The sequence below is a fragment of the Equus przewalskii genome, chromosome 2 (genome assembly GCF_037783145.1).
Source record: "Equus przewalskii isolate Varuska chromosome 2, EquPr2, whole genome shotgun sequence".
Classification (NCBI taxonomy): domain Eukaryota; kingdom Metazoa; phylum Chordata; class Mammalia; order Perissodactyla; family Equidae; genus Equus; species Equus przewalskii.
This window is the reverse complement of record NC_091832.1, coordinates 65,518,336-65,662,514: the sequence shown is the minus strand read 5'-3', so window position 1 is coordinate 65,662,514 and position 144,179 is coordinate 65,518,336. Positions and strand designations below refer to the sequence as shown.

General features: G+C 40.5%; 3 protein-coding genes and 1 long non-coding RNA gene across 22 annotated transcripts; 1 reads left to right on the top strand and 3 right to left on the bottom strand.

The window, feature by feature from the left end:
• Window positions 1-30,889: 30,889 nt before the first annotated feature.
• Window positions 30,890-39,764, bottom strand: LOC139081668 (uncharacterized). 2 transcript variants are annotated; one of them, XR_011536860.1, is made up of 3 exons: window positions 39,637-39,764; window positions 37,684-37,938; window positions 30,890-31,359 (listed from the first exon to the last, which is right to left on the bottom strand). It is a non-coding gene; the product is annotated as an uncharacterized lncRNA (long non-coding RNA). The 2 variants fall into 2 exon arrangements; XR_011536862.1 differs by lacking the exons at window positions 37,684-37,938; window positions 39,637-39,764 and adding an exon at window positions 34,342-34,477.
• Window positions 39,765-42,963: 3,199 nt separating this feature from the next.
• Window positions 42,964-85,644, bottom strand: MFAP3L (microfibril associated protein 3 like). Of its 16 annotated transcripts, none has more exons than XM_070608117.1 (4): window positions 84,361-84,582; window positions 64,401-64,570; window positions 61,973-62,401; window positions 42,964-48,735 (listed from the first exon to the last, which is right to left on the bottom strand). In XM_070608117.1, exons 3-4 carry the CDS (start codon window positions 62,268-62,270, stop codon window positions 47,801-47,803), a joined length of 1,233 nt encoding a protein of 410 aa, XP_070464218.1. In that variant the 5' UTR covers window positions 62,271-62,401; window positions 64,401-64,570; window positions 84,361-84,582; the 3' UTR covers window positions 42,964-47,800. The 16 variants fall into 16 exon arrangements, with proteins under 16 accessions (XP_070464218.1, XP_070464253.1, XP_008523131.1 ...); XM_070608152.1 differs by lacking the exon at window positions 64,401-64,570 and adding an exon at window positions 55,666-55,720 and having other exon boundaries at window positions 84,361-84,497; XM_008524909.2 differs by lacking the exon at window positions 84,361-84,582 and adding an exon at window positions 63,414-63,514.
• Window positions 83,778-119,764, top strand: LOC103554072 (ras and Rab interactor 1-like). The gene is made up of 9 exons (XM_070609408.1): window positions 83,778-83,970; window positions 84,164-85,812; window positions 94,446-94,518; window positions 96,232-96,289; window positions 96,857-96,962; window positions 106,054-106,238; window positions 111,639-111,903; window positions 112,706-112,795; window positions 119,211-119,764. Exons 1-2 carry the CDS (start codon window positions 83,778-83,780, stop codon window positions 84,874-84,876), a joined length of 906 nt encoding a protein of 301 aa, XP_070465509.1. The 3' UTR covers window positions 84,877-85,812; window positions 94,446-94,518; window positions 96,232-96,289; window positions 96,857-96,962; window positions 106,054-106,238; window positions 111,639-111,903; window positions 112,706-112,795; window positions 119,211-119,764.
• Window positions 110,229-132,841, bottom strand: AADAT (aminoadipate aminotransferase). 3 transcript variants are annotated; one of them, XM_008524917.2, is made up of 13 exons: window positions 132,284-132,841; window positions 131,466-131,634; window positions 130,081-130,213; window positions 126,486-126,560; window positions 121,651-121,860; window positions 119,628-119,693; window positions 118,220-118,302; window positions 117,656-117,752; window positions 116,340-116,401; window positions 116,008-116,072; window positions 114,584-114,690; window positions 111,744-111,845; window positions 110,229-110,785 (listed from the first exon to the last, which is right to left on the bottom strand). In XM_008524917.2, exons 1-13 carry the CDS (start codon window positions 132,348-132,350, stop codon window positions 110,744-110,746), a joined length of 1,278 nt encoding a protein of 425 aa, XP_008523139.2. In that variant the 5' UTR covers window positions 132,351-132,841; the 3' UTR covers window positions 110,229-110,743. The 3 variants fall into 3 exon arrangements, with proteins under 3 accessions (XP_008523139.2, XP_070464181.1, XP_008523140.2); XM_070608080.1 differs by lacking the exon at window positions 132,284-132,841 and adding an exon at window positions 131,801-131,836; XM_008524918.2 differs by lacking the exon at window positions 119,628-119,693 and having other exon boundaries at window positions 132,284-132,799.
• Window positions 132,842-144,179: the final 11,338 nt, after the last annotated feature.

Here is a 144,179-nt window from a genome sequence, read left to right as displayed (position 1 = left end):
ACAGGCCCCTCTGTGTCCAAGTTTCAGTGGTCTTTTTCAGGTAACCCATTCTCTTTTGGGGAATGTTCGGTCTTTCAGATGTCCTCTTCCTTCTCCTGATCCTCCCTGAATGTATAGGGTTTGGCGGTAGTGACATGGTGGCACTGGGGAAGGAGTTCCTAGTCTAGCCCTCTTTCTATCCTCTGGAGCCTTGCTAGTGTCTATCGGGAGCTGTGGGCCTTGCCTGGCTCCAGGGTCTTCAGCCAACACCCATGGGGCAAGGAGGGAACCTCTGGTTTCCTCTTGGCTCCGTCACATCCTGGTGAGTTTCCTTCCCCTGCTGATCTGACCCCACAAGATCCTGCGAGCACTAGAGGCTGCTCTGAGTCTCAGCTGTGTCTCCATCAAGTCCTCTGAAGCCTCTTCAGCAGGGTGTGGGGAGGAATAAATTTTCCTCTACCTTTTAGGTCCTTCTGGCTGGTCTATGAATTAAATTAACAGGAGACAGATTAATAGGCAAAAATCAAGTTTAATTGCATACATACGGGAAGCCTACCTACACGACAGGGTCAGAGATGCCACGTACATGAGAGGTTCAGAGACAAAAAGGTAAAGTGAGGTATATATACCGTCTAGAGCTAGGGAATGGGATGGTGGCCTGAGGCTTCAGAGGGGAGAGGGTAATTCACAGGATGATAAGAAGAGCAGATGTTCGGTAATTAGAAGTTTGCCCTGCCATACAGATAGGTCATAAAAATTTATTTCTAGTAATAACTCTTATTATGGGCAAGACCCCCGATTTAACCTTTTAAAGGAGAAGCAAACATTTCTCAAGCCCGCAGAGTCTTGATTACCTTTAACAAAAACTATTCCGTATGCCAAAGTGGCACATCCAGGGGATGCCTGTTCTGACCTGCTTCAAGGGTCACCTTTCCCCTCGCCATGATAGCTCCCAATTCAGGCCCACTGCTCTCAAGTCAATGGCCTTCTTCTCAATCCTGGAGCACGAAAGAAATTTCCCTCACGTCACGCAGGAGCTGAGGGCAGCTCAGGCGAGGTGACTTAGGCTCTCTCCATCCAACTAGGTGGACCTGCCCATTTCACTCAGCTGCAGTTGCCCATGTTGCTTGGAACCACCCTGCACTTCCCCTCTGGTTTTAGCTTTCTTCCACATTTCCTGTCACATCTCTTCTTGTTTATGTGATACTGTCCCCCTTCAGGAGATGGACCATGTGTGTCTGACCCTTGTCCCCCCAATCCTTCTGTCCTACTTTATGCATTCTTCCTACTTTATACATTCTGTCAGGGCAGAAGGGGTGGGTCTGTCATTTTCTCTTATCTGGTAGTGATTTCTACTCTATCTCCTCCTCCTTCCTACCTCCTTCCCTGGGCCAAGGAGAGAAACTGCTTCAGAGTGAGGGAAGATCCAGAAGGTTTGATTTCCTAACATTAATTTTTGAGCATTTAAGAACTTTCAAGCTAATTTGTCAAGGACACTTCTGTCATAGTTTGTAATAAATAAATCCATTTCAAGCTACTAATAAGAAAGGAATGCCCTTCAGAGAAAGTCAGTCAAATGTAGAAAGTGGGACAACCACTCTTAAAACAACAATCACAGCACTTCACGCTTCCTGGTTATCTTCTTAGATCTTTATGCTTGGCCTGGAGGGGAATAAAATTGTAAGTGGCTAAGAACTCAGAACTTAGAATTGTAAATGAGGAGCCTTTGCCTCAGTAAGTGGGCAGGCAACCTGACCTTCACTTTACACCAAAACCCCAAACAAACTCCAGACAATTCAAGAGTAGAATGTAAGATAATTAAAGACAGAAAAATAGAATTGGATATTTATTGAACATCTGAAGGGGCAAGGACATAGTAAACTTAGAAGTGATGGAAGTCATGAAGAAGATAATGGGCAGATTTGAGTGTATGAAGTTAATTTTTAAATCAAAACCAATTTAATTTTATTTAATTAATACTTATTTTTAAGTTATAATGTAAAATTAATTTAAATGATAGGTAATTATAATTAATTATAATTTTATTAATTACTGTTTAATTAAAGGTTAATTTAATTTTAATTAATTTAATTGCTAAATTAAATTTGCTTTATTCTAACTGGCTGTTAGTGAAGTTGGTGGTTGGCAAATTGGACTTTAGTGAGTTGGTTTGGGAGGAATGGACCAGCCCTTCCTCTGGGGGAGTGGTGGTGAGAACAGAGAGGAGAAACGAAGAGATGTGAACAATGTTGCTGGAGGCAAAAACAGCTTTGTGACAGATTAGGTAGGGAAGGCAGGTAGAGGCAGGATGGAGGAGTCGAGAATGAATCTGAGGTTTTGAGCCCAGGTAGCTTGGAGGGGAGAGGAACTAATTAACCCAAATAGGGAGCAGGAAGAGGTGCAGCTTTGGCTATTCCAAGCTGAAATCACTATTGGTCATTCATTCTCACACTTTAAGCTTCATCAGAATTGCCTGCGGGTTTGTGAAAACACACATTGCTGGGTCAATCCCCAGAGTTGCTGTTTCAGCAGGTATGGTTTGGGGCTTGAGAATTTGTGGTTCTAACAAGTTCTCAAGTGATGCTGCTGCTGCTGACCAGGGAACCTTACTTTGAGAATCACCATTTGGATTTTGGAATGGAGGTAGTGGGAAATATCCAGAAAAAAGTTGTTACTCTAGGTCTGGAGCCCAGGAGAGAGCGCAGGACCAGAGACAAGGATAGGAAGTGCTGCCATTTACTGTAAAGCTTTGCAGTTGTGTGCCAATGGTCCTAAATATTGATCATTCTATGGGGGCTGGGCAGGGGCTGGAGGGGCCGGAGCCCTTGGGTCAATTGTCTGTGACCTGAGCAGCCACCTGCATTTACCCTGGAGTGCATATAAATATGATTATTTTGCTTACATAAGCAGTGATATAAAAAACTGTAAAACATTGAAAAACACTGCTTTACTGAGTGCTTATTCTATGGCAGGCTGAAGTGATGTCCCTATAAGCAAGATGCTATTATTATCCAGATTTATGAGAGGAGAAAATGGAGGTTTAGAGAGGTTAAACCACTTCAGTGTCACATGGCCGGTAATTGGCAGATTCAGGATTAAAGCCTTGTCTGGCCCATTTCCAGACCTTGAGTTTCTAATCCCTATGCCTCTTAAAGGATTTGAACATTATCTGCATAGAGGTGCTATTTAAAACAATGAGATGGAATGAGACTGCCAAGAAAGAGAGTTTAGAAAGAAATGTCAAAGTTCAGTACCTTGCGGAACACCTACTTTTAAGGCACAAGGAGAAGAAACTGAGTCCTAGAGTATGTCACAGAAATGAAAGGAGAAGGAAGCATCAAGAGAAAGAACTTCGCTGGTGTCATATGGCTTGGAGCTGTCAAGAAAGATAAAAGACAAAGAAAAGGCCACTGAATTTTGAGATTAAGGTCATTGTTGATTTTTAAAGGAACTGCTTCACCAGAGAAGTAAAGATGAAAAACACTGGGCTTTACTTATCTATTGCTGATTGACCAACAACCCCCGACATAGTGTCTTAAAATAATAGTATCCTATATGGTCTCTCACATTTCTGTGGGTTGATTTGGCTCATCTGGATGGTTCTTCTGCTCCTCATGGTGTTGGCTGGGGCACTGGGAGACTGCAGTCCTCTGGACGCTTGATGGGGCAAGAACATCCAAAATGTCTCACTCAGGTGACTGGCAGTCAGTGCTGGCTGTTGTCTGAGAGCTCAGCTGGGGCTGTTGACCAAAGTCTTGGCTGTTTTCCACATAGTTTATCTGTGAGGCCTGGGCTTCTCACAGCATGTTGGTGGGTTCTAAGAAGATATGTTCCAAGTACATAAAAGTCAAAGCTGTGGATCTCTGAAGTTACAGAGCAGTATTTCAACCCAATCCTGATGTAAAAGCAAGCCACAAGGCCAAGCTAGATTCAAGGGGAGGGAAAATAGACTCCACTTCTCAATGGGAGGAGAGGCCAAGAATTTGAGGGCATTTTTAATTCAACATAGGGTGAGTGCTGAGGATGTGGAGGAAGATAATATATACTATTTACCTTTCAAGAAATATTATAGTAAAGAGAAAGAGAATAATGGTTGTTTGAGAACACAAAGGTTTTAGGGAAGGGTTTTTTTAGGGTGTAGATTAGTTACGTAGTACTGTGGACTAATATTACCACAAACTTGGAGCTTAAAACCACAACTTTTATTATCTCACAGTCTGTGGATCAAGAGTCTAGGCATGGCCAAGCTGGTTCCTCTGCATCAGGGTCTCACAAAGCTGCAGGCAAGGTATCCGTTGGGGCTATAGTCTCTTAGGGTGCTCAACTGGGGAAGGATGCACTTCCAGGGTTTGGTGGCTTTTAGTAGCATTCAGTTCCTTGACAGCTGTTGGACCAAGAACCACAGTTTTGATGGCTATTGGCTGGAGGCCACTCTCAGTTCCTTACCACATGAGACTTCCCAACATGCACTTGCTTTCTCAAAGCCGGCAAGAGAGAGAGAGGGTCCTCACAAGACTGCCATAATGTATCTTAATCACATACTCATAATCATGTACATCCCATCACCTTTGCCATATTCTAATTGTTAGAAAGCGAGTCATAGGCCCCACCCACACTCAAGAGGAGGGAACATATAAAGTCATGGATACCAGGAAGTGGGGTTATATAGGGCTCATCTTAGAGTCTGCCTGCCACAGAAGACTTGAATTTGTTTATAGACTGGAAAGAAATGGCCAGAATAGAGGAAAAGTCAATTTTTAGAGAGAGGTCAGGGATGACTGGTGGACAGGGGTTAGGGTCACATGTAAGTTAGATTTGGAGAGGAGAACTTTTTAATTTTGAATATACAGGAAGTGGGAAAGAACCGGAGAAGATAAGAGAAGTTTTAAAGCATGAAAGAGGAAAGTTCCCAAGAAAGCTCACATCAGTGGACCTCCACTTCCCTCACAAATAGGAGGCAAGGTTATTTACCGGGTCTGAGAGTTGAGGGGGGATTTCTGCTTTGAGGAGAGTGGAAATAATCGAAAAAGATACTATGGGAAATGTCATAGATGTTGATTAGAAGTGAAACTAGGCACAGAAAAGGATAATAAACAGCACACAAGGCCAGTGTAGGTCGTTTAACATGAATTGATTTAACACTGTTGGCCAAGAATGGTAGGGACAATGTTAAAATGGCTGGCTATGGGATTTAAGCAATGAAAGGAGGCAAATCGTAGGCTCAATAAGACTAAGGGAGTGGTATAGAAAAGAGAATTTTGAAGATTCTTAATCTTATTGGAATTTCCAACAAAATTGGAGATACTCTCTTCTCCCTTGAAAAACTCTCCTCCCTTGGCCTCCATAACATGCACTCTGGGTTTCTTCTTACTTCTCTGGAGTCTTGATCTTGTTCAGCAACTCTTGTTCCTCTAGTCCTCATCAGGGTTCTTCCTTAGGCCTGTTTCTCTTCTTATCCTCTCAGGGTGATTTCATCCACTCTCATGGATTTAATTACTTTCTAAAGGCTGCCAACTTCCAAAAGTTTCAATTCTAGTCCAGATTTTCTCATTAATTTCAGCCTGTGCCCAGCTGCCTGCATGTCCCACAGGCACTAAAGTTGGACATTTCAAAAATAGAAAGTATCATTTCTCCCTCTCTCCTTCCCCTCCCTTTCCTCCAATGTTCCCTTTTTTGGGGAATGGCACCAAAACCCACTTATTTACTCAATTAGGAAACTCAATGTCATCCTTGATGCTACCCTTTTCTTCACCCCATACCCATCTATAACCCTTTGCCACTTTTCAACCTTCTCTATTTCTGCTATTCTGCCTGAGCTACCATCATATTTTGTCAGATTATTCCATCAGGCTCCTACTCTGCCTCACTACTTCTAATAATGATCCTCATATTAGAAAGAATACAACAACCTTTTCCTCCATGTAGCCGAAGGGAGCTTATAAATGTGAATCTTATTATGTCAATACACCCCACCGTGACACATGTACACCACTTAAAATCCTTTATTAAATTCCTATTGCCCATAGACAAGAAAATAAAGGATGAGATTTACTGAGAACTTATGTTGTGCTAGGCACTAGGATTCACATTATACAGGTTAAAGAACAAATCCCTTAGCACGGTATTTCAGGACCTTCATTATCAGGTTCCAGTGTAACTCTCCAGCCTCATTTCTGTCTCTACCTCCCTCTTCCCCTCGCTCATTCCAACTCACCTTTCAGTAATCAGCTTAGAGGTTACCACCTCCAGGAAACCTCCCTTGTCCTGGATTCAACCTGTCTTATGGAACATGAACCTGGCACATTATACAGTATTAATCTTCTCATTTGTCTGTTGCTAACACTACTCTGTCTTATTAGTGATTGCACCTGTAATATCTTTTATAGTACCTGGTTTATAGTAGTTGCTCAATAAATATTTGTGGAATGAATTAATGAATCTTAGAGTTAAAACAATTCCAAGTATTGATAGAGTTCAAAGGAGTGGCTCTATCTATGTGTGGCTGCACACATTCCCTTATCTTTTTCCACGTTGACAACTTTTTTTCACATTTAAAAAATGGATGTCTAATATTTAATTTTAAGTTTTATTATGTTGGGAAGTTGTGAAATCCCCTACTATTACCCACAAATCTTTAGCAGAGCCCATAATACAAGAGAACCTTGAATGAAGAGTGTTTGGGAAGAAATATAGATTCAACAGCTGTATTTTCCCATTTAGGTGATTAAGCCATGTAGATAACAGCCAGCCTTGATGGCCTAGTGATTAAAGTTTGGCATGTTCAACTTTGGCACCCCAGGTTTGGTTCTTGGGTGTAGAACCACACCACTCGTCTGTCAGTAGCCATGCTGTGGTGGCAGCTCACATAGAAGAACCAGAAGGACTTACAACTAGAATATACTACTATGTATTGGGACTTTGGGGAGGAAAAAACCCACCAAAACCTGTGTGGATAAAAAGTAAAATTCAAGAAGAAAGGAATGAGAGAGATCTAGAATCAAGTAGAGAGAAAATGGTAGCTAGAGATGTCTAGGCAAATATATAACCCTGTGAAATCTGTAGAGACATTGGGAGGGTCAGAGGATTTCCCAAAATATATGAGCTGGGGATCTGAGCCAATTTTATCTGAATCTTGAAGCACAAAGTGACCCCACTTGACACTGAGTTTTGAAAATCAAATGCATGTCTATGGTTATCCTTATTATTAACATTATGACTGCAAACCATTCAGTGTTATTTTTAGCTACATGGAGCAATAGAAGGGATGGGAAGAAAGAATTACTGATACAATTGGGTAAAGAAAGTATGCTTTTGAGAAGATTCAAACAGAACTTTTGTGGGTGAGATAGTTTTTTAAAGTCTTTGTAAAGGAGCTCAAAGGAAGGCATACTCTAACCTTGACGGAGTGTAAATTTTGGTGTTGTAGAATGCATGGGGTATCTATTTTTTGTTTTCTTTCTTACTAACTAAATGTATGTCTTTCCTCACTTCCCTTTTTTCATAACCACATCTCTTTATGTTCTTATTTTTTTATTTAATTTTTTTATTGAGATAGCATTGGTTTATAACATTATAGAAATTTCAGGTGTACATCATTATATTTTGACTTCTGTGGAGACTACATTGTGTTCACTACCAAAAGTCTAGTTGTCATCCATCACTGTACACATATCCCCCCTTACCCCTTTCATCCTCCCCCTAGCCTGCTTCCCTCTGGTAACCACCAATCTGTTCTCTCTGTGTCTATGTGTTTGCTTCTGTTGTTGTTGTTTCATCTTCCACATATGAGTGAAATCATACAGTATTTGGCTGTCTCTGTCTGACTTATTCCACTTAGCATAATACCCTCAAGCTCCACCCATGTTGTCAGATATGGCAAGATTTCATCTTTTTTATGTCTGAGTAGTATTCCATTGTATCTATATACCACTTCTTCTTTATCCATTCACCCATTGGTGGGCATTTAGGTTGTTTCCAAGTCTCGGTTATTGTGAATAATGCTGCGATGAACAGAGGGGTGCATATATCTTTTTGAATTAGTGTTTTCATGTTCTTTGGATAAATACTCTGAAGTGTAATAGCTGGATCATATGGTAGTTCTATTATTAATTTTTCAAGGAATCTCCATACTGTTTTCCATAGTGGCTGCATCAGTTTATATTCCCATGAGCAGTGTATGAGGGTTCCCCTTTCTCCACATCCTCTCCTGAACAGTTATTATTTCTTGTCTTGTTAATTATAGCCATCCTAACAGGTGTGAGGTGATAACTCATTGTGGTTTTGATTTGCATTTCCCTAATAATTAGTGCTGTTGAACATCTTTTCATGTGTCTGTTGGCCATCTGTATATCTTCTTCAGAAAAATTTTTGTTCAGATCCTCTGCCCATTTTTTAATCATGTTATTTTGTTGTGGTTGAGTTGTATATACTCTCTCTATATTTTGGATATTGATCTTTATTAGATATATGATTTGCAAATATCTTCTCCCAGTTGGTAGGTTGTCTTTTCATTTTGTTGATGGTTTCCTTTGCTGTGCAGAAGCTTTTCAGTTTGATGTAGTCCCATTTGTTTATTTTTCTTTTGTTTCCCTTGCCTGAGGAGACATGATATTCAAAAAGATATTGCTAAGTTCTATGTCAAAGAGCATACTGCTTATGTTTTCTTCTAGGAGTTTTATGGTTTCAGGTCTTACATTCAAGTCTTTAATCCATGTTGAGTTAATTTTTGTGTATGGTATAATAGTCTACTTTTATTTTTTTGCACTTGGCTGTCCAGTTTTCCCAGCACAATTTATTGAAGAGACTTCTTTCTCCATTCTATGTTCTTGGTTCCTTTGTAGAAAATTAGCTGTCTATTTTTCTGGGTTATTTCTGGGATCTCAATTCTGTTCATTGATCTGTGTGTCTGTTTTTGTGCCAGTACCATGCTGTTTTGATTACTACGGGCTTGTAGTATATTTTGAAATCGTAGAGTGTGATACCTCCATCTTTGTTCCTTTTATTCAGGATTGCTTTGGCTATTTGGAGTCTTTTGTTGTTCCATTTAAATTTTAGGATTATTTGTTCTATTTCTGTGAAAAATGTAATTGGGACTTTGATAGGGACAGCACTGAATCTGTAGATTGATCTAGGAAGTATGGACATTTTAACTATGTTGATTCTTCCAATCCAAGAGCACAGAATATCTTTCCATTTCTTTGTATCTTCTTTGATTTCTTCCAACAATGTTTTATAGTTTTCGGTGTACAGATCTTTCACCTCTTTGGTTAAGTTTATTCCTGGGTATTTTATTTTTTTATTGCAATTGTAATTGGGATTGCATTCTTAACTTCTTTTTCTGCTACTTCGTTGTTAGTGTATAGAAATGCAATTAATTTTTGTGTGTTGGTTTTGTACTCTGAAACTTTACTGTATTTGTTTATTATTTCTAATAGTTTTTTGGTGGTTTCTTTAGGGTTTTCTATATATAAAATCATGTCATCTGCAAATAGTGACAGTTTTACTTCTTTCCAATTTGGATCCCTTTTATTTCTTTTTCTTGCCTAATTGCTCTGGTTAGGACGTCCAATACTATGTTGAATAAGAGTGGTAAAGGTAGGCATCTTTCTCTTGTTCCTGTTCTCAGAGGTTTAGCTTTCAGTTTTTCATCATTGAGTATGATGCTAGCTGTGGCTTTGTCATATATGGCCTTTATTATGTTGGGGTACTTTCTTTCTATTACCCGTTTTTTACAGAGTTTTATCATAAATGGATGCTGTATCTGGTTGAATGCTTTCTCTGCATCTCTTGAGATGATTGTGTGATTTTTTTCTTTATTTTGTTAACGTGGTGTATCACCTTGATTGATTTGTGGATGCTGAGACATCCTTGCACACCTGGAATAAATCTCACTTGATCATGGTGTATGATCCTTTTAAAGTATTGTACTTGATTTGCTAATATTTTGTTGAGGATTTTTGGATCTATGTTCATCAGCAATATTGGCCTATAATTTCCTCTATTTGTGTTGTCCTGGTCTGGTTTTGGTATCAGAGTAATATCGGTCTCAGCGAATGAGTTAGGAAGTGTACCATCCTCTTCAATTTTTGAAAGAGTTTGAGAAGGATAGGTGTTAAATCTTCTTTGAATGTTTGGTAGAATTCACTGGGGAAGACTTCTGGTCCTGGACTTTTGTATTTTGGGGGAAGTTTATGATTACTGTTTCCTTCTCCTTACCAGTGTTTGGTCTATTTAGATTCTCTATTTCTTCTTGATTCAGTTTTGGAAGGCTGCATAATTGTAAGAATTTATTCATTTCTTCTAGATTATCCAATTTGTTGGTGTATAGTTTTTTATAGTATTCTCTTATAATCCTCTGTATTTCTACGGTATTTGTTGTAATTTCTCCTCTTTCATTTCTGATTTTATTTGTTTTAACTTATTTTTAATTTTATTTATTCTTATTTTCTTTCTTTCTTTATAGTTTTATTAATTTATTTTTTATCTTAGTGAATTTAGCTAAAGTTTTGTCAATATTTTTTTTTATCTTTTCTAAGAAAGAGCTCTTAGTTTCATTGATCTTTTCTGTCTCTATTTTATTTATTTCTGCTCTGATTTTTATTACTTTCTTCCTTCTACTGATTGTGGGCTTTATTTTTTCTTCTTTTTCTAATTCTTTTAGGTGTGATGTTAGATTGTTTATTTGAGATTTTTCTTCTTTGTTGAGGTAGGCCTGTATTGCTATAAATTTCCCTCTTAGAACCACTTTTGCTGTATCCCATAGATTTTGATATGTAGTATTTTTATTTTTGGTTGTCTCCAGGTATTTTTTGATTTCTTCTTTGATTTCTCCATTTACCCAATAGTTGCTTAGTTGCATTTTGTTTAATCTCCACTTATGTGTGACTTTTCCAGTTTTCTTCTTATAGTTGACTTCTAGTTTCACACTGTTGTGGTCAGAAAAAGATGCTTGATATTATTTCAGTCTTCTTAAATGTATTGAGACTTGTTCTGTGGCCTAATATGTGATCTATTCTGGAGAATGTTCCATGTGTATTTGAAAAGAATATGTATTCTGCAGTTTTTGGATGGGATGTTCTGTGTACACCTATTAAGACCATCTGGTCTAATGTGTAATTTAAGGCCAATGTTTCCTTATTGATCTTTTGTCTGGATGATCTATCCATTGATATAAGTGGAGTAGTACATTCTGCTACTATTATTGTGTTTTTGTCAATTTTTCCTTTCATGTCTGTTAACACTTGCTTTACATATTTAGGTTCTCCTATGTTGGGTGCATAGATATTTATAAATGTTATATTCTCTTCTTGGATTGTTCCCTTTATCATTATGTAATACCCTTTTTCACTTGTTACAGTTTTTGTTTTAAAGTCCATTTTGTCTGATATAAGTACTGCTACCCCAGCTTTATTTTCATTTCTATTTGCATGGTATATCTTTTTCCATCCCTTTACTTTCAGTTTGTGAGTGTCTTCAGGTCTGAAGTGTGTCTCTTGCATACAGCATATATATGGGTCTTATTTTTCTTTTATCCATTCATCCACTTTATGTGTTTTGATTGGAGCATTTAGTCCATTTAGATTTAAAGTAACTATTGACAAGCATGTATTTGTTGCCATTTTACTTTTTTCTGGATGTTTTTGTAGTTCTTCTCTGTTCCTTCTTCTCTTGATCTCTTTCTTTGTAATTTGGTGACTTGCTGTAGCTTTATGTTTGGGTTCCTTTCTCTTTATTTTTTGTGTATTTATTGTGGGTTTTGGTTTGTGGTTACCATGCGGTTCATATATAATAACCTATGTAAATAGGAATCTATATTAAGTTGATGGTCTTTTAGTTTAGACCTCTTACTAAAAGCTCTGCACTTTTACTCTCCCCTATTTTATTTTTGACATCATATTTTACCTCTTTTATTTTGTGTATCCCTTAATCTCTTATCATAGATATAGATGATCTTAGTACTTTTGTCTTTTGACCTTCATACTAGTTTTACAGGAGATTTATCCACTACATTTACTGTATGTTTGCCTGTACCAGCAGTATTTTTTCTTTGATCATTTTCTTATTCTTATTTGTGGCCTCTTCTATTCTACCAAAAGAAGTCTCTTTAACATTTCTTATCCGACTGGTTTAATAATGATGAATTCCTTTAGTTTTGCTTTTCTGGAAAGCTCTTTATCTCTCCTTCCATTCTGAAGAGTAACCTTGTCAGGTCGAGTATTCTTGGCTGTAGGTTTCTTCCTTTCAGCCATTTAAATATATTGTGACACTCCCTTCTAGCCTGTAAGGTTTCTGCTGAAAAGTCAGCTGATAGCCTTCTGGGGTTTCCTTTGTATGTAACTTCTTGCTTTTCTCTTGCAGCTCTTAGGATTCTCTCTTTATCTTTAATTATTGACATTTTAATTATACTGTGTTTTGGTGTGGGCCTCTTTGGGTTCATCTTGTTTGGAAATCTCTGTCCTTCTTTTACCTGGATATCTGTTTCCTTCCTCAGTTTAAGTAAGTTTTCAGCTATTATTTCTTCAAATAAGTTCTCTGCCCCTTTGTCTCTCTCTTCTCCTTCTTGGACACTTACAATGCAAATGCTAGTATGCTTGATATTGTCCCAGACTGTCCTTGTTCTTTTTAGTTCCTTTTTCTGTTCAGCTTGGGTGATTTCTTCTACTCTTTCATCCAGATCGCTGATCCATTCTTCTGCATCACCTACTCTGCTGTTGATACCCTCTTGAATTTTTCATTTCCATTATTGTACTCTTCGAGTCTAATTGGTTCTTTTTTATATTTTCTAATTCTTTGCTGAAGTTCTCACTGTGTTCATCTATTCTTCTCCCCACTTCAGTGAGCATCTTTATGATGCTTGTACTCTTTGTCAGGTAGATTGTTTATCTCTGTTTTATTTAGGTCTTTTTCTGAGGTTTTTTCTTGTTCTTTTATTTGGAACATATTTCTTTGTCTTCTCATTTTGTCTACTTCTCTGTGCTTATTTCTGTTTATTTAGGTAGATCAGCTACATCTCCTGATTTGGGAAATGTGGCCTTATGTGGCAGATGTCTTATGGGGCCCAGCAGTGTGCTCTCCTCTTGTTACCTGTGCCAAATTTTCCAGGGGTGTCCCTTGTGTGAGCCGCATGTGCCCTTCTGTTGCGGCAGAGTTGCTATTGCTGCAAGTACATGGGTCAGCTAGGCTGTCCTCCAGGCCAGCTGGTTGTCAGGCCTGGCCATGTGTGGCTGCTATGGGTGAGTTATTGGGTGGGGTACAGCTGACTGAGAGGTCTGGTAGCACACAACTACTGTGGTTTTGCTGATGAGTGAGTCAGGCCCCCAGGGTGGTTTCTAGGCTGGGGGAACACAACTGCTGCAGGCCCCTGGGTGTGGCTGGCCAGTGAGGCTAGCTGCATAGCGGGAGACTGTTGCCAGCTTGCTCTTCGGTGGAGCAGGTCTCTGGCATGGACAGACTACAAGGCCCTGCCTGGGCACAGCTGCCTCAGGCGTGCTGTTGGGCTGGAGATGCCTCTAGCACAGCAAAGCACAACCATTTCAGGTGTTGGTAGGTGGAGAAGATCCCTGTGTGGCTGTTTGCAGGCTCACTAGTGGGTGGGGCTGGTCCCTGGGGCTAGCTGCCTGCATTGCCTGGGTGGGCTGAATTTCCTTGGGTGCTCTAGTAGGCAGGGGAAGACCCTTGTGCTAACAGGATAGAGAACGGATTCCAATGGTGCCTGTCAGCATCTGTGTCAGCACAGCTGAAGCGGGTCACAATAATGGCTGCCTCCACTGTCTCAGTCCCTGGGGGTGGGACAAGCTGTCTCTTGCCTCTCTGTGATGCACTCTGAGCTTAGTAAGTGAGTCTCTTTTACTACTGGACTGTGCACTTTTCTATCTCGTGTTTTTGTGCTGGTTTCCAAGTTGAGTGAGTCTGTGCATGGGCCCTTTAAGAGGAAATTTTCCTTTCTCTGAAATTCTATAGTTTTCCTGGGCATATTCACATTGGTTTTCAAAGCCAGGTATTTTGAGATCTCATCTCTCTGTGTCAGATCCAAGGGCTGGTGTGCCTAATGTGGAGCTCAAACCCCACCCCAACTCCAGGAAAAGCTCTGTACCTTGAGATCACTCCCAACCATGAAGTGCTGTGACTAGGGTGTGTTTTTTCCCGCACCAGGGCAGTATCTCTGCCTCTTCCATCCCTGTCTGTGTTGTCACTTGTTGTGGAGGTTCTTTTTATCCAGTTTCCAGATCTCTTCTCAGAGGAAGTTTTTTCCACAGGTAGTTTTAGGTTTGTTGTGTCTGTGGGAGGTGGTGAGTTCAGGATCCTCCTATGCTGCCATCTTCCAAATTCTCTCCTCTTTGTTATTTTAGAGGTACCATGCCTGGGCATTGCTGACACTCATTGTCTGGGATCCTGTCCCATTAGACTGGGTGGTAGCAAGGGTTTATGAGAAGGCACGCAGACCCACTTGATCCTGCCTGGAGACTAGCATGGGAGATAGGAGAGGGCAGTGGTTCTCAAAGTGAGGGACCCAGACAAGAAGTTTTAGCATCACCTGGGATGAATTTTTCTAGAAATGTGAACTCTTGGGCTCCAATTAAGATCTACTAAATCAGAATCTCTGTGGGTGAGGCAAGCGATCTGGTTCCACAAGCCCTTCAGGTGATCCTGATACATGTGAAAGTTTGAGAATCAGGCTGGGCTGGGTTTTTGCCTGAGTCATTTAGTAACCACAAGTGATAGGTGCTAAAGATAATTTGCTACTCTATTCTGCCAAAAGACATCACTGAGATGGCTTTGGAAGATAGATTCCAAATGTAACGATGAAGAAAAACGTATCTTTAGAACATTGAATAGTTCCCTGAGAAAACATGATGGTTGCCAACTAGGCTGTTTATGTGGAACACAGTTTGAGTAATGAAATTCCAGAAAGCACCTGAAGCAGAGCAGGGGTCGCCTACTGCCTCTCTAACTTCCCCCTTCATCATCCCACGTCTTGGGTTTCTGTCATTATTTTTCTAGAACAAGCTATAAAAGTCATCCCACTTCCTTTTTATATTCACCACACTCACTCACAACATAAATGAACCTCAGTTCACTTTTAAGTGTCTGGGTTTCCTCTAAGCTCCAGAACAGCCTTTCTGCCTCCACATGACTAAAGATTAAAATATGTCTATGTGTACACTCCTGGGCTCACATTTAGTTTCCCTATTGAGATTGGGTATGAGGGAGTGATGGATAAAAAGTGGTGAAAGCTACTCTCACTCCAAGAGAAACTGGGGGGCATGAATTCAGCAAATATTAATTATTATCATTTGTGTGCTATGCAATGAGAGAATAGGAGATATATATAAATAGCTAAAATACTATATGAATAGTGGTATAATAAGAGTGTGTATAAAATACAGAAAACTAGGTAAGGAGAAATTAATAAAGTGGGAGCTAATAGGGATAAGTACAAAAAGGAAGTAACATTGGCACTTGTCCTTAAGGTCCAGTTCAACAGCTAGACCAATGGGGGGAAGGGAATGTCAGGTAAAGGGGACATCATGAACAAAGGCTTGCAGATATGAGAGGTGTTTGGGGAATATTCCATAGTATTTCAGTGTGGGTGGAATATAGAGGACAAGTCAACAGTGGCTACCATTAGAAGTGAACCATCCTCTAGGATCAGACTGTGAAGGCCCCTTCCTGCTCTCTTAAATATTTGGTATAATCAGAGTTTAGATGACCACATTGAGAATAATTTCAGTTAAGTAGTGGGGTCAGAACCCAAATTTGTGTATAGATTGGGATATGGACTGCAAAGAAGGGGTGGTCATTTGAATAAATGATTGATAGGAGAAAATGGGTTTTGCTGTGACAACCAAAACTTAAAAAATAGAGTCTCCTTATTCATTATGCATATTACTCTGGTATTTTTAGCTCTGGGATTGTGGTCATAGAAGCAAAGTAAGCTTCAGGTGAGTGTCAATGTGCCTCTAAGTATCTTATCTCATTGAATTGGAGTCCCACTCAGATTAATTTTTGTAGAGCCTTCTTTCTTCCCTGCTAAGATCCTAGAAGCTGAAAATGTTTGAGAAATTTCCTTGAAATTGTAACCTGTCAGAACTTTGGCCATTGGAGGCATGATGAGCAAAGGTCTTGTAAAAATGCCTGCAAATGTTCACAGTTGTAAGGAGTATTATGCTTGTGTATACTGATGCTGTGGTGGGTTGTAACCTTGAGTTCCTTCTGCCAGACCCAACGCTGCTAAACCCTACAAAGACAGGAAACCCAGAAACCATACTCCCCATCCTCCACAGCCCTGTAGAGGTAACTAAGGTTCTGAATGAGTTTATTTCTAAATGTGATAGGGAAGAGGTTACTCTCACCTAGATTTTGACTGTGATTATAGTTTCCAATTTTTATTATGCATGGCAATATACCAGGCATTCTACAGATCTTATTGTTTCCAACTTGACATTTAGGATATTTTCCAAAGATGGCCACAGTACTATCTCCCAAACTGCACGATCTTCTGCAATGGACCTTGTCACGCTTGCCTTGAATTTGGGCAAGACTTATGATTTCTTTAACAAACAGAGCCTGGTGGAAATGCCGCTGTGCCATTCTGGTCTGGCAGCATCCTGTCTCTTGAGATGTTCCCTCTGACAAGCCAGTTGCCATTGTCATGAGAAGCCCCAGCCACATGGAGAGGCCATGTGTAGTTACTCGATACCTAACTGCAAGCATCAACTGCCAGCTATGTAGGGAGCCATTTTGAACATCTAGTCTCGTCAACGCTTCAGATGACTGCCAACCCAGCAAGCATCTGACAACAACCTCAGAGACCCAAGTGGAAACGACTAGGCTCAGCCTAGAGAGAAAGAGTAACAAATTGTTCTAAACCATGAAGTTTTTAAAATTAAAGCTTTATTGATCTATAATTCAAATACTATAAAATTCATCATTTTTAAGTGTACAGTTCACAGAGTTGTGTAACCATCTCCACATTCTAATTAAAAAACATTCTCATCACTCCAAAAAAACCCCCCTACTCATTAGCAGTCACTCTCCCTCCTCCTCCTAGTCTCTGAAAAGCACCAATCTACTTTGTCTCTATGGGTTTACATATTCTGGACACTTGCTATCGATGAAATCATACAAAATGTGGTCTTTAATGTTTGGCTTCTCTCATTTGGCATAATGGTTTCGAGGTTTGTCCATATTACAGCATGTATCAATACATTTTTCCTGTATTGTTGAAAATTATTCCATTGTATGGATATGCCACATTTTATTTATCTGTTAAGTCAGTAAGTTTTGGTGTGCAGCCAAAGATACCTGGGGTACAATAAGAATCAAAGATAGGAAGCACAAAGGGAGCTATTTTCTATGTTCTAATGATTGAATTGTAGTGCACTGGATGCATTTTATGACTGTCTGGTCCCTAGCAGGCATGGTGTTTTGCACTAAAGCCTTTATGTTCTTCCAGTAAAATCCTATGGTACATAGGTTTTCATTATTTTACATAGATTTTCAATATTTTCATGATTATATTTATGTTATTTCTGTAACATGAATGCTACATTGAAACATCCATATTTTAAGTATATAAAATACAAGTTAATTCAATGCATGACAAATTGTAATAAAGTATAAGTATATATATTTTTTGCCTGCTACCTAAAACTGGGGTTAGACCCAGAGTCATAAACAACCAGTATATATATTAATTACTATTTTCAGGAGAACAAAATAAATCTTAACCAATATCCAGAGCATTACCTAATGCAATGTAGAAAACTTGGGTTCTAACCACATATACACATTGGGATTGTAACCATCCTCAGAGAGGTTTTTGTATATAAAGTGGCCCTCCGCACCATTTTGTTTCTTCAGAGCACCTTGACACATCCTATTCTTATTTTACTTGTTTATCACTTGTTTGTGATCTCACTCTCCCACTAGAATAAAAGTTCCATGAGGACACGTGCTGTGTCTCCTGCTCGTCACTGTATCCTCGCACTCAGCACCGGGCCTGGCTCACAGAAGGAGCACAATTAGTGCTGATCAAATGTATGAATATGCACACGACCGAAGACCAAAGTAGAATATGAGAAAATGAAGGTGTTTGTGTGATAGGAATGAATATTTTTAGGTGTAGAACTTCCTTTAATATTGGCTTAGTATTACAGTATTAAAAATAATTTTTAGTGAATTGTAATTATGGATGCATATTCCAAAGAGAAGTCCTGACATTCTGCTTTCTGTCTATATTATTCAGCTTGCAAACTCGGGTTCTCACCCTAGGTTACACCTCTCAGAGAAGAAGTCTAAGAAATCAAAGACTGCGTAGAATTCTATTTCCCTGCACAGCCAGACAAGTCTCAGCATCATGTCTTTTAGGAGTTGATGAAGCTCGTCATGCACCTCAGTTAATATCCAATCTCTTGCTCTTCACGTCCCCCCTTTTATCTACTTGTTTTCAACCATCAGTTCATCCCTGATGCATGCTGGTAAAGGAGGGCTATTTTCAGAGTCTTATCTTAACCTCAAAATGTAGTCTGAGTCCTTAAACAGACCCAGTGAATTTAAACTGTACTTTAAAAGATAAATGACACTAATTACCACCTATTCTATGTTTCAATATGATCAAATATTTCATACAACAATGATGCAAAATCAGTCTCCATGTTCATGACAAAATATTAAGCAATTGTCCAAAACAGCAGAGTGTGGGTGGCAGATAGTCCCACAACTCCTGTGCCAGAGGCTTCAGGTAGCCTCATGTGTGTTCTGCTTATGATCCAAGGTACTCAGCATATGCTCCTGTCCTTTCATCTACCTTTCTAAAACACAGATAGCTGAAAAACCGAAACCAGCAGTTTCTTGATTCCCTTGCAGCTGTGGTTGTGGATGTGAACACATTCCAGCACTGAGATGCACTTGTGGAAGGTGGAAGAGGAACAGAAGTCATCTTTGTGCTGCTGAGGCTGCTGCCAAGCCAGGTCATCGAGGCATGGAGGTTCACAGTTGGACTCAGCATTCCAGTGTGTAGTCCTCAGCCCAGTCAATATGGGAGGCATTCATGATAGCAGTGGAGGTGACAACAAGATCAGCCTTGTGGTCTCTGAATCTCACCTAGGTTGGTGTATCTTTGAAATCAGGAGTCTCGTGGTAGCTCCTTAACTCCTCCTACACTACTAGGCTTTGATTTTGTAGGTGCTTGATATACTGTACAAAATCTCGCTCTGCTTGAAAACCCTGACTGAAACTCTTCCCTTGGTTAAAAGCCCATTAAGAGTCAATCAAATACACTCTATATGACTGCTTTGGGCTCTCCTTTAGGACAAAGGAAGCTTAACACATAATGAGTGGTCAATAAATATTTATTAAATGCAGTGCTTATCCAATATAAAGAAGTTTTGTTGAAAAATTAAATACGTTCTACAGTAAGCAACTTAGAGTACCTTAAAATCTTTAAATATTTCAATATCTCAATATATAAGACAAATATGGGGAATATAAAGATCATCAAAACTCAGTTCTTATCTCAAATAAAAGGGCTACAAGACATACTGCTCTTCATGCTGTTAGATAGAGATAAGCAAAGAACCATGAGGTCATATTTGCAGTTATTTACTTCTCCCCTCCCTGGAAGAAGATTAGACATCTCTACCCCTGCACAGACTTTGGACTTGGCCATGTGATGCACTTTGGCCAATGGAATGTTAGAGAACCAGACATGTGTCACTTTCAAGCAAAAGTTGTAAGAGTCATTGTGAGTTTCTACCGGCTCACTTTTTCTTTCTCTCAGCCACAAGAATAACCCAGATTAGGCTGCTCCTTTAGCCTGAGTCCCAGAACAAGAGGACATACAATCTCCATAGAATGAGAATAAGAAACTTTTACTGTAAACCACCGAGAATTGGGGGTTGTTCGTTATTGCATAGAAATAGATTGATAGCGATGGAAGAGAGAAATTTCATTTTACTGGCAGATCTTCAGTAATTATTCTGGGAGCATGTGTAATTTTGAGGCATAATTAAGATTTCAGTGGACAGAAAAGGCAGAGGAGAGGGTATATGAATGTATGCAAAGAAATAGATGTGGAGAAATTCAGGCAATTTGGGGCATAGGATAGAGAACAACAAGTAATCTGATCTAGAAAATATGGTATGAATGGAGGGAAGTGGAAGATAAGGTTGGGAAAATGTCAACCATATTTAGAGGGACTTGAACATCATGCTCAGAGGTTCAACAGTTCTTGAAGTAGACATTGAAGTAGGTCTCTGGAGAAGATAGCAGTCAATGGAGACGTTTCTAGATTTAAGAATATATGTAGGATGAGGGGAAAGGGCCAATTCAGAGGTAATGTTTGAAGATACAAGACAGAAGAAATTGAGATCAAAGATGGAGACTTGGAAAGTTTTTCTGAAGCCAGGAAAGAAAAACAACAACAAATACAAGTGAAGATAATGAGAAATTGGGCGGGGGAGTGAGTCACAGAAGACAGCTCTGACCTCAGTGAAGGGAGGGGAGATTGTTGAAGGTGAGGGAGGGGAGTTGGTGAACAAGCTTTGGGAGGGAGAGCCATTGCCACAGATGAGGAGACAGGCTCAGAGGCATCAAATGACTTGCCATGAGGGTGGTGCAAAGTACGTGGACCAACAAGTAAGGTACCTAGAAAGATTCCTGGCACACACTTAACTGGTGTTCAGTAAATGTGTAACTCCTCTTTTATTTTTCCTTACATAATTTACCAGGTCCTTGAATAGGGACTGTTTTCAGGCCAGAGCCCACAGGTCAGTGGCTGCTCTGCCAATGTGTTCTCTCTCCTTGGCCCACCACTTTCCACTGTGAGATCTTGTAGGCACCACCCCATCCCAGAAAATCTCATGGTTCGCAGGCTGGCATCCCTCTATAAATCCCAATCTCAGAGTCTGTGATGTCAGTTTTGAGTAAATTTCATGTATACTTTATCTCAGCCCTTTTACAAGCTTGTTGACTCATTGTGGCTTCTTGAAAATCTATTTACAGAATTAGACATTTGAGAAGTGGCAAATCGGTTTGCATGTAGACACTGAATCAAAGATTTATCTCAAACCCAACAAAATAAATGAAGCCAGAATGAAGCTTTGGCTTGGCATTTAGCAGAGCTGGCAGAGATTTCTGCAGTATAGCACATGGAGGAGCAAGTGAACAGCACTCCCTGAAGTACTACCAGGAGCTCTAAGCTACAGAGTCAAGCCAAATCAGGCTGCTAACCCGATGGAGAAAACTTGGTGTGAATATACACATATATGTTATATATCTATGTGAGCACATAATGTGTATCTATATATAGTCAGCTAAGGCTGGCACTGAAAACAAAACTCTGTACTTTCTTGGTTTATTGGACTGCATAAAAATAGAGAACAATGTGCACGCCACTGCTACTTAAAGGGTGTGTGCACATCCCTTGAAAGAATCTCTTAAGAATTTTGAAGTCTGACTGCCTGCTTGGTTTGGAAACTAGAGGCCAGCTCTTTGTCCTGTTCTGTGCTAATTTAACAGGGATGACTTCAAGGAGGGCTTTATGCTCAGGCACGATTTATGTGGCAGAGAAGAAGAGTTTTCTCTAAGCTAGTCCAAGTTAGATTATGTCTCCAAGTAAAGAGCCGAACAAATATGTAAGTGCTGGTGAGATGGATGCAGGGACTCTGGGGTGAATGAATGCACAAAAAATGTGTGTATACATTTGCATGATTAAATGTATATGCAGATAGAGAAATACTGCCATCCATTATGTGCATTTTTGAGAATTCATAGAGTTTGAGGCACTGGACAAACCTTTCTGATGATTATAAATATAAATTATATTATAATTTAATATTATTTGACATCTGTACCCTCTAAGAAATAATTTATTCTACAACATATTGAGTATCATGTGCCAGGCACCATATTTGGCACTAGGCATACTAAGATGAATGAAGCAGAGTTCCTGCTTTGGGGGAGCTCACAATCCAGTGAGTGGGACAAATAAAAATCATTATTCTGCAATGTTATTGAGTACTATAATATTAGTATATACAAAGTCTTTTGGAATCATAGAAAATTGTTCCAGTTACTTTGTGTAATAAATTAGCTCAGGACTTAGTGGCATAAAGCAACGATTTTATTATTCTCACAGATTCAGTGGGTTAGGAATTTGGAGAGGGCACAGAAGAGATAGAGAAGGCTTGCCTGTGTTCCATAATGTCTGGGACTTTCTCTGGGAAGACATGATGACTAGGACTGCCAACCAGAGCGCATCCACATGGCCCTTCCATAGAGCCAGGTTTCCTCACAGCATGGCAGCCTCAGGCTCCAAGAGCCTGTGTTCCAGCAAACAAGGTGGAAGCCACATCACCTTTTATGACCCAGCCTCATGAGACACCAGGGTCACTTCTGCCACATACTCTATTGGATGAAGCAGCTACAAACCCACCCAGAAGCAAGGGGAAGGGCCTTAGACCCTAACTGTTATGAAAGGAATGCTAAAGAATCTTGTGGTCATTTAAGAAAACTGTTGTGAAAAGAGAGTGCCCTACCAGCTTAGGGAGTCAGGGGAAGCTTCACAGAACAGGAGTTATTGAAAGAGGAGAGGAAGTTTGCCAGGAGAAGTGGAGTGGATGAGAAGTGATTCTTCAGAGGGAACAACATCTTTCAGGCTCACACATACACAGGGAATACAGAAATACAAGAAGGAATACGAGGGGTGACTATGAAGTGGATCAAGCATCGAAGGAACATTAGTCTCTTTGCTGTCAGACAACTTGAAGGCATCAACGTGTCTGCACTTGTAACTCAACTCAACTATTATCCATTGATTCTTTTTTTTTCTTCTTCTTTTTTAGGCAATGAAAGTAAACTACAGTGGGAGAAGGCGTAAGAATTCCTTTTGTTTTTTTAAAGATGTGCACCTGCGCTAAGATCTGTTGCCAACCTTTTTTCTTCTTCTTCCTCTTCTTCTTCTTCTTCTCCCCAAAGCCCCCAGTACATAGTTACATATTCTAGCTGTGAGTGCCTCTGGTTGTGCTATATGGGATGCCGCCTCAGCACCGGCCGATGAGCGGTGCCATGTCCGCGCCCAGGATCCCAACCGACGAAACCCGCGCCGCTGAAGCGGAGCCGCGAACTTAACCTCTTGGCCACGGGGCTGGCGCTGTCCCCTGATTCTTAAACCATGCATTTATTTGGGAAAGTATTGTGGAGCAGATGGGTTTCAAGTCAGGGTTTAAAGTGAAGGGACCACTTTTTCTTTGACAAACACATAGCACTTACTGTTTGTCAGGTACCATACTAAAGACATGATAGTTTCGACTCACAAAATCCTTACCACAGCCCTACAAGGTAGCTATTGTTATTATCTCTCATTTACAGATCAGGAAATTGAGTCCCAGAGAGATTAAGTAACTTGCCTAGGGTCACACAGCTGGCCAGTGGCAGACTTAGGATTCAAAGCAGGTAGTCTGGTTGCAGAGTCTGGACACCTTACCACGACACGAGGTCACTCCTCAAACAGTTTGAGAACAGTGACTGAAATTGAAGCCCACAGTAGCACCTTGAATTTCGTCTGTGTGGCAACTGGTAGCTACCTAGGGCATCTGAAATGGCAATAAATGTGATCAAAATTGGGTTCACATAGCTAGTTATTGGCTGAGCCAGATAAGAAAACAAGTCTCTTGATTCTTAGTTCAATGTTCTTTGCTGTTCCCTGAAGTTCTTGTGCCTGGAGAGAGTATTTTATGGTTCAGTACCACTTCTGAATCTCTTAAATGTTTATTTCAGAGCCTAGACTCTTAGAGAAGCAAGCAATGAGAGTAACTGATGCCTCGGCATTCAGGATTTGTCTGCAGGCTGCTCCCCAGATTAGGTCAAATCAGTTGACTTACATGAGACGTTTTAAGACGAATCTACAACAGTACAAAGTATATTTCTGTAGTTTGACTCTCAAAGATAAAACAGAATATGTAATTAGCAGCAGTTTAATTTCTCCATCAATTCAGCACTGTTTTTTACTGCCATGAGCTGTGGCTCACCTAATATTTTGCTGCTCGGTGTGGTGCCATTTAAACATACACGCTGACGTCAGGACAGACAGCATTAATGTAGGCAATACATCTGAATAAAAACACCATTATATTATCAAACTGAAAAATGGCTATCTCAGCAAAGTATTAGGGATGGAGGCTGAGTAAAAGAACATTAACCTTGCACTCAGTTTTAGTCTCACATCTCTGACTCTCTTGTGTACTTATTAGAGAACCTAAGATGCATAATGGTTAAAAAAAAGTGGGAGGAGGCATACTATAATGGCTACCTCAGAAAAATGCTAAGAGCAGTTGGCAGCTTAATTTTGGGTTTTGTGCAGTGATTTTAAAATGGACATTGTGCTAATCATTTTGTATAAAAAGTTTAAACCTTTTACTTTGTGATGACTTTATACTTTCAGTGGAATAAATTAGAAAGTGATACGAACAACAAAAACAATGAAAACCATAACATCAAGCCCCTGTCTCAAAAATACCCGCCAAGCAGACTCTTGAAAAAAGACTAGACTAGGTTAAATTGATCATTTTGAAATTGAAGGTGGTTTAAAAGAGCAAAGCAACAGTGCTGGAAGTTGTATGTAGAGTCTATAAGGACATGACGTGGGAGAAAAGTCAGGCTCATCTTGGTGGGAGGGGAGGAACCACTGGGCTGGGACTTGGTGGGACCAAAGTCACGTGGCCTTAATCTTACAAATCATCTCTGGTGAGTTTAAGTGGACACACAAAATGTCTATTTTTGGTGAGTTTTCTAAAGAGCGGTTAATCAAATAAACAACTCTAAAAACTATGCTTCCTGCACGTATATATGTGTGTATGCATGGGTGTATGCATTTCACTCCATGTCTTTTTCTCCAGTGAAATGATCTGCATGGTTCCCTACCCTGACTCTCTATACCCACCTCCAGCTGACACGGAAATGGAGAAATCAAAGTATCCAGTACGGGTTTGTCAATCAGACCAATGGCCAGCATAAGGACCTCCTTTGTTTCTTTCTTCAGCATATTATATATATATTTTTTGTACAGAGTAAAAGAGAGCTGAGAATACACATTTATATGCCACAAGCCTTCTCTACAGACTGTTATTTAAAAAGGACATTCACACACACTGTACTCAACTCTTGGAAAAGCTAGTGAGAATTTTCACTGATTTCTAAGCTGTCATTTCAGACACAGTAGTGGGAAAATTGGTCTACAAGTATTAAGGAGTTCTTGGTTTTGTGGCATTTAGGTGACCTGAAAAAGATCACATATTCTCTTCTAGACTAGAATCTATTAAGTACTTATTTGGATCTATTATAGAAATTTTCATTTCTCTTGAGGAAATCTTTCATGCAGACAAAATTAGGGTGTCATAACAATGGACTGTCAAAACTTCCACTTAGACTGCAGATAGAAAAGGGAATATTGAGCATTTCTTTTTATTTGTAAGTTATCTTGATAACCAGGGGTTGAAGAAGGGTGTATCACACGACCAGGCATTTAAATCATCACTGTTGTCAGCTCTTACACTCCAAGTTTTTCATACATATAAAACTTGGCTACTAGCATGGTTTTTCGACACTGAGATCACACACGGGATGTTTGGAAACAGATTACTATTTAATAGGTTGAGTTTTGGGAAGGAGTTTGTTTTACCTTCCAGACTGAATTGCTTGTAAGAAAATGAGGCTATTTTTGGATTCCTTTTTATTCTATAAATGTCAGCTCTCTTGAAGCTCTTTGATTCTTCTACCCTGTTGCTTAGAAACATTTTATTAAATATTGTCAATGCTTCAATCTGATCTGATCTAAAATGTTACTTTTATTTGTCACTGTAGAATGAGCTCTTAGCTTTGCCGTGTTTTTCAGTAACAGCATTCTAAGTTACTTTTCGTTACTAATATTTTATTGACAGAAGAATGATAGGTCAGAGTGAGCCAGTGTCTCTGGCTTATCGGTCTTAAGGGCATTGGTGGGGCGTTGGTCTGGTGAAAGTTTGTGACAAGCAAAAACAGGAATGATGGGGTGTTCTTAATATTCTTCATCTCTGACCTTCAGAACCTAAGAGTAGGCAGATGGGAGATTCAAAATCCCCGTTCCAAATTCCTTGCAACCACTCCTCCTGGGTCCAACTGCCTATCACCATCTGCCTGAAATTCCACAATTCGTGATATTTCTTTGATCTTGTTTAAAAATTTATCAGGTTCAAACTTACTTGGAGATTGGCCGAATAGCTGGATGAGCATAAACCTAGTAGAAATGGGTATAAGACAGGAAGTTAGTGGAAGCAGGGGCATTAGGAATGAGGGGAAAAATGAAAGGGAAAATGGGAAAGTGACAAGACCAAGATTACATATTTCACCTCCCCCCCATACACATACACACACACACACATGAATGCACACGCACGCACACACACATGTTTAATTTGGCCTGATTTCCTCAAACAGCTACTTCATAAAAGGATTAATTGGGCCAGTGACTCATGTTAACTCTGAACTGCTAGTCTGGGAAAACACCAAATATTGTCTTTAAGATTAACACACTAACCCAGACCTTCTAAATAATGAAACACTATTTATGATTACAGGTACATTTCAAATTAATATATTTACATTATGTCCACAAATAGAAAGGATTTTAGGTGGTTTAGAATTATTACCTTAAGACTTGAAGCTTATTTAAAACCAAGTGAAACAAAACTTCCAAAATGATCACTCCAATTAAATACATGCACACACTTCACATTTATATAGTGATCCCTGTACTTTATGCTCTCTGTTAGATAAAGGGCATTGTCATGTTATGCCAAGGATTTGACCATTCTGATTGTAATACTCAGTACAATATGTAATTCTAACTGTTTCAGAATCTCTTATCCTGCTGGGTAATCGGCTTCCACTTTAGAGCTTTAGACATAAAATAATAGTAGCCACATCTCATACCAATGTTTTATAATTAAAAACTTGTTACTATAACATACCCAGTAGGTCAGACTTCCCTAACGGTTCAAGTTTTATTGGTAAACTGATAATGCTTAAGAAAGGCTACTTTGTTCATTTGTGAGAGAATTTCTAACTGAGAGTTGCTAATAGGGGTACAAGCTAGGAAGAAAATATTCAAATTGGCTGTAATTTGATTATGTCAATATCACTTGTAAAAACGAATAGATCTTAGCTATGATTCAGGCAGCACAAGCTAATAATAACTTGGTGTGGAATTACTATTTTTGCTCATATGCGTCTGGGTGGTTGAAGCAAATCTGATTGTATGATTAGGCACAAGTCCAATCTGGAGAAATACTACGGTCTAAAATAGTTATGTGGGAAACCATTGGAAACATGTCTCAGTCTCTGAGAGATTTCAACTTGGTGAATCAGTACATTATTTCCCTGATATTTGACATTTATACTTCACTGGCAAACACACAAAGAAACAGAGAAAGCATGTTTTCCATCATTTTATATTAATGGCCACCATCGTGGCTGATAATATTATATACCTCTAATATTCTGGGGAGCTCATCATGTTTGACAGTTATGTTTACTCACTGATCCTTAAGACAGCTGGAAGTACAAGGTAATGGCAAGATGCTATTTCCAGACAAAACTTAGGCCATCTAAGTGGAAAGCTATTCATAAATAATAAATCTATAGCTAGATGGGATTTAAAAACCTGAGGCTCCCTATAAAATTTTGTTTGTATATGATAACTTCAGCTTTTAAATTTCATGAATAGTCAAGACATACAGCATGTATTCTTAGTTTCCTTTTTTTCTTTTTTTTCTGTTGTTTTAACTGATTGCCAGTTTCAGTGCCCTTAGACATAGTAGACTGAAAAATAACTGTCCCTTGACAGCTCTAGAGAGGTGGCTTGCTTGTGTAGCCTGACATACTGAAAATGGATGAAGGTTTCAAATCTGGCAGGGACTGCTGGAATTTTTTTTCTCTTTAGCAGCAATTGAGGCAGTCAAAATGCTAAATCAGAGAAAAGAAAAAGAAATGAATATAATTTTTACAGACTCAAGGTTCTATGGTTATTGACTTGTCTGGGGGGATAAGTATTCAGGTGAGGGTGGTGTTTGTGCCAGAGCTGGTAGAGGCTAACAAATAAAACGAACTCTGGATAATTTAACCAGAGAAAGAATTTATTAGAGGATATTGGGTAGCTCATAGAATTTCTGAGAATGCCTAAATACCCAGGCTTAGGGACTGCACAGCTAGGAAAAACCTCATGGCACATGGTTTAATAAAGACACCTGTAGTGATTTTTAAATATGGCTGCAAGTTCTTTGACATTCTTCTCATCAACAGATGGATTCTATGCCTCTTCCTCTTGAATCTTGGTAGGTTTGTGACTGCTTTGAAAATTAGAGTATGGCAGAAGTGATGCTATGTGACTTCCTAGGCTAGATCATTTGCTCTTGGAGGCCTGAGCCACCATTTACAAAGTCCGACTTCCCCAAGGTTTTGTAGAGAGACCGAAAGGCGAGGTCTCCATATGACTACAGACAGAAGGAGATGGTCAATAAATTCATAGTTGTTTGAGTCATATCAGCCAAACACCAAACATGTGAGTGAAGAAGTCACCAGATGATTCCCACCCCCAGACATTAGAGTCACTCCCAGATATTTTTGTTCTCCCATCCATGGGGCCAGGTATCATGGAACGAGAACAAGCCATCCCCATTGTGCTTTGTCCAATTCCTGACTCACGGAATCTTTGCCTATAGTCAAATAGTTGTTAAGGGGTGGTTTTTTGTGCAGCAATAGATAACCAGAACAACACACTGCCTCTGTTGCTGGGTACAGACCCCGCCACTTGTACCATTACAATCGTATGGGCCACCATGGAGAGGATGACAGAACCTCTGCCACTGCTGGCCCTGGAGGAAGAAAGGATAGAGGGTGCATGTCTTCTGCTTCCATTGGTCACTACCCTCCCATTCAACATCTAGGGAGGGTATGTCTTATTTGTAGAGCCATGTCCTAGCTATGAGGGAAGCTGGTAGGGTATTAGGCATTTTGAGCTTCTAAAGTGAGAGCTAGGCTTTGTCTCAAGGGGTAGGGGGTTCTTCAAACACACGAAGGGGGTTTGGATACTGAGCTGTCTAAAAGAATGGCACATGACCACCACAGGCTGCACTGCCAAAGCCAGAGCGGGAATGGTCAGAGTGAGCTACTCCAGGCCTGATGCCACAGACAGCACAGGCTCTGTACCGTAGAAGAGCGGTACAAGGGGATGGGATTCCGAGATGAGGTGCTGTGTCTACTGAAGCCAAGACTTTAGCGTCACTACACCACACAATTTCGTTTTAATCCTTGGACTTTAAGTTAGTACTTACGTTACTTCCTCATTTTGCAGATTCCCTAGAGCATGCCATTCCTGTGATCAAAGTCCTCCAACGGCATCCCATCTCAAATTAAAGTCACGGTTCTGAAAATTGCTGACAAGGGCCTGCGCGATCTGCGTCTCCTCCCTGGTCTTACCTCCTGCTGCTCCCCCACCGCCGACTCACGCTGGATCCTTGTGGTTCCTGGAACACACCAAGCACTCTCCTCGCCAGGGATTTTGCACTTGTTCTTCCTTCTGCTTAGAAAGTTCCTTCTTCAGATATCCATTTTAGCTTGCTCCCTCACTTCCCTCAGGGTTCTGCTCAAATGTTACCATATTATTGAGGCCTTCATATAAAGATCACTATGTATGGAACAGGGACCTGTCCCCACCTATCACGCTTCTTTTTCTCTTTACACTGCGTTATTTTTCACCTTAGCACTTATCACCATCTGATAGACTACATATTTGTCTATTTGTGTATTGTCTGTTCCCCCCCCCCCCCCCAGAACATTAGCTACATGAGGGAAGGGACCTGATTTTGTCAGCTGCTGAATCTCCAGTGCCCAGCACCATGCCTGCCTGGTACATAGCAGGTGCTCATGAAATATTTGTTGGATAAGTTAAAGAATTGTTAGGTTTGATGCCTTTGGTCTGATGCAACTTGTTATTGTTGTAAAATATAGTCTTGGACTTTGGCCAACTAAGAGAGGTCTCTGAGTGGACGCGTGTACATCTGTAACAAGACTTTTAGTAATAATTTCTGAAAAAGTGTGCGTGTGTGTGTGTGAGAGAGAGACATATACACATATAACAAGTCGTGTTTATACTGTAAGTTTATACACAAATATACTGATTTATTTTCTTCATAGCACTTAACTTTCTAAAATTATTTTATTCAATTGGTTGCATGTCTGTGCTCTAAAATTGCAAGCCCCATCAGGGCAGGGACTTCGTCTTGTTCTCTGCTGCATTCCCAACACCTAGAATAGTACCTGACATATGCATTAGTAGGCAGTTACTAACATTTGTTAAATGAACGATAATTGTCATCATCATCACCATCATTATTATTTCCTGTGATACCATATTTTGATTTTGGTATTTTGATACATATTCTTCATATTGATTGATAAGAACCTGAGTAGAGCAGAATGGAAAACGGTCCAGCCAACAAATAGGCCAGGGTGTGCTTGCTCACCTGGCTGTGGTTGTTTGTAGATGAGCCAGTGAGTTGAGACAGGGTGGTCTATTACTTGCTGGTAAGGATTGGCGTCCAGTCAGTTGGATTTGGACACTTAGGAATGAATTTTTCAAGGCTTTCTTATTGCCTAGTGATGGAAAATGCACGAATCTATCAACTTGACCTGCTATAAGTATCACATGCGCTGACATGAAGATACCAAGAGCTCAGCTGTGTATGCAATATTTATCTTACCCAAACTTTAGATGGGTATCAACCATCCCTAATCAAGTAAGAAAAGTCCCAGAGGCACAACAAATGGAAATGAAAATTGGATTCATGGGTAAATACTTTCATGAATCTGAGATGGATGAGTTTAAATAAACCCAACAGTCCAATTTATTGGGATGCTTTTATCAAGCGAGTGTAAATGGAACATCACAGGAGATAGGTCTGCTGGTTCTTTAGGCTGCAGAACTTGTATTTCAATTCTAAACCACACCACAATGATCATTAGTCATTCATGGTAGAAATCAATGCTTCCACTCTTTGAACAGCGTTTTTTGCTGTTCCCAGGAACTGCCTTCTCTCTTCTCTCAAGAGGGCATTTGGAAGTTGAAGCTCTTTCCCTCGGCTTGTTTATTGTGTTCTGTTCATTCGCAGAGTGGCGATGGCATCCCGTGCCAGTTTGGCAGCGTGAGGAGGGTTCACTCTCACATTCTCCCAAGAATAAGCAGTAGCTCTCTGGTGACTTAGAATTCCCTTCCAAACGAGGGCTGCGGCTGGAGAGGCCAAGAACTTTATTCCAATCAGTCCTAGTTTCTATGGCTACAGAAGTCCCCTGAAACAGCGACAGAAAATAAGGGCAGATTGTTTTCAGTTTCTGAATTCATTGATATTAAATGTTTTAAGAAATCCACCCTCTGAATCCTCTCTCAAGTCGATTCTTCTCTCTCTGTGTCTTCCTCTCTCCACCTCTCCCCTTCTCTTTCTCTCTCTTCTACCATTGGGATTATAGCAAATTCCACTGGTTGCCCCCCAACCACCATTCATCTGTACTGTCTTCCTTTCCAATATATCCCTGATTTTGTTCAGCCCTTTTAACAGTTGTGGATTTCAGGGGAGACTGGCCCTATTGACAGGGTGTTTATTATGATTGATATAAACCAGTGACTGACTTAGGGATGGGCATTTCACTCAGCCCTGGACAATGAGACGTGAGAGGAAGCCTGCTCAGTGTACTTATGAGAAAGATTTCCCTTCTTTAAAACAAAACAAATAAACCAACAAAAGAGAATAAGAAGAAATAGCCCTTTCGTATTTTCTGTTTCCAGATGACAAGTGTGAACAGACAATGCCTGCAGTTGCTCTTGCTACCTGAAGACCATGAGGGAACCCACTGACGGTCCAAGGAGAAAATGGGACTGTTGAAGCCTGGAGAAAACCTTGGTACGCAATCATGTGGATGATTTAATCTATATGGGAAACTCCCCACCTTTGGAGTTCTTATTATGTAAGAAAAAAAAATCCTAATGTTTAAGTCATTCTGAATTGAGTTTTCTCCTACCGGCAGCCAAAAGCATCCTAACTAAGCCATTTCATTTCTAATTGTTTGCACAACATGTCTTTATAATTCCCTTCTCTTCAGTGGTTTGGGGACTTTAAGACTTTCTGGTAATTAATAAGTCATGATACCAAATATTATGAGCCTGTATTCCCAACAAAAGATAAATTATTGATTCTAATTTTAAGTGCTAGAAAATTCAGTTATTTGCATTTTAGTTTCAATATACACGATGCCATTGTATATTTTCATATCACAACAGGCTTTTAAAGTCCTATCGTGTGAAGGAGTCCAAGGACAAGAAGATATTCAATAATTCCAAACATCCTGGAGAAAACATCTCTGTTAATTTACATGTTTATATACATAAATATGTCAATCTTAAGGAGCTAAAATGGACTTTAAAAAATCACAATATTAACAATTATAATTGTTCTAAACATCCTATTTTCTTTATGTTCTCCTCCCTATTTCTGCTAATGGCACTATAATTCTCTTAGTCATCTGGACTTAAAATCTCTGATTTATTTTTGGTTCCTCCTACTCTAAAAAGGATCTGTCGCCAAGCCCTCAATGATGCCATCTTAGAAATATCTCTTACATCCCTTCCATTTGCTCTGTCCTCACTGCCACTAACACAGTTCAGACCCTCATCAAAAGCCTTCTGAATTGCTTTACGGAGAACTTCCACTTTCTCCCCATTCATCTTTCTAAAGCAGAGGTCTGCCATGCCACTCTGTCCTTAGTGAGTCTGCACTGTCCAAGGAGAAAGCCTGAACGCTGTATACTGGCATTCAAGGTCCCAAGAGTGGGCTCCAACCAACTTCTCAACCTTCCTTCTCACTGCCACCAGCCTCACATTCTCCATACTAGCCCAATAGAAAGTCCTTTGTTGTCGTTTATTGCCTCGACCCGTCATCTCACATTGAGTGTCTTCCTTGGAAATGTCCTCCCTTATCTTCCTGTGTTCGAATCCTAACAACCTTCCACAGATTATCTGAAATTATTCTTTTCTTCACAAAGTTTTCCTGATTTCTCCCAGCCAAAAGTATATTATTCCTCCTTTGAATTTTACTATGATTACATCTCTCTATTAATGAAGGCATTTATTACTTTTTTTTTTTACCCTCTATTACAGTTATTTACTACGTATCTTATGCACTTTGTAAAAAGATGAAGTTCTTGAGGACAGGAACCAGGTCTTGTTCATTTTTATGTTCTTTATGGAGCCTAATATTTCTGTGACTGTTACAAACACCCAATAAATAAAGTTGAATTACTAAAGAGTGAATGGTTTTCTGTTGAATCCTGTTTTGCATGTCCAAATCTTATCATTATCTGATTAATTAAAATATAATAAAATTTTGAAAGAAAAGGGAAATTATTTGCTTCTGCTGGTTAGTAATTGACTACAAGAGGGAGAATTCTTTAATGAATGATGATTCACAATCATATTAACTACAAAACAGGATATATACTTTTGTTTTCTATTTCAGAGATATTCTTAATCCGAAAGAAAGTTTGAATAACATATATACTTCAGGATTATTCTCCCAATTTATAAGTACTTTTTGGCCTTTCATCTGAAAATTATCCTTTGACCTTTACAAAAGAGTGTTTTGCTTTATTGAAAAACATCACTTTTCAATGAGTCAAGAGATCATATGCATCAATATCAAGAAGAAGGATACTTTTATTTAAAAAAGTGGCTATTTCTTCCCTGGGTAGACTTCTCTACTTATCAAGGTTGGTTCACTGCTGTTCCTTGTAGGCATTATGATGAGATGCACAATTACCTAGTTACCGATTAACACAAGGACATCCTGTTGAACATCAGGAATCTCTAATCAGCTGGTCTGAAGAGAAACAACGTAACACACACCGATGCATGGGGAATTCTGAGAAATACCTAGGATTACTCTTCACACTTTCTTACTCTTAATTTTTTTCCTGCTATTTAGCTTAAATTTAATACACAGTGTAAAACAGAAGTAGATCCAGAGATTATTAGGTCAGGAAAACTGTATAGTAAATACACTCTACTCATTTTCATGAACTTATTGCTTATTGGGTAATAAGATAAGGTAACTCAATACCATAATAAGAATTGTTTTGGCACAGTTAGTTTAAGAACAGATTACAAAGTAAGCACTTGATAACTGGTAAAATTAAATTCCTGAGTATTTAGAAAGAACAATTAAGATTTTCACAGTATTCTCAGAAAAGTAAAAACCCACTGGGCCCACCTTCGATCTTTACCTGGATCTAGCAGTGCCTTTATCAGGTGGTGATAGAGAGGTCAAGTGGAGTTCAGAGAGACACAGCAAATAAGCAGAGAAGTGATTTACAAAGAGGGTAAAAAGGCTTTCTACCCTGTAGTTAAATAATACCTAGGGTCCAACCTCTCGTGACTCTGCAAATGCTAGAAAAGAGGATTTACAATGAGATTGGGCAGGGCTGATGTTACATAAGAAAGCAGCAGCTGAGCCACTGCCAGATGCCAGGTCAATGGAGAGCTCTGAGATTCAAGACCCTTCTCAGATTCATGTAGTAGCGATTATGAAACTAGGTCATTCAGGGGAGTGCAACAGAGTGGCCGCAAGTGGACTCTGGCAGGAAAAAGTCTGGAATCTGGCTCTGAATTCCACCTTCACCACTATCTCTAGAATATTGTTAAACTTTAGGATGGGAGGGTCATATTATTACCAAGACAAAGAACTGGTTGATGTGGTTACGAGTGTGTTTCTGTCTGTATGGGGTGTCGTGGAGGATGTGAGAGGGGCTAGGTTCATGGTTGCAGTTATTAGTCCCACTATTGCAAGATCACATGTATGTCATGTTGTGATGTGGTTCTGCTATTATAAGACCTGTCCTCTTGATTTTCCATACTTACTATTTCTGAGAATGATCAGAATGGCTCACAACCCTGTAGCACTTTTTCCTCCTCGTCTGCCTCTGGTAGCCAGTGGCGTGCTGGGTTGTGTGTATGTGTGTGTGCATGCACATGTGAATACATGTGCAGTTGTGACAGGGGGAGCAGTTCAGGGACCAACAGCTCGAGGCTTCTAAGACGAGTTTGCTCAGTGTCTTGGAGAGCAAGGATGAACAATGATGATGATGTTCTGATGGTGGTGACAACATCAGAGGGCAGGTCAGTGGAGGGTAGATTCAAGAAGAGGAGAATGTGAGTGAGTTTATGAGGTCCAGGGATCAGGACAGTAAGGAGGAGTCAGCCTAGTGGAGATAAATTAGGCCTGACCAGTTGTGAAGTTTGGAAAGAGAGGTGGAATCAAGGAAGCATGCAGTCTTACCTTTCAAAGGCCCTTGTAAAATATGAGGGGAAAGTTAACCCACAGCATTGAAAGCAATTAATATTTGGACATTTTTATGCATCTTAGTGGATGCACACCATGGCCAAGAATGGCTGGGAGGAGCAAGAGATAATTACGGTGAAAATGTGACAACCAATAAAGTCCAGTATCTCCTGGGGTGTATTGAGTAGTTGCCTGTGCGAATTTGAGCGCCAGGCTACCTGTGGAGCATCTGGCTAACTTCAAGATAGGAGGAAAACAAAGGTATTCATTACCCGCTGGGGGCTGAGGCCAAGGCGAGATAATGGTCCAGCCTGCCCCATAACAAGACAAGATGGAGAGGAAAAAGACAAGGGGAAAGTGGATTCCTCTGAGGAAGGAGGAAGGGGTAGGGGAGAAAATGGTGAGTCCTTGAGAAAATGAAGCAGCAGCAAGCTGCAGAAGCCCTTTACCTCCCCAGGAATGGTGTGAATGGCAGCCCTTCACAAACACAGGCACTGGCTGTGTAAAGCGCAACACATATGGGCAACACCAGAATGTGCAGGTGCAGGATTGTGGAGTCAATAAACGTTCAAGTTGGTATATTGTGCCAGTTATGTTTCTCTCGCTCCCTTCTCAATCTTGGAATAATTCCCTCACTTAAGGAGTCGCATTTTCCTGCTCCTACGAAGAGAGGTCCATGGACAGTGCTGCCCTGTTTGTGCCCTGAAAACAAGTCAGAGAAGAGAAACACCCTATCACTTAGGAAATAAAAATTTAAACTCATCAGCTCTTTGTGGATTAATTTTCCATTGGAGGCAGTCTGCCTTGGTGAAGATTAAGGAGAAGGCAGCACAGGCTCCAGAAACCAGATTCTCCAGTCCCACTTGTCACTCGAATGTTGTTTTGTTTCTTCCGCAGTAAAAGAAACCCAGAACAAAGGCAAGGCCATCTCAACAGTTATTGTATTAACCTATGACTGGGATGCCCTGTCCCCACCAATATCTGTGCTGCAGAAAGGATGTGGTTTTATTCTTCTCCATCTTCCACTGACTGTAAAGTGCTCGCAGAGAACAGGACACATAATGGCATGGAAGTAATTTCAATGTCACAATTCATTTTTCTTGAATTCACTGATGATTTCTAATTGTAGAAAATTGTCTCAGCAGGACACCACTAGAGTGGACAAAAGACTTTTAAAGAGCTCTTTCAAATATTAGGTGAAAGTGTGAAAGAAGAGAAAATGGGAAGAAATGTAACGTTATATTTTATTCCAGAAAAAAGAAATCCATCCAGAAAAACTGTCCAGAGAATGGAGGAGTCTGTACAAGTATGGTTTTAGGTTCAAAAAGATTCTTCAACATGTCCTTTTTACCCTTCACTGAGCCCTATGAATGAACACATTTAATCCAATTCCAATAAATTCTAATTAGCTAGAAGACATATTTGTTTTCATTTAATTAACACTTCCTAAAGGCCAGTAACCTTTAAGCTTCTGCGGGAAGCACTGTAGTGAAATGGATGTCCTTCCTGTCTGTATGGAGCTCACAGTGCAGTAGCTGAGGAATCTATTATGGTCTTGGGAAAATTACTTAACTTTCTGTTCTTTAGAACATGGGATCATCTATGAGGCTAAAGCGCCTGGAAGACAGAGAGGAAGAGGGTGTGTATGGTTACAGAGCGGAAACCAAGGAAAAGACTTAAGGGTTTACTCGGCTTTATCTAAATACTTTTTGATACGAAAAAAATGACAGGAAATGTTACATCCCACTGTTGATAATCGACTATAAACAATTTTGTAAGACTCTGAGATACAGCATGTGCAAAGAAAACAGAGCAAAACTATTGAATTAAAGAATTATAGAATAAAATGAAAGATTATAGTTAGAGTACAGTGTATAGATTTTGTGCTTTAGTCTTGAGTTTTGAGTGGAAAATACAGAACTGCAATGTTACCAAAGCGGCAGTTAAAGAACAGTTTTGAACTTGATGGAAATAAAGTATCCTAATTAATGTAACACATTTTAAACAAACAGGTATTTGAAAGATGCTTTAATGTTGCTACTTTACTGAAAGTCTGCCCTCCACTATCACTGGGAATCATTTCTTAGGAATGATTTAATAACTTGATTTTTGTAACGGGACACTGCTGATTAGCTTAGACCAAAATGCTTTAAGCATTGTGGTTCATGTCAGTGAGAAGACAACCAGGACTAAAACGGGAGGGATTTCTCAACTAGCAATTAGATAATGAGTAGACTTTCCTATGACTTGAATAATTGACTCACACAAGCTAACACACACTACTTACCATATTTTTAAAATTCACTGATATCTGGGCATGGCTGGTCTTGGGTAACAGGACGAGGTAGAAGTTATTTTTCAGTTTTCTCATGCTTGCCTTAGGCAAGTCCTCTTATGCTTCCAAGATGTCAGTAGGCATGAGATGCTTTCTGGACGCTCAGGACCTCCACGCAGGCTTGCCCTCCTGGAAGTCGCCTAGGAGTCAACATCACTCTTCTCCACCCTCTTCGACACTTCTGCCCCATAGGTGCTCAGATTTCAGCTGGATGTTAGGTAGAGTCATAGAGTTAAACCAGTTCATGCTATGCATTCATAATACCTGACAGAGGCTAAATGTAATTACAAGTCTAGCGTATTTGCATAGTGTGAAAAAAATGTTACTCTGAAGGAATGACTCTTTCTTGGTGGCAATTCAGCGGCTTTGAATGAGGACTCTTCAAGACTCCTCCAGTGACCCTGTTCAGGAATGTGCCTCCTGCACTTTCTGTTGAGTTGGGCAGAATTGCTTTTCCCTCAACACTGTGGCCAGTTGTCTTAATTTTAATACTTGAGATCGTATAACCGGTATTAGGTTTTTACTAAGGCCCTTAATACTTTAATACAACATCAGAACTGATAGATATTTCCTTATGGCCTTGGTGCTGGGCACTAAATTCTAAGTCGCATCTTACCCAAGGGAGAAAAATGCAAGGCTCACAAGGTCACCAGTATCAGAGGTTGTTTGGGTCTTTACTCATTATTTTTTACCACTTTGTGCCCTTAGTTTTGGAACTTCTGGAGTGGTAGTGAGTCCTAGGCATTCTAGACACTGGATGGAGTACTTTCTCTTTCCTTGAGACCTTTAAAGGCATGTAGAAATCATGCCTTTGTTCTCTGTTCTGCATCTTTAGGCTGCAAGAGCACTATGGGGTGTGAATTGAATGTCCAAGAGTTCCTCCACCAAGACACTGACTTATTCCTGCCTCAGATCCCCTGCTTCTCAAGGATTTTCTAGGATTTCAAAAATATGGCTGTACTTCCTTTCTGTTTCAGAAAAAATCTGTCTTCATTGTGTAAGTCCTTCTAAAGCGACAGGAAATCAGACATTAAGAAACTGATGGTTTGAACATATTTCCATGGAAAAACCCACTTACTACAATTAGTTCCAGATAAGCTTCACTTCTTTTACTCTAATTGAGTTTACTGATTTAAAAAATATGTTCTAGGGCGAGAGGTGGTTATAAAAGAGCAACATGGAGGATCCTTGTGGTGATCCTTGTGGTTCTGTATCTTGACTATCGTGGTGGATATAAAAACTTAGATATGATAAAATCGTGTAGAATGAAATACACGCAAATGAGTACATATAAAACTGGGGAAATCTGATTAAGATTGGGAATTGTATCAATGTTGGTACCGTGATTGTGAAAGTATACTATAGTTTTACAAAATCTTACTATTGAAGGGAACTGGGTAAAGGCTACATGAGATCTCTCTGTACTACTTTTTACCACTTGAAGTGAATCTACAATTATCTCAAAATAAAAAGTCTAATTAAAGATGTATTTTATGTTCTAGGCTCAGAGCATTTAGAAAGATAAAATTCATACATGCAACATATAACCAAACACACATGTTCACAAACAGTAGTCAAGGTTCAGCCCACCATAGTGGGTACGTAGACATTTTTGGTACCAGTTGGAGCAAGACAACTTCATGTTTAGGTAATGGACTGAATCTAAATTTGGTGTCATAAAGCATAGCCATCCTCTTTAGATCTCACACAAACAGGACAGTCAGGACTATAATTTTTCTATGATGGTGAGTGTAAATATTAAATGAAGAAGGAAAATAATCTGAAAGTTTAGAATTCTCTATTTGTATTGATTTTTATATTGAGGTGTTTAAAAAAATCTTGTAAGGAAAATGTTGAAAAAGACAATCCAAATACATATGTAAGAAATTGGAAGAAACGTGTTACCTGTTTTATGTGTTCTTGCACTATTTTCCACTATGCACTCTGTCTTTGTCCATTTGGGCTGCTACGACAAAAATACCATAGACTGCGTGGCTTGAACAATGAAGATTTATTTCTTAATGTTCTGGAGGCTGGGAAGTCCAAGATCAAGGTATTGAAAGATTTAGTGTCTGGTGAGAGTCCACTTCCCGGTTTATAGACCAGGTTCATCTTCTTGCTAGGTCCTCGCATGGCAGAAGAGGTGAGGGAGCTTTGTGGGGTCTTTTTTATAAGGGCACTAATCCCATTGACGAGGGGTCCACTCTTGAAGACCCTAATCACCTACCAAAGGCCCCACCTCCAAATACCATCACACTGGGGATTAGGATTTCAACACAGGAATTTTGGGTGGACACAAACATTTAGTCTGTGAGCATAGCATAACAACAGAAAGTCTTCCATTTTTAGCTATAAAGAAAAACATAGATCATCCAGCTGTTCTGCTTTATACTCATATACATACATAATCATATAATCATACCTACTTTACATAAATCTCTCGATTCAAAATATTGGGAGTAAAATGTTTGATTAATAAAGTAGTCCGGTTATTGAGAGTTAGTGAGCTTGAATGAAATCCAATTTCAAAGGATTCACAGAAAGTAAAATACATTTAACTCAATCACCTCAAATCCATTATGGAATGAGAGAAGATAACATAAGATATTTAACATGATACAAGAAAAATACATATATATTTTAAAATTTGGCTTAAATTTGGGTTTTCTTTTTTTCAGGATCTGGCAGAGTTTCAGAAATATTATTAATGTATCTCAATAATTACTGTGATGACAAAAAAATTAGGAAAGTTATATTCTGCACATTGAAAACTTTAATGCTTACAGATTCCTCATATCAGCTGTCATCTTTCTTCTTTCCTACAAATAGAATGTATTTAAATTTTCTGCAATTCCTGAGGTCTTAACACTTTCAATTTCCTTCTTCATTAGACAAACACATTTCTACAAACATGATGCCAGGTCATAATTTTTGTAATGTTTCAGTTTTAAAATAATTTCAAACATACCATTAAAATTTACCGCTTTTATGTTAAACTGATAAAATGTCTACTACATGGCAGATGAGTTTTCTACTACAATCTATCCCATAATCAAGCGTTTTACTTCATGCATAATAACCTGGTCTGCCGGCTGAACAGCTGAGGTAACGTTGGCAGGGAAGAGAGTAAGAAACGTCATCTGACAAGGGCAATCTGTATAGCTGGTACAGAGAATTTTACTGCTTTCTTCAGACAAACTTATTTTTTCCCCTTCATGCAAAAGCCTTGATGTTTAGAATGAAGAACCTTCTTAAAGCTTTGGGACAACTTTGTCCTCCTCATCAGAAGCCTACGTGGAAGAACTGTGCAGCACCCAGAGACACAATAATCCATCAGACTTAAAACCAGAGGCATCCATCACTGCAGGGGTCTCTGATACACATCAGCTGCACATGAATCATGAAAATTTTCAGAAAATAGATGCTATACAGCATTTACACCGAACAACAAAAAGTCCCTAATTTTGTTAGAGTTTTATGTGCAGGTATTTTTTGCATTATTCCCTAGGATTCCTATTCCATATTAAATTTTAAAACATGAGTCAATTACAAGAAAACCCACTCCATTGGTAGTGAGAAATTTGTGTTTTGAAAAATTCATATTGCTGTATCAACCATCATCCATATTTTTTAGCTTAACATTTATTAGTTATTTAGTATGAGGAAGAGAGTTATTTTACCCCTGGTATCTTCATTTTACCTAAGAGTGTAAATGCAATTGGTGCCTAATTCAATTGCTATTTAAAAATACCTCAATAGGCCATGTAACGCATACATATACTTCTTTCAGTATGTCAATTCTAACGGTCCTTGAAAAACATACTAATCTACTGAGGCAATTAATCTGCAACTTCATTTTTTTTTTTTCTGGCAGTTGAACCATCCTTGATTTAATGAGCTGTAGCCTTAAGGCATCTGAGGGGCTGGGAGGAGCACCTGATTCACCTGACTTCTACCTCTAACACCCTGTTGGCAGAACCTATTCCCTCTAAAGGGTCTGTGCCACATGGTGTGTAATTAATGCAGTAGTATCAGGAGCACCCCAAGTTTTTGTAATCCTCTCTTTTACAGAAATGCGTTTATAGTTTTAGTTTTGTGTTGGCAGTAAAAAGACAATTTTATTGTGGCAGGACTAACTCATGTTTTTAGCTTGAGAGAGCCCAAGGACCAGTGTGCTACTACTTTTAAGATTTTGACTCAGCACTCACAACCTGTCAACAAGAGAACACGCGGCTGCGTAAGGTAATGAGCTCCCTATTTTTCAGAGATCTGCAAGCAGAGCTGATACGAATTAGGCACTTTGTAGAAAAAGACACATAAAGCAGATAACCTCACACTTTCTTCCAACTCTATGACTATACGTGTCTTTGACAATCACTCAGATTAATATTAAGTCTTACTTAGCTCCTTTGATTAAGGCCCATGAAGAACACGGCATTCCAAAACCTGCAAAGAAATCTAGCAATTGTTTGTTCTGGGTCTGAAAAAAGGCACCAGTCAAAATTACCTCGTTAGGATGGAAGTTTCCCATTTCCTCTTTCATGATGATACAATTGTTAATTTTTCCATTAATGGCAGTATAATTCTCTTAAGCCCTTTTTTGCTTGAGAGAACCTATGGATGGTTAATTATATGCATAGTTCATTGGATAACTCACCCAGTTATTTTGCTTGGCTCTTTAGTCTACAGTAAAATACTGACTTTCTGCCTTGTTTGTTCCTCTTACTTTCCCATTTGGTAGTCTCCTTTCTCATTTGGTAGTTTTGCTTACACACCCCACATTTTATCTTATCTGAGAGGAATTCAGCTTTCGAAGTTCACTTACTCATTGTCAAAGGAACCTACTTAGCCTGTTTTGGGATTTGGCCTAGATTTGGTGTTGTTGAGGTGTATTGTGGCAGATTACTATGCATGCCTTCTCCCATGGAATGTTCTTGGTATGTGAGTTTCCTGGTCTTTTTGAATTATCTACAGTAAGCTTGATATTATGTGTTAAAAATTATTTCTTGATATAGGTAAAAATATTGCTATAATGTTTGTCAGGACAGAGTTCAGGTGTCTGCATTTGGATAAATTTGTAGTTTTACATAAAAATTATTTCATTTTTCCCAAGATATGCTACAGATGCAAAAACGTAGGGATAAGCATTGACCACAGATTTCTTATCATTGGAACGAGTAAATAAGGCCACAATCATGCACCCATCAAGTGGGACATAACACACATTCCACATACCTGCGCAAACCCTTTATTAAAGCAATAATCAAAATACAGGATGGATCACGTTTTTTGTGTTTTTTTGCTACTATAACATCAACTTAAATATTAGTTATTTGTTTACATTTTTATTTTTTTAAAAAAGTGAACAATTATAGTTCAAAGAATCATCAGTTTCACATTTCCGCCCAGATAAACTTTTTCATCTTATTTTCTGATTTTAACAAAGGACATCCAGAACCAGAGATACAGCAAACCAAACGTGAGTGCAAGCATCTTCTTTGACCCTAACTCACTCTAGTCACTCTATGGCGACTGAGAGATACATTTGAAGTCTTTTATTACTGGTTAAATAAAAATAATTTATGCCAGAATATTCTTTGAACTACTTGCTTTCTAATTTTGCATTCTCTAAGAGCTTCAATTTTGATTGTGGTATTCTAAGTATTAGTCCCCTTAAAAACAAAATCTCTAAAAAAATCTCAAAGATCATTATCACCTTCATATGATATTTTCTTGTATAACTGATCATTGGAAAAGATAATAAGCAATTCTGTTTTGTTTGATTTTTTCCCACCACTGATTCATTTAATCTCAATCTTATTTATCACTGTAGAAACCCTAAAAAAGTCATTAGGAAAATGAACTTTGTTATCTACTGAAGGATTTTTATATGAATAGGTAGGTGAATGTAAAAATGACCAATATCTTGAAGCTTATCAGGTGCTTGAAATATGTGCATGAATATACAATGAGATTTGGTAGATATTTAAAGAGTAGCAATAAATTAGTTTAAAAAGCAAGAATAGAAACATGGATTTTAATCTTAAGGGACTGCCAAAAGGATATGTGAAGACAGGTAGAGGACAGTAGTTGAACTGTGCTGAGTATAAAATAGGGTTTTGGAAAGATAAGTTAAACGCTCCAATTTCTTACCAAATGAAACACTGAGAGGAAATATCCCATTAACAGAACCATAGGGGCTGCTGTTGAAGAGTTTTAGCACTGATATAACACTCTATTTCAATTTGCAAATAAAGGCGTCAGCTCTGCCTTCTGAACGGTTCCTTCAGTGGCTGGGGTTGGTGTTCCTAAGCTGATCTGTGTTGGCTGCACTACATTTGGAGTGTGTCTGTTCAAAACATGCATATATTCTTTGTGCCTTACATTTTCTTCCTGTGCTAAAGAGCTGAGCAGATCCTAGATTACCAATAAGTAACAATCCAAGCATTAGAACATGTTATCAGTCGACTGAATAATTTACAGAGCCACAGTTCAGTTCAGTCTTTCCATCAAGTTGCTTTCTTATCTCACATTTGCCCTTCAAACAGAAGTTTAGACAACATAGACTTCTACAATTAAAAATGAAACCAACAACAAAAAGATAAAGAAGGAAAGAAGATTCAGAATCGATTGTGCATGATGTCAGATCTTTTAGCCTTAGTTTTGAAATAAGGAATGCTCATAAGCATCTGAGACAAATCATTCTGGACGTAACTGACGGCACAATGATGCTTGGGACAGGTAAGAACATTCAGAGATTTTAGAGTGATTTCTATGCGTTATGTATCACATTTGGTTCCTAGAGATTTTAGTCAAGTATTAGTAGTTCTTTTGCCAAGTATGATATACAAAAAGATGAGAAGAGCAGATGTGCCCTAAAGATATGAAAATATAATATATAAAACAAAACCATTATAAATTACATAGATTTTCAGTATAAAATTTTTTCCATTTAGAATAAATACCATCCAAGTTTACAGATCATCTAAGTGAATTAAATATGTACACGTATCTGAATCATTTTCAGAATTTCAAGAAAAAAACTGCTAGAGATATGACCAGATGACTCAGAAACCAGAAATGGTCTAATTTTGAGAATGCTTACATAAGACCCAAAGGACATGGCTTGGGATTTAGTGTTAAGCTTTTAAAACTTCCCAAATGAGTCTGACGTGCATGTGTGCACACACACACAGCCATACTTCTATGAATTTCTAAGAAGCTGAACAGTTTATCTTTGAAAAATCAGCCGAAAGTCACAAGGTCTTCCACATTTCATATTCTAGCAGGAAAGCCTTTCTCATTTCATAAAGACGCTGTAGGATAGGGAGAGTGTAGAATTTCTGGAAGGAAAAATTTCCATCGTGAGCCAACCTCCTTTTAGGTTGGCATTTTATCAAGAGTTTTTTGATGCCTTAAAGAGGGGTAAAGTTTTGAAAATCTATATGATCTCCCCAGTATAAAGAAGTTAAAACCAACCTGGAAACATTCTTTGGTCACAAATTTCTGCTCCTGCTTCAAAAAAACTCTGCTCATTTTAAACTTTTTACCCCTCGTCAACATCTAGATGGAACAGATGCCTTCTCTTATAGTTTCCATGTGGAAATATGCACAACGGTTTATGTGGAAGGACAACTGAATAGAATGGGAAAAAGTTCACACAATATCACAAAATGAGCTTAAGTCTCTGTTGTTGTTTTGGGCGTATAGATCCATGGTAAGAATTTGTTGACCTCCATAACAAGTGGAAAATATCTATATTCTAAGAGTTGGAGATAAAACTTTTCTGTAACTCAAATACATAAAATCCTAGTCCAGACAGCCCAAACAGGAGTCATGGTTTCTCTTGATTGCTCACTACTAATTTCTTTACGTGACCACCAAAGACACTTCAAACTAGATGCCAACAGTTCATCCTGGCCAAGAGATGTTTGATCAAACTCCATGTCTTGTCAGATTGTCTTCCACACCAGTTATTTATGAATAAAGAAACTGTCAGGGGCACCCCGGAAGCCAAACCCTCTGCCCTCAGCTACAGAGCCAGACCCATTTGCTGTAAAGTTTCAACAGCAAAAGCATCCGATCTCATGCACCCATTTTTGCTCCCAATGTTGCCTGTCTCTTGCAACGGGGACCAACATGGATGATTACAAACTTTCCATAAAACTATAAATGTCTGAGCTAGAAGGGATCTTGTGGCCCATCAAGTACAACCCCATATTTTGTAGATGCAAAAGATTAAACCCCAGAGAGGGGAAGAGAGTTGTCCAAGGTCACTTATCCAGATAGTGACAGAGTAAGAACTAAGCATCTGGGTCTGCTGTCTCATGACTAACATGGTCCATGTAACCTCCAATGTCATGACCCCATCACTTGATGTGACCATGACCCTTAGAATTTCTTTAAGCTTAGTGTCTCCCCTGTTCCTAAGTGAAAATGAAATAACAACACTCATTCTCACCACAATTCAATCTACACTGTGGAAGGGGTCCTAAGGAAGTCTTGGGGGAGAAGATCCATAACTTGCTTAAAATGCTATGATTATTTGAAACTGATCCACTTTGTCTGAATAAGTAATATGTATAAAAAATGTTAGGTGAACCCAGAGATGAAAGTGAAAATCTTGAACGTAACTCAGAAAAAGAGCAAGGGTGATAATATTGGTTTGGATCTGTGAGAGAGTGAGACCATTTAAATGGTGCTCAGAGCTCATCTAGTCTGCCACCTCTGCCAGATAAGGAAACTGAGACCCAGACTTGCCCAAAGCCAGGCAGCTGGTTATTGGCACAGTCAGGTAAGGTGTTGGCCTTTGGATGCCTAGCTTTGTCTTCTTTCCACAGCATCATTCTGCCTCACGTATAATAACTCCTTTCTTGTGAGACTACAAACTAATTCAATACTTTTGGCATCAAATGCGATGGTACAGTTATGCCACTATTCTAACCTTTCACTCTCCCCTTCAAGGACCAACAAGTCAGCTACGCAGTTTACAAAAGCAGACCTGGTCACACAACTTCACAGATCCTGACGTTTGCTGCCCCAAATCAAGCTGGAGTCACCTGATGGCATCTGGTCCTTGCAAACCCTTCTGGGAAGCCAATATTCTACAACCTGCAGGCATTCAACGAATGCCCCTGTCTTTGGAAGCAACAAATTTCCCAGATAAAGCATCAGTCTCTGTTTGGAGGGTGATGGTCCTTAAATGTAAAAACAGCAATTTTCATGGGTAGAATGGGTATATTCAACCTTTCACAATCTCCCTCCAACCTCGGTTGAGCTCACCAAAATGCTCTCAGAAATGGACAGGTAAACACATTTTTATTTGGCTATTAAAGTGCTATTCCTGGGCAAAGCTTTTCTCAGTTTCACAACAGCAGCTTCATTGGAAACAAAAATAGCAGTGTACGGAGAGAGGCCTGGGAAATGACAAAAAGAACGAGCCTACTAACTACTTTGGAACATTATAAATGACTTGTAGATATCAGTCCTCGTACGGGTGACTGACACCAAAGCCTCTGAGGTAAATGTTCTAGGGAGAAATAAGGACAAAGGGGCAAAGAGGACTAAACCAGAAAAACAATTAATATTAATACAAGTACTCCAACAAAAAGGGACCATGAAAGGAACAAAAACTGAGAAGAAAGTGCAACAAACCCACGTACGTGCATTTACTATTGTAGCAGACCTATAATTTTTCAAAGGAAAAGCAATGCAGTGTGCATTGGAGAGGGCTCTTGAACTCGGAATATCTTACAGTAGTGTACTCTTTGCCAAAAGGGCATCGCCAATTAAGGTATTTGGCAGAGAAGAGCCTCTAAAATTCGTATCACATGGACACTTTCTGTCCAGTAGTATCAATTCTGCACCCTGATGTTCCCCGCATCCTTTTCTACTGGGGAAATTCCAGTCACAGAAACTGCACACAAGTGCTTCCCCTTTTGAAATGGCATGTCTCCTACCTAAGGGATGAGCATCTCCTGGTAAGGCTTAGCGGCAAGTGCGTACTACATCGGTACTACAAGGAGCAGCCCCTGATTTTCTTGATATGCATAGCTTTTTGGAGTTGATATTATACATGGCTTTCGTAAATTATGCAGGTGTTTCTGTCACGTGCCATTACTGGCTCTGTAGTTTCCAGGTGAGCTGGCGGCAGGACTCTATCTGATACCTCAACAGGTGTCGGCTCTTCCGACGTTAGCTCCGTGGATGTTACATCTGTAGAAGGCTCCGCAGTTTCTGGAGAACGTTCAGCGGACGGTTCTGTCTCCTCTTCATCTTTGACTTCAAATGGTATACCCTCTTGGTCGTCCATGTGATCTTTTTTGGACTGCGGGTGAATGGACACCTTGATGGCAATCTGCTGAGGCTGTTCATGCAGCGATGAGCCGTCTGAGTCGGCGGTGGGGGAGTCACTTCTCTTCAGGGAGTTTGGGATCATGTACACCTCATCCCTGTCGGCGGCCTCCTGGCCTTCTGGAGTGTGCCGCACAAAATTCTGCCCTTGCTCCTCCAGCCCAACCACTTCCATGATCTCTTCCATGATAGTTCTGCAGTTCATAATGAGGGGAGGCAGAGGCACACTCCTGGCAAGCTCTTCAATATAGCGGGCAAACTCCATGGTTTTGAACTGGGTGACTTTGGCAAGCTCTAGAGTTTTGGCTGAGGTGATGATGGGGATCCGCTTGGCGATCTCAAATGCCTTTTGCAGCTTCTCCGCGCCTTCTGTCCTAAAGAACTCGTTGATGGCTTTCTCGGTCTTCTTCAGGTGGCTGCTCATCATGCACAGGCGAGTGATGTTGAGAATCATGACGATGGTGAAAGCCACGAGGCAAACGACCATGTAGTAGACTCCCATGTCTCCAGAGGTAAAGATGACTCTCAGGGTCACTGTGTTGTTCACAGTGCCATAGGCATTAGAAGCAACACATGTGTATTTACCTCGGTCTGAAAAAGACACCTTGGTGATGTTCAGGAGGCCACTGTCGTGCATCTGCCATTTTCCTGCTGGAAGGGAGAGGAGAGAATTCAGACAACTTCCTATTGAAGTGACTACAAACTCGCACATTACTATTACTACTGTTACTACTCATACTAATGATAACGACAGCAAACATTTACTTAATGTGCTTGCTATGTGCTAGACAATGGTGTGTATTACCTCACTGAATCTTCACAACAACTCTGTGAGGTAGGCACTAATACTAGCCCTAGTTTACAGGGTGAAGAAACTGAGGCAGAGTTAGATTAAACCACCTTCCCAGCATCACCAGTTTGGGAGCAGTAGAGCTACAAGATGACCTTAAGTCAAGAGGCTGTATTCTTAACTACCGAACTACACTGTGTAATTCCACATCCTAGTGAAAAATATAAAAAAACCAACCACCTGGAAAATACTGTGCTCTTACTAGAGAATTCCTTGACTGTAGCATGTGATTTTCTAAGCTGCCTGTGAGCACGCCTCTACTGCATATACGTTTGCTGAGGAGCTTAATGCTTCTCAGAATATAAAGTATTTTAGGATCAACACAGAATCTGGAATAAATCAATTAAATTATAATTGTTTATCTGGGTTTCTCACATTTGCGATGGAAGTTATCCTTGTACGACCTCAGTTAATTAAAACATAACTTCTTTTTTTTTTTTTAAGATTTTATTTTTTTCCTTTTTCTCCCCAAAGCCCCCCGGTACATAGTTGTGCATTCTTCGTTGTGGGTTCTTCTAGTTGTGGCATGTGGGACGCTGCCTCAGCGTGGTCTGATGAGCAGTGCCATGTCCGTGCCCAGGATTCGAACCAACGAAACACTGGGCCGCCTGCAGCAGAGCGCGCGAACTTAACCACTCAGCCACGGGGCCAGCCCCTAAAACATAACTTCTATCATTAATTTTGAGACTCCACAATGAACTGTCTATACTACCTCAAGTTACAGCCTAACAATGTGCAGATTCAGAGGCTGGATATGAATTCATATCAATTTGTTTTAGCCTTGCAAATAAATTACAGACCCATTAGGTTGAAAATAAGCCTCAGACGATGGAGAATGCATGTTGATAAGCGCAATTCTTCTTTCCCCTTCTGGCCTGGAAAGGATCTAGCTTTGCCCTGGAAATAAGGTTCTAAATCGGGTGAAACTCTCGAATTGGGATTAATTCTCGGTCTGCCTGTGCACCTGCAGGTCAGAGGAATCTTGGGAAGCTTAATACTAGATTTGGCTTCTGGATCTTGGGTCTGAGCCTTTATGAAATCCTACCACCTTCCTAGACTGTCCTATAGAGAAAGGAGGGTCCAGCTCAGGCCTCTTGGGAGCTCTAAGGAGCAGGTAGATATTTCTCCAGTAGTTCCGTAAGCCAAATAGAGGAACCTCTCCTGAGAGATGGGGCAACTTAACATGTAGTCTCCTTTTAAGTATCTATGATTGCATTGTATCTTTACTTGTTTCTTCCCCTTCTGGCAGTGACCTTTAATTCTAATTAAGAGTCTGATATTTCCCAAGAACAACAAGGAACATTTTCTTTTTTTTTTTTTTTTTTCAAACTTGAGAGCACATAAGTGACCAAGATTTCAAGGGCCTGTGGAATGAGGTAACAGAGGGCCTTCTTTATTCCAGCATCCTCTGCTCCAAGGAACATTCTTAAGGCAGCTAGATGGAGCAGGGAGGTGCCTTCTGGGGGCCCACAGGCCCTCCTACTTGCTAGCCACGGTGAATCTGGCAGGATGCGTCTCGTAGATGCTGTCACATTACTTTGCTTTCTGAAAGAACATCTGTGAAGAGTGGTTCTTGGTGTCCCTGGGTAACCCTTTTCCAACAATTCAGCCAGTGTGTTTTCCCTAAGAGTAGAAAACACTGGTTCGGGGAATCTAGTGAATTCTCAGTCTCTTGTGAATGTCCATGAACAGATCAACCTAGCAGCTGATCTATGAAGTTTCCTCTCATTCAGACGGTTCAGGGGCAAGCCTTCTACCCCTTTCATTCCCTGAACATGAGTTTTGATACTTCAGCTGCAGATTTATAATACATATATAAATCTGAATACATAATGACCTGAGGCAAGGGAAACTGTCAACTTATTTTCTTAAAATTTACATGTTTCATAAAAGTAGACTACAGCAGGTAAAAAAAAAAAAAACCTTCTATTTGACTGAAAGCTTATTATATAGAGAAGGTATTGGGTTCCAGAGAATTATAAACTATACTTATAATAGTTTCTCATATTTACCTTCCTTCCTTTGTTGGAGAAATATAACAAGAAACAGGGTGGAAGAGGGTGAGAAGGTGAGGTTATTTGTATGGGGAATAGTTAGAATCAATTTGTTCACCCCCTCACCCCCCACCACTCCTTTTATGGAGGAATTATCTGTAAACACAAGGCTAGGGCAGTCTGAACCTGGGTGTAGAAGAAGAAAAGCAGACAAGCACATTAGATTAAGAAGGCAGGCATCTGATAGCTATATAAACAGCTTTCTCCCCACACCTAAATAACAGTTTCAGTCATAATGGTATTCTAATTGTTATAGAAAAAAGAAACGTGAAAATACATACTTTCCTCTGCTGACTATTTAAAAACATTTCTAAACTTGAACTTTACAGTTATTTCCAGACACACTTTTAATTGTCTATTGACATGTATCTATGTATCCTGGACCCAAATGATTCAACTCAGATAACAACTTAGACACTTCAAAAGTTTCTTGTCACACTGTCAAGAGATATTGTTTGGAATCAAATATAACATTATTAGGTGACACATGGTTCATTTTGGGGAAACTTGTGTGATGTTCAGCAGATCAAACATTACTTAGGAGGATATTCTGCTTCTTCGCCCAGGATAGTGGGTCCTTAGAGTAACATCTTTTACATATTGTATCCAATAATTAATCTCACTTGTTCTTAAAGTCTGAAGCCCAGCCCATGTATCTGCAAGGTGACTCTATCTGCTTAACTATCAACCACGACAAATATGAATCTATATATTATGATCCTAAAACAGTTGGGTTATTATCTATAATCTGAGCTACAACACCCTAGTTAAGTGATTGTGATCACATTTCTCTCTGCCAGCAATTTCCTGTTTCCAATTTACGACAGGGACACCAAGACATCTCTATAGTTTTCAGTCCTTTTCTAGATTTCTCTTATAACAAATACCATATTTATTTACGGATTAAGGTAATATTAATGCCACTTAGGGTTCCTCTCAGATTTGATATGATAAAATGAATATGTGACCTGGATTAAACATTCTATTACCAGATCACAAACCAAGTCTTTGGAACTCAAGACATACCCACATATCTATCCAAGTCAGAAGGGCTAAGATTCACATCTCCAGGTGATCTATGTCTATATTGCTTCTTTTTAAAAGGCTGACACATTCACTCCTTCCCAGAAACTAAGATTCTAAATATTTCCTCTCATCCTCAGCTTGACATTTCTTTTGAGGAAGATTAGCCCTGAGCTAACATCTGCTGCCAATCTCCTCTTTTTGCTGAGGAAGACTGGCCCTGAGCTAACATCCATGCCCATCTTCCTCTACTTTATATGTGGGACACCTGCCCCAGCATGGCTTGATAAGTGGTGCCATGTCCATACCCGGGATCTGAACTGGTGAACCCCGGGCCGCCGAAGTGGAACGCGTGCACTTAACTGCTGCACCACCGGGCCAGCCCCTCAGCTTGACTTTGGATTAGGGGAAAATAAAGATTTCTGCATTTTCTACTACCATATGCAGCCCTGAAAACCATGAAGATGGCACAAATTCCACTCTGGGGGTCTCTTCTCACATCAGGTTTGGGCCCAGGCTCACGAAGAATCTCCCTATGGTACCCGCCCAGCCGGGATCATCTTGAGAACATTTTCTGCGCTGCGTGTTGCCCTTCACCTCAGTCTGTAAATACCTTGCCCCAAGACTCGTTCTGGTATGGTCCTGACTTGAGCTGTCAGAAAGTTAAAGAAGTAAAAACCACCACCACTGACTGTCACAGGAAACCTTCAGTGACATATACACAAAGTGGTATACGCGGTGCCGTCCCTGTGTATTTTAAACTGTAACTGAGTGGGAATGTCAAAGGTATGTGTTGAATTTTCATTAAGCTGCATCATTTTGGTACAAATAAACATCTAACATGTCAGCAGCTGATGCCACGCAATGATTTCAGAGGAGATCAAAGAGGCAGATGTTTAACGACGACTTTCTGAATATATATGAAAGATTATGTGTAAAATATTTCCCTAAGACTCTTGATGCTCGTTCACTTATTCCCATTCTGTCCTGGCTCAGACTGTAGCTCCGCCCTTGGGATGCCCTCCCCATGTCCTCTCTTCCCACTCTGGTCCTGTAAGGTGACACACACCTGCAGGTTTCAGGCTAAAACACGGACACACGCAGGAGGAGGAGGGCTCTGCATCTCTTCTGGAGACTAGAGTTTGCCCAGGAATCTGTCACAGTCTTCTCCAAGAAACTCAAGGTGCAAGAATCACACGTGAGCATCTCTCATGTGTGAATGGAAGTGTTGTGGTGACAGCCTCTCCTTTGCAAAGAGAAAAGCTAACAGATGTTATTTCTTATCTGTACCGCAGTGTGTATGCTACGCTCTATAACAAGCTGACGTTTTTAGAACGGCAGTGATCTTTTTTAATCTTGTTCATGCATTCAGTCAACAAATATTATTGAATAAATTGTCTATATACCAGGCTCCATGCTGCACTATGTCAATACAAAGATGAGTAAGACATGACCCCCGACTGTAAGAACCATCCAGCCCAAGGAGGGACACAGACTCCAAGAAACAACCGAAGGATCATGTGGCAAACACACTGGCAGGGGGCAGTGGGTGGGAATGGGGAACAGCGAGGATGGGGCTTCTTAAGAGTGCTGAGCAGTACTAAGCCAGGGTGGGCTGGCATGGTGCTGGTAGGAAGAGGCATGGAAGTACAAGGAAAGGACTTTTAAGGCCACAGGAGGATGGGGAGGGGGAGAGCATTTGAGCAAAAGAGGTAAGCCAGTGTGTGCTGCTGCAGTTGCAGTTGACATGTTTAAAACAAGAAGGGCTTGAGTGGAGACAATGCTTGAGAGGAATGCAGGGCCAGAAGGTTCAAGAGCTTGACATTTACCCTGTGGGAGAACAGGAGTCCCTCACTTTACAGGACTTTTCCCCTGACGGATCCACATTACTTCACGTCTTACAGGTGTCCCAGGACCTATGCACATGCCTCCTCTGCCTGGAAAGCTCTCCTTCCTCCGTACTCCAAGGCCCCTATCTCACACATGCTTAGCCCAGTTAAGACACCACCCTTGCATTTCCCCTCCTTCCCTGAGAAAGCCTTCTCTGACCCTTGATAAAATCACGGGAGGAAACCTGAACATCCAGAAGCAGAGGCTAGTAAGCGTGGGAATTTTAAAAATAAATAAGTCATTTCAAATCAGTGGAGAAAGCATATTGAGATAATTGACTATTCATGTGAAAGAAAATAAAGTTCAATTCTTACTTTATGTGATACATAAAAATAAATTCCAGGTAATCTGAAGATCTAAATGTAAAATTAAAAGTATAAAATTAGTAGAGAATATAAAAACATTTCATAGCCTTGGGAGGAAGGCCTTTTTAAGTATTTCTAGAATTCTAGAAACTGTAAAGGATAACATTTGACGGATTGGATTTCTCCCAAACTAAAATTTCTTACACTATAAAATATGCCACACTAAAGTTAAAAGCAACTGACAGAGTGGGAGAAAATTCAAGAATATTTGACAAACAATAACTATAAAACATAAAGAACTCCTATAAATCAAGAGAAATAACCCAAAAGAAAAACACGGGAAAAATATATGAATGGATAAATTACAGAAAAAAGGAATACAAATGACATCTATGTGTACAACTAACGATTGTATTATAATACACTAACGATTAAATTTTAATTAAATTTTAAAGTAGTTTTAAAAGACTTAACTTTTTCACTGTTCAGAGCGCTAAAGAAAGGGGAAGGCATTGATTATATGCTATGTTGCTACAAGAGCCCATGAAGGGACACTCCCACACACTGAAGTGGGAATTGGGTTGGTAAAACACTTGGAAGGTTGACTTGGAGGCATCTATCAAAATTTAAAGTGAATATAATCTATGACCCACTTTTAGAAATCTTGAACCTCTTCAAAACGGGCAAGCCTAGGCTGACTGGAAAAATACTAATGAACGTAAGAAAATAAAGGTAATGAAAACGATCTCCTTTTCAGAATAGTTTTTCTCCTCAGGGATGTGGTTCTAGAGCTTTCCTCCCCTGCCAACATTCTCTGGGAGAAGCCATAACCTTGGTCCCATGCCAGGAAGGTGGCTGACCCGGTGCCAGTGTGCCCACCATGGGCCATGCACACATGGAAGAGGAAGTCACTCAAGGCAGCACGATGTCATGTCAATAGGACAGTGTCAGGTAGACTGTCTAACAATTAGGGATGCGGATCAACAGCATCGTATGGCTACAGTTAAACCTGTAAACATCAAGAAATTCTATGGTATAGGGGTTACTATGACTCAATGTGAAACCAGCATATGGCACCAGATCAGAACTATTGCTCATGCAAACATCTTTTGACAAATTATTGCTATCTAGGAAGGAGCAGCATCAACACCCTCTGGAACTGAACCACAGGAAAGGGAGAGCACAAAGTACAATGATTCTGCAATTACAGCTTTTCTCCAAACACCATCTCTACTGAAACCCTAAATCCTTCCTGCTTTTCCTGAGGATCACTAAGCATTAAAAATTAACATTAGACCCAAATGCTAAGCTCTCAGAATTTCCCTCAAATTATTTATAAGCAGAAAAGGATTTCCTTTTCCTTGGTGATATCTTCCTGTGAATGTGTAAACAAACTGATGTATGGTTTGTCTATATCTCCAATGAATAGGGTAAAAAGATTAAAACTCTGTTCACAAACCTGTTTAGATACTTAGGCTCTTAAGCTCAACGGTGTTCAAGGAGGAGAGTTCAATCTGCCAAAACAAATAGGTTCTTTTCTTGAAACCAACTTAAAAGTTTTCAGGTGGTGAGAGTTCCAATCAATGTTTATGCAAACGTAAACGAAGTACAACATCCACTTGAATGGGTGTCGCATTGAATCGACACTCTCTAAATAATAACCAAATGTGCATGTGCGTGTGTGTGTCTATAAACGTGGTGCTTATCTTCCAATATGGGAAATACAGGCTACTGAAGAGAAAGGATCCATGCCTTTTTACAAAACATAATTGAAAACAAATCGAGCCCTGCATGGCTGCACCTGTTACCGGGCTTGTGCAGTAGATGACAGCTCCTTGAAGCCAAGGCAAAGAGTCAGGTTATAAACCTCTCACACTGCTGCAAGGGCCCTTGTGCAGCCCCTCCCCTATCCTCCCAAGAGACCTCTTCAGAGAGTACCAGGGCAGCCCTAACAAGCGATTTCCTACAACACGTGGAGCAAAGGTGGCCTGGGATAACACAGGCTTAGCACCGCTTTCAGCTCAGGAAGGTGGGGGTGGAAGGGCTGCGCTGTGCGGAGCCTGCAGCTCTGCTCTGCTTCAAGGTATAAATAATATCCAAAAAGAACCCACTGTCTTCCCATTTCCTGGTAAAGGAAACATCTGACCCTCCAGCTAATTTGATTTGGTAATCTTAATTTTTTAAAAAGTGCCAAGCATGTAATTCCATGTGGGCTAGCAATAGCGATAGTCTTTTCTGACAGTAGCACAGGTGGTCTTTCAAGACAAGAGAACCCTACACTCAGTTAATATAAATAACTTCCACTTTGGGAATCTCAGCTGTCACCCTTATCTGAGATGGATCTAGAAGGGTCTTTTCACTGCTAAGATTAAAGTATTCTGGGCTCACATCCCAAATGGAGCACAACTCATTAAAGAAACACTACAAATGGTGGTTTGTTACCAAGTTGGCCCTTAATCTGACGCGCTTTGGAAAATGAACCAAAGTACCATAAATTAACCACGCTTATGGGAAAATACCTTATGGATGCAAACAACCGACTTGAAGACCTACTTCGGAATAATTCTTTAGGTAGCTGAGGGGTGCTTCTCTGGGTTAGACCAGGATTGCTCAGCTTTGGCACTACTGACATTTTGCACCAAATAACTCCCTGTAGGGGTCTCTCGTGGGTGTTGTAGGATGTTTAGCAGCATCCCTGGCCTCTTCCCACTCGATGCCAGCAGCATAATCTCTCTTTTCCTTCTCCTCCTCCTCCTCCATTATGACAACCAAAAATGTCTCCAGATTTTGCCAAATGTCCTCTGGGGGGAAAATAGGCCCCCGTTGAGAATGACAGGGTTAGGCAAATGTAAAGTTCATCCTGTGCATAATATACTTTGCAATTTCCACATACATTGCTTTTTCAGAGGTAGAAGCATATTGGATATCAATGGACCCTCTGTACACAAAAGTGATGTGCTGGGGAAGGAGATGCCTCTGATGGAGGACAGGATTCCAAACTTGCTATTATATAGCAGGCACACATTATTTTGAAATTTCAAACAACACTTAAGGGATACAAATTTTTTTGTACTTCTGAAATGTCTTTTTAAAAAGGTGGAGAAATTGAGACAGAGAATAAGATACTGCCCAGAAAATTATTTCCTTTCTTTACAAAATGCCCTGTATTATGAAACAGAGATTTAAGCACTTGGAATCTATGATTGTGACAATATAGGACGTTGGCAATATGACCAATAACAATGACAGCAGTTGCTGTTTCCTGACGGGTTGTGGCATGTTCCAGGTACTATACTAAGCATTTAATACACAAGAGTTTAAGACTCACAACCCCACCTCATAGTAAAAAAGGACTGTCTCTATTTTACAGATAGGAAAACTGTGGCTCAGAAAAGTCTAAGGAACTTACTCAAAGAAAGAATATTGTGGGAGTCTTCTGAATTTCCAAGAATATATTCATAATTACATACACTTTCTTTAATGCCCTTTTGACAAATTGATTTTTTTAATCTCAAATACTGAATGTCCTAAAAGAGGAATTCAGTACAGTATTTTTATAAGTTAATGCACTACTGCACGCTGATCTTAGAGGCAACGGATAAGTTACATGCAGTGCTGTGGGAACAGACGTCCCCCTAAGTATATGGATTAGGGAGGCGACGCACTACGGTCTTAGAACTTGGCTGCCACAGCTTGTTGTTGTCCCTTGCAGAAGTAATTAAGGGGCATTTCACAGTCTACTCAAAAAATTTGCAAAAGCAGAGTGATGAAAACAAGAGAGCAACGTAAACTAAATTTGCAAAAAAATCATAATAATGAATTCCACGAAGCTAGAGTAGTAGTTGTGACAATTGCGAACTTTGTGCAATTCAGCTCCGTTTACTCTGTGCATGTTTATGTTTAAAGAGAATTCTTAATTGTTTTCGGTGACAGGACGCTACAAGAGTTTGGAAAACAAATTCACAGAAAAGTCTAAAACCTAACTTTAAGGGAGAATTTCAAAGTTAATCACTAACAAGCCAGACGTGTTTACAAAGGCCTATACCGGCTGACTTTCTTGAAATGCTTGTTATTTATCATCTGATAAAAGGACTAATGTACATTCAAATGGTTTAAAGTCAGAGTAAGAAGCCACAGCAAATATACACTGGATAATAAGTACTTGAAATAACTGGGACTTTTTCATAATACTTTCTGGCAACTCTATATTTCTACTTACTTTTACCAAAAGGAAAATTGAAACAGTACATTTCACAGCCATTTGCGGCTATTCACGTTGTTTGAATTCTGAGTTATTTCTGTAATATGGTTGGTGGACCACCCCAAACATGTCCTTTGGTGAACTACCAAAAAAAGTCTTCCTCCAGAAATAGATTACACTTTAGCCTCTCCTGATCTTGTGGAATTGAAGTGACAAGAATCAGGGAAGCAAAGCGAAGGAGCTGCTGCTCCTGCCCCTGACAGGAAATAGGCCCATTCTTTCTAGGACCGGCGGGGCTGACATGAACAACAGCTGCCTCACTTTTTCAGCACAAACAAGAAATGAAATTGTTCCTTTCCAGGCTTATCACAAAGTGATTGGTAGTGTGCTCCCGGAGAAACTCCCCAGATGATTTTTGAATACATTTGTTTGTGTGTTCGTGCCATGTACACACATCACAGCACACATCCTAATGCCACTGAACTGTGACAGTGGTTACAACACCTTTTCCATCCAGGAAGTCTTCTCTCATTCACTCACTCTGGGGTAGATGCTTATCAAGTTTTTACCCACAGACACCTGAAGATGAGCAGATGCTGGTTGGGTGCAGAGGGAGAATAAACACCAGCTTGGCCGCTCTCTGTGTAATATCCTCTCCATTATACCTGGTTTCTCATCTGAATATATGAGGATTAATAATACCTAACTATCGTGCTTATTCTAAGGATTAGAAATAATATCTGTAACTTGCTACAGGGGCTTAATCAATGGTAGTGGTTGTTAATGAAAATTACCTTATTAGTTTGGTTTTAACAGTAGTCTACTGTATCTAGGTAATGCCGGATATTAGCATCATTTTTCATATTATATTCAGTCACCTCTTTGTTGGGTTATAAATGAAACACAGCTCCATTTATACTTCTAGCCTTTTAGCCTGAAAACTGAAATCTATGTCTGTGCTTATAATATGGGCATTTTCCCCATCAGAAATGAAGAGTTAAAGATTATGGGTCCTCGAATAGGCCATTCTAACACTAAAATTCTAATATTTTATGATGAGGAGTCTCATCTCTGCAATTTCCTATGTCTTGCTGGGCTGTTAGGTATAGTGTTTTGCACACTACCCTGTGTTACTTATGTGCTGAAATTACTATTATTATGCACGGCAATTACAAAAGCTGAGCTGGAACATCAAGTACCAGTATCACGAGTTCTTTTTGAAAATTTACAGTGCATCTTCCTTGAGAGATTTAAAAACAGCTAACTGATTTACCAGCAAGGCTGCTGGCTACACATATGAGAGTGCTGAGTTCTGATGGAGCAGTTCTCTGTGCCAAAGGCTTTCCACTGCCTACCACAGACCACCAGGGCACCCACAAAACCAAAGAAAACTCAGCCAAATGTGACTTCCATCTAGTCTAACTTCCCAATAAACAGATGAAGAAGGCAAGGTACAGAGCCTGCTTGCCAAGACTGAGTCAATAGTTACAAGGACTTTTTCAATTAAGACATCATGTGGGCTAGCCCCGGTGGCCTAGGAGTTAAGTTCAGTGCACTCTGCATCAGTGGCCCAAGTTGGGTTCCTAGGTGCAGATCTATACCATTCTGTTAGCGGCCATGCTGTGCTGGTGGCCCACATACTAAAAAATAGAGGAAGATTGGCATGGATGTTAGCTCAGGGCAAATCTTCCTCAGCAAAAAAAAACCCAACAAAACAAACCAGACAGACATCATGTGATCTCTTTGAAGCAGCAATGACAGTGCTCAAAATGCTGCGACTGAAACTCAGGCCCTGATACTATGCTGTTTCTACGGTTTTCTTCCTCTCTAGGACTCAGGGGTTCAGTGCCCCAGCCCCAACTCTTTAATACCCAGGATAACCTTTGCTTCAGGGTCCATGCGAAAGGTAGATTCAGGTCTAGAGTCCTTGTTCCCTTCAAATTCAGTCACCTTGATATTCCTTGCAGGGGCCCAGCCCTGTAGAAAGACCTAATGAATTACAGGAACCTGAGAGTGTCTATGTTCCCATGGTTACTGGCCCCCTTCACAAGTGTGATGTCACTTCCTTTTGACTTGTAGTCTGGGAGGAAGGAACTGTAGGAATGGAAACCAATTGTGGGCTAGTGGTGGTCGTGCCTCATCTTTCCACTGTCAGTAGTGAAGGTTCTAGTCACGGCCACTTAATAACATCAGGACCTTGGGAAAAAGTGAAAAAAAGAGGGATTTGGATTACCTTGTCTCTAAGGTCCCTTCTAATTTAAAAATTCTGGGGTCCCATGAGTTTACTTGGTAGGGGAAGGGTTCCACTCTACCAGGTTAAACAAATACACATATGATACATAATATATACTATTTTCATTAAAGGGCAGAAACTTTATTATGGTGTGCCTCCTTGAACGGCTAAATAAGAGCAATGTAAGTGGTAGTGCCCCAGTGAAATCCTACATCCCAGGTGGTTAGACTTCCAGCAGCCTTCACCAAGAGGAACACAGCTGTGAACCAGAAGTATGTAATTGCAAGAAAACTCCATTCACTCAGCTCCTAAGGAGACATAGGGCATTAGCTTCTATTGGTTTTCTCAGCAATTAAGATAAATGAGAGAAAGAGATTAAAAACGCAGGTTTTCTTGGAGCAGAAACTCTACTGGGGATTGCTCATTGGTTAAAGGGCTGTGGACGGGGAAGGGCAAGATGAATGAAAGAGTGACAGAAATTAATAAGCTGCTACTTCAGAACAATGGTCTTTTTACTCCCCTGCCCCCAATCCCCTATTCATCACACAGTAAATTCTTAGGAAAGTACATTAACTCCTTCAGGTCAATTGGATCAGGCTTGGGTTTTCAGACAATTACTTCTTACATCTAAAACAAGAAATGTACTGATTCCCAGTGACCCAGTCAATCCTCTCTCTGGCTGGAGTCTTTCCTGAAGTAAACTCAGGGCTCAGGTAGGTGACTCACACTTTTTGGCCAGAAACTCATTCATTAAAAACCAAGCATTCCCCCATTGCCACATGTTATTTCTTGCTAGTGCGTCCTCCCTCCCTCTTGGCCTCAGCTGCAACAGTCTATAAACTTCAGCCAGGTGTCCAGGAGCACAGAATGATCTCTAGTTGGTGGCTGAGAACTTAACACAGAGACTTCTTTTAAGAAGTGTGGTCTTTGAATCCACAGTCAATGAACTAAACTGGTATTTTAGGATAAACTGCTATATTGTTTATTCGAGTTAGTTCCATGAAACATGGCAAAACTTCCTTATAAATGGACTATATACTTAAGGAAAATCCATTTTATATTCATTCCTATAACATTTTGGATGCATTATATTACAAAATTCCAAGACATCTTCTGAAAGAATCTAATGTTTGCCCTTTGTCTTCTGAGTCAGAGTGGAAAGAATTGAATAATTACTGCTTTGAATCCTTAAGGATATATGTTTCTCTCTCTTGCCTTAGAAAAAGAAGACAAAATGAGATCTTTAAATGAAAAAGGCCAACCAACATTCAGGGTGCTGGCTCCAAGTCGGCGTTTATATTTTATGACATTCGACACAACTTTACAGCCTACCTCCTCCTCTCGCCTTCTCCTCCTCCTCTTCTTTCAGCAGCTTGCCAATGGAATTATACCACTTGAATTGTGGATCAGGGGTGCCATAGACACTACAATTAATCAAGGCACTGTTTCCTTCCTTGACTATGATATGGTCAGTTCTGGCAATGATTACAGGCACAGAGCCCAAGACCATGTCAGTGCCATTTAAAGTGCTGTTAGTCGCACTCTTAGCAGTTGCTAGAGTGGATGCTATGATTAAAAAGGGCACAGAAGGTAGAAAGCACACAGGCAGATGGCTCTTCAATCGCTCCATCTTCTTTGCTTGCTCTGTAAGGCAAGAGAGATGGTTTGCCAACGGAATCTTTTATCAGACAACTCGCTGTTCAGAGCAGGCCTTGGGACAAACCCGTCCTGGATCCACAGAGTTGGTTCTTGATTAAGAACCTGTCAAAAAGACACAAAACCATACACACATAAATACTAGCCTTCAGACTTTAAAAAACATTATTTATGAAATGTTAGAAACCCAGCTAAAATACAAACCTATGCAATTTTTAACCAAGACACAAATTCAGAAGACGTTCCAAATATTAAGTTACATTTTTCAAAGAAATCATAACAATATAATTTTGTTACTTTTGCTATCGAAACATATAGCTCTTAGTAGGAACAAATAAATATTTCTTATGTTAAAGTTGTATCACATTACTTCAGAGAGTTCAAAAACCAGTTCAGGCTTCTTTCATTTAGCATTACAAGCTCTCCTCCTACCCCATCGCCTGTCTTCCTCACGGATGACCTGAGTGTTCATCCGGCGTGTCTTAACCTCTTCTCTTCCAGTGAACACGACTTCCAGTCTATGCCAGTGCTCACGGTTTGGGCTCTGTCAGCATTTGAAAAGGGCTCCACCAGAATCAGTCCAGCTTTCTCCTAACACCCCATAATGGCTTCCAAGATACTCCTTCCACTCTTTCATGCAATTGTCCATGCTACTCTGAGCTTCACACCATCTAGCTCTCTCTGCTCCATGTAATTGCTATCTACTAACTCCTGCTCACTCACTCAATTCCTTGGTTTCCATCTTCACCAGCCTCCCAGAGGCTAGGGAACATCAGTATGTATGGGGTGATGTTATAGGCGTCTGCACTTCCATGTCCAAAGATCTAACCGTCACCTACACCTCTATCCTCCATTTCACCCACTAATCTGGATGGCCACATCCTGCCCTTTTTGTCTCTCTGAATTCTAAGTTCTGAAGTTCCAAGTAATTCTGAAGTTCTAAACAACCATCTTTAATGTACCCTATCATTCTTCTAGATCTCATACTCCTCTCACTGGACTTTCTAGTGCTTCAAGTTTTCTCAGTTTCTATTTTCCTCCCTATCCTCACCTGCATGCTCCATTTCTGTTTCAGTCTAGACCCAATCATGTAGACCACAATCCCCAAAATTCTTACCCCTAGTCCTTGGCCACCATTCCTCTGCCAGTATTGGAATCACAATTGTGATCAAGCCTATCGCTTGTCCTGGCTCCTACATCCAGGAGGCTGGAGCATGGCTGGAGAGAATCATACAGCCATGTAATTATTGCCAAAACAAAGGAACCACCTCCAAACCTAGCCAGACCCTTGGTGACATTTGGCAACCTGTTTATAGGTGCTTCATTGGTTCAGTATCCTCTTTTCACAATGCTTATACACACCTTTAGCTTTCACATCAAGCATCTTAGCCCAATGGTATTCCCATCTTTCTCAAAAGACACCTTTCTCCTACTAGGGCTTGCAGGCATGAATTCCACTTTCCCACCTTTTGGAAAGAATCCTGAATCTTATCCTAAATTCCTCCCCTGCCATTTACTCCTCAAACTACCACATTCTGTATTTTGCCTGCTCTTTATTGAAACAGCTCTCGCACACGTCACCAGTCACTCTTAGTTGCCAAGTTTTCAGTCTTGCTCTGTGGCAACTGCCACTATTAACTGTTCTTTGTCAAAACTCTCTCTGTCCATGGCTTCTACACTCTGCTCCTCCTAACTGCTCTCACTATTCTTTACTAATTCCTCTTCTTCTTCCCAGTCCTTAAAAGTTAGTTAACTCCTAGAGCTTCATCATTGGCCCTCTTTTCTCCTTTTACCCATAGCTCTTTCTAATGCTTCATTTTCATGCCTTTATTAGCACCTACAACCTAATAAGTCTCAAATGCATGTTCTCAGTCCTGACTCTTTCCTGAGTTTCAGACTGGTATTACCAAATGTCCACTGGACATCTCTACCAGGATATTCTGCAGGTAACTCAAAGTTAACATTCCCAAACCAAACTCATCTGCTAACCATCCTACATTTCCTGGATCCCTTACTCCAGTTCAGGGTAGCACCATCTATGCAGATATGCATGGGTATAATTCTCAGTTTGACTATTGCCCTCATCCCCTCAGAACATCAGTACCTATATGTTGTTGATTCCACCTCTTCAATGTTGCTTGGATCGTTCCATCCTTTCCATCTCCTCTGAGTGAGCCTCAGTTAAGGCCTCCCTCTCTTCTTACCGGAAGTGGTGTGGTACCCTTCTCCATGATCTGCCTGCCTTCCATCTTTCCCCAGTTCCCAGTCCAATCCCTATAATCATTTACAACACAAATTATATGGTGCCATTTCTTTACTTAGCAGCCTTCAATGTTTCTGCATTGTCTACATTCCAGAATCTGAATTCTTTACCCTTTTTATTCACTTAAAAAATAATTATTGAACATCTATTATTAGGAAGACATTATTCTAGGTCCTAGAGATAGAAGAGTAAACAAGACAGATCTTTCCTCTTATTTGGAGATTATATTCTCAAGGGGAAAAGCAGACAGTAAGTAAATACCATGTAAATAAGAATTTCAGCTAACGATGCATGCTTTGAAAAACACACCATGATGTGCTTGAGTGCTGAGTTAGGCAATCAGGGAGGAGTCTACTGAGGAGGAGGCCCAGATCACATGGGGCTTTGTAGGACAGGGTAAGGAATCTGGACTGTATCTAACGTTCACTGGAAAAGTTTAAGCCAGGGAGTGATAGGATATGATTTCTTTTTTAAAATCAACTTTACTGTGGTATAACTTACAAACAATAAGATGTGCCCATTTTAGGTGGTATATATTTTCATGGGTTTTGACAAATTTCTACACCCCTGGAACCACCACAATAAACAAGATATGGAATGTTTCCATCACCACCAAAAGTTCCCTTGTGCCCCTTCCCATTAGTAGCTTTTACACTGATTCACTCCAGTTCCTTTTGTGTACAGCAAGAGGTAAGGACTGCGGTGCATTTTTTCCCATATGGATATCCAGTTGTTTCAGCACTGTTTGTAGAAAACACTGTCCTTTCCCCAATGGATTATCTTGCCTTCTTGTCAAATACAATGAACTATATGAGTCTATTTCTAAACTTTTTATTCTGTTCCACTGATCTTTATGTCTATCCTTATGCCAGCACCATACTGACCATACTGTCTGCCTCATTTATCTTTGTATTTGCCGTGTCTAAACTTGTCCCTAACCCTTTAGATACTCAATGAATTGCTGAAGGAATCTCTCTCCAAAGGCAGACATTTGTATTCCAATTCTTTAGACAATGAAACTGAAGAGCTACCCTGGGGTAATAACTTAGTTGTAGACTATATATTTCCTCAGTGGCAAAGACGACAGTTTTCTTAGTGCCATAGACTTTCAAACTGCCCCCTGGACTTGACTGCTTTCCTGCCCAGGGAGGCCAACACGTTACTCCACCAACAGGAATCACTGGCTAAGGGAGATAGCATAGGCTGCAACCACATGACAGACACCGTGCTATGACTTTGTAAATGTTTCTCCTTACTCGGCTAAACTTGTGGTTTCTTTTAACAGAGAAGTTGTAAAGCTGATCTCTTCAATAGAGAATGGTTGTTAAGAGCACAGCCCCGGGTTTTAGACAGACTGGGCCAGGATCCTGGATCTCACCACCTTTATCACTGTGTGTTTCTGGCCAAGTACTTACCAAGTACAGGACAAGTATAAGGATTCGCGATCAAATATACATAACGTATTTACACACTGCTCAGTGTGATGTATAAGAATTATTAACATAAGATATAAAGTACCTTTTACTGAAATCATGCTTCTCTGGTTGATTTTAACTTAGATCATTTAAAAGCCATACCTTGTTTTTGGTTTTAAGACATTATTGATTGCCATCCCATCACCAGAAATAATTACAAATGATTTTCAGACTGGGTCCTTTTGCAGGGACTCAGGTCTGAAAATACACGAGCTGCTCCTCCAGGCAGACACTGGGCTCAGGGGCTGGGGTGTCTCATCTGACTCCCTGATGCCTACAGCAGAGCAGACACCTGACGAAATGGTTGGGAGAGAATCAGAGACAAGACAAAGTGGGACACAGGTTCTAATAAATATGTGTAATAAATATACTGTAACTTTTTTTTCACAATTAGAGAGACTGAAGCAAATAGAAGATACAACTGAGTTTTAAAATGCATAACTCGAGAGCTGTTTTCTAACAAAGGCGAGCCAAACTGGTTTCCCACTTTCAAACACATTGTGTTAGCAAGAATAAAGAGGAGGGAGGGGATACTGCTGTTGTCTTATATTCTAACAATGTCAGTAGGCGCTTTGAGCTAGAAACTTAGCAACTGTTCTGAAACTGTATCTAGTTCCCTTAGAGACCTTAAGATGTACAGAGGCAGAGATTTTCATTTTAATGCAGGACTGGCAGTTAGCAAACCCATTCTTCCCTTCCCCCATTCTCACTCCCATCCTTTCCCATTTCGAAAAGTTACTAAGGTACAGAAAACATAAGGTGTAATTTATAGGTTGCTTCAATCAAAGCGTTTTCACTCTAAAACACCGTGAACATTTATTTTTGAAAATGAATCATTGAACTGATTAACATTAATCAATTAATAGCTTTTAGTAAGAATTCACCACATCTCATATCATGCCCTTTCAGTTCAGATTTTTTAAAAAAGTATTTATTATGTGCTGGGTGCACTGCCAGGGGTTTGGGGTAGACTGGGAATGCCACAAAATCCATTTATAATCTAGTAGGGAAGAGAGAGACGGCTAATTTCCATATGTTCTGCAGGTGCTATGAGCTTAGGGTTCGGTAGATAGAAGGAGAACCAGCCGGTCTGGGTGACACTAGGAGATGTTTGTTGATTGCCTATCCAGCATCCATTCCCAATTCCACCTTTGGCTTCCCACGAGTCCCAGAGCTCAGAGACTCCAGTCCTTCTAAACTTCCCACAGCACTTGCAGCTTTTACCAAACTTTTTTTTTTTGAGAATGATTAGTCCTGAGCTAACATCCGTGCCCATCTTCCTCTACTTTATATGTGGGACACCTACCACAGCATGGCTTGCCAAGCGGTGCCATATCTGCACCTGGGATCGGGACCGGTGAACCCCCGGCTGCCGAAGCGGAACATGCGCACTTAACCGCTGCGCCACCGCGGCGGCCCACTAAATTTCTGACACTCCTCCCTGGCCTATGATCTTGCATTTTTCTCAGTTTTGTGTTGAGAAAACTTCTCAACTACAAAGAGAGCTCCATGATGCAGGAACTCTGGCATACAGTTCCGTAGAATTTCCTTAATGCTGGGCCCCCACAGCAATGCTTACACACTTGCTGTTAGGAGCCGTCCTCACGTGGACTCCAATGGCAATCGTTTAAGAATAAACTCACAGTGAGCTGCCGGAAGAACATAAAGACGTCGTGTCACTTTAGTCATTAGGGAAAAATTCTACCAATCTACTTTGCTCAGCTTGTCAGATTTTACCGAGAGCATCATGAAAAGTTCAGTTAATAACACTATAACATTGTGAAAGACATTTTAGCCCCTAAAGAATAAACCGCGAGTACTATAATCCAGCAGCTTAAAATGCAGTCCTTCAAAACAGAAGAACAAAGGCCACAGATTCCCAAACCAGGGTTTAACAAAAGCTACAATGGACAAATTGTTAAGCTTCATGTGTTTGCTCACGGCCTTCGGGAAAACGGTCATAGAATACTTTTTTTTCTATAAAGAAAGGGAAAATATTTAGCAAACATCAGCTGTCCTTTCTTTAACTTGATCCCTTCCCTAACTCCCAACAACTGCATTAAATGTTTAATAAAATGCCTTGTTGAGTGTTATCTTTTGTTTCTCCATCTATAATAAGACATGACTATGGACCACGTATTTCTGGAGATGGGAGGAAAAGAGCCTCCTGTTTAAGGGCATTTTGAACTAAATGAATATACATTATTGTTGTTTCTTGGCAGTGTTCACGCTGGCATTTTCCCATCAACTATGATGAATAATTTTAGAGTTACACAACTGGATTTTATAACAACATCTGCTGACAGCTACTACTATTTTCATTTGTGCATAAATGATGCCACAGGCACAAAGGCTGCCTTTCAGTATAAGCCACATTCTTGATAGGTTTCTACTCAGGAAGCAAGGAGGGGAAATCTTCACTTCACGTAAAATGGAGACAGGCACTGAAACACTCATTACATCATAAAGGCTAACTTCTCCAAACTGGTGGCCTGCTGTGGCCATTTTAGTTATGGATATATTTCTGCAACTTCCTCTCCCATATGTCATAATTAATGAAAAATATCCATACTAGTCTCTTTTTTAAAACAGTATTTTAAAATGATTTTCCTTTGCAATTTTCAAGAAAAAGTATAAGAACAAAATTCTCACTAGCCCATTCTTTCTCCCCTAACTTCTTTCAAAATCAACGTACACTGGTTTTTAGGGAGTCAAGGTAAGGCCTAAATATGGACTATGGGAATCCAAAGTCAAAGGCCCAGAAATCTGTGGAACAAGAATTTCCCATAGCAATTACTGCTGTCTAGAATCAAATCATTTAAGTGCTAAATCAGCTAAGTGTTATCTCGATGTCCAGTCATAATACAGAAAGAGATTTATGCTGTCCTTCTTTCTTCCCAATACATGTTCTGGGAATTCATGTATCAATTGTCTGGGATTCTTGATGCCTCTAATCACACAAAAGTAATTCCTGACTCAGATGGCAAATGGGATCATTACATGAAATTATGGAAGAGCATCGCTTTTAGGTTACTTTTAGAAGCATCCAGACATATCAATTCAAGTCAATACACATTAACGGAGAAATATCTCTGTGCCAAGCACAGAGGAGTGCCAAGGGTGAGGAGTACAAAGGTAAGACACAGTCTCTCTCATCCAAGCATCTAGCAGGGAGAGAGAGAAAAGTAAATCAACAATTAAAGACAGTGTGTAATTGCCCCATCAGAAAGGTGTCAAGGATCCTCTGTGATACAGGATAGGAGACCCAAGCAGTCTGGAAGGGCCAGGAAGAACTTTCTAGAAGAAGCGACCCTTAGTTTAATTATAAAGGAGTTCACCAGGTAGACCAGGGGAGAGACGCTGACTCCAAAAGAGGAAGAGCATATTCAAAGACATGGCGATTAGAGAGAACCTACCAAAATTGGGGAAATGTATGTAATTAGGCACCACTGGGTGGTGTGTAGAAGAAAGGAGGAGGAAGTAGGCTGGTCCAGATAATGAAGGGAATGGTATGGAATATTGAGGATGGGGTACACCCACAGGCTCTGGAAGTGGGAAGTGATACTTCCAGTTTTGTGTTTAGAAAGATCACCTTGCTCACAGTGTGACTGATGGTGGAGAGGTGGCTAGGAGCCTACTACAATATCCAGGAGGGAAAGAAAGAACAGGGGCCTGAACTAAAAGCAGTGGGGAAGGCAAGAAGTGGGCAGATCCAAAAGAGGTACAGGAATTAGAATGTAGAGGATTTAATGATTGACCATACAGCAGGCTAAAGTAACACCAGACCTGAGCAGTGGTGCCTCGGGTTATAGCGACAGTTCTCTGAGGAGAGGAGTGTCTCATTCGCCGAGAACCAGCACCTGGCACTGTGAGTGGAATACACATGAATACATGAATTAGGAATTTCAACTAACAACTCCCTTGGGCAGCACTGCCTTCTTGCTGCTGCACTTGAATAAAGGCCTGTCTGCTGGCAGTGGCAGAGCAGAATCCATGGTGGCCCCTGCCTGGTCCCCTCACCTCTTCTAGCTTCGCTCTCTCCTCTCTGCAACTCCTGGCTGATGGAAGGAGTTGTGATGACAAGCAGGAGCAGTGCCACTTAAATTTATGAATTGTCACAAGTTGAGAGCTCTATGGCAGCATGTCATGGAAAGAATTAGGCCTGTCTTATGAAAGCAGTCGGCCCCTAGAAGGATAAAGAGACCAAGGGAAGGTGACCTCATGGCATTCTTGGTACATCGTTTGTTTATTAACTATGTGGTATTAGGATAATTTCCAGCTACTTAAGGGGTAGAACGAAATACATATCCTGACTTGCTGGACTGCTGTGAATGATTACCAGATGAGCTCTTTCAGCTCACTGAACAATTTAGAAGGAACTAGAACAAAAAGTCTCATTCCTACTCTATCAACTACACTAATGCCGAGGCCTCTACAAAATTTTATGCTCTGTTACTTTTTTGATCCACAAAAGGCACATACTTTTCAAAAACTGATCTGTTTAAAATCACTGTTTTTCAAACCTAAAAATGAACTATAGGCCCAGAGATGCCATCTTTGTAATACTTTATTTTTGATGGTGTATAACATTAAGAAACCATTCTTGGATCTTCATTACATTTTTTCCATATGGTACGTTTTTCTGATTAAAACTAAGAATGATACAAAATAAAGCTCTCAGAAATATAATGATTCATAAAGGAGGAAGAGAAAAAGAATTATATTAAAGGCTTTCCTGTATAGATATAATGATTATCTAATTAGGCAAGATAAAAACAGATCTACCACACATATTGGTTCACAGAACTAGAATATCAGATCTGGAAAAACTTGGATGTCTTTCCACAAAGTTTTTTCTTCATATAACATGAGAAAGGGAGGCCCACAGAAGGTAAGTGATTGCCCAGTCATACAATTTAGTGGCTCAGAACCAGGATAAAAAGCTCAACGCCCAGATCGGGCCTGACATTATATGAAAATCTCTTGGTTCCATAAAGGCAATTTTTAAGTTGTTCCAGTAGTCTGAGACATGCAAAAAGGGTTATTCTAAGTGCAGGTCTATCTTTTAGAAGAGTTTATTGATGTTTTCGTGTGTATTTAATTTCTTCAAATTCTCATTCTAAACGAACAGTCTAAAATAGTTTTGGGCCCAATTAATGTAAAACCTTAATTGATCAGAGAGACATTTCCTCAGAAATCTGATGATCTAGGGAATAATCAAAATCTGGTAACTGAATACCAATGAGGTAGATGCTCTGGTGGATGGTGCCTTCATGATACCACGCCAATCCCCAAAACACACCATGATGCAGACAAAAGGGTTAGGATGCTGTCTTGGCATTTTTCTTTCATCTTTGACACCATCATTATCAGATTCCATATTGAACCTAAGGCTGGTTCAGAAGCTGTTTCTGTCTTTCTCTGCCTGTCTCCACCACTAGATATTTTTTCCAGCATCTCTCCTTTAAAAAATTATGTCCTTTCAAAACATTCTCCCTACTCATTTACAGGGTGTATATAGTGAGATTAAATTTTCATTCTAGTCCAATTAATTTATGTTACCTGCTAATCTACAGCACTACTTCTGCCAATTTTCAATGTGCCTTATTTTAATTTCATCTCAAACCCATTTCCAGAGAAGTTCCTGATGTATTTAGTATACAAGCTCCTATACTCAGAGTGAAGCCAGGCAGGAGCAGATGGATATGTGGAAGCCTGGACACATCAGTGAGTCAGAACTCTCCTCTGGCCAGAGGATCCCATGTATCGGGGAGGTGTTTTGTGAGGTGCTGACCCCTAGCTGCCTGCCTGCAAGTCCAGGTCGGCCGGCACTCTGCCTGGATGGAGGAGGCAAACACATGTGCCCTGTGCAGCCTGCAGAACACACTGGTCAATAAGTCAGAGGGCAATATTCTTAATTTCCTAAATAAGATTCATGGCTGGAAGCAATTGTGAATTTACATTTTCTTGCTGTTTCTGGCATACTTCGTCAACTCTTACGGCCTTGATAGTGAAAGGACCTTTCTCAATTCCCCCATCTGATCGTACTCAGATGGGTTCCCAACTGGCCATGTATAATGCCCCTGTCTGGAACTGGAGGGCAATTTTCCACAGAAACAATCTTATAAAGGTTGATCGATTATTTTGTGGTCAGACAGTCCACGATAAAACTACTTCATTATGAGTGTGAAGGACAGCATTAATGGTACTCAAGCAAGACACAGAGGAACATCTAAGAGGAATACATCCAGTATTCCAAGTGACAGCCAGTGTGAAGAGGAACTTGCTACAGGTCTCCTTGTAGCCAGGGAGCAGAGATCCTATTACAGCAAAGGTTCCTGGGATAAGAAATGGCATGGGCCCTGAGGTTAAGGTCAAGAACAAAAATTTTGGGGTGGAGTGTGAAGAGGAGACCCGTTTAGCATTTTAGCATTAAGTCCCACAAACTGGGAGTGAGGATACTAGCTCCTTTCCTCAGTTTTGCCATTTACTAGTAGGTGACCTCTGGGAGTCAGCTGATCCCTCTGAGCTGCAGACCCTTCCAAATCTGGCATGCTATGACCACAACAACCTGGGGTGTGATGGGGCAGACGAACGGAAGAAACGGTGAGGGGTAGAGAGAAGAGAGAAAGAGCAAGGAAGTTTTTCATGTACACATAAAGATCTCATTGCAGGAAATTCAACCAGGGTAAAGCACTGCGATCGCCAAGCCATTTGTGATATGGCAGATGGTCCAGGAACTGGCTTATGCACCATAAAGCACATGGTAACTTGTTCTCCATAGGGAATGCAACCTCTTTTGTGTTCCTTCCATCCTGGACAACACTATGAAGGAGAAAATTGACTCATGCTACCAAAGCCTTTGGACACCCCCATCCAAACCCTCCAGATACCCTCACTGCAGCGCAGAGGTGAGTCAGCTCAGATTCCTGTAGGGCTCCTGTAGAGCTGGGCAGGATGGGTCAGCGGGGAGGCTGCCAGGCAGGGATGCTCCTCAGGGCTACAGCTGCAGGCTTCTCCCCTCTCCTCAACCCTGCTCCAGGGGCAGCTCAGAGCAAGGACAGAGCCTCACTGCTCTCACCTTGCTACCTGGACTAAGAGCAGGTGATTACCTTAGTGCCTGTGGCCACACCACTGACCCAATCTTTCCTCTTCAGAACAAGCACCACTGGCTGGGTAAAGCTTTGCTGTACCACTGACAGGCTGACCAAGGCGCACCATCACCCCTGTTAAAATCTTCATTTCACTTGATTATTCATTACAGATTGGTCTGCTCTTGCAATTTGAGGGTATAATTTTTATCATTAACAAATTTCCACTATACAAAAATGTGCTTGGTGCTCAAATATCTGTTGACTGTCTAGGCACCAGGCATTCATTACTTATTGTTTTAAATGACTAGTAACAATCTGTGCATGGGGAAGCCTCAAAGGAAATTAAAATAAAGCAATTACGCTCTTCAGTTATTACAATGTATACTTCCAGGGGTTCCTCATTCAGGGGTAAAAGCCGGAGAATGCCTTCCCATGGCCTCTATGATTTCCGGCCCCTGGCTGCGTCGCAGTCTTCATTTCTGACCTCTCAACCCCTTGCCCACTCCCCACCAGACACCCTGGGCTCCGCTAATCCTGGAAGGTGCCAGGTACACTGGAACCCTTGCACTTACAATTCCATCTGTCTGGTACGAGTTCCTGGATACCTGCAAGGCTCACTCCCACGCTTCCTTTCTCTCAGGCCTCTGCTCAAATGTCACTGCATCAGCAAGGCCCTCTCTAGTCATCTTACATAAAATATGTGTCCCACGGCCCATCACTCTCTGTCCATCTTTACCCTGCCTTTTCCTTCACAGCATTAACTACCATGTCTATACACGTGTCTGCCCCTATCAAGCTGTGAGCTCCTGGAGGGCTGGGCCTCTGTAGACATTGTTCATTGCCATATCCCCCATGTCTGGAAACATGCTTCACTCAGAGCAAGCACTTGGATATCTGCCAGGTAAATTTATACTACTTCTACATCCTTTAATTTAGACAGGTTTCTAATTCACTGGGCATTTGCAAATTCCACCCATTTCTTAGAAGTCCTAGGTAAATATGTCTATTCTTTACCAAAACTAACTTTAAAATATTAAACAAGATTTCTTTGAGAGTGAGTCTTTAGAAATGCATCCTGAGGCCGGCCCCGTGGCTGAGCGGTTGAGTTCATGTGCTCTGCTCTGGCGGCCCAGGGTTTCTGCGGTTTGGATCCTGGGCGCAGCCATGGCACCACTCGTCAGGCCATGCTGAGGTGGTGTCCCACATAGCACAACCAGAGGCACTCACAACTAGAATATACAACTATGTACTGGGGGGCTTTGGGGAAAAGAAGAAGAAAAAAAAGAGAAGATTGGCAATGGATGTTAGCTCAGGTGCCCATCTTTATTAAAAAAAAAAAAAAGAAACGCATCCTTTCCATACAGTGAGCCCTGAGAGGCTCCGAATATGGCCCTGGGAGAAGAGGCTTTGGAAATCTGGTCTGTCAGAGGACTCGGGGCTGTTGGTGGAAATGAGTAAAGTTTATGGGGACTATTTTCTATGCCTGAAATATACATTCTTATTATTGTTGAAATGAAAAGCAACTGCCTACTTAACTAATACTTCAAAATGTCGAAATCATCCCGCAGTCTTCATCTCTCTGGTTGTTTGATTGAGGCCATTCAGATTCACAGCATAGGAATGGGATCGCCTGGGCCGCCTTCTTTCACCAGAATAAGATTTCATCTATTTGAAAAAATATGCTCAATAACTGGAGAGGGTAGTTTAAAAAGCTTCTCCTCCTTCCTCCTTTACCAGCCCATTATCACAAAGTGGAATTGCATAACGAACAGTTCTCTGAATCACACATGCCAAGTGTTTTTAATAGACTCTCACTAAGGACCGGATCTTAGTGAAAAACAGGTCAGAAGAGATCCTGCAATTCAAACTCTACTTGGTTTACTTCTTATTAAGAGCATGACAACGATGTCTCTTAGGCTCACCTAGCATTTATGGTTTAGAAAACACTCTCACAGATGTTATCCCATCTGAGCCCCAAAGTCATCCTCTGACATGGGCAGGCCTGTGCGGTTCTGTCCACATGGACAGTGAAAGAAGCTAAGGCCAAGCCAGAGACCCACGAGAAGCCCCTCGAGAGCCACGTCCTCTGACTCTCACTCCAGGGCTCTTGTAACCTGTACACAGCGATCAATGAGTGAATACCACAGCTTAGGCGAAGTGTCTAGATGCCATGGATGTCCAAAGTGTCACACTTATCATTTTAAAGCAATAATTTAAAAATATTGTTATTATTTAAAAATTTTGTACATAAGAGCAATACTTTTCAAAATTTGGTTGGATCTGGACAATCTTCTGGGTGGCTTTAGTGCATATCCCAAGATTAATCTTCCCCTAAAGTTAAATCGTTTTCAATAAATTATCTTAACAAAACACCAGAAGGAAGTTGAAAATATGGGTTCAATGCTTTCCACACAGAATTTTTTTTTTTTTTGAGGAAGATTAGTCCTGAGCTAACTGCCAATCCTCCTCTTTTTGTTGAGGAAGACTGGCCCTGAGCTAACACCCATGCCCATCTTCCTCTACTTTATACGTGGGACGCCTACCACAGCATGGCTTTTGCCAAGCGGTGCCATGTCCGTGCCTGGGATCCGAACCAGTGAACCCCGGGCTGCCGAGAAGTGGAACGTGTGTGCTTAACCGCTGTACCACCGGGCCAGCCCCTCCATACAGAATTTTTGAAGGAAGCTTTGCTTTTCTTTTGGCTTTGATGGGAGAAAGCCCTGCTAGGCTGAGCATACTCTCTAGGTGTTCTCAATGATTTCTCAGCTGGGCAGTCAGATTCATATAAGTGATAAAAACAGTTAGGAGCCAGTCATATCAATTAAGCAGAACTCAAAGTATTTCTGAGGCTACTATTATCAGTTTAGTACCAATTGCCGCGGGGATTAAAAAAAAATTTAAGATCAGATCTTTCCCCTACAGGTGCTTAGAATCTTGATGATACCTGCATACAAAGCAAAACATAATTAAGCACTAAACTGGGTAAATACCACAAAAATTCAGAAGAGGCCCAGCTGGAAAGGTCACAGAATGTTCCCTGGGGTTGGCCAAGTCTTGAAGGATGAATAAAGGAGAAAGGACAGTTTCCCCAGCAGGAGTAAAGGCTTCGTTTAGACAAGCAGAGGTGGAAATAAACACGGCATGCCAATTAAAAACAAAAATCTCTGTGACAGTGTGTTTTAGCAAGACTTATGCAGTGGATCCGCTGGGCATGCCCATCTCAAGAAGTCTGGGATAGTAGGACACTCCTCCAGAAATTCTATTTAATAAGAAGGCCCCTAGGGCTTTTTAGGAGAAATGATAAAGAGGACTCTGGGACAGATGATCCATTACTTAGGAAGTAAAAACTAACACCCCAGTGAAAGAAGGGAGACAGGCATAACCTGGAGGTAGAGATGACACGCCCTACAAAGAAAGGAGGGAATCAAAAGTCCACTGTAGGTCCTGGGTTCTGATACTCAAGGAGAAATGCTCAGCCCTCAGTAAAGCAAAGGACTGGTAATACTCAAACGTTTTCTGGAAATTAATTTCAAGTTCCTCGACAGTGTTTTAAAATGGAGAAAAACATGTTACCTTTGGGACGTCTAACAAGGACTAGACTCACTCAGAGACCAAGTAATCTAATGTTGTCCTAATGTTGAAGGAAAAAACCTTGTCTCCAACTTGGGACTGTCAATAGGAAGGACAAAAAGGTGTGCTGGGAGAGGGCAAGAGCAGAAGTGCAGCCATGGCCAGTAAGGAGGCAATGTAGCCCAGGGCCCGCTTTAGCAAGGAGGCAGAAATTGACAAAGTGAAATTAACAAGAGCAGCTGAGAAGCAAGAAAGTTCAATGGTTTCTAGATGTTTAAGGCCCCCCCCCCCCTCCCCCCCGCCACGTGTAAAGACCTAGAAGGAAGTCCTGGGTGAAGCTTGGAACCAAGCACTAATGCAGTCTTCACTCATGACCTTCCCCTGCTGAGGACCAGGGAACGTGGGTTTGCATCTTCAAGAGAGCACAGTCACTGTGCATCTACCTTCTTCTTTACAGGTGAGCCAGGCCTCTGGGAAGAAAGGAGTTAGCTGGTCAACTTGGGACGGTTCCCAATGCCACAGATATTAAAGAGCTCTCGCTAGAGGGGACAGAAAGTACAGACTTGGGAATAGATGCATCCCATCTCGTCTAGGGGAGGTACTGCATGAACTGATGAGAATGATGTGAATTAGCCCCAGCCTGGGCCCTCCACCCTGTCTGAACTGGGTGGGCCCTATCGATGGGTAATTCTGGAGCACTTCATCCCAACCCATTTACTTCCTTAAGGAGAAAAACCTTCCCTTACACTTTTTTTTTCCCCTCAATGGACGGAAAGAGTGGGACTATATTTAAGCATCTGCTCAGCAAGCTTCTTTTCCACTGATCACAAAGAGTCAACTTCAGCCCAGCTTCTACACGAGTTACCTTCTAATCTGGAATTAGGGAAGTCCACCCGACACCAATATCATTTCAGTCTCACTAACAAGCCCTGAACACCTCTGTTCAGAAGCTGGAGAACCATCAGGGAATTAATTCTTCTTTTTTTCTTTGATGCCTCCTTTACAAGGTACGTGCCCTGTGACGATGAACTTCTGACTTCTTCCCTCACACACAGCTCTGCATTTGGGCTTTCCTCCTCCTCTGCTGCTTTAGCTCCCTCTGGTTAAGCACAAGCAGAGGAAGTTAGTGTCTCTGGTACTGCAAAGCCTTGTGCTCGGTAGGAGAGCCCTCGAGAGCTGCTCTAAGGTTGTGATTCTTTTGATAGGGTGTGCCTTCCACCCTTCTGCGGACCTGAGAGAGATAATCCAATTACATGGGAGTTGTTTAAGACGCCCCCTTGCCTTCCGTGCCCACATGTCTACCACGTCCCTGGTCTGTCCCTGGTTTACGTGCTCATCATCGCTGACCAGCATCACTCTAACAGACTCCTTCCTCACTGACCTGCCTCTAGTCTTGCCTGCCTCTAATCCACATACCATGTTGTTGCTGACGTTAGCTGACTCTAAAAGATCTGATTTAAAACAAATTCCATGTCTTCATTTTGTCACTAGCATAAAACTAAAGTCCTTGGCCGCACATATATGATGCTTCATGGTCTGACTCCCATCCACCTCTTTAACCTCATCTCTGGAGCTTCCCCCCACCCCCATCAAGTACCCTTTCCTGAGCTCCCTGTAGCCCCCACAACACCTTTGTGCCTCCAGCTGGCCATCCTGCCATTCTTAACCTTGCACATCTGGCAAACCCCTACTTAGCGGTTAGCAAGTCTTGGTTTAAAAGCTCTCTAAGATTCCCCAGGTAGCCCCAGACACTCCTTTTCTCACTGACCTTTACCCGTAACTTCATATTTTCACTGTAACTGATTTTTGGCACATCTATCCCTCCAATAGATTATAAGCTTGCAGGTTATCAATATTTGTTGAATTAATTGATGAATTAATGAATGGCTGATAGAGACTTATCTGAAGACACAGATTTGGAGACATTGGTGTATGGGCTATTGATGCAGTCAGGAAAAAAAACTCACCCAGAAGGAACGCAGTAGGCCACAAGACGAGAAGACTAAGGTTAGAACCCAGAAAAAAGAGAGTGAAAACCCTCAAAGACAGAGGGGGAAAAAAAAGCAAGCCGGGAGAGAACTAGGGGCATGTATCCCAGAGATCAAGATGCAAGAAAAAGGGAATGGTTTACACTAAGCCGGTCCCTTACAGTGGAAAACAACAGTTATTACATGATTATATATGGAAGTTTGGGTAAAAATCTTAGTTATGCAAATAGAGCTACACAATATAGGTACACTGTTTTGTTTTTATTAAGATAAATCTTAATCAAGTCTTACTGTTGTTTCCAGTATCAGACTTTGCCAGCCCAGGGCTTCATTTACCATGTCGTCTGAAAAATGTATTTTCCTCCTCCTAATTTTTTTCTCACATATAGTTTAGTTTCAATTCAGAGCCACTCCTGTATCACTAAGGTAGAAGATGTCTTTCTTTTTTAAGGACTGGCACCTGAGCTAACAACTGTTGCCAATCTTTTTTTTTTTTTCTGCTTTTATCTCCCCAAATTCCCCACGGCACATAGTTGTGTATTTTCAGTTGTGAGTACTTCTAGTTGTTCCATGTAGGATGCCTCCTCAACGTGGCCTGATGAGCAGTGCCATGTCCGCGCCCAGGATCCGAAACAGCGAAACTCTGGGCCACCGAAGCGGAGCGCACAAACTTAACCACTCGGCCACGGGGCCGGCCCCAAGAAGATTTCTTCAGTTTAGATTTTCCAGACATACAGAAATGTCAACTCATCCAGACTATAAGTTTTTACAGGATAGACATTAAGCCTTTGTACATAAAAGAGACTGAATAAGGGGCTGGCACCCGTCCCCGCCAAATATGGAGCTCATGGCAAACACTGCTACTGGATTGTGACCATTTCCTAGTGGAGCCTGTACAAGCCCACAATATTACAACCAACTGGTCAGAGTTGGCCTAGGTGACATCGCATCATTCTCAAGTTAACTATGTTAAATTTGAGCTTTCACAGCTCTCTGCTAACGTCTGCATGTGCAGCAGAGCAGCTGCCGGCTAAGAGGACAACGAGCAGAAAAAAAGTCAAAATGTGACTTGGCCCTTGTGTTTTACTTTCTATGACGTTCTTAAACTGTAAATAAAAATTTTCTTATGCTATTATTTCACACATGCACTCAAATGTTATTTCAGATCAATTCAGAGAACTGAATTATATAACATGCTGGTTCCAGATCTCTATCCATCACTGACCACCTCTGGTGAGACACCCTTTCTCAAACTGCCCTGTGAAACTTGGGGTTCAGCTCTACACGGCTTTCTTAGGAAGACAAATCAATCTGGCAGCAGTCTGTTCATTACATATTCCTGTTTAAAAATCCTTAGCTGGTTTCCCAGAGTTGATCCATAACAGGATAAAGTCCTTGCATAATATCGAGTTCATCACAACGAAAGGACTACTTCATTCCCCTTCTCCTGCCCCTGTCCATCTTTCCATAATACAAAATCTTTCTTTGCATATGGTCGTATTAGCTTCCTACGGCTCTTTTCTATGGCACCAAGTCACAAACTTAGTGACTTACAAATTTGCTTATGAGCTTTCAGTTCTGTGGGTTAAAAGTTCAACATGGGTCATGATGGGCTAATCAAGGAGTTGGCAGGGCTGGTTCCTTCTGTAAGCTCTAGGGGAACATCTGTTTCCAAGCCTTTGCCAGCTTCTATCGGCTGCCCACACTCCTTGGTTTGTGGCCCCCTTCCTTCCCCAAAGTCAGCAATGGCCAGACAAGTCTTTCTCACATGACAACACTGTGACACTGACCTCTGCCTCCCTCTTTCATTTATAAAGACTCTCATGATTACATCTCATGGGTCCACTGGATAATTCAGAATAATCTATTTCAAGATCCTCAACTTAATCGCATCTGCAAAGTCGCAGAGGGGATATTATTTTTGGGGGGCATTATTCTAATTACCATAATGGTGTTTCTTCTGCCTGGAGAGTCCACTTCTATGCTTAAAAGACTCCTAACCAATTCCTTAGGCATTCCTTAAGATTCTATGTTAATATCACTGTGTTCATGAGGCCCCCTCCTCCTCCAACTCAAGAAGCTCATTCCTATGTCTCCTTAGTCGTGTACATACACCTCTCCTGGAGCACTTATTTTGTACCGTAGTTTATTTGTCCTCAAGCATGTCTCTGACTAGATTATGAGTCACCAGTTTTATTTGTTTTTGCCGCCTCAAGGGCCTAACCAGAAAAGATTGGGGAAGAAAAATGAACGTGATACTTAATGAGTAAAGACCTCAGGTGTAGGCATAGGCACAACCAATGAATTCACAGGACTTCTGTTTTGAGTATAACTTAGAAACTAGCTGTGACAGCTCTTAACTGGTTATCACATAATCAGCCAGCCCCCCAATCCTTTAACCATTCCAGGGAGGTATAATAGTATGGGGGATCAGAATTTACCATCCCCAAATGTGTTTCTTCCGCTTCACTATTTTTAAGAACTAAAGAATCAGAAAGAAACTTTGACCTTCTCTCTAACTGCCTAAAAGAATTTAAGATAGAAGGCCTGTTTCAGGAAGGAGTTATCACCACAGATAACTATAATGGTAGATAGGGAGGAACCAAGCAAGGCCCATTTGGTCAAAGTCTTCCCCAGGTCCCATTGTCTTTGCAAGGTTTGGCAAACATTTGTGTACCAAACATTTGCTTTTCCATCTCCATGTGAATTACCTTTTGCTCCTTTGAATTCCAAAACCACATCCTCCTTTGTCTTTAGCCAAAGAAGGTATATAAGTGGTGGCTTCAGGCATTTTAATGAGTTTCTCAGTTTTCCTGGGTTTCCCCCATGTACTCAGGTTATTAAATTTGTTTGATTTTCTCCTGTTATTCTGTCTCATGTCAATTAATTCTTAGACCAGCCAGAAACACCTAGAGGACAGAGGACTATTTCTTCCTCCCCTACAACACCAAAATTAAAAATTAAAACACCAAAAATAAAACTGTTTGCATCTAAGGCTATTTCTAACTTTAATGCCATTTGCCATGGATCACAAAATGTCAAAGTTTTAAGTGTCCTCTTGGGCTTGGCTAGAAAAGGGCAAGCCACACCCCAAGTGCTTGGTTAGATGTCAAGTTAGGGAAGTGATATTATCCGCATGATTCTGAATTCCAAAAAAATGACACTCATGTAACAAATCTGAACTGTACCATGTTGGAGGTTGAAAGCAACTTTACCACAATACTTACTGGGTATTTCAGTATCTGGAAGTTCTTGCATTGAAAAAATAGACCCAAAAGTTCAAATTAAACAAATTTTAAATAGCCTCAAGTATTTAAATTGCAAGCCAAACAAGGAGTTGAATAAATTAAGGTCAGGTGAACGGGGGAGGGGCAAGATCTATTTTTAAAGGCAACAGTTTCCTATAAATATCTAATGTCACTAACACCATCATACAGTATAGAATCTAAAGACATGGAAATCAAACTAAAAATTATGGGCCCAGCAGTTGAATTGCAAGAACCCAACAGTTAGGTACAAAAAAGCAGAAATCATCACCTATTTCCTAATTCGAATACAAAGTCAACTTTGCTATTTTTTTCTTCATCAGGAATAATAAAACCCCTCTTCAACCTAAATCCTGTTGGTTTTGTTAGTTTCTGGTTAGCAGACTCCCTTCTCTCGTGGAAGTCTTGAAGCTATGAGCGGTGTTTAAAAATGCCTTTTGTTAAATTTCATTCTTTCCTAACACTGAAAAAATAGTTAGGATTTTTAGATGCAAAAGAGGGCCCTTTTATCTGTATTAAACCTCACCATTCACAAAGGGGAAACTAAGGCCTTGCTGCTCCCTCTAGGTCAGGAAAAACCCGAGGCTGAGGGGAGAGCGTACTGACTTCCACTTGGGAATGCAGCCTGAGAACACGAGAGCTGCTGCACAGATAAGTTGGCATACATGCAGTACTTCATGGCAGATTTTAAACGTGATGTGTTTTTATAGAAAAGGGAAGCACAACTTCTTAATATTTGTGTTGGGATTTCTCAAGTTTCTAAACTTTTCTAGAAACGTATTTACAAATACATTTAGGAGCAATGAACACCACCAACCAAACTATTTGGTTAAAATGGAGGACTGTAGGTCTAAACTGTAGAAAGAGTAAGCATGTTGTTGCTATTGCTGTTGTTGTCTTGACATTTCAAGCCTTTCCTGCTATTAAATCTCTGTTATGTACAGGCATAGTACAGAGACCACCTGGGTACCCAGAGTATCTGGGATCAGAGCTGGAGCTACCTCAGGCAAGAACAAACATTAAAGGTTATTCATAACCCAGTGAAAAGTCAGTGCACCTCAAAAGTCTACTAAGCTCTACCAAGAACCCAAACAAGAAGATTCGTAATAAGCTTAATAAAAAAAGTGACTGAACCCACTAAGTGGTGCTTATGAAAATAGGCTTGAAAATTTAGCTTTACTTAGAGGTGGAACTCACTCCCACTAAAAAAAGGATTGTTTCCCTTGCTCCTATGAGATCCAATAATCCTACGAGTGGGAATGGTAGCAATGTTTTAGGAAAACCAACACTGGAAATCGCAGTGGGACCTACAAGTTGCATTTTCTGTACAAGTAAAATACCAGTAGAACCACATTGTTCTAACTTACTCTCTCCTGAAAATGAATTTCCTTCCATCTTGCATTTCATCCTGAAAAATTTTACTATGTTCAGCATAGTAGCAACTGAAAAAAAATGTGTTTCATCTAGAAACAAATGTGAGAACACTTTACCAGAAACATTGCGCTTCTACAACGTTCGGTTTCCAAGTTCCTAATAGAAAGCTAAGATAACGCAAAATAAAGATTGCCACAGTAACCAAACTTTTCTGTTAACAAGTATCCTTAAAAACAAAGACAATTCAACCGTAATGATTATTTTCTACAGAGTGAGCAGATAATGGAGCTGCAAACATTCTTCATTTTTTGCTAGCTTGCTTAATAAATCTTTCAACTTGCAAGCTCAAGTTTTTGGAGGCGAAGGCAGGTTAACGGTCGAGCTCAAAATAAACCAGCTCTGCAATTATTTTGTTTTTTAAGCCGTGAAGCACGTTTCCCCATTTCACGCCATGAAGCAATTCGATGTCAACTTCCTTTGGAGTCAAATGCGACAAACTCTGCGAGCTCCAGTCGCGAGGCGGCGGCTCGCGGCGCCCACAGCTTCCCGCACTCCTGCAGCATCAGGACGCGTGTTCTCCCGGCTCCTGACGCGGAACCCGCACTCAGGGCTTTCGGGGCCCGGGACAGCACACCCTCCCCTCCGTCCCGGGGAAACTGAGTCACGGTGACTCGAACGATCTGGAGTCTGCGAAGGCCCCCGCCGCTCCTTGGCTCCCCTTCCTCCCGGAGACCCGGGAATCTCCTCGGCAGCGCGCGGTAGACACTGCGCTCCTCGCCGTAGGAAGGTTATGGCACAAGGCTGAGACGCGCTAGCCCCAACACGCCGATCCCCAAGTCCCGCCCCGCAAGCATCTCGAAGCATCCTACGACCCCCAGGAGCCCGCTGCTGGGACCTCGCGGCGCAGCCTCCGCCAGCCCAAGCGCCCGAAAGTTCCGCGGCCCCGGCGGCGGCAGCCACTCGGCCGCCCACCCCGTGCGGGGCTCCCTGCCACCTGCGCCCCTCCGCCCCAGCTCGCCGGCGCCCCCGCCAACCTGACGCCGCCTCGCCACTCAGGTGGCCGCCGTGCGCCCCTCGCCATGGCCAGCCTGCGAGCTGCCGCTGCGCCGCGCTCCACACCCGACGCGCGGCAGCGCCTACTGCGGGCGAGCCGCCTTCGCCCGCGCCTCGCAGCGATGCGGGCTGCGCCGCGGGAAGCCGGGAGTGCGGAGCATCCCACCTACTGGAGCCGGAGCCGGCCGGTGCCGAGCATGCCCAGTGCGGCGCGCCGGGCGGCGCGCAGGCTGGGGCCGGGCGGTGTGTCGCCGCCGGGTTTTCGCGGCAGCCACGGGCGGGGGGCGGAGCGGCGGCGCGGGCGAACCCGTGGGCGCGGCGGCTCCGCCCGCGGAGGAGAGGGGCGGGCCGAGCGTGCCGGGATGCCCTCCGGGCAGTCCGCGCAGCCTCTGGGCGGAACTCCGCGGGCCCCCGGGCTCCGCTGCGGCACGCCGCGGCTGTTACTGGAGCGCAGGGCGCCTACTTCCGACGCGGTCGCGCTTGGGCAGCGTGACTGATAATTGTCGGGGGCGGGGCGCTCCCGGGGCTTCCACGGCAACTTTTCTGAGCGTCGCGTCCCATGAGTGTTCAGAGACACCCAGGAACAGGCTTCTCCGGATCCCATCCTGGGACACGAGGGAGAACCAACCAACCGACCTCCGAACCTACCCCGTCTCCAAGGCCGTCTGTCAAGCCGCGTTGCAATCAAAAGCTTCGCAGGCCTCCCTGGGTGTCTCTGCTGTCTAGTCTAAAGCCCACACACAAGAGACTGGAAGAAAACACGGCAGGACGTTCACTGGTGGCTTCTGACTGGGAGGTTTCCAGGGATTCTTAAGTTGTCTTCTTTTTTGATTATTTGTAGTTTCTAAGTTTTCTCTAATGAACAACAGGATGCTTTTTTAATAAGAAAGATAGGTTATTCTAAATTTATAAAGAACGCCTGCAGAACAGAAGTTTGGCAGCACTACCCTGCAATGTAAGCAGCCTTTTTTTTCTTTTTTAAGACTTGCGAGAGACAGTCAATTTCGGGGACCGAGACCGGTCTCCTCCTCCCTGGCTCCTCTCGTCCCGCCCCTTGGCCACGCCCACTTCGACCCTTTTACTCCGGTACCTCCCCTTCTCCTTCGGTTGCTGCAAAACCCGGAAAGGTGGACCTTACACACGAACGCTCCTGGTGGCTCGTGCAGCCAGACTGGGCATGTTCCGCCGCCGGGTCAGGGATTGCTGTCAAGGAGAGAGGAGGCTTTCAACGACTCCCAGTTTCTCTTCTCCTTCTCTCTATCCCTGGCAAACAAAACAAAGTAGCGCTTGCGACCTCCTGCCCGGAGTGCAGACCTGCAGAAGTGGGTCAGGACAGGACTGAGCATGCTCGGGGCAGTGCCAGGCTGCAGCACGCGGCTGCATCTCGTTGCCCAAGGTTGATGGAGCTGCGCTCGCTCATCACGACATCGAAGGTCAGGAGACGGGCTCTGGTGGTGCAGGATAGCCTCGACACGTGGACAGGTTGCCGCTGCCTAGGCCCTCCTTGGGAGGAGGAGTGCGTGGGATCTGGCTTACAAGTGAATCAAAGCTTGATTTTGCCCTGAAAGATTGAAATTAGAAATCATATTTTAACAGTAGTTTTATGGCATCTCGAATTTTGGCTCTAAGAACTTTTCAGCCCGTCGTTCTTTCAGGAAACCTAAATCTTCTTTCTTTTCAAGTACTTAATAAGCGTTCTTTGCAATTGCACTAGAACGTTAAATTTTCACCTGTTTTATCAAAGATTAAATCTTTATGTTCACTCTGAAATAATTCTGCAGTTATATTCTCTTTTTTCTTAAGGCAATTCTGCATTCGTTCTGCTCTCTTTCCTTCTGCCTCCCTTTTCCAGTTCTCAGAGAACCTGCAGAATGCTCTCATGCCATCTTCGATCCACTTCAGGCAGGTGTGGGGAATTGCTTTTAATATTCTGTTACAGAAGAGAAGACTGAAATGGAGAAATATTACAGGAAAGAGATTTTACAGTCTCAAGATGGATAAACTTAAGAACCCAGAGAGAGCTTTTCATTGAGCCCAGGCAAGTGAGTGGGATGGTTGTCTGTTTTCTGTATAAAGAGGAGGAAGATGGGCAGGCAGTTCAGCTGCCCTGTGAGGCTTGGTTGATAGTGGGAAATACCCTCAGGGAGGTTGGCTTCATTTCAAACCCAGGCTCCCCCCACCTTCAGCTTCAGGACAGTGGGAGACACCGTCTTTAGGTATCACTCCTGGGAAGAATAAATTTACTTAAGTACTTCCTCCTAGAATCCTAACTTGTGCTGGAGTCACTCTTATCCCTTTTCTGAGCTTTGAAACTCCATTGTTACTGGTACCACCTGGGCATTGCTCTTAAACTTGCCCTGGTCCTGGTAGACACCCACACCACAAATAGTCCAGCCTGGGAGAGGATGGGTAAGACATCTCTTCAATAGTCCATTCTGCCACTCCTCCCCATCTGATGCTTTCTGCTCCCCAGTCTTTCGTGATATGAACCTTTCTTAGTTCTCTGACCTCTCTGACTATTCCTTCTCATCTTCCTTCTCCAGGTTCTTTTCCTTGGCACCACTCCATTGTGGGTGTTCGGTCCTGTGGCCTCTTCCCTTCTCATCTCCCGCTGGACTCTCAGCCACTCCAGTGCTTGTCAGTACCAAGGCGGTGTTCAGTTGGCGTGTGCACATGGGTTACACTAGTTGTTTATTGCTGTGATCTTTTCTGGTGGATCAGGCACCTATTCTGATTGGTATCTATGCCTAACCATTTGTTCATACCACTTGTTAGTATTTGGAATATTATCTTTGCCTCAAACTACAAGTTCTAAATATCTCCCTGAGTTCAGACCCTTATATGTAATCTACCAAATAAGTGCTGTGACCCTCAGGAAACTTGAGCCCAGTATGTCCCAAACAGAACTCACGAGCCGTAGTTATTCTTCTGCCTGTACATGCTAGCTTGGTTACTGGTGCCCCCATCTTCTCTGCACACCACAAATATGGATGTTATCCCAGCTTTGTCCATCTGCCTTTCCCCTACCATCCAGCTGGTGACTGACACTGTCCACCCTGCCCTTAGATATCTCTCAATATGGACCCTTTACCTGCACTGCCCTCTTCAGGCCCCATCATCTTTCCCGGAAGGATCTTCTTTCTGCGTTCCCTCCAATCTAGCCTCTATGCCTCCTCAGACTTTTCTTTTTACGCAAATTATATTTCAACACATCCTTAAATGCTTCAGAGTGCCTACAGGATAAAGTCTCAGTTTCAGGCTTGAACTGGCTGTTTCCCTCTCCACATTAGCCTCCAGCTAGTGCCTCCTAGCTTCCCATATCCTAGCCAATCCGAATTACTTATCATGTGAATTCACGCCTCCATGTTCCCTTGGTTCTTTGTCTCTCCTCTCCCCTTGCCCACGCCTTGGGGAACTGTTACCTCTTCAAGACCCAGTTCAGGCTGGGTCTCCTCTGACCTCCCCAAGGTGACTTCCTCCTGAATACTTCACCTGTACCATACACCTTTTCTCCATTTTGACACCTAACCTTGATTTATTTTCCTGCGTCTCCTCCACTACATTGTAGGCGACATGACAACAAGGGCTTGTCTCAACCGTCTTTGTATCTTTGTTCTCAGTGCTCAATAAAATTTTACTTAATAAATGAATGATAGACATATGTGCCCATATAATATTTAAAGTTCATTAATTTTTAAAATTCCTCTTGAGAATTGTAAATAGAGTGCAAAGAAAAAATACCAGAACAAAGTCACCTCTATACAGCCTGCTGCATGGTTATGCTCTTTTGACAGAAGCGAGATTTCAGAGTTGGCCTTAAACCCAGTGAATTTTCTTCAGCTTCAGAAATCAGGAAGTGTTTTTGAGCCCGTCTGATGTACTTGTTTTATCAGTCTGTAACTGCACAAAGCCCAGCACTGTGTTGCTAATTAATCCACAGATTCTATTGTTCTCTATCATTGTGTTTCCTTCCACAGGGTAGGTGTAACCTTCTAATTATATGGTTACTCCTTAGAATAGATTTTAGTTTTTCTGTTGAAGGTGTGGCACCCTGGGAGGGCAGATTAACCATTTAGGAATGAACATAATTTTTACAGTTCTACCAGCTCCATTGTCTGCTGAGAGCCCTAGAGCTAACTATGGAGGCACAGACTGCCTGCTTCAGAATCCCCTGGGGGAATGATGAACCCATTCCAGACCTCCTGGATAGAGTGGTCCAGGGGGAAGCGATTTTAACAAGCCCTCCACAGGATTTTGCATACTGTATTTGAGAAACGCAGTTCTAAGTCATATACATAAAAGGGAAAATGATAGCTGTTAGTCCAAAACTTCAAGTAGTCCCAAATCGGTTTTCTCTGGCAGAGAGATGTAAGTGGATGGGAAGGGAATCCATCCATTTTTGAAAGTGTCATCCTTGTTTGTGCTTATTGAATAGCCTTGACTCATGTTAGAGAGTCTGGAGAATGTGGCGGAATATGTAGTAAAGTAGCCGCTTGTTTTTCTACGTGTTGAACCACACGGCGTTTTGCTGGTGACCCATTCAGGCCAGGTGTCATTCTCCAGCACCTCTTTCCTAAATCCAGCCTCCTCTGACAGAGGGTGAGTGGGACAGTGGAAGTTCTGACCTTACCCCTTCCTGGAAGAGGACAATAAGTGGTGTGTAACCCTACATTAGGCTTTTTCCTTGTTCTGGGTGTCTAAAAGGGCACAATTAGAAAGGGGGATTTGGGGGGGTGGAAATGAAAGGGAGCAAATACTTCCACATCTTGCAACTTGCTGGCCACCGAGTACGAAGCTTCTCGAAAAGTCTGAGTCAGCATTAGGAAAATATTCCCTTCCTCATTATGGGTTTAGACTGAGCATCGATGTTGGTCCTTTGGAGGTATATGTGTACGAGTGTGGTCTAACCAGTTAGCCAGCTGCCAAAATCAGGAGAGCAGATGGCATGCCTGCCACTCACTTGGGGCAGATGACCCAGCTTGAAGGGTCGCACCCTTTCTGGACCTCCCTTTGAGACCACATCAGAGCCCCGCCCTCCTGGACAGTTTGCCGGCCTTCAACATTAATGCCCATCGCAGCTGAGCCTGTCGCTCCCCGGGGTTTCATTCCAGACAATGACTCAGATTTAGGGATGTGAATTATTGACAGGAGAAGGGATGAATCCAAGAATCACCTCCAGTGTGTAGGGGCTTTTTGAAAGGTGGGTGGATGTATGCATGGGAAGGTTAGAAGAGGGAACCTCTGGTGAGGGAGGTTTGAGAAGAGCCCCCGAGAGGCTGACTGGGGAGATGAGGTGAGGCCTAGAGGGGACCCCTCTGTAAAACTTGACTTCTCGGGTGCTTTTCCCTTGGATTCTGGAAAAGTTCTGTCTTGTACACGGCTTGAAGTTTTGTTCTTTTAGTTTATATTTTCCTCGGGAAGGAGGGAAGGCCAAACATCCGTTTTCCCACCATAGGCTGGAGGAGGTGGAAGTTGGGTGACCCAGGTAATCAAACTAACAAACAAATCACGGTTGACAAGTGGGAAAACAAACCCCCAGAGAAGCCAGGATGTTCTCCAGGAATGTGGCCCCAAGGACAATCCCTTGCCCCAACCCTTGGCAGGGATGCTCGACACCCACTGTGGAAAGCTGCTCGGAACCAGGGGCTCTCAGGCCCAGGTGAGCTTCTGCAGCTTCACGGTGACCTCAGCAGGAATTACCTGAGAAACCTGCACAGGGAGAGGTCCAGAGTGAACTCCGAAAGTCGGATTGTCATTTTCTGTGCTGGTGATTTTCGTGCATCTCTCTTTTTTGAGTAGTTGTTTACTAGAATTAAGAAGGAAGGAAAGGAAATTCTGCATTTTATCTTTTTATGTTGTGGATAAATGTGACACTAAAAGTCTTGGTATGGACACAAGGCTCTTGCCAGGGGAAGGCTGGGAAGAAGCCCTGAGGGGTGGCAGAGGCAGGGAGGGCAGAGGCCAAGGTGGATGACGGGAGTACAAGTCCTTTCAGCGGTTCAGGGGACTTACAGTGGCAAGAATTGGGAGAATACGATGCTGGCCTGGCAGAAGGGGGAAGGAGCTGGTTTTCATTTGGTAGGATTTGAAGGACACTGGGAAGCTAAGAAGGCCTGTGTTAGGTGGGTATCTGGCTGCACTTCTTGGTCCTTTCCCTCTGCTAAGTGAGGTTTGGATAGAGCAGGAAGCCTGCTGTCGGAAGCCTAGGCCCTTCTCTGATGGGCTTCCCTGATGGGCTGCATTGTAGGGAGCATGGAGGCCCTGGACATCCACAAGTGAATTGTTACCATGGGAAAGGACTGAAGTGGGGACTAAAATTTACTTTTGATTCTGTTACAATTGTGGCTTGAGCCAACCCTGGGAATGAAGTTTTCTGACAAAGTGAAACACTTCTTCCCCGTCAATATAGACACAGTCCAAATGTGCTAACCTTCGGTGTGATCCCCGCCTTCCATCTCCCGAGTGATGAATAGTTTCTACCCGTAATTACAGGAACAGTTGTGTTTGGTTTGTTCTCCATCATGGATGAGTGTGCTTATGAGTAGTTTTTCTCACATGTGGACCATGCTATGGCTATGATAGAACTGCAGTTATCCAGCTGAGGGAATAGGTTGCTTCGTTTGGACCACACCTGCTTTTCAGGCATATATAAACTCTGCAGCTTCTCTTTAGTAGTGTTTTCAATTTAATCTAGTATGTCTTCTGGCGCATATTAGATGCCAGTCAATTTTGTTGTATTACATGCTGGAAATTGGTGTTAGAACGACATATTGGAATATCTTGGAGGCAGGCATTTTAAAATACAAAAAGCATCAGCCACTTGGTTGGTCTGAAACACCATTCGGACTTTGGCCTCAGTCGGTATGATATTGATTCCGCTTTTCTTTCAGATGAAATGTTTCAGATCTGCTGCAAGTGCGTTTCTTCCTGATTTGGGTCAAATGGCAAAGCTGCTAAAAAATCGTGGATGAATGTATGGCCGAATGCATGAAAAATTTTGAAGGAGAAGATACTAAGGAATAGTTAGTGGCTATTTTTTCAGGATCATGGTTCATGAGGTCTCTGTTGTAATAAGTAGGCATTTCCGCTGTTAATTTCAATGAGTCTTCTCTTTTGCTTTCATAGGAATTTTAAAGGTAACTTGAAATTAATCATCCCTAAAACTTGAGAAGCGTTGTAATTGTATTTATGAACTAAATGGGCCTGTTTCCTTAAACTGAATAGAAATTAGGATTTGCTGCTCCCAATTATGGAATGTAGGGTAAGGTGGCTCAGAAGTGCAGCTAAGAATTGCTAATAAGCATAATGACATAGGCCAGCAGTGACCAGGAGAAAACAGCGTGAATATAAAAGGACTTCGCAGATCTGTCTTGATGTGATTGATTTCAAGTGATTTATAATTCTGTGTGTGTGCTTTGGCCTGTAGGACTAATTACTGAAAATGGGCTAAGCTTGAAGAGGAAATCCCCAGCCCATCTTCAAGAATCTTTGACTGTTACATGAATATTACATTTAATTACTTTAAAAGTCCACTATTGCTTATTGCCCATAGGAGGCAGTAGGTATGAATTCCCTCGGAGGAGAACTGCCTGTCATCTTTTAGCTGTTTACCAACCTAACTTGCCTAGCGCTGGACCCCATTCCTGGGGGCACCAGAAAAGGAGGAGAACCAAAGACAATTCTGGAGGTGTTAGTATTACAAAAGGACACCAAAATAGTCATTCATGGGACCATCACTCTCCCTCGTTTGACAACTCGGAGTTGTTGGCATTTGGAAGTTCCTATGTACTCTTTCCCATACTTGGTGCTTTTGATTCTAATGGTCTTCATCTGGTTTTCTCTGTCTCTTATTTTGGCTCATATATACTCTAACGCTGTTTATTTTTCTTGAGAGTATAATTTGCTTTCCTTTCATAATGTTATGAGAAGACTAATGGGGAAATGAGGAACCAGACTCATTACTGGAAGAATCCGAGAGACTTCTCAGATGCAAGCCAGGCCGTGGCCCTCTGACAGCATTCTTCAAAGACAGTTCCCAAAGACACATGCTTAAATGGTTGAACTGATTTATTTCTTATAAGATTCTGGCTTAGGCACACGTTTCCTTTAAATAGTAGTTGTTATCTAACTTAAAGTATTAAAAATGTGATATGACAGGCAAGTCAGGAACATAGAGGTTACATAATTCAAGCATTGCCAACTTTTGACCCACATTAAATAGACTTTTTTGGTATTGTGACATCTACTTACAAATTCATTTAATGGTTAAGAAATCACGTTGAGAATGCAGTACTACCAGCTTCAAAGAGGCTGCTGTATCATCAGATTCCTTCTTAAGCTTCCCTTGTTCGTCTCCCCAGCGTTCCCCAGGTCCCCAGCCCGTTCCTCCACCGGGGTCTCACTTCCTCTTGGAGAAGACCATGGTCTAAGTGGACCTCTCTGCAGGCAGTTCCTGGGGGCCAGGAGACCGAAAGCTGAAAGCACAGGACGATGGGGACCTTCAGGGTGCTCAAGGTTACCCTGGATCAGGAGTGTCCTGTCCTGCTTCATACTCTAGCTGTTTCCCGGTCCTTGTCTTCTGTCATCAGGGTTGAGGGTGATGGAAGAATGTAGTGGTCATTCGCCACTGCCCTTAACTACCCCCCAACCTCCCAACCCTTTAAGGCAGCACAAGGTTGGAGCCTGGTGTTGGGGCTGAAATGACTCTTCCACCATCCTCTTATTGTCCCTGCTTCACCAAGCAAGGGCTGATGACCCACTAGTTTCTAGTGCTGAGGCACTGTTACACTTGGCCTAGTCCTATTAAAGATGCCTGGTGTAGGACTATTTCCTGTTAGAAAAAAATGTGTTGGATGAGCCAAACACCACCAGTGTGGATGTTTATAATTAGTAGATTCTACCTTAATAATGATTGCTTGTATATATACACTCTTAATAAACAGTAGCTCCTTGGGGAAAAAAAAAGATACCTGTGTCTGTGGATAACTCTTGGGGATTTCCTTAGGCCCCTCAAAAGCCAGTGGGCCTCTCAGAGATGCATTTCTATCTGGAGTTGTGGTTAGAGCTATAAGTTCCTCGAGAGCAGCCTAGAGATGGGACCATGGAGTGGCAGGGGACAGGAATTTAAGAAGGGGGTATATATTTCTTCACTTCATACTCTTGTCCACTGAATGTAACTTTTTAAAAATTGAGATATAATTGACATATATTAGTTTCATGTGTACAACATAATGATTCTATATATGTATATATTTCAAAATGATCACCACAAATGTCTAAGTAATATCCATCACCAAACATAGTTAAAATTGTTTTTTCTTGTGATGAAAACTTTTAAGATCTTTTCTCTAAGAGTGTAACTTTTTAATGGCATCAATACCTTTAATATCAATAAATGCATATTAATGGTTTTGGGGTGAGAATATTTTTCATTTGTTGCATTAACTGTCAGGGTGGATCATCCTAAACATTCAGATGACTCTAGCTCATCAGCGGTGCCTAAAAGGAAGTGGGAAATTGGACAGTGTCGTATGAGCTTGAGTACGATTTGTTCTCACTGTCATCGCAAGAAATTAGCCATATAATTCATAAGTTTGAGAATGGATTAGATGCAATATTTTGGACCAGTGAAACTAATATTGCAAATAAGTGGGAAAATCAAGTCTAATGCATATGTTTTAATTTATTATAAAACAAATATGCCAGATTTGTCTAACAATTTAGGAACATTGCATAATTTATAGTGACAGTTCATTTACAAAAGAACTAAGATGCCTTTTTCTTTCAAGCTATAAAGCAAATTGGAGAGTGACTCTTACCCCATGAGTTATTTATGGTGGAAGATTAATAAAAACATTAAGCATGATAAATGAATTTTCAGTGACAGGATTGCAGCAAGAATAAATATCAGCAACAATAAAAATATAATGAATTTTACTTTTTAAATCAGTCTAAAGAATTTTACTAAACAGCAAATTAAGTGATTTTATTTTTATCTGGTACAACATTAAAATTGTTTTATTCTGAAAACTACATTTAACATACATTTCCTATCTTCCCAAACTAGGTAAAACTCCAGAGGATGGAGGCCCCGTCTCATGGTCTTGCAGCTTGTGCATGAGGATCTTATCCTTCCTATAGTAGGTACTTGCTAAATGTCTTTTGAATAAAATATGAACTTAATTTATACAGTTTTCAAATAAATTAGTCTATATTAGGAAAGAAGGTATGTGAAAGAATGGCAATGACTTCATTTTGAATTGTTATTTACCTAAAAAAAAAAGAAAGATGATTTGGTTAGAAACAAGTTGGTATTTGGGAAAGTGGCTTCTCATGTAGCGTTAGGTTCTTAAAATTAGTATACAGTAAAAATTAATCTAGAAAATCCTTTATATTGACCATAAAATTTAATATACTTGTTTGAGTATATAATCTATTTCCAAAGAGAGGAATGAAAGGAAATTCTCCAGGCAAATGTCTGGGCAGTCAGATCCATCTGTCTTGAAGATATCTGTGAAATTCCCAGATGAATGGAGAGATCCAAGGGTTTCTGCTTGCCCACAGGATTTCCTCCATCCTGTCTTAATATGTAATCTTTATTACTTTAATACATATTACTATGAGGATTAAACATAATAAGGGGTCACATTTTCTGAATCTTATATAGGGAAAGGTCAGATCTGAAGTCAGAGACTCAAGTGGCTTTTGTCTTATAAATAAGGTTTTTTGTGGTGTGAGGAGAAATTGGAAGTCCACAGCAATTCTTTGATTCAGTTAAATTATTGGAGAGTTGCTGTAGCTCCGTGCTGTAGCCATCTGGAGTGGGGTTGGTGCAGAGTGGGTTTTTCTTATTTTTATTTTTTTGAGGAAGATTAGCTCCTAGCTAACATCTGTCACCAATCTACCTCTTTTTGCTGAGGAAGATTGGCCCTGAGCTGACATCCATACCCATCTTCCTCTACTTTATATATGGTACGCCTGCCACAGCATGGCTTGATAAACAGCACATAGGTCCGCGCCCAGGATCCGAACCAGCGAATCCTGGGCCACCGAATTGGAATGTGTGAACTTAACCACTGTGCCACCAGACTGGCCCCAGTACAGAGTGGGTTTTGATCCAGCTTCACCCATTTGATGCAGGCCTGTCTAGTTGGTTACTGTTTTCAGATCACAATACACTGCAGCGTGACAGTAAACCAAGATACCATTTATGTTTGGAATTTAATCTCACTTTGTTCTGGTTTTGGGAAGACTATCCACCTGTTTTAAGATGGTCACTAGGGAAATTGCATAAGGCATAGAGGAGTAATGCAACCTGTCACCATTATTAGCAAAAATGTAAAATCGGGTGGGCAGTCCAAAGTTGATTCTATGTCTGAAGTTCATCATTAGTAATGTTTTTGGACAGTATTCTGTTCCATTTGTGTGAGTGCATTGTACATTTCTCAGCCTTTCCTTTAATGATATCCTTACTAATTTAAGTGCCATCCAAGGCCCTGTTTGTAACCTGCTTAAGGAACCTGGATGATCAAAGCCGATGCCAGATTTATCCTGAAACAACTTGGCGGTTTAGATGCCAGGAGCGCTGACTTAACTTTAGCCTCCAAACATCCGTGGCCATGATGGCTTCTCTTAGCAACGAGATTTATTCCTGATGATACGGTAGAGAGCTTCAGCTACAGAGTGGTTTTCTGGGGGTCGCAAGAGCGCTGATACTTGCCATATTGTTGAGTAAAAACTGATGGATGGAGAGCGTGCGTTCCATGAGCTCCAGGAATTTTTGTGCTCTTCTCATTTAATTACACTTAATATTTCCAACCTAGAGTGGAGTATAACAAGCCCCTTTCCAACAGGCCTGGTGTTCCATGGGGGCCCGTGTAGCTGGACCTCCACATGCTGACTTACTCAGGGGTAAGAGTCTTCTACATACTGCTTGTCCTGCCAGCATCCTCTGGCCGGCCTGCTGTGCATGCTTCTCTCCTCCCACCAGTGTATTCCTACCATGTGAGTTGCTCTTCATTACAAAATGGGCTGATTGATTGGTTCTTCCCTCGGTGCTATTGGTCTTGTGTATGAAAGTGCTGACTGGTGTATGAGTGTTCATGGTAAAGCTCTGTACACAAATGCACACAACATACCATCACTTTTGAGGTGATGTGGGCAGCACCATCTTAGCCCGAGGTGCAGATTCAAAACCGATTGGTTTGAGTCCTGTTGGGTTTGTGTGCCAACTGTACACTTGTGAGTAATTTATATGGGAGAGGACCTTGAAAGATGGGCAAAACTGGATAAATCCAGTGTTGTGCTATGGACTGAGTTGCGTCCTCCCAAAATTCATGTTGAAGGCCTGACCCCCAAAGTGGTGGTATTAGGAGGTGTGGAGTGGGAATTAATTAGGTCTTGAAGGTAGAGCCCTCATAGGGGAAGTAGTGCCCTTACACTAAGAGACATGAGAAGATCTCTCTCTCTCCCCACCAGGTGAGGATACAGCCAGAAGGCAGCCTCCTGCAAGCCAGGAAGAGAGCTCTCACCAGAACCCAGCCATGCTGGCACCCTGATCTTTGACTTCCCAGCCTATAGAACTGTAAGTGATAAATGTGTGTTGTTTAAACCACTCAGTTTATTGTATTTGGTTATAGCAGCCCAAGCTGACTGAGGCAGTATGCTTCCAGAAAGCATTTGGCTAGAACATGGTGTTATTCTTCAGGGTAATAGTCTTACCTGACTCATGTCTCCTAGTAGAGAGGAATCGGTTTACAGCAGGAGAACTGATTAACAATTTAAGAAGGGGCCGACGTTGGTGTCACGTTAGTGGGATGTGCTGCCGTGATGAGGGACTGGGAACTTTTCCTTTCGTAAGGATGCAGTTCAATGAAGCTTTCAGAACAGAGCATGGTGTGTTGCCATGGAGTAGTTTGTACAGGGTATATATGCAGTTGTGGTTCGACAGTAACCATAGCATGTGTATGTCTTTTGAAGAAATGGTTCTGGTTTTTCCTGTTTGTTTGGGGATACTGTAGGATAATTCAGAAAATCTCTTACAGAAAAGGCCTGTGTTTATTTTTTCTCACTAAACTTCTTAGATTCTGATTTTTTTCTTTTAAAATTTTCTTAAAAATGAATTTGTTGGGGTTGGCCCGGTGGCACAGTGGTTAAGTTTGCACGTTCCACTTCTCAGCGGCCCGGGGTTCACTGGTTCGGATCCTGGGTGAAGACATGGCACCGCTTGGCAAAAGCCATGCTGTGGTAGGCGTCCCACGTATTCTTCAGCAAAAAGAGGAAGACTGGCAGTAGTTAGCTCAGGGCTAATCTTCCTCAAAAAAAAAAAAAACCCAAACAACAACAACAGAAATGAATTTGTTAAAAATTTTAAATTTTGTGAGTCCTTCCCTGTTCCTGCTTCTTTTCTTGTACTGCATTTCTCTGTGTAAAAAACTTGTAAGGAGTTTTGTGCTTGAATTTCTCTAGAAAAATTTATTTACTCAATTGATTTTTATTTCTCTTATTTTTGGTACCCCTTGTTTTCCTGTCATATGTTTGGCTCTTATCATAGTTTTTTCTGTCTCTTTTATTTTTTCAGAAGTTCTGTCACCTTTAGAGATTACACAAGCACAAGATAGAAACACAGAAAAGAAAAAAATGTTTTCCACCAAGTGAGTTTTCCTGCAGAGGGAGTTATATTGTCAGGGCGCCTGCCTCAGGGACAAGTGGTCAGCAGATAATGAGTGACAAATGAGAACTTTTCCCCTCCTTTTCTCTGCCGTTTACACTGATCAGTTTACCTTTGATGATCTGCCATATGTAAAGGGTGATGTTGTGGCAGATGAAGCGTTTCAGTTTGAAAGCACATGTCGTTCAAGCACAAGCAAGCAGCATTTCCACCACGCATCTGAGACCTTACAATTCCATGAAAGTAGACTTTATGGAAGGTGCAACTGTCCACACAGTTTGTAATATACATGTTGGCCAGGTCGTTTTGTTTTGTCACCTCAAGTCCTTTTTGGAAATAGGGGTGTCAAGTAAGTAAGTTACCAAATAAACAAAGAGATATGGATGGTTTTTCAGATCAGCATAGTACTGTCACTGAAGATGGAGAGTCGTGGTTGTGAGGATCAGGGTCAGGAACATTCTGGATCATCTTTCAGGTTGGCGGTCAGAGCTGAAAGCCCAGTTCTGTCACACAAGGTGGTCCGTATGCCAACTGATGCACTGTTTGGCTAAGAACAAGAAGAGACTCAAGGAAGACAGTGTGAATACCTAGAGTCGGGCTGATGTTCCAGATCAGCTGATGACTGACAGAGCAGTGGTGCAACGAGCCCTCCACGTGAGGTGGAACCTGGAGAGGAGCTTCATCTGGCCCCTTTTGCTGTTTCACGGGCCTCTACCAGCAGCCACACTTCATTTTAAATTGGCAAAAGAGGATTTACCCAGGGTCCTTGAATTTATACAGCCTCTGCATGAAACAGGTTTTTTCCTCCTCATCTGCAATTCTAATGGACTGACTACATCTGAATACTTATGTTGGATTTCAGTGTATGTGTTTATACATACAGAATATTGAGATGAAGGTAGTGAATTTTGGTTGATGGATGTTAAGTTTGCTAGGGTTGCCGTCACACAAACTGAGTGGCTTAAACAGAAACTTATCTCGTAGTTCTGGAGGCTAGAAGTCCAACATCAAAGTGTCGGCAGGGCCATTCTCCCTCTGAAGGCACTAGGGAAGCATCCGATCCAGGCTTCTCTCCTGGCCTCTGGTAGTTCCCTGGCTTGTGACAGCATAACTCCAGGCTTCATGTGGCATTCTCCCTGTGTGCGGGTCTGTATCTAAATTTCCTCTTTTTATAAGGACATTAGCCATATTGGGTTAGTGGCCCTAGGACCATACTCCAGTGTAACCTCATCTTAACTAATTACACGTGCAATAACCCTATTTCCACATGAGGTCACTTAAACATATGAATTTGGGGGTAACACAATTCAGCCTATATCAGTGTAATTGGCATGAAGAAAATCAAGTTATGGAGGGTTAGCACCAGTAGGGTCTTGGAAGATCTTTGGGTGCAACCTTATTATTTTGCATATGAGCTCAGTGGACAGTAAAAATGTATTATTTTAAAAATTAAATTAGGTAAAGCTTCCTCCAAATGTTCCATAATAATTAAAGCTCCTTTACGTTTTCTTCTCTCTCTCTCCCACCTGAAATGGCCCCTGTCTTCTTTCTCTCTCCGAATCCCCCTCATCATCCCAGCTCCAGCTCACCTTCATCACCGTTAGGAGATCTTCCTTAGCTGTTCTCCCTGGCAGAGACCTTGCCCAACTCTGCACCTGTAATCTGCACCACCAACCTTTAGGAACTTGGTCCATTCTGTCTCCTGATTTTTTCTAAGTGACATTTGAAATGTATACACCATCTTTTGTTATTTATCATGCCATGCATTTACTAGACTCCTGGCACTTGGAGATTAAAAATTTTCTGGTTCTGTTATTAAAAGGATCTCTGATACTTAGGCACATGAAACTTTTCTGAGATACAGGTTTTATTCATCTGAATCTTGGAGAGTGGATGTGTGCATGTGGAGGTTGGGCTATGGAGTGAGGTGGTAATGAGTAACTGAGTTATTGAGTGCCTCGCTGACCACTAGTTACCCCAAAATCAAACTAGCTGCCATTTTCCCCTTTGATAATGTAAGCCTTCTGTTGGGAATGTATGTGCAATTATGTATTCAGAAATTTTAGGAAGTTTCTAAAGACATAAGAGTCTTTCTCGCTTCTCTGTAACAAGGTCATGTGCTCCCAAAAGGCAGGAACCCTCTCTTTCCTTCTTAGTGCCCAACCTGCTGTGGGGCAAGGCATGCTTGTTAATTTGTTACAGTAGGAAGTGAAGCCAGAGATTGTCTGAATGTAAGTAAAGTGAATAAAGAAAAATATGTTATCTTAGCATAATAGACTTAGCAAATATTTTGAGAGTAAACATAAATTTTCCATCATTATCCGATGGAGTTTGCCATTTTAATTTTGACTAGTATATGAAATATTTTGAATATTATAAAAATTGCAACCACAGATGAACTTTTCTAAAAACTTGAAAGTAAATGTAATATTTCTCTAGAATGAATGGAAACTTAAACATTTTTAAGAAATTAAGTGAGACTTACAGGACTATACAATGTAAAATTATATGGATCTCCCATAAGAAGGCAAAATATATTACGTGTCTTCATGGGAAAATCAAAATTTAGATATATTACTTTCCCCCATTATGACTTAGAATGGTCTATATATTATACTTTATATCTAGTATGCAGAAATATGTCTTGGTGATGAATTCACTTAATACCTACATGTATTATCTTGTATTCTTATAGTTGAATGAATAGTTTTAGTCAACATTAGTTGTGAAATTCTAGGTTATGGAATGATTAAATAATATTGTCTTCACAATTCTTGCTAAGTATGAGATATATTTGGATTTTGTAATAATATCCCTCAGAATCAAAATTTTACTGTAATTCATTCTGCAAGCCTTTAAATAAATCATTATGAGGTAAGCCTGCCACCTGCTGGTCAAGATGTGTTACTTCCCTTTACGTTTCAAAAAGCTTGGCATTTTTCATTACAGCATAGGAATGGAACACAATTTGAAGCAATCCTACATACAGACTTTTTAAGACTTCCTCAGTTGTCACAAATTATTGAAACTTGAACATTCTAACAATTGGAATTCCCACAAGCCTTTCATGTTTATTCTTCCCTGTTGATGACCATCAGTTAACAAATCTACGGCTGTATATTTCTGAGTCTTTGATACAGAGCCTGGGTTCGGTTCAGGGTTCTTTCTCTTGAGCGATTGTGAACCAAGAATCTGTCTGTGTTACTACACAAAGATGGGGTTCTCTGCCCAAAGCACAAAAACAGCCAAATATTACGGCATCAGCTTTTGAGAAAAGAAGAAAGCTTCATTGAGAGGTCAATCCTCAAGGAGACAGGAGGTAAAAGCTCTCAATCTGTCTCCCCAATCTAGGGCTTGGGGCAAAATTTATGAGACAAAGGGCTGGGCTGTCTGAAGTGTGGAGAGAGATACTTGGAGGTGAGGAGAAGTGAGGTAATTGATGAGCTGCTCAAGCGTAGTCAAGCTTCGTGGCTCTTCATGGGCTTCATGTTCACAAAATGGTGGGGGTAACATGACCTGAGGGTGGAGTTTTTGGCCCCTTGACATCAAAAGGGCCACTTATTTGGCATGTGTAGCTGGCCCAGTTGATGGGTTGGTGCTCTCAACCAGCCTGAACTCGACAAGCAGTCGACTCTCAGTTCCTGAAAAACAACTCTCAGTTACTCTGTTGATAAGATGGGGCCAGTTGAACTGCTCCTAGAAGGCAGGTGGTTACATTTAAAGGCGAGAGGTCCCTGAGTGCTGCTGGGCCTGCTGCAGAACTGTGCTCCTCTGCCTTTTCTTTTCCTGACCACTATTTCACAAACACGCCGGTAATGCTGCTGTGCCCGCTTCTGAAACCCCCGCCTGCGGCCGCCTCCCACTCCTCTCGCTGGCCCTCAACCTAGCCCTGGGGTCATCCATTACTCAGGTCATGCCAGGACCTCATAATCCTGCCTCCAGTTGTTTTGAGCATTAAATTAGGTAATGCATGAAAAGCACTTAGCTTCATTATTGTTATTCATTAGCCTTCTAAGATTCTACTATCTGTGTCTGTCATCAGTAGTTAGAATATTCGCTGAGGTATAACAATGTGACTTTTCCCTCAGCTGTATTGCCAAATCCATTTGTAATCCTTGTTTTCTTCCCTTTTGTACCTCGAAGTCTCCCTTCACTGGCAGACAGACTTTGCAATCACAGAGACTGGGAATTTAGCCCATCACCATTAACAGGGCAGCAATCATCTGGAGGCTGGACAGAAATGCCCCTGTGGGTCCTGCGAACATTTGAAGCTTCTCCAGCTTCACTGGTTAATTATTCTGCACTCATTAAACCTAACTTGGTATTTGCTAGAAAGAGGGGATAATCATTATGACTATTTCAGTAAAGAAGAGCAAGTGAGGTAATTAGTTCAATAAATGTTAATTAAGTGTTAACCATATACAGCTACTGGGAGAGGTGCTGGGAATACAAGATCAGGAAAACGGTCCTGGCCAGAAGCAGTTCCCCAAAATCTCTTAACTGCTTTAATCCCAATGACAAGGAACAAAGTAATTTCCCTGGCTATTATATAAAGCACATTTGGATTTCCCAAGGTTTCTTTTTTACCTTTTTAGGTCTTTTAAGCTTCAAGTGCTTGAAATTTCTCATGTTCACCTTCTCTCCTCAGTAGAGTTGACAGGTATGTCTGCTGGATGGGCCCTTGGCTATCCTGGATAAACAGCGTTCACAGTGTAAATTAAGCATTTGGCAATCACAGTCATCTTTTTAAACGTGTTATTTAGCAAGTGCTTGCTACGTGAAAAGTGTTCCCTAATTACTGAAGATAATTTTTAAGTTGTCAGGGTATCGTTTAATTTCAAAATAGTAATTGCAATTTGGGAACAGTAGACAGGATGTGCATCGTTTGGTATTCTTGGGAATAGGAGAAGGTGGAGCAATGTCTGGGGACTGAGGCTGATACCTAAGAACTTTCTATTTCTTACATCTGAGCCCCTTGGAACTCAGAGTGAGCCTCGGGCCGGGCCATGTCGGTGGCTGAATCATTAGAGAGGGATGCTGATAACTATTTTTACTTATAGAAGGAATGCACGTTCTTTTCAGCTAATCAGTAAAAAGATACAGGGGACAAACCCTCACCTGTAATATCATGACACAGAGGTATTGCCTGTTCACATTTTCATGTATGTCACCAGGCTTTTTACAATGAACACAGCTGCGTGCAAGTCTTTTCCTCCCATTTTCTCTTAAACTCATTCCAATCAGCTTTTCAAACCCCCTCTGCTGCACAAAACTGCTTTTGTGCAGGTCACCAATGACCTGTGCTTTGTGTAATCCGGTGGGTCAGTTCTCAGCCCTCGGTTAATCGACTGATCAGCAGCATCCGGCCTACCTGGTCATTCTCCCCTAGTTGGTGCCCTTTCTTCTCTGGCTTCCAGAGAGCTACACCGGCCTGGCTTTTTCTGCCTCGTTGGTTCCTCTTCAACCCACTTGGTCTCTTCTTTCCTGCAGCCTGTGCATGTTGGTTTGCTCCAGGCTCAGTTCTTGAACTTTTCTCTCTCCATGTTTGGTGGTCATTCAAGCTCAAGGTTTAAATGCTGTTGTTTGCTGATGACTCCCCTCCAGTCTCACTGCCAGCCCTGACCTCTCTCCTAAACTGCAGATGGATGTTTCCAACTGCCTACTCCTCATCTCCATTTAGATGTTTTATCCAGACGACAGAAGACATTCTATGCATTCTGAGTACGAAGTGTTTGAATAAAGGAAATTGGAAGTTTAAACAATGCTGAGAAGGCCTGGGGGAGGGGCAGTTTAACAAGTTGTCTCTTCTGTTTCAGCTGCAGCAAGCATGCATCTGGAAGCCACCGCAGATTTCAGGTTCTTCCCACCAACTCTCTTAGGCTACAGTAGTAAAGTCCTGAAGATGCTGTGAATAACAAGCACCCACCACCCGCCACTAACTATCCCAGACGTGGGCAGTTTTCACAAAGCTCACTCAGAAGCTCCTTCCAACCTCACTTTGGCTACAACTACTTCCAGAGATTAAGGGCCTCAAATCTCAGATCTTTCATTGGCTGACCCTGATGCAGAAGGGAATTCTGGGAAATGTAGTTCCCTGCCTCTTCTCAGCAGATCTTTTACAAGGGGGTGCCACTGATAGTGAATTGAAAACAATCTAGCTCAGACAGCTGGTTAACACATCCAAAACTATAGTCCAGTTCTTTTTTGTTTTTGCTTTTTTTTTTCAGGAAAATTGACCCTGAGGTAACATCTGTTGCCAATCTTCCTCTTTGAGGAAGATTGTTGCTGAGCTAACATCTGTGCCAATCTTCCTCTATGTGGGACGCCATCACAGCATGGCTTGATGAGCAGAACTGGGTCTGCGCCTGGGATCCAGGCTGGGAACCCAGGTCACCAAAGGGGAGCCCCTGAACTCAACCACTATGCTACCAGGCTGGCCCGTCCAGTTCTCTCTTTCTAAACTGACTTCATCCTCTGCCTTCATCTTTGTTATGGTCAACTCCATCCCCTAGTTGCTTTGACCAAAAACCTTGGTTTTCAATTCTTCCCTTTCTTTCACACCTCATATTCAACCTATTAGGAAATCCTATTGGCTCTATTTTTTAAAATCTGAACACCACCCTCTCCTAACCGCTTGTTCTTGGGTCTCAGCTGCCATCCTCTCTTGCCTGGATTAACCTTTGAACAGGCCTCCTTGCTTCTCCTCCTGTTGCCCTCAGTTCAGCAGCCAGTGCCATCCTCTCAAACAGGAGATCATCTCTCTCCTGGTCAGTGTAGCCGCCTCTGACACAGGAAGGGTTAATAATCACTGGAAAAAGCTTGCCAACAAAATGTGACCCGGAGGTGAGAAGGCCGGTTAGCCAACGACGGGTAAGACCTCGGGGACGGGGTTGGGGGGCGACCTAAGACAGGTGGCGGCCACCCGGGGGCACAGATGGAGAAACGATATCGATATTGGGAGCAGGAGGGGCCGTTGCCTAAGAGACCTTGCCCGCTCCGAGATAAAAATATACGAGCACAGCAATAACATGATAACATCAAAACAGACGCCAAGGGAGGGCTCCTTGAGAAATCACTAAGAATTCTTGGCATTCACTAATTATTTCATCCAGAACACCTGTGTATGTCTAACAGATGTAAGCTATGTATATATTGAAACGCTGGTTACAATAAACTCAGAGTGGCCATCAGCCCTCTCCGCATCTATCCTGATGTGTACATTGGATTGCAACACTGACAGTCAGAATCCCACGAGGGCTGCCCACCCCTCATAGAGTGAAAGCCAAAGTCCTTACAATGGCAACAAGAGGCTCTCTAGCTGTACCACTCTCCTCTCCTAATGCACTCCCTCTTGTTGGCTCTCCTGCAGCCATATTGGTCTTGGCTATTTCTTGAAGAGGAGAAGCTCAAAACTCCCTTGGGGCCTTGCTCCTCCCAGATGCTTGCTCGGCTAACTCCCTCGCTTGAGTCTTTGCTCACCATCCCAGAGGACTAGGCCAACCTCCCTTTTTAGAACTGCAACATGCTCCTCAGCACTTCCAAACCCTTTTCTGCCAATCCCTCTCCGCCTACCCTCCATCGCCTTTTTTACCTTCTAGCATACTATATAATGTTCTTACTTATTATGTTTCTTACTTATGGTCAGTCTCCTGTGCTTGAATGTAAGCTCCAAAATAAAGAATAAGGATCTTTATTCACTGATGTATCACAAACACTTAGCACTGTGCCTGGAAATGTAGGCTTTCAATAAATATTGCTTAAATATATGGATATATGTTTTTGTTAGGCAAAAAATTTTGACATCATATTGCATAAACAGATTTATAAAAACTCTTTTGTCTAATATTTCTTGAATATTTTCCCATGTCAATAGACATACAACTCAGATATTTTTTTAAACCACGTTGTATGCCACTGTATGGTAATTTTCATTAGTTTAATGTTTAATTACTTGATTAATTAAGTAATCTGTTTACGTTTTAATGGTAATATCTTTTTTTAACAGCTTTATTGAGATGTAATTCACATACCATAAAATTCACTCATTTAAAGTGTACAATCCAATAGCAACACGTATTGAGAGCCTGATGTCTGTCAAACACTGTCATAGCCTCCAAGGATACAGCTGTGGAGAAAACGGACACAGTTCCTGTCGTGATGGGGATTATGGTTTGGGGGAGAAGGAGACAGGTAAACATTAACTAATAATTGTACAAATAATTACTTATTATTGTGGTAAGTGCTACAAAGGAAAAGAGCTAGGGTGCTATGGAAGTAACTAACAGAAGGCCTTACCTGGTCTTGGGGCCCCGGGCAGGGTTCCCTCAGAAAGTGAAATTTAAACTGAGCCCTACAGGATGTATAGGAAGTAGGACCACGTTGGGACACTGGAAGGAAGGTGGCTGTGCCTGGACATCTGGGTTGTTTCATTCTTTCACTAATATGTGCTGTCATGAAGGTCCTTAAATTGTTTCATTAAGATAAATTCTTGGAACTAAAATTGCCAGGTCCAAATGTATGCAGGTCCACCCTCCTTTCCTCTTTTCCTTCTCTTCTTTCTTAAATTTTTGCTGTGTATTTTATTTGTAGCACTTAACACTATGTAAAACACTTTAATTAAGTAATTTCTTTATTGTCTGTCTTCCCTCACCAGTCCTTGCCCCAAACGTAAGCTCTGTGAGGTCAAGAATTTCCCTGTTTTGTTTACTGCTATATGTTAAGTGCCTAAAATAGGCACTCAATAAATATTGCCTGCCTGAATGAATAAAATGAGTAAGTGGAATTTTAAATCCTGAAGCTTAAAAGTAGGGTACCTGTAAAGGCATGCTAATTGATACATACGTTTTAAAAATGACATTCTTCAGGTTACCAGTGGGTTCCAGAGAAAGGAGTTATGGTTCTTGACTTCAGGGAACTTAAAATCTTAATAAACACACATCACCAGTTTAAAATTAGATGTTTAGTTGATATTTGATTTTCATTAGGCTTGAATCTCCAAAGATTTTAATTAAACCTACTTTTGATACAGTTAATAATGGTCACCCACTGAAGATTTAATTAGCATTTGAAAAGGAATATGAGGATATACCTTGCTATATGAGTATTGTAGGGGAAGCATTAAAGACTTTCTTACATGCAGTGGAGGAGATTCCTAAAGGAGACAAATAAATATTCAAATTTAATCCAAAGAAAACTATGCCAAGTGACAACTGTTCCATTTTAGGCCAACTTGAAATAACCATATTGAATACCAGGACCAAATGCTCTGGCTGCTTCAGCTCACTGTGTGCCATGAATGGTGACACCATGGCTGCCACACAGAAGCTATGTAAACTAACAGGAGGAAAATTAAACCTATGTAATTGACCAGATCCAAGTTGACTATGGTTGTGCGGATACGACTTAGTTTGAGTTTCCATTACACGGTAGTTGCTCCCTTGCTGTCCCTAGATATTTTAATTTCTTTTTAGGAACCTCTGCTTATCCAACTGAAAAAAGTGTGACTAGTTTGTGTAAGGTATTAAAAAAAAAATGTATTTTTAAATTATGAACGTAAAGAGCCATGTTATAGAATATTTTGAAAGTAAGAAAACATTACCCAATTGTAGTCTTTTTGGTAGATATCGTCTTACTTTTGTACATAGTTGTAATTAGAGTATATGTATACTTTTATACCCTGATTTTTCATTCCATATTATAATCACTTTAACGTAATGCTTCATAAAATGAATGATACTGCTTCATAATGGTGATTTAGTGGTGGCCTAAAACTTAGCTTTAAGTGGATGAACCGTAATGACATAACTATTTTCCTATTGTGAGAACTTTAGTCACAAAACCTCTACCCAACCCTCACGCCCAGCTTTTTGCTGTTTTAAATTACAATGACTATCTTCATACTTTTTAGTTCCTTCCCTATTTTGGGTAACTGTTTACTATAAATGTCTAGAAGTCAGATTCCTGGTGGGTGGGAAAGGATGACTCAGCAGATCTCGGTCACTCAGACCATGCACTTGCCCCAAACAGGGCTTTTTTCATGACTGGCCCTTGCCTGGCTACTGGGAATTGAGCTCTTGGAATATTCTGACTAAGAGAGTTCTGCTTCCCTGGGGTCTTCAGCCATGCTATGAGAGTTTTTCCAGATAGTTTCTACTAAAAATGTGATTCACGGTGAACACCTGCTTTCCCTTTGTGGGTGTGGAGCTTCAGTAACTGAGGTCAGCCCTGCAGACACTGTAGGTGTCTGTGCCTGATGCCCAGTAAAAGCCCTGGACAGCCAGGCACTGGTTGACAACACTTTGCATGTGTTGTCACATATCATGGCTGAAGGAATTGAGGGCATCCTGTGTGATTGCTGGGAGGGGACTCTTGGAAGCTTGAGCCTGGTTTCCTCCAGACTTTGCCCCATGCACCTTTTCCTTTTGAAATTTGACTCTGTCCTTTTGCTGTAATAAACTGCAACTGTGAATACAGCTTCTGGGTCCTCTGAGTCGTTTTAGCAAATCCTCAAGCCAGAGGGTGGTCTTAGAGACCCTGACACACCTGGCCTGTTGGCATTCAGTTGCAGATAGTGGAAACTACTCTAGCTGGCTTAAGCAAAAAGTGTGATTATTATGTACTCTGTGATTTCCAAAATTGTTGGAATGGCTGAAAAAGGAGATGGAGCTTCCAGGAACAATTTCTATCCAGCAGTTCACTGCTTCTGCCAGAATCAGAAACTCCCAAACCAAGAAGCTGCTTAGTATAAAAGCACAGTGCCTGGCATCTTGCCTTGCTCCCCTCTTAACTCAGTTCTGAATGCAGGTATCTGAATGACAGAACTTAAATCGTACCTGGAACTGTAGCTGCAAGAGCATCTGGAAATGTAGCATTTCATTTCTACAGTGCTCAGAGACACTAGAAGGAAATTCGAATTTGTGCTGAGTGAGCCAATCCACAGTGTCTAACACATTGTGTTAAAGGGTGTAAACATTTTAATACTTCTTGATACACACTGCCAAATTGCTTTCCCAAAAGGTTGAAAAAATTCACAATGGCAACAGCAACAAGTGAGGCTCCAGTTTTCTATGCTTTGCAGTACGAGGTGAAGGTAATCTTACTTGGATGAGATGAACATCGAGTAATAAAGGACAGCCTAATCATCTTGAGTGTTCTCTCGCTCTGTTTTTCTTGGTAGAAACAGATTTCTATGGATTGTGGTTAGGGGTAATCCACTCTTGAAAGATGGGGATTATAAATCAACTTACTCTATGTTGGTCACTTAAAAACAAGGCACTCATTTATACAGTGCTGGCTAAGCAATTCTGGTTATCATTGAGAACTACTGAATAAAGTAAGTGGAAGGCTTATTTTACTTTTGCTTTTATAAATCTCTCCAATTTACACTTTCCTCTTCTCACGATTGATGGAATTGTCAAGTTCCTCATCTCATCCTTCCTCCAGGCCCTGCGTCTCTCCAATCTCTCCTTAAGAACTACCACTGGTTGCCTTAGAAATAGGGATTTGGGTTTGGTGCTGGCTGATTTGAGTTGAGCTATGAGGTGAGATTTTTGCTCAAGAATTTGAACTGCTGGAAAATGTGGCATCTCATCCAGATGCCAGGAAGATAATAACTATGATGGAGATGTTTATATACACCAAAAGGATGACCTAAATGACAATGACATAAACTTCCTAATTCCTTAAAGGAATTTATAACTTTATAATTACTGGATCTTGGAACACTGTGGTAATTTGTTACACAGCCATAGGAAACTAATACAGGGTATTTATGACAACGCTGTCATAACGAGATCCTGTTCTTCTACATATAACATGTATACGCACAGAAAAACATCTAAAGGTTGGATGATAAATGCTGACAGCAGTTATCACTGGGGGGTCAGATAGAGAGTGATTTTGACTTTATTCCTTACGCTTTCAGGGTTGTTTGAAAATTTTAAAATGAGCATATATTACTTCAATAATCTGATGGGAAAAATAAAGATCTGAAAAGGTGGGAGAGAAAAGTCATTAAAAAAGTATATCCTAAGTACCTCAAAGGGGTTTGGATTTAGACTACATAACTAATAAGAATGTTTTTGTAAGTTGTGTAGTAGTATGAAAATACAATGTAGCAAATTTTTCTAAGTCTTTTAATTCTCCTACTTACATAGAATTAATAGATCTGGTGCCTCTAGGTATATTTAATTTCAGAATTTTATTTTAAAGGGATTTCTATGGTATAACATAATGTCTGCGGTGCTCTTACTGAAATCATTTATAACCGCCAAATTCTAACAATTTTTGCAACAAGCTCTCATTGAATTTTCCTGAAAATAGAAAAACTTCACATTTTATACCATTTTGAACTTGGTTTTCTTACATTTTCAAGATAATTTACTGTAAAATGTTAGTTTCAAAAAATTTATGGGAAATTATTAAGTAATTATAGAGTTCTTTACAATAAAATCCAGGATGAAAATAATCTTTTTTAGGTTAAAAATTTATCAAAAGGTATAAGTGGATTACAAGTATATTTTGGCAATCTGATGGATTAAGGACACTTTAAAAGTTATCTAGTTAAATTACTACAGATATGGCACGTTGGATGAAATTTATTCTGAAAGTCTAACACCAATAATCATTTCTTCCTGTTAAAATGTAAAAATAATTTATCTGAAAAATCTATGAATACTATGATGAGTTTGATTTCTTCATAAAGATTCTCTTATAACTTGGGCTAATCTCTGCAAAGCCTAAAATAGAAAAGAGATAAGAATGAATGAAATTAGGATGTTACTCAGGAAAAGTCTGTCATAACTTTAAAAATTCAAATAAAAAGTATCCATCTTAGGTTGAAATAAAGCAATTAGAAGTCATGTTTAACATTGGCTTTATCTGGGGAGGATGCTATCAATATCCATTAGTAGCATATGCAGATATAAGCATGTCAGATTCCTAGGATTTTGTTTTTATTCTTATAGCCCTCAAGATCATCATTTTCTGTTTTCCCCACCACACAAATTATTTTATTTTTCAAATAATTTCTCACCTGCATATGTATTCTATATAATTGCCCAATTCTACTCATGTGTAAAAGCAGAGAGAGCTTATGAAAAGCATGTTGAATGACATGAGAAAGCAGTAAATAAAGAACATACCAAGAACCAATCCATCTGCCAGGATAAGTATAGACTCTCCTCGATGGCATTGTTCCATGTATGGCTTTTCTATTTGGATTCTCAGGCTCACAGTCCTTAGGAACTTTTTTGTTTTTGCTTCTTATTTTTGGTTAAACCTAGACTATGTGATTATTTTAAGAATATTATTCTATTTGACCCTTGCTGATATTTTTTTCTTCAGAGAAAGAGACTAATGGCTATCATGAATTTGTACTTTTGGCTCCTATTAATTCCATGAAGGAAGGAAAGAGGTTTTCTTCATAACATGTTGGTAATCTACCTAACACCCTTCAGTAGGTCTGAAAACTATTCATGAAGACAATAAAATTTAACTCCAACTTGGTCTCATGCATTTGTCTATTTGCTACCATTAAAATGTATCTTTTAGTGGTAATTTGTGACTTTTTAACAAATATTTATTTTTCAGAAACCCAAGAAGACATTAATTAATGTTGTAACTTACAAAATGAACACATGCACCAAAAAATAGAATTGATATCTAGTGTTACTCTGAAGAAAATATTGTACTCACCACATCCATCTCTTCAGGAGAAGCCAGCGAGTAGGACACTCTAAAGTAAGGGCAAGGAGCTGAACTATCAATGAAGAAAACATTTCCAGGAGTTACTAATACCTAAGAGAGTTTATGGAAAAAAGTGAATTACCATTAAAGAAAAACTGAAAAAAAAAAGGTAAATCTAATCTCAGAGTGGGGGAGGACTTTTTAAGTTTAAAAGCAATTAAAGAAATAACAAGGGCAAAATCAGTTTATATAAAAATTGTGTATGTCATACAATAAAGAAAACATAGAAACTCGAAAATGTTTACAATAAATATGGCTACCTCTTCTCCATATATAAAGAATGCACAGAAACTTAGGAAAAAACCTCACTAAAATTCTAACTTTAATGGGCAAAGAGGAGCTTACAAAAGAAATAGAAATGATAATAAACATGAATAAATGTTTAATCTAACTAGAAAAGTCACGTAAGTTCAAACAATGAGACACCATTTTTAAGTTATCAAATTTGGAAGTGATTTTTAAGCTGGGACCTGAAAGATAAGTAGGTGTTAGCCAAGAAGAAAGTAGAGGAAGAGTATTTTAGAGAGGAAGATACTGAGTGTAAAGGCCCTGCGATGGGAAGAAAATTGGTCCCATCAAAGAACTGAAAGAAAGTAAAAAATTTAATACATAAACTGAAGGAAAGACAATGTTAAGTAAATGTGTCAAGACGGAGTGGGAATGACTGCTATTCGTGATGACCACTGTGGCAGACAGCTCACTGTTACAAAGGACATTTCCTCTGCTTCCTGGCATACAAATATATTCTATTCCCCAGTCTCTTTCTAGTTATATGTGACCACGTGACTGAATGCTAGCCAACAGATGTGAAGTCATGTGTGCGAACTTCTAGGCCTGGCCCATAAAAATCTTCCCATGTGTGATCCACCATGCTCTTTCCATTTTGTAACCATCCTGGAATCTGTGTTAAGGTTGAAGAGCAAGAAGATGGAAGGAACCAGGGTCTCTGAATGACTGCTTGGAGTAGAGTTGCCTGCAGATCACATCTTTGAAAATTTTATGTAAGTCAGAAATAAACTGATTATGTTAGTCTTTGAGACTACTATCTAGTACAATTGTGATATTTAAAAGCATTAAGTAACTGCTTGTTGATTCATAGTATAAATCTGGGTACTGTCTGCTAAGATAAGGTGAGTTGCAGTGAAATGATTTGGGATACTCTGGGGAGAAGATTTCAAGGCAGAAGATGGGTTTCTGTGTCCTGATTAACAATCAAATGAAAATCATCATTTCTCCCAATATAGTGGGAAAGTTTGGGGATGTGCTAGAAGCAAGTTGCTATAAGAGAAGGGAGTGGTTATTACCACTCTTTGCAAGAGTGGTTATTACATCTCTTTGCAAGATGACCAAAATCTGGGCCAAGGCAGTGGTGACAAAGTTGGAGGTTAGAAAAAGTAAAGGTATATGCAACAGGATGTTTGGAATAAATGAAGAGGCTGAAAGAACTCCAATAAAATCTGAAGTCTATATCCTTAGCACCCACCTCAGAGATATACACAAATAGCCACTTATGAAATGTTTTTGGTGATAATGGCATTGATAGAAAAGCAAAGAAAATATTAAATGATTGATTTATTAGACTAAAATGTATTTCTTTGAAATGTCAGTTACGTATTTATTAAGTACCTACTATGTGCTGTTAGTAGGATTAGAACAATTAATAGAGCATGAGTCCTGTCTTCAGGTGAGAAGATTAGAGAAGATGAGTGACTTTCCCAGGGAAGCGGAGCTAGCACAGAGGTCCAGTCAGTCGGTTCCCAGGTTTAACCTCGAGACCACCTTGTCTCTTATGGATAAGCATCATGCCTTGCCAACATCAACACAATCTCCTCCTTTGTACTTATTGCTTCAAGACAAAAGTGATCCTAGAAACAGATCTTAGTGCTTACAGAGACAGACAAACATGATAAAGGTATTAATTAATGGAGAAAGGATAATTTATTTGGTAAATTGGAAAGCTACACAGAAAAATATTTAGATTTCTTAGCTTAATCAATGCCCTTGAAAGAAATCTAAGAATTACGATTTAAGTACAAAAGAAGAAAAAAATAACCCAGAAGAAATCCTCTTGGGCTAATTTTAAGTGAAAGAAGCAGGGTACGAACTTATCTGTGTAGTTTTAACCATGCAAAATAATTGCATAGCCCAAATACCAGGTATCTACAAGCTCTTCAAGAAAATATAACACAAATGGTCACAAAATCTGGGTGGTGAAATTATGGGCTATTTAAAAATTTTTCATTATACTTTTATGCGTTTTCCAAGTTTGCTGCCATGAGTATGCTTTATTTTCATAATCAGGAAAAGAAAGTCCTTCTATTCTAAATACTAATGACTACTATTTATTGAGCAGTTACTATGTGCCAGGTATTAGTCTAAGTGCTTTATACATATTAACTCATTGCATATTAACTCATCATAGCAACACTATGAGGGAGGGATTCTTATTATCTCTATTTTACAGACAAAACTCAGAGAGGATAACTTACTCAAAGCCATGCATCCAGTAGGAGGTAAAGCTAGGATTCAAACCCAAGGACTTGTGGCGCAGACGCTGTTCTCTTAGACTCTAAGCCAATCAGTAGCTGAGAAGACTGACTCTATTTCCATTAATTTAGACCAGAAGAATAATTATGTAACCCCCAAATCTATTGTGATTTTAATAATGAGATAACATATCTGACATTAAAACATTATGAGTTGGGGTGGTGGGCCACGATAAACATTTCTTGCCGTTTTTATTTAAGTAAGAAATTAAAGAAAAAGTATAACTTTTCCTCCTGTTTTACCTCATTCTTAAGGGCTTTTTCTTCAATCAGATGTGTTACATCATTAATGCCCTTAATCTTAATCCATAAAAATATTCCACCAGTAGGAACATGCCATTCCGCCAAACCTACAAACAAAAGAAGAGAATAAATATCTTCCAAAGGTGTTTTTGATGATATCGAATATATCACTTAATGACATAATTGCAGTTAATCGAAACTAGGATTTCCAAAAAAGTTTCTTCAGTGATACGCTTTTTTAAAAATATAATTTTAAGAGCCCTTAAAATAGATGTTGTGAGTTTTATTTCAAAAAGCGAGTGAGTGAGAGGGTGTGAGGGAGGGAGGGAGACTCGTGTGTATGTTTATAATTTCAGTCAGTCTCGGGACTGCAAGAAATCAAGCGCTGATGTCTACCTTCCTTAGTTAGAACCAGGCTTAGGACAAATACGGCTCTTTCAGTTTTAGAAGCGGATTCTTCAACTCTTTCTAGATTCTTCCAGTGTTTCAATAAATGCTATCATTTATGTCATAGTTTAGAAGGCCAATGGATTAGAGTTTTTACCAGAATGTAATTAATTATGAAAAGAAGTACTTAAAATTCAAGAACTCCAGGTGCAGTTGTAGGCTTTATATTTCATTGAGTATCAGGATAGAGAAATCAAGAAGGAAGGATAATTATTTTGATTTTAGTTGTCTTTTTTAAAAAAACTTGCTGTTGATTAAAATCTTTTCTTCAACTCCACTATACAAAGTGGTAGAATAGCAGTCTTATAAAAAAAGATAATATTATGTTTTTACCAAGACTTTATAGGGAATAAGATATGAAAGAAATAAGGAACTGATATTTTTTATTTACTATTATTCATACCAAAGAAACTTTTAATGATATAATGAAAGCCATGTAATCCATTTGACATTCTTCCTTAATAGAAAAATTAAATCTAAATGATCCGGCAATCAAATTAGCAATAGATAATATTAGACACATATATGAAGTTAATGATTAGAAGGCAAATAATCTGTAGTGAGAAACCTGCCTTAGATTGTACTATTTGTCTTTATACAGTCTAGTTAGAAAAGGAGTATGTTGTTTGTTTGACAATTCCTCTTTTATTTGGGGCAAAACTTTGAAATAACTAAAACCTTTTGAGTATAGATGTTATATAGCTTTAAGTAAGTTCTCGCTGGTTGATTTTTAGACTAGTTTTTCTTTTTGTAACCACAAATTCTTTGCAGCAGACAGTAGAGATAGGTAGAATTGTGTCAGGGTTTGCAGACTGCTACTTCTGAGATGATTTACAGGGTAACATTTTTCTTGACAAGAATACTCCCGGATCCTTGTTTCTTTCCCCCCAGGATTATTAACAATCCTTTCGACTGTTTATCACCCACTCGTGTAGGTGCTACTGCTCATCCCAGGATGGGATGTAGATTCTGCTCACCACTTAACCACTTGTCTGCAGCTGCCAACAAGGCATCCTTCTGGTTTCTGTAGAATTGAGCAACCCTAGAAGAAGAAAACAACGAAAAGGATGTATTTACTTTATTGATTGCAGAAACTAAAAGGCTCTAGAGTCCAGTCTTTAAAAATCTGTTTTCTGTCTTGACTCAAATGTTGAATGCTTGATAAGGGGATAGAGCATATTTATTTGACCTGTCTGATGGTATACTTGTTACCACTGTGTTCTTTCTTTCATTGTGGAACAATTAAAAAATGAAAATTAGTAAAGTCAAGTCTACTTCTCTGTAAAATATGGAACCTAAAATACAATACCTCTCAACATGAGCCAGGAAGCCCTCTTCTCCCCATTGGCGTAGAAGATGTGATATCAAAAACTAAAAAAGATGACAATAACAAGTGTCATGGTTCATCCTCTAAAATGTGTTTTTTGCCAAGTGTAAAAGCGAGTCACTCTTGGTTATGTATAAACTACCATAAGGAAATATAATAAGCTGAACCAAGCTTTATACAGTCAGTGATTTATAATAAATGTTAATAACAATGACAAGAATGAAAAAGACAACAAATATTTATATAGTACTTGCTATGTGCCAGAAACTATTATAACATGTTAATATATTTTAGCTAATTTAATCTTCATAATAACCTGATTAGGCAGGTTACTATTTCTATTTTACCGATGAGGAAACCAAGGCACAAGGGTTAATTTAACTTTCTTGAGGTCGCACAACTAGTCACAGAGCCTAGATTTCAAGTCAGAATATCCAGCTCCAGATCCATGCCATTAATTACCATACTGTACTGCCTCTCTAAATATAAAAAATATATAGTAGATGTATAAAGTTATGTAATGTATTTGGAGATTATTCTATCTAAAATGGAAGTTCTAAATTTTACCAATGGATAGTGAAGTTTTGTTGATAACAGATACAAGAAATATGGAAAAGTCCCCAACTTGATAAAAGACAGGGACTTCTGCACTTTATAGAATGTACCATATCAAACAAATGTGCTGTTCTACATAAGTTTTTCTATGCATTTTGCGTTGTTAGGAAGCAATTCTATTCTCTCTCTTGATTCTCAAGACTGCATTTGGGATGGATCCATTAATGTCTCAAAGCTTGTGAGGAATTTTTACATTCTCCAGAATTAATTTTACTTTATTTTAATTAAAATACAATCCAACTAATGCTTTTAGGGGAGGTTAGCACATGTGCAATGAAAGCACAGTAAGTCACTGGACTGGTTTGGAATTCTTGTTCCGGTTATAGATCCCAAGACAATGAAGCTCAAGTTGTATCACTTCACCAAACCCAGTTCCATTTTGCTCAGTTCAATAGTTTTTATGGAGTTCCTGGGCTAGATGCTATGGACACAAGATGAATAAGATAGCCCGATTCTCAAGGAGTTTTGTCTATGTCGGAGAATAACACCAGGTTAATTCAATTCTCATTTGTCTTAGAGTAAACCTCTGCAGTGTCGAGTTTTTTAATTCAGTCTGTGTTGGAAACTAGAGATTCAATATCACTGCTTTCCCTCCCTGCTACCTTAACTCAATCTTACTTGCCAACATCTATTTTCTATCTTACCTGATTAAAAAAAAATCCTATTTCCTAAATTGTCCTTACCTGTGCAAAAGTGTTAGGATGCAACGATGAAACTTGTGTGTGTAAAACAATTCTCTCTATCAAGAATTTTGGACCAGTTATAAACCCTATTCTCAACCTACACAAAAGAGAAAAGGAACAACACCAATCTTTTATTAACAATTAATACATGTCACTTTCCTGAATTCATTAGGAAGAGAGTTGTAACCTGGGGGCAAATGGACCTAGACAATTAAAACATTCCGATAAAACTAACTACTACTTCTTTAAAATACAAATTTAAATTTAACTGTACATTTAAAATGTAACCCAAGTCTGACCAAGTATTTCTAAATGTGCTCTTTCATGTATGAAACCAAAACCTGACCTGTCCATCTACAACTTTACATTAATGGCCAAGTTCCTGTGACTACTGGAGATCAATAGAGAGAAAAGGTCAATATTCATATTCATAATTAAACTGGCATTTTAAGACAAGTGGAATACAAGCATCTTAAATGAAAAGAATTGTTTGGACTAGAAGATACTGAGGTACAGTCTCTATCTCTCTTACATCTAGTCGAAGGTAGAGAAACAGGGCCTTACCCAGAGGACAGGACTTTTGAAAAAGAGTCAGCTCTGATGACACGCCCATCAACGTCCATGGAAAGAAATGATGGTACCCAGGACTTGAAATGGAAAAAAAATTACTGTTGCTTTGAGAAGTCTGTTAGTGACTGTGTAACCACTTCATGTAGAGAATAGAGAGGGCACAGATTTGAATCACAGTAGCACAACCAGCTTTTCTGTTACCTTTATCTCAACTCTTTAAAATGGAATAAGAGACAGAGATTCATGTTCTTTTTATTAGTACCTGCCTGTCTTCGTGGCTTGTCTGCCAAAAACACATACAAAGATTTACTCATTTGTTCAAGATGCCATTATTATGAATTTAGGAAAACCTTAACCAGGTCCTCCTTGCCCCAAGGATAGAAATCCAGGATTAACAGATTTAGAGGAAGGATTCAAGAAAACCTAATTTGGATAAGATCAAAACGAAGAGGGCCAGTGGCATTCAGGATTGTTTAGAGACAGAATACTGATCCTTAGAATAACTAGAAAGATTTAAAAAAATGAGAATGAAGATAAGAAATTTATTCAATATGTAATATTGACTTCAATAATAGATGCATACAAGAAAGCAGGCCATGTTCACGTTGAGGGTCGGGTGTAGGTAGGCAGACATGATATTTGGGCAAACCATATAGAAAAATCAAGAGTTTTTGTTTCTTTTCAGTAGGTTTAAAGCGGGAACCAAATCCAAGGATATATTCTCTGCAGTCTTGAGAGCAAATAAAGATAGCATTTGACTTTGAGGAATCAGGCATTGGGAGTCTGTACCACTACTATTGTCTCTTAGGAAACAGTGATCATGAAAAGTGGTGTATATAGTGAGGAGGAAGCTAAAAACCCATTATTCTGCAGGTAAGATCCAGGACCTAAATGACAGGGATGGCAAATAGGTGGCATGCTACTAGTAACACCTTTTCCTATGTCCATAATGGACATCACTAATTGAGCCCTCTTTCTCTTTCAGCTTGAACACAGATTCCAAATCCTTCTCAGACATCATTCCAGTCAGCCACTACCAAGAGACTGAAGTTGACACCCAAGAGGAAACCCAGTTCATCTTGGTATGATGTTTAAGGAGCCATGGACTAGGGTTTGGAGCTCAAGAAGACTATTAGTCCTGACTTACTCTGTTTGCCCAAATGCATGGTACAGAGAGCCAGCTACTATTTTAAAGGCAAATAATTTCTGGAAAAAGCAGCAATACCAGAAGTGAAAAGTACTATTTCCATGATAAAACTGACAGACTAAAAGTTGAAGCAGTGGCAATTTAACAATCATTTATTCAATTTCAATGTAAAAGTGGATTAGCAGCCAGGCTAAAATCAAATGCAGAGCAATACCTTATCTTCTAATTGTGAAATAAGTTCGCATTGTCACTTACCTTGTTGAACTGGAGAAAATAGTAAGGATCATCTTCTATTATGAGGAAATCATATTTTCTTGCAAGCTAAAAAAAGGTTAAAGTAGTATATTTATTTCTTAAGAGCTATTTAAAATTAAAATCATTTGGAATCATAATTCTTTGTCCTCATTCATTCAAGAAGCTACTGAGTTGAAGTGCCTATTGTCTAGACAATGAAGACAAAGAGATAAACAAGGCACTAAAGGCTCTTGTCCTCATGAACTTACATTCTAGTGGGAAAGACAGAACATACATCAGCCAATGGATAATGAACAGAAATATTAGATGGCATTTTAAGGGCGAGCCAGAACATTAAACAGGGTGATGTTTGAGAGAGAGAGAGAAAGAGAAAAGAGAGAGAGAGAGACAGGGTAGCTATTTCAGGTTGAATCACTGGGAAGCTCTTCCTGACAAAGTAACAAGAGGGCTCAGAGGAACAGGAAGGAGCCAGTTGTCCAAATATCAGGAAGAAGATTCCAGACTGAGGGATAAGCAAGAGCAAAGGCCCTTGGGTGAGAAAAAAAAACTTGATATGTTTCAGGGTAAAAAGTAGGCCAGTGGGGCTGCAGCAAGGGGGCTGCAGCCATGATAAGAGATGACAAGGCTTGAGAATAGATGACCGGGTTGCCTAGCTTTGCAAGGCAGATAAAGGAATTTGGATTTTACTTTAATTCCAAAGGGGAAGCCACTGGAGGATTATAAACAGGAGGATCATGAGACTGGCTTTACACTTACATTTCCCCCGGGGAAGGACATGAGTGGATGCTGTGAGAAGAATGAATGGTTAGAGATCAAGAATGGAGTGCAGGAAGGGTCCATTGAGGAAACCGTAGTAGCAGACCAGGGAGGGATGGCGGTGTCTGAGAAGACCGTAATAGTAATGGCAGTAGAGAGAAACAAATGGATTTGGGTAAATTTGTGGGTAGAGTCCACAGAATAGACGGGATGTAGGGGGTTGGTGGGGAAGAGAAACGAAAGAGAGGACTAGAAGGTAATGTTCATGGTGGTACTATTTATGGAGATGGAGAATCTGAGGGGCTGTGGATTGGAGGTTTGAGGTGTGGCTAGATAAAATCAAGGGTTCTATTTGGCCATGTTAAGTCTGAAATGACTATTAGACATTTAAGTTGGCTGTTGGATGCAGAAGTTGGATAGAGAAGTTGGATACAGAAGTCCGAAGTTCAGAGGGGAGGCATTTCCATCACAGAATGGAACTTACAGACATAGAACTGGATGAGGCTGTCTAAGGGGAGTGTGTAAATAAGAAAAGAACTCGGGGCAGAACTCAGGATGTGTGAAAAATTAAGAATAAGACAATATTTTGAACATGTATATATTCAGGAACTGTTTGAAATCTTTCTTATGATTCCAATACACAGGATTAAATTCTATATGGATTAACATGGGTTTGGTACTTATTTTAAAAAGCTATTTATAGTGAAGGCTAGGGGACACAGGGACATAAAAGAGACTTTACAAAAAGGCACATTTCTCTTATTTGTCAAAATTTCTGTATAGCTCAATATGTGTTGATACTTTTAAAAAATGTTTGTGGTGAGAAGCTTAGGCACTGCAGTCAGGTATGTAAAAGAGACTTTACAAAAGGAACATGCCTCTTATTTTTAAAGAATTTCTTTGTAACCTGAAATGACAATGAGTAAGAAAGAGAAGAGACAAGTTGAAAATACAAAAATAAAATAACGAAAATCAAACCTGGGGTCAAATATTAAATAACCTCATAAAATTTAACATCAGGCCAAGAATGCTATTTCTTTTTATGAAAATATCAATTAAAGGGAAAGAAAAATCTCCTAGTTAACAAAGCATGTAGTAATTCCTTATGTTTACATTCTTAGGACCCGTGGCATAGATGACTTCTTTTTATTAAAAACTATCTTCCTTGAAAGCAACAGGCTACTAAGAAAGGGAACTTGGACAGTACACTTCTAAAAAGTCAAAAAGAAACAAGAGCATAGTCACATAACACATTCTTTTAGAATACCTCATAGATTTCCTTTTTGCGGTTCGCTGTGAATGAGTCTCCAGTAGGATTACTGCCATTTGGGATAGTATAAAGAAATTTGGGAGTGTTTTTCTTGGGGTCCTTTGAATCTTCTGGTTTCCATTTGGAAAGTATTTCTCTAAGGGAGTCTGGTATAATCCCATATTCATCACTGGAAACATTAATAATGTTGCAGCCCAGTGGTTGCAGCTGTTGAGCACACAGAGAAAAGAAAGCCCAAGATTCAGATATGATTACAAAATATCAGTGCCGTTGGCTCTTCTTATACTAAGAATGTTATTGTTATACCCTTAAACATACAAACCTGCACTCAGCTCTATGCTCCAGAGGGTTGAGGTTATGTATTCTAATTCTATTGTTGCCCTGGGGTAGATTTCATTATTGTTCAAAAATATCCTCTGTCAAATCCCAGAGGAAGGATTAAACTTCGTTGCTCATATATGTCAGGCTTGGCCATGTGTCTTGCTCTGGTCAATAAATTGTGAGAAATGATATGTGTTTCTTCCAAGCAGAAGCTTTAAAATCCAGCTCGTTTTCTCTATTTTTCTTTTCCCTCTGCTTTAAGACTGGCAAGGTTTCAGATAGAGGCTGCTTCTGTCAACTTGGGGCTTAGGATAAAGATCACATGCAACAGAGCTGCACTTGCTTTGTGGTGAACATGTAGTGGGAAAGAGAAATAGGTCTCTGTAGCCATAAGCCACTGAGATACTGGGGTCATTTGTTATGCAGCATAACCTAGCCTCTTCTGACTGAATTATCTTTATAGTTATAATTAGAACTGGTTTATAGGGTAGGTGTTTATTAATGAATCCTTTTTGACAAAGTAAATTAATCATGTAAAGCATCTGTTATGCTAATACATAAAACAGTTGCAAGCAGAGGTGATATTCGAAATATTTAACAAGAGGCATAGCATGGGCACATCAGATATAGCCAAGGGCTGGAATGGGGGCCTGGAGGCCCCCTGCCATGATATAGTATTAACTCTGCATCATGGCAGGTTCAGGGTGGTCCTAACAGAGGGCCCAAGGAAGCCAGGGTAGTGATGGGGCAGCTGAGGAGGATCAGGGCAGCAGCTCACCAAGCAATGTGGAAAGTATTTCAATACTTAACCAATTGATAAGGTTGAACTGGCAAGTAGTGGCCTTGCTTATAGACATAGTTTAATAAAAACCTTGTGGAATCTCATTTGTGGATGAACATAAAGAAAAAAAATCTGAACTTAAGAAATAAGAATAATTGCGTGAAGTTCTCAGGAAAAAATTTCAAAGGATAAGCAAGCTTTCTATCAGTCAAATAGACTTAAGCACTAAGTGGGAATAATCCAGACCCTACTTATGACATATTTAAAAGTTCGTAGACTTAAAAAGCACATCTATCATGAATAAAACAAATCAATATTGGGCCATGAAATAAACACATATTGCTTATTAGCATCTTTCCTCATAGCTTGGCACACAGTTTCTTTTTGGGGATGTGAAAACATTTGTGCGTGTGTGCATGCATGCTGTTTATGTAGTCTCTGGTTTTCTATTTACAGGCATTATGTAATCTTAAGCCTTAGGAGTTTAGGAAAATAGTTAATAATTAGTATCCAATCATTAAGAAAAAGCAATTATTTTACTTTAGTTTTTTTACTGTGGTAAATAGATGTATAACAAAAAATTTGCCATTTTAGCGATTTTTAAGTGTACAATTCAGTGGCATTAATTACATTCGCTATGTGTGTATTCATCCTCACTATTGATTTCCAAAACTTTTTCATCACGCCAGAGAGAAACTCTGTACCCATTAAGTAGTAACTCCCCATTCTCCTCTACCCCAGACCCGAACCTCTAATCTACTTTCTGTCTCTAGGAATTTGCCTATTCTAGATACTTCATATAAGTGGATTAATAAAATATTTGTCCTTTTGTGACTGGCTTTTTTCAGTTGGCATGTTTTAAAGGTTCATCCATGTTGTAGCATGTATTAGAACTTTGTCTCTTTTAATGCTGAATAATATTCTGTTGCATGTAAATATCACATTTTGTTTATCCATTCATCCATTAATGTACACTTGGCTTGCTTCTGCCTTTTGCCATTGTGAAAAGTGCTGCAATGAACACTTGTGTACAAGTATCTGTTTGATCTCCAGTTTTCAATTCTTTTTGGGTATATAGTAGGAGTGGAATTAACAAGTCACATGGTGATTCTATGTTTAATTTTTTAAGAAAGTGACAAACTGTTTTCTACAGCAGCTATACAATTTTACATTTCTACCAGCAAAGTACAAGTGTTCCAATTTCTCCACATATTCACCAATACTTGCTATTTTCCATTTTCTTAATAATAGCCATCCCAGTAGGTGTGAAGTATTATCACACTACGTTTTTAATTTGCAGTTCTGTAATGACTAATAATGTGGAGCATCTTTTCATGTGCTTATTGCCCATTTGTATATCTTCTTTGGAGAAATGTTTATTCAAGTCCTTTGTCCAGGTTGTTTGTGTTTTTGTTGTTGAGTTGTAGGTCTTTATAAAATACAGATATTAAGCCCTTACTAGCTATATGATTTGCAAATATTTTCTCCCATTCTGTAGGCTTTTTCACTTTCTTAATAATGTCCTTTGATGCACTAGTTTTAATTTTTTTTCTTTTGGTGGGGAAGATTGGCCATGAGTTAACATCTGGTGTCAATCTTTCTCTTTTTGCTTGAGGAAGATTGTCACTGAGCTAACATCTGTGCCAGTCTTCCTCTATTTTGTATGTGGGATGCTGCCACAGCATGGCTTGATGAGCGGTGTGTAGGTCTGTGCCTGGGATCCAAACCCATGAACCCTGGGTGGCTGAAGCAGAGCACCCAAACTTAACCACTACACCACTGGACCAGCCCCTAGTTTTTAATTTTTGATGAAGTCCAATTTATCTATTTTATTTTGTTGTTGTTTGTGTTTTTGGTGTCATATCTAAGAATTTAGTGGCAAATTCTAATTTTAAATTAGTGGCAAAGGCCATGAAGATTTGCCATTATGTTGTCTTCTAAGAGTTTATAGTTTTAGCTCTTACACTTATGTTTTTGATCCATTTTGAGTTAAATTTTTATATGATGTGAGGTGAGGGCCCAGTTTCTTTCTTTTGCATGTGGAAATCCAATTTTCCTAGCACCATTTGTTGAAGAGACTATATTCTTTCCCTACTGAATAGTTTTGGTACCCTTTTCGAAGTCAGTTGGCCACAGATGTATGGGTTTGTTTCTGGACTTTTAATTCTATTCCGTTAGTCTATATGTTTATCCTTATACTAGTACCCCACTGTTTTGATTACTGTAGCTTTGAAGTCAGTTTTGAAATTGGGAAGTTGGAGTCCTCAAACTTTGTTCTTCTTTTTCAAGATTGTTTTGGCTATTTGGGCCCCTTCCAATCCCATGTAGACTTGAGGATTGGCTTGTCTATTTCTGCAAAAAGGCTATTGGAATTTTGATAGGGATTGTGTTGAATCTGTAAATGGCTTTGAGAGTATTGACATGTTAACAATATTAAGCCTTCCAATCCATGAATAGGTTCCATGGACAGGTGATGTCATTCCACTTATTTGGGTCTTCTTTAATGTATTTCAGCAATGTTTTGTAGTTTTTAATAGACAACTCTTTCATTTCCTTTGTTAGATTTATTCCTAGATATTTTATTCTTTTGGATGCTGTTGTAAATGGAATTGTTTTCTTAATTTCCTTTTAAGATTGTTCATTGGAAAAAGAAATTTCTATAATATCAATTTTATCCCTACTTAGGAGTGTTGAGAAAATATGCCTTTCATTAAGACTAGCTAATTGCTTTATATGTTAATTCTTACAAAGATACTATTAAATTAAAAAAAAAGAATCCATGAGGCTAGAATCAATAGAACATAAAGGTCATCTGATTCAATTCCTCTACTCTAAGCTAGAATTACTTTCACAACATTTGTGTTTGGTGGCAGTTGAGAGTAACTTTGAGCACCTGCAATAATGGGCAATGCTTTACCTCCGTAGGAGTCAGGTAAGGCTGATGGTTAGAAAGTCCTCACATTGAGTTGAAATTGTTTCCCTGTAGTTTTCACTCTTTTGTTCTAATTCTGTCCACATAAGGGCATGTGCAAATAAATCCAATTCCTCTGTCCCATGGATAACTTTTATATGTTTGAAGACAATTCTCATGTCTCTGTTGAGTCTTCTCTTTTTGGCGAAAATAGCAGTTTCCATAACCATTCATCATATGATGTGGTTTCCCATTCCCTATTCACTCTGATTATTCTTGTCTAAGTGTGCTCCAGTTTATGTATATATCTATCCTAAAGTATTGTGACCTAAAGCAGCCTAATTTTCAGCACTGTGTTCTGAGCAGTGCACAGCAGAGCCAGGGGATCAGCTTCCTCATTCTGGATATTATAGTCATGTTAATTTAACACTGGAGTGGAAAGTCCTAATTATACTACATTGGTTTACAGTTATATTAAATTGACATATAACATGATTATACTTAGGCATATGGTAATAAAAGATGGTAATGAAAAAATAAGTTTCTGTAAATTGTCACATTTTAAGTGAAATAATAAGAAAACTGGACATGATTTTGCACAACTTAATTTTAGCACCTGTACACTTAGATTTTGTAAAAAGAAATGTATAAAGCAGAGGGTATATTTAACATATTTTGCATAGATCATTTAGGATTCTCCTGTTTACAGATGAAAGATGCTATTTTATTTTTCAGTGCACAGATAATTCTAAAGGTACATTGGTTTCTTCTTATTAGTTATAAGAGACAGAGTTGCTTTTTGTAAAAATGTATACTCACAGCTTGAAGTGTTCCTGGGTAAACAGGTTCATTTATGAGGATATTATCTCCAGGATTAATGATCATTTCAAATGCCTAACAAAAGAAGCATAGGTTAGCTTGGATAGCATTGTTTCCATTATTAGAACTCCCTCTTTTTAAGTTTGAGCTCACTAAGATTCTAGAGAAGGAGTTAGCAAATTTTCTGTAAAGTGCCAGATGGTACCTATTTTGTGGGCCATAGTGTGGCTGTTGCATTGCTTAATGATGGAGATACATTCTGAGAAATGTGTCATTAGGCAATTTCATCCTTGTGTGAACACAACAGAGTGCACTTACACAACCCCAGAAAGTATAGCCTACTACACACCTAGGCCATGTGGTACTAATCTTATGGGACCACTGTCGAATATGTGGTCTGTCACTGACTGAGATGTAGTTCTGTGGCTCATTACTGTACTCATCTCTCCCTCTACAGTGAGAAAGCAGCTATAGACAATATGTAAACCAATGGGTGTGGCTGAGTTCCAATAAAACTCTATTTACAAAATCAGATGAGGCTGGATTTCATTCTCAAGCCATAGTTTGCCAACCTCTATTCTAGAGTAAGATGAAAAATAACATAACTGGTTTGGCTCCTAAAATTTATTTATTCCTTCTTTGAAAATTTATTAAGTATATACTATAAGCCAGGCCTGTGTAAGATGTGGAGATAAAATGATGAGATTATGACATGGTTGTTACCTTCATGGAGCTACTACTTCACTGGGAAAGCTAGATGCTAATCAAATAATTACTCAAATAAATGTATATTTAAAAACAATGATTAGTGCCATTAAGTATAGATGCACAATGTTATAAGAGCTCATTGTAGGAGGACTTGGGCATTCAGGGAATTCAAGGCATTCAGGGAAAGCTTCCTTGAGGAAGTGATGAATTGGTTTGGGGGTAACAATAGGTACATTTTGAGAAACTGAAGGAATTCTGTGGCTTGAAGCAGAGTATCAAGAAGTGAGCAGGGTGAGATCAGAAGTGGGCAGAGACCATACCATGTAGGCATTTGGGTCAAGGGAGGCCAATAAGAATTTTAAGTACAGGGTGGGAAAGGGAGTCACATTATTTGACAAGCATTTTGAGAAAATCCTTCTGGCTGCAATATGAAAGTATAAAAGAGGAGTGAGACTCCATATGGAAAGTTTGGGAAATTTTTAGGATTATTTTGGAAGTTTTTGCTGCAGTCCTGGGGACAGATGAGGGTAGTCTGGTCATGGTGATGATGGTGAAATAGGAGGGAGAACTGAGTGGCATTTAGGAAATCAAAACCAACAGAACATAATTTTGGACTACAGGGGAGTGAGGAAGGAGAGGTGTCAAGAATGATTCCTAGATTTCTGGCTATGGAAGTAGACAGATGGTGGGAGTGGTGCCGTTCACTGAAAAATAGAATCCAAAAGTTGTCCATTTCTGAGGGAGAAGATGATGAGTATGTTTTGGTTTGAGGTGCCTTTGAAACATCCTGTGATGGTGTCAGGTGGACAGATGGACAAATGATTTTGGAAGGAGCTTGGAAGTTACTAGTATATGATTGAGCACATGGTTGTGAATGGAGCTACCCAGGGAGTATATAGATTAAGGGGAGAAGAAGTTTAAGGACTGAGCCTTGATAAACTCCAATAAATAAAGGCGGTGTAGAGGAGGACACTGTGAAGGAAGCAGGGCAGGTGGGCCGGAGGGGAGCTGCCCAAAGTGGTGAGAGAGAGCCAGAGGAGGAGAGTGTTTCCAAAAGAATAGGAAGGCCAACAGTGTTAAAGGATATTTAGAAGTCAGGTGAGACAAGGCTTGACAAATCCCAGGAAATTTTGCAGACAATATTACTCCCACTGACATCAAAAGAGCTGGACAATAGATTTTTCCAGCCTAAATCAAAGGGGTCTATTATGACTAAATCTTACGTAAGTCACAGAATAATCCTTTCTTACCTGTGATGGTTCACAATCCTCAGTTCAAGCCTCTCCTTCCTAGCATTTTAACAACCTACATCTTATGGCAAACAGTATGGCCATTATCAATTGAGATGGAAGATTTGACTTTTGTTTCCTGATTTGGCATAGGATGTTCCATTTACCTTTTCCTTATGAGCTTTTGGTATTTTACGACGAAGAGTGTCCTCCCCTAAAAAGTTTATAATTGATTTGGGCTTTATAGGACCTCCTAGCACCAAACAAATTACTTGGGTGGCGTGTGCCTTATCAATAGACCAAATAAAAACCTAATTACGCACATTTTCCATGTCAATTAGGGGACATGAGAATGTCAAATAGCCTAAATGAAAAGGGAGGGGTGTTTAATATCTGGTAGCACTGTTTAATAGATGTAGATAGAAACACAGGTGCCTAAAATAGCCATCCTGGAGAACAAAATGGAAGAAATATTAAACCAGATTCCCACTAATGCCTCTGTAATAAGCATTCTATAATGAGTTATTGATTTATTTGGCCATCTATGCTATCTCCATTCTTTGATATAACTGATGTTGTGACAGATAAAGAAGAAACTGTCTTGAGCATCTTTCTGGGAAAAAAGTTCATAGTATACCTTCCTAAGAAAAGAATTTCATTGACAAAACTTTTTTCATATTAGTCTATGGAATCACAAATGTTTCTCTTCAAGCAAACTCTTGAATGGTAGCTAACCCTTTTATTTTTCCTAATTGAATACAAAAAGAGGAAGAAAAATTACAAAGATTCTTATTACTTCAATACATTATTCTGTAGTAATAATGTAAGTAAAATTCATTAAAGCTAACCAGATTACAGCTTTCACATTTACATAAAAAAGAAAAACAAAGCTACTCTGGTTTAAGATAAGTAAGAGTAATATTTTAATCTAGATGTGAAGACTGGATATAGAGAATCTTCATCCAGGACTAATTATTAATGAAAAAGAAAAGGAAAAAAACAGATAAAACTGAGAACCATAGGTGAAGTCTCTTTATTTTGGGAACCCCTGAGTTGTGGTTACATCTGTGGAGTTCCTGGAACCTAGGTGAGAGGCAGATGGAATAATTGGGAGAGGGGGAGAGGGAGGGAGAGAGAGAACACGAGAACCTAGAGAGAAGTCAGAGACAGTGACATATACATAGATATAGGGAAGCAGAGCCAAGAGCGAGACAAGGTATAATCAGTGGCGAGCACAGATGATTACATAAGCAGACATGCAAAAGTCTAACATTTCTTCTCAGGAGTATCAGGATCTGCCCTTTAAAGAATTTCAAAATCATATTGAAATGTCATAACTATAGGCATAAATCAAAATGTAACCTGAATCTTTGAGCCAGATGAAATTAAGCAGTGCTCACTAAGCATCTGGTGGGAGTGGAGTACTCGAATCTTGTTTTAATGATTCACATCTCCAGGTCATTGACAACATGATCTATGTTTAAGAAAAGTCAGGTGGGTGAATGTCTTTAAGTTCCCTATTTATAATTCTAAGTAAAGACAAGACAGACTACCAGGAACTCACAAAACACGATCCTCTTGTAGCTAAGTGAGAGATGACTGTTTTTGTGAACCTATTTGATTCTTAAGGTGGGGGTACCCTTTCTTCTCAGTCTTACCTTACAAAGACCGTCTTGGCTGCCAGATGTGACACATATCTCCATTTGTCCTTGGCTGGATGGATAATGGATGGTGGGAGGATTATGCAATCTTATTTGTAACTGTTTCAGCCAGGACAACAGCTCTGGGATTCTAAAGCATAAAATGTATTTTCAAATTTATAGTAGTAAAAAATCATAATAGTAGACAGGAATTAAATGGTAGCTTTATACAAGAAACTTTATAATTCAATTTAAAGATCCTCAAATGCTTTTTGACAATATTAATATTGCTATTTAAAAAAGAAGGAAACAGACTTAGAGATTAAGAAATTCACATAGGGGCTGGCCCGGTGGTGTAGCGGTTAAGTTCATGTGCTTCGGCGGCCCAGGATTAGCTCGTTTGGATCCTGGGTGTGGACCTATACACTGCTCATCAAGCCATGCTGTAGTGAGCATCCCACATAAAAGAACTAGAAGGACTTACAAATAGGATATACAACTATGTACTGGCACTTTGGGGAGAAAAAAAAAAAGAGGAAGATTGGCAACCAATGTTAGCTCAGGGCCAAACTTCCTGAAAAAAAAAAAAAGAAAAAAAAAAGAAATTCACATAAAGTCAATCAGCCAGTGATTAAATAAGCTGAGACTGGACTCTGTATCTTTCTTATTCCAAAGCCTACACTCTTTCTTTTCCACCAGAACATTTACTGCATAATCGATTCTTAGTTCTCCTTAGGAAAATTTCCATAGGCCACCTAGAAGTTCAGGTTCAATAAGTTCTTTCTATCATGGAAAGAAAAGCCTATGTATGTATTACATATAATTCATATATGTATAACATGTATTATATTTCAATATACTTTTCAATCACAGAACCAAGAAGCCTTTAATAATTTACAGACACTCCATAAATTGTCCTTTATCATTGGAAGAAGACCAGCTAAGGAAAGTCTTAAGGTATGTGTTCCAGCTTGCTTTTAAGAAATTAAAGGCATCTGCACTGAGGCCAAATAGCTGCCTGCAACTATTAGGGGAACACAATTATTAGACAATTGCCCTGGGACTTAAAATTGCTGCTTCCTGGATCATCTGTTTCCTCCTCTCTACTAAGCTGCTTCTTTACCTAGCTGTCTCATTTCTTCCAGTCTCAGCTCCAATGGTACTTCCTTCTAGAAGCTTTCTCTGACTAGCCCAGTAGTTTAAGATCTACAAGCAGTTACTGAGGAGTGTTACATATTTAATATCCCTGTTGCTCTCAATTATTCTTTGAAAACTCTTCCCCAAACCTTCCTACCTGTTGTATATGCAGTTAAAAGAGACACAAGTCACTTTGTCACTTTATCAATGGGCCTTAGAATATTGCTTATGAAAATGAACTAACAAAATGATCTGTTGATAACTACCCAGAACTTGGAGAATACTGAAGTGCTTTCTTCATCATCTCTTCATCAAATTCGATGGTCTTTCCATCTTCTAGGGTGACAGCAGCAGTCTTAAAAGGGAACACGTTTGGATTTGGTGCTCCAGGAGCCAAAGAGATGGTGGATTTCGGTATCTTTCCCAATAGCTCAGCTGCAATAAATATGTAAGAGAAGAAGAAATACTTTCATTGAAGACTTTCATAAACAGAGATGGTTCAGTATGTTGTATTATAGTCCATAACACCGTAGAGTTTAACAATTTCTAGTGATAGACTGCTAGTCTAAAATAAACATAAAATAACTTTTTCTGGACCTACCTCACTGGTGGAGGAATGAGGAGCACAGACGTCCAACTAGGTAGGCAGAGTGATCAGGAAGATAAGCAAGGGACCATAACAGAACCCCTCCTTCATTTAGCCCCTACCTGCTTGTCAAGCTTGATGGCTCGCCCTTTTCTCTCTCATTTGCACACTGTGCCGAACCCCCACTCATCTTCCCAGGAAGAGCCTTTCTAGACAGCACGCCCTCTCTCTTCCAAGGATACAACAGCCTGTGTCTCTCTCTATTGCTACTCCTACTACCCTGAGCAGAGAGACCCAATTCCCCGCCTTCCGTTCCAGCCCGAGTGCTGTGCGAACAAGGACTCGGGGCTCTTTTATGTCTGCTTGCAGAGCCTGCATCCCAGGGTGCTCTCACAGGTGAATGAACGACTGCAGCCAGGCGGCAGGAGTCGGCACCGTACTCAGCGGCTCTGGGAGGACACCCGCACCTGGGAGGGAGGCGCCGGCCCCGGGACTCACTCAGGAGTCGGATGGCAGAAGGCTTTCTTGCTGCACTCTGTGCCGTGAGGAACCGTGAGTAATTCATGTCTCGGATACCCAGGCACCAAGCACCGTCTTCAGTAGTTGAAAATTAGAAAAACTAAATGGCTGCGTCTAGTACTGCCTCCGAACTCTAGAAAAGCCACCTGCGTTGTCCCCTCGCTGCGTCTGGGTGCTCCGGCGCGGTGCCGGGGGAGTGCAGCTGAGCCTCCGGCGCTCGGGCTCTGGACCCTGAAAGGGCCTGGGCGGTGGCAAGACTTGCAAAGTCCACCCTCGGAGGCAGGGTTTGCCTGCTCTCCCCAGCCCGCGTCCCGCCCCGCCCCGCAGCCTATCCGCCCATCCCGGCCCGGGTCAGTGCCCGTGCCTCGCGGGGGCGGGGAGGCCCTGGCCCCCCTGCAGGGCCGGGCTCAGATAAAAGCGAGGACTCTGGACCTCGCAGCGGGGAGTCGCAGCAAGAAAGCGTCACGGTTGGCCTGAGCGCTGGCCTGGGCTCTTGCCCAGGGCTGGTGAAGGGGCCCGGAAGGACCCCGCGATGCCAATCCGTGGGTACCATCTGGCGGCGGCTCTGGTCCATTGCAGCCGGCTCGCTAGGCCTCCCGCGCTGGTGTTTACCTGGCCTCTTCTAGCCAAACAGACAGCGCGCTCTCCTCCCCCACCACTGCGGTGTTAAATACTGTCCTTTCGTAAATATAACTATAGGCACTATCTTGGAAGTCACCAAGGCGACCCACATGACTTCTAACATCGCTTTCTCCAAGATCTGAGCATTTTAGAGGGCAGAGTATTGATACAAATTTTTGAAGAATCACTCTGAGGGTCTCTTCAAATTTTAGCGTCTCCCCTCCCCGTGGATTTTCTGACCATTCATTAGGGACTTAGGTTGGAAATGTATCTCCAAAGAGACTCATCTTTTCTTACAGAATAATTCCTCCCGTCACCTCCATTTTTCTCTGTGATTTCTCCTTTCTGAATCACCAAAATGGAATGCACAGGGGGTTCCATGTGAGCACTTAATGAGAAGATTTTGAGATATCTTTTTTTATTCTTAAATGGGCATAAATGTGTCATTTACCTTAAACAAATTCCAAACTGGATTCATTCTGAACATTTCTTGAGTATTTCCTGGATGAGTAGTGACACACTGCCAAATGGCTCTCTAGACAGAAATAGATTGGTCAAGGAGACACTTCTGCTCTTATCAAAGTCCTGGCAACAAAAGGATGAGATAACCCAGTGATATCTTTTTACCAGCAGCTCTGGAAACCCAAGAGGCAATAGAATTCTGTGTTCAGAGACTTCAAGTTGTTTAAATCCCATTTGATGATTTACCAGCTGGGTGTCTTTGGAGGAATTACTTAATCTTTCTGTGCATCAGTTTTCTCACAGGGCTGTTGGCAGGATTAGACAAGAGAATCTCTGATAAGCTCCTCAGCACAGTGGCCTGCACATTGTGAAAGCCCTCCGTGAGTGTTAGCCATTATTATGAGTAGTAAGAATGCTTTCAGCAAACCTTAAGGACTCAGCCTCCAAATATTTTTGGCTAGAGAAACTATTTGGCAACTTTTAAGGCAAATTGTGTCCTTAGTTAATTCATATATGCAACTAAGGATCTTTCTGAGATTGTCTGTTTTAAAAAGGGTTACTCCTGAAAGTTTCTTGAAATTAGCTCAATAAGCTCTGAATACATTTAAATGAGGTATAGACCAGGTTGATTATGAAATGTAACCAGAAATCTGAATGTTACTGGTGACTTCAGCTTCTTTTTTGACTTTGGTTTATGCAATTCCCTCAGATACTTAACACAGACTTACACTTATTTCCTTTGGTGGTAGGAACTTATTTTGTGAAAGGAGTTTGAGTTCTGGGCCAAGGAAAACACTGAAGATGAGGCTTTGCAACCACATTCGTATACAGGTCTGTGATTCTTATAATATTTATTATATTCAGATATTAAAAAAATGCTGAACTAATTTTTGCTCCCTTTCCCATCCGTGGTAACGAAAAATCAAGGAACCAAAACTAACGAGACTTAAAACCATCAAAGCATAGGATGTGGGACAGCGCTGAATTTTCTATTTGGCCTGCCCTGTAGTTGGGTAGGTGAGATGGTCGAGGGTGCTGACTGATTATAAGGTACATGATGATTTAGGCCAGGTAGAGAGGCAGAGAAGTGGCCCATCAGGGCAGACTAATGGAACGCGGGGGACGTGAGGGTTGTGGCTAGAAAATGCAAGGCAGAAAATGGCCATTGTAGTGGGAAAGAGACAGGCAAGGGTTTAGTTGGGGAGAGCTTAGCTCACAATCAGAAGCTGAAAAGTAAAGATAAAACTGATTGCCAGAGAAATCAGACAGACTGGACTTTGAATTTGTCAGGAGAAGGAATTCTGCTGAGGGAGTAAGATGAATGAGCAAGGGTCACAGCTCAGTGCTGCCTTTTTAAAGGCTTGGCTGAGGACTGCCAGAGGATAGAATTAAAGACACCAGATTTTCTGGATTTAATCATTCCTGAACATTCGTAGAATACTTACTCTGCGCGACGAACTGTAATAAATTTAAAAAGATAACTAAGGCAAGTCACTGCTCTGGAAGAGCAAGTGTTTGTCTCTTGAGGGGTTAACAATTTCATGTAATTCAGCATCCAGAGCAGGAGGTACAAGCTGCTTAGGAAAGCAGAGAGAAGGTGCTGATTGTGTCCCACGGACAGAGTTCTCACTTGGGTTAGAAACATAAGCTTCTTGTCCTCTCATCTTCCTCTTATCATGGTGGCCATGCTCACAGTCTGAAATCAAACCGTCACACACACAGGCTAATTGTTGTTCTCTACTACTTTCACTTAAAACTTAGAGGTCACAGTAGGAATACGTTTTCCTCACTTGACAGATTTATCACAGAGCCTTTTCCATAATCTGTGAGGGAATCAAGCTTCAGAACACCAAATTTGTTCAAAGAAATTTTGCCAATGTTCCTAATTTTCATACTTTGGGGCTAGACTGTTGAGCCAGTTTTGAGTGGAAAATGGAGAAGGAAAATGTGTGTATTTATTGGGGAGTGGGTGAGAAAGTATGTTATTATCTCTTGTTGTGTGACAAGTTATCCTAAAACTTAGCGGCTGTGTTAGTCCACTGGGGCAGCCATAACACAAAACTACAGACTGAGCGGCTTAAACAACAGGAATTTATTTTCTCACGGTTCTGGAAGTCCTAGGTTAAGGTGTTGGCAGGGTTGGTTTCTCCTGAGGCCTCTCTGCTTGGCTTGCAGATGGCTGCCTTCTCACTGTGCCCTCACGTGGCCTTTTCTCTGTGTGTGTGAATCCCTGGTGTTTCTCCTTTGCTTATAATGACACGAGTCATACTGAATTAGGGCCCCATCCTAACAGCCTCATCTAACTTTAATGACCTCTTTAAAGGCTCTATCTCTAAATAAGTCACATCGGGGGTAAGGGCTTCAACATAAGAATTTTGGGGGAGACACAATTTGGTCCATAACAGCAGTTAAAACATCAAACATTTATCTCATAATTTCTGTGGGTCGGGAATTCAGGAGCATCTTAGCTGGTGGTTCTGGCTCAGGTTGTCTCAAGAAGTGGCGGTCAAGGTAATGGTCAGGGCTGCAATGATCTCAAAGCTTGCGTGAAACTGGACGGTCTGCTTCCAAAGTGGTTCATTCACATGATGTATTAGTTTCCTAGAGCGGCTGTAAAGAAGTATCAAAAACTGGCTGGCTTAGAACAACAGAAATTTATTGTCTCACAGTTCTGGAGGCTAGAAGAACAAGATCAAGGTGTTAGCAGGATTGGTTTTTTCTGAGAGCTCTGAGGCAAGATCTATTCCATGCCTTTCTCCTAGATTTTGGTGGTCTTCTGCCAATCTTTGACATGTCTTAGCTTGTAGTTACATCACCCTGACCTCTGCCTTTGTCTTCACAGGGAGTTCTCCCTGTGTGCATGTCTCTGTCTGAACTTCCCATTTTCATAAAGATACTAGTCATTATTGGACTGGGGCTTACCTTAAGGATCTCATTTTAACTTGATTACGTCTGTAAAGACTCCATCTTCAGATAAGGTCACACACATTATTAAGTACTTGGGGTTAAGACTAGCGTATCTTTTTTTGAGGAGACACAATTTAGCCCATAACACGTGACTATGGGCAGAAGACCTCTTGCTGGTTATTGGTAGGAGATCCAGTTCCCTTCCACATGTACCTCTCTGTAGAGTTGCTTGAATGTCCTTATGACATGGACAGCTGTCTTCCCTCAGGTTGAGTGACCCAAGAGAGAAAGGATAAGGTCTTGATGCCTTTTGTGACAGAAATCACACTGCCACTCTGCCATATTCTATTCATTAGAAGTGACTTTTTAACTCCAGTCCACTCACAATGGGAGGGGAATCAGGCTCTACCTTTTGAAGGAAGGAATGTCACATAATTTGGAAATATTTTAAAACCCATAGAAGGGAAGCAGGGTTAGGTCAAATTAGAAATATTGTTGAGGGTAGTGTAATAAGATTAAGGCAGTAATCAAATCATAGAGATCTTACCTGTCATAAATACTAGAGTTAGGCACTGAACACCCAAGAAAGGAGGAATCGAATAGTTTGATAGCTAAGGTTATTATCAGGGAAACTAAACAAAAGAGGTGATTATGTATGAAAAGAGAAACAATTCTTCTGAGGGAGAAAGTTGTACCAGCAAGGCTGACTTTTTAATTTCCAATATTGTATTTTTCAGTTCTATAATTGTCATTTGGTTCTTTATAAAGTTTCTGTTTTTTTCTGTTGAGATTAACTATCTTCATTCATTGTGAGCATGTTTTCCTGGAACATTCTAGGCCAAGGAAAACACTAAAGGATAGCTTTTGTGCTAGTTATAATAGTTGGTTTAGCATAATTGTAATAGTTGCTTTCGAATCCTTATCTGCTACTTCAAACATTTGGGTCATCTCAGAGTTAATTTCCTTTGTCTTTTTTTACTGAGACTAAGTCATATTTTCCTGGTCCTTTATATGTTGAGTAATTCTGAATTTGCCTCAGCATTATGTATGCTGTAGAGACCCTGAATTCTGTTATATTCCTCCAAAGTGTGTTGAGGTTTTTGTTTTAGTAGGCAATCAGCTTTGTTGGAATCAAAGTGTAATTTCTACCTCTTGGGCAGCAGTTCAAATCTCAGTTCAGCTCTTTTATCTTTGGCTGGGGTGCTTTGAGTGTTCTCTGTTCATGCACGGTTCAAAGATCAGCAAAAGATTTGAGTGAGTTTATACATAGAATTTAGGATGTCCCCTCTCAGCCTTTATTCTTTATTGGGTTTTGCCCTTCACTTTTCAGTGCCTGCGCTTGCCTTAAACTCTATCCTTTCATTCTTTAGACCAGAGAGACTACAGATTTTCCATTAGAGTTAACTGCCCCCATGAAGTATGGATTTTGGCCTGTTCTTGTGCTGGAAGCTGTAAAAATGGAATCTCTTCTTCCAAGTATAGATTCCCTCCAGATTCTGGGGGCTTTTGTTCACTCTCCAGAGACTTCAGTTTTTCTTTTTATCTTTTCCTTCCTCTTTCCCTCTCTTTCTTCTTCCCTCCCTCCTTCTCTTCCATTTTATATTTTGTGCAGAACTGTTATTTGTTATCTGCAGAAGATTTGGGTCCAGGAAGAGCATACCTGGTTATATCCGAAGCAGAAACCTATTGCTGTGGACTTTTTAAATGGTTGGGAAGTAGTGTAGTGTAGTGGGTGATTATAGCTTTGGAATCAGACCCCCTGGTTTCAGATCTTAGCCTTACCACCTCCACTCTGTGTGTCCTTGGACAAATTACTTAACCTCTTTATATCTAAGTCCCCAGCCTGTAAAATAGGATAAAAAGATGTTACCTATCTCACAGGATTATTTTGAAAATTAAATGCATATAGTTTGCTTTTCAGTGTCTAACATAATGAATGTCTAATAAATGTCAGCTGCTTTCATTCTTATTATCAACAATATTAATAATGATAAAAGGGGCAATTAGAATATTCTGAGAAATCCTACTTAAGAAGACTTTATCTCAAGAATTTCTCTCAAGCTCAAGGGGATTAAATTTACTATATTAAAAAGAATTATTAAATATTGATTTCACTCATATGTGGAAGATAAACAAAAACATGGATAAAGAGAACAGATTAGTGGTTACCAGAGGGGAAGCGACCTGGGGGTGGGTGGGTGAGAGGGGTAAAGGGGCACATATGTATGGTGATGGATAAAAACTAGACTATTGATGGTGAGCATGAGGTAGTCTATACAGAAACTGATAAATAATAATGTACCTTTGAAGTTGCACAATGTTATAAACTTTTATGACCTCAACAAAATAATTGATAAAAGAAAGACTTATTAAATGCTTACCAAGTGCAAACTGTGGGCTGAGTTTACTAAGAGAAATAACATATGTTCCTATTTTGGGTGAGCAAGTATATATGTGGGTATATTTGGTGGGTCCTAAAAGTCAACAAATAATGATAGAACAATGTGAAAAGTATAAAGCGTCGGAGCACAGTGCATATATAAAGCACAGAGATGAGAGTAATTAATTTTAAAGGAGACATTCGTCCCTCACTCAACACATTTACCACGGACTTTACCCATGATCTGAAAGAGATGTAAGTTTTATACGACCAAGTTTACTGGTAAGCGTTCTGAGTTTAAATTCTGTAGTAAAGAGAGATGCATATTTTTATCTTACCTACCCAGCTTTTAGATCTACCATATAGACATAAACTCAGAAAAGAAGTAGGAATTGTTGTCCTGTTGACTTTTTTTGGGCAAAAAGAAGTATGCAGGTGGCAGCTGAAACAAGGTTCAAACAGATTGTAAGGTATTGTTCTTTTTGGCAAGTTGAGGCCCCCAGGGCAAAGACAGATTTGACAAATATTTGTTTGGCATTTTCTGTGCACCACTACTTTAACAGGCACTGGTAAGGGCTGAGAAGAAAGGCACAATGTGTCTGATAATATATACTGGCATAGTAATGTGGTTTTGGGGGTCCAAGGAAGATAGTCCTGTAAGGAGGTGATGTTTCCACTGAGATCTAAAGGCTGAGTGGTAGTAGGCAAAGATAGAGGAGATGAGGGGAGGGAGCACTCCCAGCAGCAGGAACAGAATTTGCAAAGGTTTCCTGGATGAAGGAAGCATGGTATATTGAAGGAAGTGAAAGGAGGCTAGAAATTGAAGAGTTGAGACGTAAGAGACGAAACTAGGGAGATGGCCAGAGGTCACATCGTACTGGTCCTTGTAAGCTGTGGTCAAGGTTTTAGCCCTTATCCCAAGAGTAAGGGAAAACATTTGAGAGTTTAAGTTGGAGGATAGAGGTAGGGACAGAGGTGGTGTAGGAGGTACAGAGGGTTGGAGGGGGCAATATGATAAGTGCCTTTCGTCTTCAACATACAGGATGGATTAGAGAAGACAAAAATAGATGAAGGGAGATCAATTAGGAGATTATTGTAATATTCCAGATGGAAGTTGACTTTATTTTGACGGAGAATTGGTTATGATGGTGGAAATTGAGAGAATTGGACAGATTAGAAAGTAAAATTGACAGTACTTGGTGGATTGGGAAAGGATTCAAGGGAGAAGGAAGTGACAAAAATGATTTCTAGGTTCCTGTTTGGCCGAGCTAAGTGGACAGGGGAATTATTTACTGTGTTAGGGATTACAGGAAGAGGTTAGATTTGGGTGGTTCTACTGTGAGTTTAGAAGGAATTACAATGCTCCTATTATTTTTCCAAATATCAGAATACCAGGGTAAAGAATGGTGGACATTGTAATCACAAATGTATTGAGTGGATTCGGTGAGAATGTAGAACAGGATTTGCATTAGTATTTCTTGCTGGTTTGGGCAAGTAATAGAATGGTGGCAATAAAGGAGAAAAGAAGAAACATGACCATATTTATTTTCAGAGATGAACTAAGCTACCAGCCGACATCAGTGTTTGTGGGGAGCACTTGACTGAATGGAAGGGGAAATGGAGTAATGTGATCTCCAGTCAGGCTGAGAAAATATTCACTTCATTTCCCTGTCTTTCTATTCTGTCTTCAAACTCTCTAGGGTAGTGGTACCCTCTCTCAGAAGGGGTTAAGACCTGTGGCTCCACTTGGAATTCCCAAAGCATATATCTGTGCATGTTTAGCCTGAAGACTTGGCTTGAGTGATAAGGTAAGGTGGTGATGATTAAATGAGCACACTTTGAGTAGAGAGAGTTCCTAATTTTCAAAGGGATGGTGGGCAAAAGTTAGGTTTTTGGCTGATTGTATGAAACTTAATATTTTGTCCCTCTAGAACCAATGTTATAAATAGTGATTGAATTTTGTAATTCAATTAAAATATATTCTGAGTTGAAACTTGGATTTGTGGGAAATATATCTGATCAGGTTTGATATAGTGTAACCTGAGGAAATTTGATTGCATTCTGTGTCATTATTTCAAAAGGTGTTTAGTAAGCACTTTATATTTTCTAGGTACATGTTGGGCCCTGGGGATATACTAGTGAACATGACAGAGACAGTCCATGCTTTTGTGGAGTTTACATGTTAAACATAGAACTAAAAGTATGTTGAGAAGTAGAAGGTGAAAAAGAAGAGGTGAGAAAGTTGAGGAGCCTAACGATGTTTGTATGACTGGAGTTGAGAGAGTAATGAAGAAGGTGCTGAGCGTTGGCTTTGGGGAGGCAGGCTGGCTAGATGACAGAAGGGTTTGTTATCCATGTTGAAGATATGGACTTTATCCTAATTACAATAGATGTGTTTTATTCAAGAGTGGCATGTTCATACTTGTGTTTTTAGAATCACTCTGGCTACTGAGTAGGAGATGGATTGGAGAAGCGCAAAAATAAGCACGTGTAGCCAGTTAGGTGTTTTTTATAGTAATGAGATGAGAGATGACAGAGGCTTGTATGAGACGGTGGGAGGGGGAATGGAGGCAACAAATGGATTTGAGAGACACTCAATGGATAGAATAAAGTTTTATGATAGATTGACGTGGAGAGGGAGAAGCCAAGGATAAGTAAGCGTATTAATTTCCTATGACTGCCATAACAAATTATCAGAAACTGAGTGGCTTAAAACAAGAGAAATTTATTCTCTCACAGTTCTGGAAGCTAGAGGTCCAAAATCAAGATTCAGCAGAGCCGTGTACCCTCTAACGGCTTTGGGGAGAATCCTTCTTGCTCTTTCCAGCTTCTGGTGGTTGCTGGCATTCCTTGTCCTTCCTTAGCTTGGAGCTGTAGTACTATGATTTCTGTCTCTGTCTTCACGTGGCCTTCTTTCCTCTGTGTGTCCCTGTGTTTCCCCCTATATGGACACCAATCATTGAATTTAGAGCCCACTCTAATTCAGTATGACCTCATCTTAACTTGATTACATCTGCGAAGGCCCTAACTACAAATAAGATCACATTCACAGGTTCTGCATAGACATGAATTTTGGGGGATACTGTTCAACCCACTATGGTCAGTGACTAAAGGAGCTTAAAATATTATAGTTTGAGAGATAAGGGACAAAAATAGGTTTACAGTGAGAAAGATGACAGAGGAAGAGATTGTTTTGAGAAGGACTGAATGTTACTGAGCGGACAAACTTACATCTCTAACCTCAGAACTCCAGGTCATATAGCTAATTGCCACTGAATGTCACCCCAGGATGCTTTCCAGGTCTCTCAATTTCAACATGTCCAAACATGAACCATGCTGCTTTCCCCAAACCTTTCTCCCAGTGTTTCTCATCTTAGGAAATCGTACCATTATGTAGCCAGTTGATCAAGCCAGAACATTCTAACAAGAACCCTCCTGAAATTATATCTTGAAAGTGTCTGCTTCTCTCTAGCTGCCGTTGACAGCCTACAAGTCACTCTCATATCTGTCTCTCGTAGCCTCTATACCAGCTTCCCCATATCTACTATAATCACACAGCAGCCAAAGTAAACTTTTTGAAATGCAAATTTGATTCTATTTCTTTTCACTTAAAGTCTTTCATGACTTCATTAGGAATCCAGAGTAAAATCTTAAGATCAACAGTAAAATGTTTAAAACGGCCTTTGAGCTTCTACATGATCTAGCTACTGTTGACCCCTCCAGGTTCTTCTCTCGCTACTTTCTCTCCCACTCTCTTGCTCTAATACACTGGCCTTCTAACAGATCTTCCAATACATCAAGCTTCTTCCTCCATCATCACTTTGCACATGCTGTTTTCTCTCCTGGAAACTCCACTCTTTGCTGAACTTTCTAACTTTTCCTTTGGAGTGCTATTCCCAACTAGAATTTAGTAATTACCATTGAAATTATGTGTTATATTTATATTTCTTCTGCAAAGCAGTAAAGCCCATGAGAGTAGGTATCATGTTTATTTTGCTAACCATTGAAAAGTGCTACTAATTTGCACAACGTTCTAGGTGAATGGAGCCTTCTGGAGTCATGCGATAGAGTGATTTTGCCCACTTGCATAGTGCCTGTCTCATAAGGAATGCTCATTAAATATTTTTTGGAATGACTGAGTCAATTAATGAATGAATCAGAAGATACTAGAAGTAATAGAATTGGTTGAGCTCCACCAGGGAGAAAAAGACAGAGCCTTCAGGTGCTCTAAAATGTAAGGGTCATGTACAGTAGAAAAAGTTAGCAAAGGAAGCAGATATTGCCAGTGAGGAGGAAAAACATCAAGACAATGTGGTAGCCCAGATAGTAAAGGGAGAAAGAACTTAGAGGAGGGAGAGAGTAGTGGTCAAGATGTCAAATGCGCAGAGTGGTCAATCAAGATAAAACAGAGAAGTCTTTTTAATGATGAGAAGTCATTGCTGAACTTGACCTGGATAATTTTGTGGAGCATTTGGTGCAGAAGCAAGATTGGAGTAGGTTGAAAATAAGTAGGGTATTAGCAAATGAGACAGTAGCTCTTTCAAGGAGATTAATTAAGGAGGAAGAGAGAGATTGAGCAATAACTATAGGTTGATTTGGGGGTAGAAAGAGGTTTTTAGTTCAGAGCAAGATGGCCTTAGATGGAAGGTAGGATGATTTTTGTTGGGAAAGGCAATTATGCACAGCTTCTCACCCCTTACATGGCCATAAGCGTGGCCTTGGCCTTAGAACATTTCCCTGCAAAGAGATTAATAGCTCTCTGAGCCTGGGCTGGGCTTATCACCTTGTGAGGGAGAATGTTTCCCTGTTCCGAGCTTAATGTATACTCCTTTGTTTTGCTTAAGCTTCAATGGCCCTCCAGCATGCCCCCAGCGTTCTGTGTTTCAGACCCTATGGGGGAGGACACCTTTCACTGCAGCATGAAGCGGGGTCTGTGCAGTCACTCCCCCTTTTGGGCTGCCAATTGGATGCGCTGGCTACCAGGGACCAACGTGTTGCAAGGGACTGGATCTTGCGCACTCTCTCTCTCCTCCCACTGTAAGTCAATGCTGTACCACTTGAGCCTGGTGTGCATGTTGTCTGTTCTCAGTGACCTTGAATCACAGACTGATCTCTTCTTTAGGTGGCACTTATCTGCCTTTTAAACTTCATTGCTCAGCCTGGACACCCAGTGAACACTGAAACACTTTTTCTTTTGTAAATGGGTGTGGAATTAGGAGGAAAATATTGATTCAGATATAGGAGGGTTTATCTGTTGATTTTTCTAGAGAAGTAGGAAGTCCTATGCTGAGAGAGAAGGAAGAAGTGGAAGGATTGGGGTTTGATGAGAAGGAAGAATATTTAAATACTCGTTATAGAGACTAGAGAAACATTGTAGCATTGCTGGTCAGTGTTACAGGCCCATTTGAAGCTGGGAACTATAGGTGGAGATCAATCTACACTGTTAATGAAGTTTGTTTTTATCAACATTTAGCACTGAGGCTGCAGACAAAAGAATGATAGAGA

What these genes read in the sequence shown, in the direction of transcription:
- MFAP3L (XM_070608124.1), bottom strand. Translation starts at nt 62,270, where the DNA reads ATGGAGCGATTGAAGAGCCATCTGCCTGTGTGCTTTCTACCTTCTGTG. An exon ending in GGAGAAGGCGAGAGGAGGAG is followed by an intron (nt 48,736 to 61,972) that starts GTAGGCTGTAAA and finishes TCTCCCTTCCAG; the next exon opens with CAGGAAAATGGCAGATGCAC.
- AADAT (XM_008524917.2), bottom strand. Translation starts at nt 132,350, where the DNA reads ATGAATTACTCACGGTTCCTCACGGCACAGAGTGCAGCAAGAAAGCCT. An exon ending in GCCAAGACGGTCTTTGTAAG is followed by an intron (nt 126,561 to 130,080) that starts GTAAGACTGAGA and finishes TTCTTTTGTTAG; the next exon opens with GCATTTGAAATGATCATTAA. An exon ending in ACCCAGGAACACTTCAAGCT is followed by an intron (nt 121,861 to 126,485) that starts GTGAGTATACAT and finishes TGTGCTCAACAG; the next exon opens with CTGCAACCACTGGGCTGCAA.
- LOC103554072 (XM_070609408.1), top strand. Translation starts at nt 83,778, where the DNA reads ATGAAGCAATTCGATGTCAACTTCCTTTGGAGTCAAATGCGACAAACT. An exon ending in GACAGCACACCCTCCCCTCC is followed by an intron (nt 83,971 to 84,163) that starts GTCCCGGGGAAA and finishes CCGATCCCCAAG; the next exon opens with TCCCGCCCCGCAAGCATCTC.